The sequence below is a fragment of the Chiroxiphia lanceolata genome, chromosome 5, assembly GCF_009829145.1.
Source record: "Chiroxiphia lanceolata isolate bChiLan1 chromosome 5, bChiLan1.pri, whole genome shotgun sequence".
Lineage (NCBI taxonomy): Eukaryota > Metazoa > Chordata > Aves > Passeriformes > Pipridae > Chiroxiphia > Chiroxiphia lanceolata.
In genome coordinates, this window is record NC_045641.1 from 52,144,276 (window position 1) to 52,265,386 (window position 121,111).

General features: G+C 52.2%; 10 protein-coding genes across 18 annotated transcripts in view; 4 read left to right on the top strand and 6 right to left on the bottom strand.

Moving 5' to 3' along the window:
* Nucleotides 1-4,016: 4,016 nt before the first annotated feature.
* Nucleotides 4,017-7,465, bottom strand: NOL12 (nucleolar protein 12). The gene is made up of 6 exons (XM_032689379.1): nt 7,332-7,465; nt 7,131-7,236; nt 6,986-7,034; nt 6,424-6,566; nt 5,381-5,487; nt 4,017-4,786 (listed from the first exon to the last, which is right to left on the bottom strand). Exons 1-6 carry the CDS (start codon nt 7,409-7,411, stop codon nt 4,615-4,617), a joined length of 657 nt encoding a protein of 218 aa, XP_032545270.1. The 5' UTR covers nt 7,412-7,465; the 3' UTR covers nt 4,017-4,614.
* Nucleotides 7,466-8,420: 955 nt separating this feature from the next.
* On the top strand, nt 8,421-17,765 carry LOC116787515 (arf-GAP with dual PH domain-containing protein 1-like). 2 transcript variants are annotated; one of them, XM_032689194.1, is made up of 11 exons: nt 8,421-8,758; nt 9,726-9,856; nt 10,738-10,829; nt 10,918-11,000; nt 11,716-11,828; nt 13,412-13,558; nt 15,322-15,405; nt 15,748-15,810; nt 16,322-16,393; nt 16,879-17,110; nt 17,228-17,765. In XM_032689194.1, exons 1-11 carry the CDS (start codon nt 8,668-8,670, stop codon nt 17,548-17,550), a joined length of 1,431 nt encoding a protein of 476 aa, XP_032545085.1. In that variant the 5' UTR covers nt 8,421-8,667; the 3' UTR covers nt 17,551-17,765. The 2 variants fall into 2 exon arrangements, with proteins under 2 accessions (XP_032545085.1, XP_032545086.1); XM_032689195.1 differs by having other exon boundaries at nt 17,199-17,338.
* Nucleotides 17,766-19,528: 1,763 nt separating this feature from the next.
* On the top strand, nt 19,529-21,461 carry LOC116787516 (urotensin-2 receptor-like). The gene has a single exon (XM_032689196.1). The coding sequence runs from the start codon at nt 20,365-20,367 to the stop codon at nt 21,457-21,459; it is 1,095 nt and encodes a 364-aa protein (XP_032545087.1). The 5' UTR covers nt 19,529-20,364; the 3' UTR covers nt 21,460-21,461.
* A 2,310-nt stretch (nt 21,462-23,771) lies between these two features.
* LGALS1 (galectin 1) lies at nt 23,772-27,342 on the bottom strand. The gene is made up of 4 exons (XM_032689197.1): nt 27,225-27,342; nt 25,581-25,660; nt 24,411-24,582; nt 23,772-23,980 (listed from the first exon to the last, which is right to left on the bottom strand). The coding sequence occupies exons 1-4, from the start codon at nt 27,231-27,233 to the stop codon at nt 23,837-23,839; spliced, it is 405 nt and encodes a 134-aa protein (XP_032545088.1). The 5' UTR covers nt 27,234-27,342; the 3' UTR covers nt 23,772-23,836.
* Nucleotides 27,343-47,362: 20,020 nt separating this feature from the next.
* On the bottom strand, nt 47,363-49,768 carry PDXP (pyridoxal phosphatase). Its single transcript, XM_032689363.1, has 2 exons — nt 49,162-49,768; nt 47,363-48,916 (listed from the first exon to the last, which is right to left on the bottom strand). Exons 1-2 carry the CDS (start codon nt 49,736-49,738, stop codon nt 48,591-48,593), a joined length of 903 nt encoding a protein of 300 aa, XP_032545254.1. The 5' UTR covers nt 49,739-49,768; the 3' UTR covers nt 47,363-48,590.
* An 883-nt stretch (nt 49,769-50,651) lies between these two features.
* SH3BP1 (SH3 domain binding protein 1) lies at nt 50,652-60,124 on the bottom strand. Its single transcript, XM_032687998.1, has 18 exons — nt 59,365-60,124; nt 57,541-57,583; nt 57,064-57,168; nt 56,599-56,675; nt 56,205-56,316; nt 56,037-56,113; nt 55,524-55,659; nt 54,829-54,897; nt 54,344-54,434; nt 53,911-54,053; nt 53,704-53,815; nt 53,526-53,607; nt 53,146-53,226; nt 52,908-53,024; nt 52,378-52,469; nt 52,095-52,224; nt 51,811-51,926; nt 50,652-51,356 (listed from the first exon to the last, which is right to left on the bottom strand). The coding sequence occupies exons 1-18, from the start codon at nt 59,424-59,426 to the stop codon at nt 51,022-51,024; spliced, it is 1,980 nt and encodes a 659-aa protein (XP_032543889.1). The 5' UTR covers nt 59,427-60,124; the 3' UTR covers nt 50,652-51,021.
* Nucleotides 60,125-61,526: 1,402 nt separating this feature from the next.
* On the bottom strand, nt 61,527-72,123 carry GGA1 (golgi associated, gamma adaptin ear containing, ARF binding protein 1). Of its 2 annotated transcripts, none has more exons than XM_032687997.1 (17): nt 72,038-72,123; nt 71,355-71,439; nt 70,983-71,058; nt 70,286-70,384; nt 68,888-69,011; nt 68,303-68,403; nt 67,244-67,324; nt 66,703-66,840; nt 66,482-66,563; nt 66,163-66,270; nt 65,704-65,859; nt 64,889-64,953; nt 64,569-64,747; nt 64,178-64,461; nt 63,808-63,977; nt 63,452-63,562; nt 61,527-63,280 (listed from the first exon to the last, which is right to left on the bottom strand). In XM_032687997.1, exons 4-17 carry the CDS (start codon nt 70,367-70,369, stop codon nt 63,170-63,172), a joined length of 1,794 nt encoding a protein of 597 aa, XP_032543888.1. In that variant the 5' UTR covers nt 70,370-70,384; nt 70,983-71,058; nt 71,355-71,439; nt 72,038-72,123; the 3' UTR covers nt 61,527-63,169. The 2 variants fall into 2 exon arrangements, with proteins under 2 accessions (XP_032543888.1, XP_032543887.1); XM_032687996.1 differs by lacking the exon at nt 72,038-72,123 and adding an exon at nt 71,817-71,943.
* A 1,939-nt stretch (nt 72,124-74,062) lies between these two features.
* Nucleotides 74,063-93,145, top strand: LGALS2 (galectin 2). Of its 4 annotated transcripts, XM_032688000.1 has the most exons (7): nt 74,079-74,179; nt 79,273-79,374; nt 79,614-79,685; nt 85,040-85,147; nt 91,361-91,443; nt 91,678-91,837; nt 92,940-93,145. In XM_032688000.1, the coding sequence occupies exons 4-7, from the start codon at nt 85,142-85,144 to the stop codon at nt 93,084-93,086; spliced, it is 396 nt and encodes a 131-aa protein (XP_032543891.1). In that variant the 5' UTR covers nt 74,079-74,179; nt 79,273-79,374; nt 79,614-79,685; nt 85,040-85,141; the 3' UTR covers nt 93,087-93,145. The 4 variants fall into 4 exon arrangements, with proteins under 4 accessions (XP_032543890.1, XP_032543893.1, XP_032543891.1 ...); XM_032687999.1 differs by lacking the exon at nt 79,273-79,374 and having other exon boundaries at nt 74,063-74,179; XM_032688002.1 differs by lacking the exons at nt 79,273-79,374; nt 79,614-79,685 and having other exon boundaries at nt 74,071-74,179.
* Nucleotides 93,146-94,344: 1,199 nt separating this feature from the next.
* On the bottom strand, nt 94,345-102,532 carry CDC42EP1 (CDC42 effector protein 1). Of its 2 annotated transcripts, XM_032687639.1 has the most exons (4): nt 102,227-102,532; nt 100,779-100,940; nt 97,852-98,740; nt 94,345-96,815 (listed from the first exon to the last, which is right to left on the bottom strand). In XM_032687639.1, the coding sequence occupies exons 3-4, from the start codon at nt 98,291-98,293 to the stop codon at nt 96,019-96,021; spliced, it is 1,239 nt and encodes a 412-aa protein (XP_032543530.1). In that variant the 5' UTR covers nt 98,294-98,740; nt 100,779-100,940; nt 102,227-102,532; the 3' UTR covers nt 94,345-96,018. The 2 variants fall into 2 exon arrangements, with proteins under 2 accessions (XP_032543530.1, XP_032543529.1); XM_032687638.1 differs by lacking the exon at nt 100,779-100,940 and having other exon boundaries at nt 102,227-102,530.
* A 14,037-nt stretch (nt 102,533-116,569) lies between these two features.
* Nucleotides 116,570-121,111, top strand: part of CARD10 (caspase recruitment domain family member 10) — a 15,986-nt gene continuing 11,444 nt past the window's right edge. For 2 of the 3 annotated variants that reach the window (XM_032687635.1, XM_032687636.1), the window contains exons 1-4: nt 116,570-116,651; nt 118,563-118,781; nt 119,154-119,291; nt 119,626-119,951. In XM_032687635.1, the coding sequence (XP_032543526.1) occupies nt 116,645-116,651; nt 118,563-118,781; nt 119,154-119,291; nt 119,626-119,951 (690 nt within the window). In that variant the 5' untranslated portion in view covers nt 116,570-116,644. Of the gene's footprint in view, nt 116,652-118,492; nt 118,782-119,153; nt 119,292-119,625; nt 119,952-121,111 lie in introns of those variants that run through there. The other variant, XM_032687634.1, reaches the window with a different exon arrangement.

Consider the following 121,111-nt stretch of genomic DNA (forward strand, 5'->3'; position numbering starts at 1 on the left):
GAGCACTCATTTGCAATACAGCAAGTTACACTAGTGCCAGTCTTGCAGCCTCCCTCCTCTCACTGGGGCATGTTTTCTTGACTTGTTCACACAAAATGCTAGACAGGTGCCTAAGCAACCCCTGCCAGGGATGCAACACGAAACACCCCAACATCGCTGCCCTCCCCTGCCCATGGACTACCACCCGTGGCTGGAGCCCCTGATACCCCACTGCCTGATGGGCAAATCATTGCTCCCCACATCCCTCGGGGCTTACTGCCAGGATAATGCTCTGATCCCCAGGGCTCCTGGCATGCATGCATGCACGCAGCCGTGCCCAGTGCTCCCAGTGCCCCCAGTACCTCAGCTTCCCTATGGCTCCCAGCACCTCGCCGCCCGCCGAGCTCCCCCCTCAATGAAGCTCGCCGTGGGAACCGCGGGGCGCCAGGCCCCGCCCCCTCCCCTCTCATTGGCTGCCGCCGAGCAGTGATTTGAATATCGCTCCCTGAGTGGCCGGCGGCGCGCGCGGCTGTGGCGCCCACGGGAGCGGGCGCGCACGTGTCGGTGGCGGCGGGCGCGCGATCGACCCGGCCCGGCCCGGCCGGGACTGGGGGGAGGCTGCGCCCGGCGGGGGAACCGGGACGCGGCTCATCCCCCCCGCCCTTCCCCTCGGCTGCAACTCCCCAGGGACCGCCCCACCGCCTGTCGACGGTCTGCCCCAGTGCTCCCCCGGAGGCAGCACCTCAGGAGTTAGCCCGAGCCCGAAACAGGTGCCAAAGCTGCGGACTCATCCGCGAGCACTGAGAGAGCCAAACGCCACCGTGCTCCCAGCACAGCTCCAACAGGTCACGCCTACCCGCAGCACTTCCCAGAGAGGTTTGTCTAATCTGGGCTTTACTTGACAAGCACAAGCCCTGTCTTACCCTTGCTATTTCTACTGGAACGTCCTTAACATCCTCCACTGCTCCTGCTACAATTCAAATTCCTTCTCTTCCAAATTCCTTCTCTTCCTGACCCTGGTAAGCAATGCAAAAAATTCGATTTCACTTTTTGTTTACTCATCGAAGGCAGTTCGCAATCCACTCTTCAAACCTATCTTCCCCACGCAACCCCTTATTCAGCTCCCTTAGTCCCAAAAAGTTCTTGTCACTCTCCCAGTAACTTTTTTTCCTTGAGTTCATTTCTGGAAAACAGTGCTGGAAGCAGCAGTGTGGCTGTACTGAGTACAGCCTTGAGCCTGATATGCTACAAAAGCAATAAATACAGTGCACTGACTATCACACATCTCATGCACACGCTGCAACCATTCTTCCTTTGCGCTGCGCTCCAATTTTTCCCCAACTGTCTGACCTTTTTGGCTCTCAGTCTGGTTTTGATCCTCTGTAATCCCAATTATATTTTTATGTGTGCACGTGTGCGGAATGACAGTCTAGCCAGTGAAAGCCATCATGCATGGAAACCCCAGTGTGGCAGCCCACGTCAAAGCCTTGCATCTCTGTGCGTGCCTGGGGCACACACACAGCAACGCGCAGGTGCCCGAGGTGACCCAGCTGCAGAGCCACGTGTAAAAAGCCTGTGGAAAAGGGAGTTCGCAGGGAGCTGCCAGTCTCTGCTTTTCCTTTATGGAGCAGCAGCTGCACTAACATGTTAATAATTGCAGGTACCTTATATCTGGAAGTGGCCTTCTCCTGAACAGCTTGAACTTGTTTGTGAGCAGCTGGGGTGGGGCGGGGGGACCAGAAATGCTCAAATCCATCTTGAAAACAATGGGAAGCAGCAAACAAGAATTTTAAGCCAGAGTCTGGTATGAACTGTGATGCATCTGGCAAACAATTCACTAACTTGCATGCGGAAATTCATATCCAGGATTCAATATATCCTGGGGTAGCCCAACTGCACACCCTGTGCTTAACAAAGACAGGGGCCAGGGCTGAGTCAGTAATTTACATTACAAAATAAAGCTTTAATCGATCAAATGGAGAAATCAATAGGGCAGTGAACAATCCCGATGGTTAACTGGTTAATGCAGCACAGGATTTAACAGTTATGTTCTCAGTTTTTCCACATGCTTTTTTTTTTTAATATCATTTGAAAACTCATCTTCCAGCAGGAACTGGAAGCTTTCAGAGCATGGAGCAAGCTGTTGGAGATTTCAGCTGACACTTGAGAAAGATGTTATTAAGGCCAGAGAAACAGCAAACTAAAAGTGAGATTTTTCCAGCTCACCTGGCAGCAAAATGACAAAAACTGAACTGCTGCTGAGGTCACTCTTAACATCCCATCAGGATTACAATGAGGTCATCCAGCACTGTCCCAGCTATCATGCCAGGCTGGCTGTCTACAGGCTGGGGAAGGCAACCGACCCATATTCCACAGTCCACACTCCAGCAGATTTCAGAGACAGATGGTGCATTTCCTTTACAGTGACCTTCCCAGGTCCAGAGCAAACTCCTTGGATGGGGAAGCACCTTCTAACCATGGTCACTCCACAAAGGCATTACGCCCTGGAGAGAAGGGAAAGCTGCCTTAAAATCCAGACCAACGGTGTTACACTCTGTCCTCTAGCTTTGAGCTGCAGTCCCCTTGGTGTAGTACACTTCTCCAGACAGAACTTCCCTCTCCTTCCCTCCTCCATCCCTCTCAAACCAAACAACACAAAACACCCTAGAGCATGTAACTCCCAAACCCGAACAAGAAATATTTTATGCTCCACACATAGCACCTCTTGGACACTTTGGATGAGATCTAGTCCAGCATCAGACTTTCGGCCTTGCCTGAGTTTTGTTTTTGCATCTCTGAAACACCCAATGACCCTAAATGAGACACGTAGATAGATTATGGTCATGCATTAAAGCCCATACCCTTTCTGGGAGCGGTCTATAAGGCAGCGTTTAAGAACTGTTTTGGAGGCAAGGAAACCACACACACTTTAATGATGTGACTGAGATCATGCAGCACTAGTGCCTAAGAACTCATCCCAGGACGGGACTTGTAATCCAAGCACACAAGGAACCTCTGGCACATGGGATAACAGTGTCCACTTCCCCAGCATTTACCTTCTTCAGAAGGGAAAGGGAGGTGCAAAAGGACCCCATTCCTTACCATATGCACGTGAGCCACGCAGTTCCCTTCAGAACTCTCTCTTTAGCAGAAATTGTGTTGCTGCTGTCATTGTTGAGATTGTACTCTCCTCCTTAACACACTGAAGAATTTGTGTGTGCACACATAGTTTCTCCAAGAAACTATGGAGAGATACATGGAGGATGGTGCCATTTGCTTTAGTGGCTGGTGGCCATCAGCACTGTTCTGATGTTCCTCCACAAAGCCTCAGGCACTGGTTTGCTCTTTTCCCTCCCATTTCTGGCATGAGGAATCTATTTACTTGTACATTTCTGGGTTCCAAATTTTCTTGGTGTGGGTTTTGGACACAGAGGCCTTTTCATTCTTTGTCATTTCCTTGCCAGTACACATATGGCATGGGAGGAGGCCTGGCTGACAGAGGCAGAATGGCCATTTCCTACAGATACTCCAGGACAGAGGCCAGCATGCTGCCTGGGCTCACTCTCTTCAGAGGATTCACTCAGAGTTTTGCCATCAGTATTCCTCAATCTCAGCCACGCAAACATTTTTTTTTCCCCTACCCGCCAAATGCAACCACAGTAAAAAACATACACTTAAGTCTTAAGAAGAAAGGCAATTAGCTGCTAACAACTTCAGCAGCCCTGAGGTAAAGGGCAAGGGCAGCCTCTGCCACTCCCACCCTGGAGAGGGCCACCCACATACAGCAAGGGCATTAGGGCATTTCATACTCCTCTGAGCTATCGCAGTTAAGATCGGCATATTCAGCAGACAATGGAATGAGCCATTCCTGCTCTGGCTAGCTCTGCCTTACCACAGAAATAGCTCCTAGCTATTCCATTTTCCAAGCACCAGTGGATTTCAATATCCTTTAAGCACCAGGAATTACCTCCCTCTCTTTCCAGCTGGTACTGGCATTAGCACAGCTCCTGTTATGCTTCAGATAAGTCACGAATGGGTTTTTTTCTTAGCAAAACGACTTCAGATTTATTCAAAAAGTTACCCAACTTCACCTGGCACAGGTACAAAACAAAAAGCACCCCTGCATTCTGGTGCGGCACTGGTGAAGAAACGCTTGAGACAAGATGACACCATGTCTCCATGGAAAAAGGATTTACTGCACAGCAGAAATGCCAGAGCACTGATGCAGGAGTGGAAGCAAAGCTCTTCCAAGTCTCTCAAATTGCCCTGGTGATGATGTGCCTGTTGCACTCTGCCCTAGATCCTTTTCTTTGACAAAGCCAAATATCAGCTCTGAAAGGGGAGGCCCAACGACAGAAGGGTTACACCAAATAGCAGATGTGACCATCAGCAGAAGTTTTCAAGAGACTCTGCGGCACTCAGACACTTAGCTGGAGATCAATGCAGAAATAAATCGGAAGAGTGTCTAGTCACCCTGGCCAGTGCTCCGGAGGCTAAAGAAAGGCTGAACTGGGCTCACTGCTGGTCAGAGCACCAAGTAAACAAGCTGCTTGCCCACAACAACAGCGCCCCAAAGAGCAGCAGGCCAGATGTGGAGCACTGTCCTAGCTGGTGGTTTGAACATTAGTTTCTCTGTTAGTCTTGGTCACGGCCCATTTTGCCCGTCAGTCTCCGTCGCTGAGTCTTGGTGGTTCGTCCTGTGCCGGACTTCTGGATTTTCTTCCGTGGACCTTGCCCACGTTGGGATCTCTTTCCTTTCGTCTTTTTCCGGCTGTGCATGTGCAGCGTGGCAGTAAGAGCAGAGATTCTGTGCAGGGCAGAAAGAGAAAAATGTTTGGGGACTAAAGGCTGCAGAAACAAGGTGACACCACAACAACAGCAGAAGAGCCCTGTGTGACTCTGCAGGGAAGGATGCCAGCCATGGCATGCCTGAGAGGAACTCCAAGCCGTGCAGGAAACTTGCAAGCCTCCATGTGCAGTAACAACCAAAATTAATTTTGGGATCAGTGGGCTGCCCAGACACTACAGAGTTAAGTAATTCTCCACATCCCCAGAGTAGTAATAAAACCTGGATACTGAAAAATGTGGAGAACGCCAAAGCTTTCAGCTTTAAGATCTTTTGACCTTCAGCCCTAGAGAGAAGTTCTGCATCCTGTAGTATGTGCCGAGATGAAGGACTAGGTAAAGAGGAGAGCACGAAGCCCACTCTCCTCCTCCAGCCGCTGTCACCAGAGCCCGCGGGATGGGCCCGGAGCGTTCGGGTAGCCTATGCTCCGCCAGCGGCCCCTGCTGGCTCCTGCCCGCAGCGACTGGGCAGCACCGCATCCCCTCCTGCAGCCACGCTGCTGGATCAGCTTCCAGAGACTAACAGCAGCAAAAGCCTGAATGAATCTATACATACTTGTCAGATAGGAAGGGGTTTCTGGACTTCTTAGGCATTGCTCTTACAGGCTTGTTCGCCACCTCTTCCCCTTTCTCTTTCTCTTCTTCTGATCCATCACTTTTTCCCTTAAAAAGAAAACAGTTTTGTGATTCTGGCATTTCCATTGACTTTTCGGTTTCATCCTGTTTTGTGAACCATCTAGTCACAGATGAAGACTTTTTAATTCTCCACATCCCTTGCTATGCAAGTCTCAAGGTTTCTTATCGCAGTCCCTTGGAAAGGGATGACCAGTGACCTACAGTAATTCACCCTAAGATACTAAAACTTCAGCATGATCTTAATGGCCATCAATTGAAGTCTAAATTATGAACCAAAGTTCTCAGCTTTTTCTTAAATTACTATCAAGACCTCTTTAAGTGGATTTTCAGACTAGAAGATGACCTTACAAATGTAAAAGGTTAACACAGACACTTCCCCAAAGAGCTCAAATCCAGCCACAAGTCACAAAGATTAAAAGAGATCAAGTCAACCAGTACCTGAGAGTCTCTATAAAACAAATATAAGATCTCAGTTACAACATATTTTGAGAATAAAAGCAACCACAACCAGAACTAAATGGTTTCCTTATTTGTGGTCCAAGCACAGAACCACGGAGAAAGAAATACTTCCTAACAGTAATAGTAATTTTTTCTGGACAGGACATGGGAAAGAGGTTATGGACAGTCTACGCAGCAAAGCCTGAAATCTTGCTGCTTGTTGTGTTGTATCTGCTTTTAAAATACTACAATGTTGCCATCCAGTCCTGTGCCACCTTTCACTTAATCAAGGTCAGGTGGGACAAATAAAGGATTCCAGGGAGTTTGGAGTGAACTACTCACACAGGACATTTCTTCCTCTTTAGAGGCCCAACATAAGTTGTGGAAAAATATGAAAGTTATGAGTTTCCCTTTTCATCCCTGTTCCCAGCCAGCTGCAAGTCTTTAGGCATATTAAGGGAGCACTAGCCAGCCCCAAGAATGTTTACAAGCTGATACAATCAGAGAGGTAGCAAGAGGCTTTACCACAGGGGTGGTCAGTCCCAGCTGGCGTGCCCCTGAGAGGTCGAGGTCACTGATGGTGGTCACTGTTACGATGTGGTTTGGGTGGTCGATGTTCACAGACTCTGTCCGAGATGTCACCAAGTGCTCCAGTTCATCAGCCTCATCTGGGAAGACAAAGAAATCCTGCACTGCAAAGTGCCCAACTTGTCACGATTTACACTCACTTGTTCCTGCTGCACTGTGCTGGGGAGGGGTGACACCCAGCCATCGCAGGCAGGGCTTGAACACCAGCACTACAGGCATGGAGGGCAAGCTCATTCTCCTTGCTGTGGGGACCCGGGTGAACACCTTGGAGATGCCCTCCTGCCTCCTTCCCCTCTGTACAACCCACTTGACCTCCTGTCCCCCAGGGCCAGAGGGCTGTGGGGTCACCGCTCAGATCGCTGCCCAGCTTCCCAGGGAGACATGGGAGGAGCGAGCAGCTGTTGTTTCGGGACAATGTGCGAGCATCCCTGCCCCAGCCCTTATCACCCCAGGACCACAGACATCCCTCTTTCTTTCCACCCGAGGGCCCAGCACGTACCGAGCGCCTCCTCCCTCTCGCTCAGCATCTTCAGGTACTCCTGGTGCCGCTGAAAGATGGAAACAGGTCACTGCGGCGCCTCTGCCGCCCCTCCTGCCGCGCTCCCACGGCGGGGAGAGGGGGGGACACAAGACCGTTCTCTCACCTCCTCCTTCATCTTTCTCTGCTCCTCCTTTAGCTTCCGTTTGATCTCCTCCAGTGCCGCTTTCCTCCGCTCCACCTTCCGCTTGTGGAAGCCGGTCAGGTACTCCCTGCCGCCGGCAACACAGAGCCCCCCCCCCCGGCTTTTAGCGCCCGGGGGATGCCTTCCTTCCCCCCTCCTCGCCCTTGGCCCGCCCGGCCTCACCTCCGCCTCTCCTCGTCGAAATTCAGCACCAACCGCCCCTCACGGCCGCCCGGGCCCTTCTTCTTCTTCTTGTGGCCCATGGCGGTACCACGCTGCTGCTGCCGCCGCCGCCGCCCGCCCCTTCCGCCGCCGCGGGGCCCGAGGGGCGGCCCCTGCCCCGCCCGACATTTTGTGCCGCCCGCCCCCTCTGGCTTGAGCAGGAGAGAGTAGGCAGGGTCATGGAGTTCTCTAGACCCTGTTCCCGGCCTTAGCATCCAGCCTAGAGTGGACAGGGGGTTGCGTCAAGCATGGGAACCTCCAGCTCCACTCCTCTTCACCTCCCTCTCAGCAAAAGATTTTATGGCACTTCCCGGTGCGGACGTGCCAGTGCAGCACCCGATCTCACACCCTGAGATTTGTTCTGCCGCTCCTGAGTGATTTAAATCTACATCTCTTTAATAAGGGTCACTCCTCTAAATAGTTTAAATTTTCAATTCTTCATCTGAACATGCTTCAATAAAGCTCTGAGCTACTGTCATTGCTTGGTGTTAGTGATGCCTGTGCTGCTCCTCTTAGCCAGGGAAGGCAATTGCAAAGGACGGCTCTGACACCGAGTATCCAAGATGCAGGACCTGGTGCAGGATCTGGCTGGACTGCTGTGGGTTTTGTAGTGGTGGTGAAAGGTACTGGCAGGAATTCGTGGGGGCATCAAGACTGCCATGTTCTTGGCTGATGGCTGAGTGACTTTGGCTGAACTTTTGAACCTTTATTGCCCCCCTGTTCCTGCCTTAAAAATGGGTGTAATGCCTCTGTGTTGGCCAGCTGACTTTGGTAGAAGTTCCTGAAGTGCTGTAGGGGCAGCCAAAGCCAACTCCCACTAGCCCACAGTGTGACAAGTCCTGACACAAGTCCTGTCACAGCCTGGCGGCCACTTGTCCAAAACCAGCTCTCCTTTATCAGCTCGCTTGCTGCTTGTGCTCTTTTCCTGGCCTGTCCTTTCGCCAGCAGAAATGCGGAAAAACCAGTTCTGTGGTTAATTGCTGCACTTCCCTCCACGCCCATGGGGCAGGTCTCCTCCTCCTCCTCACTCACAGTCTGGGTGCACTTCAGCCTCCAGCCTCTTTGCCCCTGCCTGTGCTCAGCCGGCTCAGGTGCACCGGCAGGCCTCCGTACGCTTTCCATTAACCTTAAGGCTTTTCTTGCCTTCCCCTTTTCCCTCCGTCTGCCAGAGCTTGTCTCTCTGGTGGCTCCTTCTCCCTTGGGCAACCCACTGCGTTGGCCTGCAGGTGCATAAGGCACAGGCAGCTGCCTTCCTGGCCCTGTCCTGCCCTGCCTTCGGGGATACCATTAGGAGGTGATGGCCGGAGGAAACGAGCGGAGCATGAGGGCCCTGAAGGAGGTGTGGAAAAGAGCAGAAAACTCTTTGTGCGCAGACTGCGGGAAGCCAGGTGAGTCGTCGAAGGATGCTGGAGGAAGAGTTGGAAGCAAGGAGCTGGGGCTGGTCTCTAGCAGCTATTTGATGCTGGTTATCTGGACTACACAGGAGCCTGGGGTGGAGAGGAAGGGAAGACATTGCTCTGGATATTCGTTTCCTCTCCCTGGAGGTGTGTTGGCAAGGGAGCAGGAAGGAGATGCTGCAACAGCGCTGGTGGGAAGAAGGACAGGGATGTGGGAGTGCTAGATAAGCAGGGGCTGCATAGCTGCAGCACTGTGGGTTGTAGTCGTGTTAGATCTCAAATACAAATCAAGGTCATGCCCAGTCAGGACCTGACAGGAAAGCTCCCAGTGAAATCCTAACTTCTCCAGAAAGAAGGCATGATTCAGGAGGGCATTGTCTCCTTCATGACTCAGCTCTGAACTGACAACCTGCCACACTCGCCTAGGAGATTATATTTACTGAAGGGCTAGCCCTCTCAAAAGGGTACCCAGTTTGAGGTCCTACAAATGCTGCTAAAAACCCCCAAATGGAGCACTCAAGCCAAATTAGGACTGGACTAATTAGTACCATTTTATCTTATTAAATTCTTCCAGGAAAATTTTAGATTCGAGGTTGTTTTCCACTTTCTGAACAAAATACTGTTGGGGGTTTGCTATGATGCACTAAACAACTCCTAGAGTCTTTTCCCAGAGGTGGTTTCATTTTCATCTTGGGTGACCCTTTACGCAAAGGGAGCATTTGAAGTTTTTCAAGGTATACATTAATAAAGATTCAGACAAAGTGGTTGAAACAGAGAGAATGAGGGACTAATAGCTGTGTTTTTTCCTGACTGGCATCTGTACATTGGGTGTTAATTAATCAGCTCAGATGAAACTGTGATCACCCAGCTCTCTGTTTCGCAGGACTACATTCTCAGGTGAGGCATATCTGCCAGGGAAATTCATCACTTCTAGTCATACCCTTTTTTATACTGTCAGATCCTGACTGGGCATCCTCTACTTTGGGTGTCTTTATATGCCTCAGCTGTTCAGGAATTCATCGCAACATCCCTAGCATCAGCAAAGTCAAATCCCTGAAGATGGACCACTGGGATGATGCTCAGGTGCAGGTGAGATCTTTATCCCCATTGGTACATCAGGTGGGTTGGGTCTAGGCTATACACCAAGTGTCCTGGAAAAATTAGCCCTTTGGCCTCACAGGGTTGGAGATGTAATCTGATTTAATCTGTTCCTTTTCTACTCATGCTCCTGATACTCAATCAGGGAGAGGGAGGATGCACTTGCTTTATGTGCCTCCCTGTGCCCTGTTACTTTATGGCAAAGGCAGAGCTCCTGCAATGTATCTTGCTAAGGCTAAGGGTCTTTGTTGCTCCAGGTTACTTATTTTTCACTTGTCAACACCATCCAATTTCAATGTCTCCTTTTGATTTTAACAGTCCAAGGGGAAAATCTTGGGCAATTCCATTCTCTGAGAAGAGTTTCCAGATATAATATGATTTTTTGAGAAAAGTGGCATTTATAGAAACTTGACTTCTCCCTGTTACAGTCCCCTCAACTCACTAATCTCCAGGGGACTGAAAATATTTTCTGGAGATCCAAAGAAAATAATCTGTATCTTGTTGCTCTTTGGAAGAGGACCGAAGAGGTTTGGAATGTCCTCCCAGATGGCGTTGCAGAGCTGTTGTTGAACTCTCCAGGAGATGTGGGGCATGGCAGCAAACCCACTGAACGTGTGTACATCCAGCCCCACGGAAGTGACATTTATGGCATGCTGTTGATTCAGGTGCAATCAGTGTAACGTCTGAGAGTAGATGAGACCTTTGAGACCCACCTCCCTGTAGCCACACTGCTGGGATGTTGCAACGGAGGGGAAAGAGAATGCTCCATTAGAGCTAGATATGCATCTAGCCCTGTAGTGGGTTAGAAAAGAAAAAGGTCCACATGAGTCTGCATCAAAGGCAAAGCACTAACTCTCTGTCTAACCCTGCAGTTTCTGGCCAAGCATGGGAATGCTGTGACTAAAGCCACATATGAAGCTCACATCCCTATTTACTATTACCAGCCAACCTACAATGACTGCCAGTAAGTTGCTGCATACAGAAGGGGGAAGGGCAATTCTCTGTCAGTTCTTCTAGTTTGTTTCTGAGTTACCTGTCACCTTTCTCCTTAGAGTGCTGAGAGAACAGTGGATACGGGCCAAATATGAACGCAAAGAATTCACCGAGCTGGGAAAACAGCTGCCATATTCTGATGGTAAGAGCAGAGCACAGCATCAAAATGTCCTGACTGTTGCCTTTGCTGGAAACTTCCCACCATCATGAAGTGTCATTGTTGCAAGTCCCACAAGTACTCCTGAGAGAACCAAACTGATACTTACTGGGCATTGTTTTGGGGGAATCAAACTGTAGGAAGCATAGGCTGGCACTGGCACAGGTTGCGTCCAATCCTGGTATTACCAGCTGGAATTTTTCAAAGGCATTTGATGTCCTGATGGAGACAGACCTCTGCAGTAAGGAATTTCTGTCCTATTGCATGCCACCCTCTCTGACCATGGCTGTTGGCTTTGAAATATCACTGCCAATGCTGTGACAAAGGGTGCTGCAGCCCAAAGGCCTGCAAAGTCAAGTAGGAAGAGTTCTGGGCCCACACCAGAGTCTGCATGGGCCAGGACTCTGGTGTTCACAGGAGACAGCTCTCATGTTGTCAGAGGCAGCAGTGAGAGAAAGACTAAGAGGTGCGAAGAATCTGGAAATGTCTTTTGGTGAGCGTTTATCTGGGCTGCAAACCCAGGAACACCACCATCTTCAGCTGTAAGTCAGAGGTGACACCTCTCAAGTGTTTGTTCTCAGCAATAGTCCATCATACGCTTTATCCCAGAGGGGTGGCTGGGACCCCTGGCTGTGTGCAGCTCTCTGATGCCTACAGTGCTCATGGGAGGTGCTATTAAAAGCGGCTTTTCTGCTCCTAGGGGTGAAGGAAGGCATCCTCTGGAAGCGAGGTCGAGACAATGGGCAGTTCCTACCCCGCAAGTTCCTCTTGTCTGAGAGAGAGGGATGTCTGAAGTATTTCACCAAGCAGGATGTGAGTATGGTGGTCAACTCCCACCTCAGTGAGTACTCCACCCAGAGCAGCAGGGTCACAGAGATGTTCTGATTTCCTACGCATGTTTCTGAGGTTGCCTTGCTTAGCCCAGCCCGGGGATGATAACAGAAACGTCACAGAGGAGAGGGGTCCCCTTTCCACTGTCAGGGGGACATTTCCTTATGTTCTCCCTCTGTGCTTCCCTCACTGCTGAGAAAAGGACTGATCTTTCACTTCATCCCTGTCCATTTCCCTGGATGTGTAATCCTGCACCATCCCTGGAACCAACCTCACCCCACTGTGAGCCAAGTTGGCAAAAACCTGTTCTCTGGTTGGTTTTGAGAAGGGTTACTTTTCTGCTCGTTCATCTCCCTGAAATGAGTGGGGCAAGTGCTAATATGCTGTCACAAAGGAGGGGATGGCTCAGGGTAGGGAGGAGCAGGAGATGTCCAGAGGGGACCTGGACAAACTTAAGAAGTGGGCCAATATGGTTTAACAAGGCCAAGTGCAAGGTCCTGCACCTGAGTTGGGCAATCCCTGGTATCAATACCAGCTGGAGGATGAAGGGATTGAGAACAACCCTGAAGAGAGGGATGAGGGGGATAATGGATGAAAATGTGGTCATGAGCTGTCAACATGCATTTGCAGCCCAGAAGCCAACCATAAGCTGGGCTGTGCCAAAAGAAGTGTGACAGGCAGGTTGAGGGAGGTGATTCTTCCCCTCTACTCCACCTTTGTGAGACCCCACCTGGAACACTGCATCTAGCTCTGGGGCCCTCAGCACAGGAAGGTCATGGACCTGTTGGAGCAGGTCCAGAAGAGGGCCACAGAAATGATCAGAGGGCTGGAACACTTCTTCTGTGAAAACAGTCTGAGAATGTTGGGATTCAGCCTATAGAAGAGAAGATTCTGGGGAGACCTTCATGTGGCCTTTCAAGTATTAAAGGGGATTTATGAGAAAGATGGGGACAGACTTTTTATTTTTAGCAGGCCTGTTGTGATAGGACAAGGGAGATAAGGGTTTTTAACTAAAAGAGGATAGATTTAAACTAGATATAAGGAAGAATTCTTTTACAATGAAGGTGGTGAAACACTGAAACAGACTGCTCAGAGAGGTGGTGGACACTCTATCTGAAAAAGTTCTAAGTCAGGCTGGACTGGGGCTCTGAGCAACCTGATTTAGTTGAAGAGTTCCCCGCTCACTGCAGAGAGGGTTGGACTAGGTGGCCTTTAAAGGTCTCTTCCAACCCAAATGCTTTTAGGATTCTATGATTTGAAGAGTGGGCTCTTTCCTTTTGAGGTCAGTTAGCCTTTAGACTGGCTCAGCTGTAAAGTCAAAAACACTTTCAGTGTTTCACTGGCACTTCCAGAGTAGGCACAGCTCAAATCTAAATTGAGTGGGTTGGGCCGCTGTTTGGTCTTGAGCACACCACATAGTGAAGGGTGTGTGTGATACATTTTGTTGGGAAGGGTAAGTTATTACTTTTTAAAATCCTCTGACCCTACCTTGCCCCACTTAGTCAATAGCTCAGGTCTCTTTCTTCTAGATTGCTCATGCATGATCAATGCCATTCTGTTTTCAGGCCAAAGAACCCAAACTTAATGTTAAAATAGATGTCATCAATGCCACGTTCCAGCCAGAGAAGATTGGGAACCCCAATGGCCTGCAGATCACCTATCTCAAAGACAACAAGACCCGTAATATATTTGTCTACCATGAAAGTGGAAAGGTATCTGGTTTTAGCATCAAACACTGCAAAGCCAATGAGGTGCTTTGAGAAGCTGCTGATATTAAATAGTGTGAAACATGGGTAGGATGGGGTGTGTGAGTTGCTGTAGGTAACAGGGCGGGGGTTCTGGCTCTGTGTTTGTGTGTCTGTGGGAGAGTTTTGCTGCAGGGAGCAGAGCAAGAGCACTGGCTGAGTTGGTTTGTGTGGGAGGAGCTGCTGTAGACCATGTGGAGATGTGCTGCCTGTGCATGTGGGGAACGGGTCAGCCGTGCTACAGGCCTATCAGTCTCACTTCAGTGCCTGGGAAAGTTGTGGAGGTATTGAGAAACACCTGAAAGACAATACAGTCACTGGTCACAGCCAGCATAGTTTCATGAGAGGAAAGTCCTACTTATCAAACCTGATTTCCTTCTGTAACAAGATAACCCACCTACTTGATCAAGGGAAGCCATTTGATATAATTTTTTTTATTATTTCAGTAAAGCTTTTGATACTGTCTCTCACTGTATCCTTCTGGACAAAGTGTCCAGCACACAGCTGGATAAACACATCATGTGGCGGGTCAGCAATTGGCTCACGGGTCAAGCATAGAGGGTGATAGTGAATGAGGTAACATCAGACTAGTGACCTGTCACAAATGGAGTTCCACAGGGCTCCATCTTAGGCCTTGTGCTCTCCAACATCTTCATAAATGGATGTAGGATTGGAAGGGATACTAAGCAAGTTTGCCAATGACACAAAACTGGGAGGAGCTGTTGACCTCCTCGAAGGCAGGGAGGCCCTGCAGAGAGACCTTGACAAATGAGAGGGCTGGGCAATCACCAACCATATGAAATTCAACAAGGAGAAGCGCTGAATTCTGCACCTGGAATGGGGCAACCTGGGGTGTTCATACAGACTGGGGAATGAGATGCTGGAAAGCAGTGCCATGGAAAGGGACCTGGGGGTCCTGGTCGACCACAAGTTGACCCTGAGTCAGCAGAGCCCTGGCAGCCGGGACAACCAACTGTGTCCTGGGGGGCATCAGGCAAAGCATTGCCAGCTGGTCAAGGGAGGGGATTGTCCCACTCTGCTCTGCACTGGGGCGGCCTCACCTTGAATACTGTGTGCGGTTTTGGGCACCACAATATAAGAAAGATATTAAGCTTTAGAGAGTGTCCAAAGGAGGGCAACGAAGATGGTGAAGGGCCTTGAGGGGAAGCCGTATGAGGAGTGGCTGAGGGCACTTGGTCTATTCAGCCCAGAGAAGAGGAGACTGAGGGAAGACCTCATTGCAGTTACAACTTCCTCATGAGGGAGAGAAGGGGGGTAGACACTGATCTCTTCTCTGTGGTGACCAGTGACAGAACCCAAGGGAATGGCCTGAAGTTGTGCCAGGGGAGGTTTAGGTTGGATATTAAAAAGAGGTTCTTCACCCAGAGGGTGTTTGGGTGCTGGAACAGGCTCCCCAGGGAAGTGGTCACAGCACCAAGGCTGAGAGAGTTCAAGAAGTGTTTGGATGATACTCTCAGGCACATGGTGTGACTCTTGGGGATGGTCCTGTGCAGGGCTAAGAGTTTGATGCGATGATCCTTGGGATCCTCCCAACTCAGCATGTTCTGTGACTCTATGATTCTGTGCTGGCTGTCTGCAAATGAGGGAGATGCTGAGAGTGCTGGGGAAAGAGAGCTGACTGCGTTTGTAGTTAGCGTAGGGCTAGGTGAATTTAGGTGGCTCACTGTTGCTCTGGCTGAGCTTTCTATCCTGTCCTTTTCCATTTTCAGGAGATAGTGGACTGGTTCAATGCCATTCGCTCTGTGCAGTTCCATTATCTGAAGGTAGCATTTCCCATTGCCAGCGATAATGAGGTAAGACAGCACTAGAGCACAGTGCTGAGTCTCCCACTGCTTATGTGATTAAGGAGCTCATTAGTTACTATTATAACCCCAGGTACAGAAGTGGAAATTGCAGTGTCTAGATAGAGGGGTGAGAATGTATGTTTAAAAGGGCCTGTGGTGGTCAGAAAACAACTGCTTTCTGCTGTTTCTGGGCATTTTGGAAGCAGAAGTGACTCCTGGCTAGGCAGTTCAGGAAATATGAATTTAGAAGGTGACTGAATTTGAGGGAAGGTGACTGAATTGGAAGGGCAGAGGGGAAATGAATAGCAAAGAAGCACAGCTAGGTGAATGTTACTCTTGCCTTTTTGTCAGATTAAAAATCGTCTGACGAGAAATTTCTTGAAGGAGGGATACATGGAGAAGACTGGTCCCAAGGTGAGTTGCTATGTTAGAAAAAATCTTAACAGGGACCTGCCAGAGAGCCACTGGCTTTCCCAACCTCAATGTTTTTCTCCTGCTGTTTCCTCATTCCCCCCTGACTCTTTAGACACCCGTGGGAACAGTGTGTGTGCACCAAGGGAGGGGAGAATTAAAGGAAGGGGAAGGACACATGTGAAAGTAGATGAAGCCAGAGTCCCTGCTTTCTCCCAGAGCGACAGATCTCTCTGCATGTGTCTGTGTGTGCGTGACCTTACAGGTATTTAGCGTCTAGATTTCTCCTGTCTCAACTTTGGAGTCCTTCACCACAGTCCAAGAGTTGGGGACAGCAGCTGGGACTGAAAAACCCGATACTGACCCCCACTCTCAGCTGAGAAAGGGCGAGGAGGAGGTTGCAGTTAAGGCAGGGGCTTGCTTCAAGTGGTTGGGATGAATTTTGGGGATCCATTCGTACTGCTCACAGCAGAGGGCACTGTCCCCTTACATATGTCACCTCTTCCCTTCACAGCAGAGAGAGGCCTTTAAGAAGCGCTGGTTCACACTGGATCACCGCAGACTCATGTACTTCAAGGATCCTTTGGTGAGGAGATCTGACTGCTGGACAGCTGCAGGCAACGGTGCTGAGGGCAGGGTCAAAGTGCAACCAGAATCTTTGCTCTTCAGTTAGGGTGGCTTGCAGGTTCCCCAGCTGCTCTGGATGGGCTCTAAGTCTTCCCCTTTCCATCCCACTCAGGTCACATGCTTTCTGTGTTTGTTTTGCTGCCTGCAAACAATGGTAACAGGGAGGGCAGCAGTGTAAAGGTGGTGATGGAGGGGTGACATGGAGGGACAGGAGCACCAGTTTCTCTCTCAGACCTCTCAAGACCTATGCCCTTAGATGTTCCTTCTCACTACAGTCTTTGAGCATAGACTCCCTGCTCTTCTGAATTCCCCGACCACCTCCAAAACTTTTTGCTGCTACATCCCTGGTCCTTACACACTCTCTCCTGTTCTTAGGTGCATTGTAATTATTCCTCGATTCTTCTGGATTTCCATAAATCACTGTCTTTCCCTCCTGATGTGCAGGATGCATTTGCTAAGGGTGAGGTATTTGTGGGCAGCAGAGAGAATGGATATAGCGTCCAGAAGGGATTGCCTTCAGGGACACAGGGCAACTTCTCTTGGCACTATGGCATCACCATTGTCACCCCTGACCGGGAATACCTCTTCACCTGCGAGACAGAGACTGACCAGCTGGAGTGGATCAAAGCCTTCACTAGCGTCATCAACCAGGCCATGACACCACAGGAATATGCAAGTAAGTGCCTGGATGCTGTTTCCTTCCCCTCCTGCCACTCCAGTTCAGGGCATTGCCCTAGTTCACTACCTTTTTTCCTTTACTACAGTTGAAGCCTACTTCAAGTTTAAATCCTAGGAAACCATTCAGGAACTATGACTCCACTCTACCTGGTCCTGTGGCTGTCAGAAGAGGAGAGCAGATTGACATCAGAGAAACACTGTGCTCTTGAAGCACCCTTGAAGCACTTTTGCCCCCACAGAATGTCCACTTGTTTTGAGGGCCCAATTAAGCTGCTTCCTTTCAGGTGGAAGACTTTGAGTCTGAATCTTCAGTACAACCTGTCCCTGTTAAATTGCTGTGATCTGACTGGATGCTGGCAGGTCTTGCCTATCAATCAGACCTTGAAAACTTTGGCACTTACTATGTTGGACATGGGACCTATCATTACTCCTGCGTGAAACTACAGACAGCCACCTACCTTACTCAAGAAAACAGCTGCCTGGCTGGAGCCAGGCACCCCAGCAGGTTGCAGGGGCTGCTGGACTAAGAGAACCTGTTCCTTTAAAAGAAATGTGGTCTCTGCTGGTGACAGAGATGTGAAACATCTAGATATTTGATCAGTTAGAGCTGTAGTTGAGAAAGGTCACTTAAAAAATGTAACCTACCAGCCAAATGTGAGGCCTGTTTCCTTCTGCTCTGTATGGGCTTGAAAGTTTCTTCAGACTGCATTTGTGTGCAGACTGTCCTCTGATTGCTACAGAGGAGATTAAGAGATCATCTAAAAAATAATGTGTGAATATACATTTGAGCGGGTGGATAATGTATGTGTGTGTGTGTGTGCGCATAACAAAAAGTGCTGGGAGGCAGAATACTGCCCTAGGGAAGATACTGTGAGGGATATTCATGCCACTGAAGTTCAGATGTCAAGCTTGAGTCTCTAGTCAAACCAATGGAGAGAAGTTGGGTCCTGCGGAAAGCAAATTATAGCATTTATGGAGTTCAGAGTCTGACTCTACTAGAGCCTAGGGGTTGGTGTCTGAACATTAGGACCTACACATTACATACATTTATCTTGTATATCACACATACATATTATTTTATGCAGTAGTATAACAGGGAAATTGTATTTTCACGTTCTTCTAATAACAGCCCAAAACACTACATCAACCCATGGGTCTTGTCTTAAAGCTCATCTCTTAAAGCTTCCCCTAGGAGAGCTGTGTTTCACATAATGGAAGGATCAGCTGAGTTCTGCTGGTGACTGTAGTGTCTGATGTGTTTAGTTTTTCACAGGTAGTGTGAGGGAAAGTATCTTGTGTATTAAGGGGAGCTAACTAGAATTAATGAGACTACCAGCATTTTAATTAGCTCCTAAGAAATAAATGAAAAAAATCCCATTTTAATTTAGTTTAACTTCCAAAACTATCTGATCTGCTAACTGCTAAGGTATGAGGTCATTTCTTGGAAAAAAAAGCACAATCAATCAGAGCAAAGAGCCATAGCTATTCATTGTATTTCCTGGGGCATGTGGACTGTGATTATTCCCATCAGAGCGAAATGGGCAAAGTCATGGGCCCCTGCTGATTCTCTGGGGACCCTTCTCTGTGCTGAGACTACCACAGTCTGCTGGGAGTATCAACTTCCTGGATGAGGAGCAGCATCACTCATGCTGCTGCCATGGCGCAATGGAAATATCCACCTAACAGTGTATGTTCACTGCAGTTTGCTGATCTCTCCCTGTTTGGAACATGACTTTCCTAAAAAACAAAGGCCATTGCACAGTGAGGGGAGTACCGATGGGATGCTTCCTTCTCCTGTTTGCTGCTGAGTTACTGCTGATGGAGATGAGCAGAGTCATTTGACTCAGCCACAACAAAGCTAATACACTAATGATGCGAAAGAGTGTGGCTGGAGTGGCCTGAAAACCCCTGTGAACTAACAGCAGAGCATATTTAGTGTGATGCATCTGTCTCTGCTTTAAAAATTCTGTCCCACCGTGTCTTCCTTGAGATGAGGAGGCTCAGATGTGGGCAAGGAAAGAGCAGGGTAACATTGGCATCGGTGTCACGGGATGATGTCCTGCTAGAAGGTGATTGTGCCTACCTAATGGGCTTCTGCCCCCTGCTGTGAGGGGATTGGAGGGAAGGAGAGGAAAGCTTAGAGAAGGAGAAGGAGAGGAGGAGGAAGTCTTTGTGGAGGGGGAGGAAAGACTAGGTTTAAAATATCAAGCCCTTTGAGTCTTTAGGATCTTCCTGCTGGCTGGAGAGCAAGGGTGGAACAGGGCCCAGGACAGAAAATGTGAGATGTCCTACCATCTGATGGGCCTGCTTGCAAACTGGGGACTACATCGATTGTCTACAGCTCAGAGGGCCCTGATGTCCCTGAGAGGGAATGGGGGACAGACTCTCTGCCTGGCTTGGCTAAGGGCTAAGGAGAGCAGTGTGGCTGCTCCCTGCCTATTGTACTTCCAACTTCCTTGTTTCCCTTCTAAAGCTACAACATCATGTGCTTTCTCCCTTTCCTTACCATGTTACAGAGTCTTGTGTTTCAGTTGCCTCCTCTCTCAAATGAGGACAAGTGTGCAAGGGGAAATGGGACAAAGAAAGGGAAATAAGAACAAGAAGGAAGAGGGAGCAGGAGAAAAGTGCAGGAAGATATAGGGGAAGCAATCATGTCTGCCAGAAAGAGGAGGGAGCCAGCAGGGCTCCTCAGTTAGTGGCTAAAAGCGCAGTATAAACTGGGACTGCATTTGCACTGGTGTGTGAAGCTGTGAGTCAGACACATTCCTGCATGCAGTGGTCAAGGCAGCTCTTGGGGGTTGGTTCAGGGGGCAGAGCTCACCTCTCCAGAGTCTGTCTAAGCTGAGACGACACAGACTTGGGAGCAGAAATCCGCTTATTCACCAAGTCTACTGGTTTCCCCGGGCCCAGCAACAAATGAGGAGCTGGTAAAGAGAAGAGACATTTCCTCCTGGCTGGCAGAAGTTATCTTGCACCTATTGGTCTTGAAGGGGAGGGCAGTGTCCCCTTCTTGGCCCTTTGATGGTTAAGGGAAACAACCGGACAGAGCTTGTGATGGACAAGATCAGCAAAATGGACTGGGCAGCTGGAGGTGAGGAATAGACTTCTCTGGATAACCTGTCTATGTCTGATGAACTCTCGCCATTCTTCCCTTGACTGTTTTGCTGTTAAGGCTAGACGTGTCCCATACAGTGAGTGGAGAAGGAACAGGTCTCTGAGAGCTTGATTTGTTCTTGCTCACCCTACTCAAAGATGTCTTACAACCCTTCCTTCATCAGCGCAAGGCCTGGAGAGGATCCCAAGAGTGGTAGTTTCTTGGAGGAAAGCAGCGGTGGGGGTGATGACAGTAGTGTCCTGGGAGGGGACAGCCTGGTCACGGGGCCACTGGGTGCAGTGCTGCTGGTCATGTGCCTCACTGGGATGGTGGGGAACATCTACACGGTGGCGGTGGCCTCTGGCAGGGTGGTGGGCTACTCAGCAGGCTCCCTGGGGGTCTATGTGATCAACCTTGCCCTGGCTGACCTCCTGTACCTGTCCACCATCCCCTTCGTGGTTTGCACCTATTTTGCTCATGACTGGTTCTTTGGGGATGTGGGCTGCAGGCTTTTGCTCAGCCTGGACCTCCTCACCATGCATGCCAGCATCTTCCTTCTGACCGCTATGAGCCTGGAGAGGTACTGGGCGGTGGCAAGGCCGCTGCAGGCCAGGCGGGTCAGCAATGCTTACCGCAAACTGGCCAGTGCCATCCTCTGGCTCCTCTCGCTCCTGCTTACGGCCCCCATGATGGTGATGACCCAGCTGCGGGAGGGGGACAGGCCCCGCAAGCGCATCTGCATCCCCACCTGGACGCCAGCAGCTTTCCGGCTCTACCTGACAGTGCTGTTTACCACCAGCATCCTGGCACCCGGTGTGGTGCTGGGCATCATCTACACCCGCCTGGGCTGGGCATACCGGGCCTCAGCCTGGGGCCTGGGGCTGCCAGTCGCTGGCCGGGCCCCCTCCCAGCGGCTCTTCTCCAGGATCTCTGCCATTGTGGTGGTCTACTGGGCCTGCTTCCTCCCCTTCTGGGCCTGGCAGCTGGCGGGGCTGTACCAGAAGGATGGGCTGGGCATCAGCCCCACTGCCCAGGCCTACCTCAACTTCGGTGTCACCTGCCTGGCATATGGCAACAGCTGTGTCAACCCCTTCCTCTACACCCTGCTCACCAGCAGCTACTGCCGGCGCCCTGGCCACAGTGGGATTGGCATGGCACAGCCTGCAGCACCCTCCCGGCAGGCTGCAGGAAGCCACGGCCTCCCCCTGGCTTTCAAGGAGTTGTCAGGGTCTCTGAGGGAAAGCGAGGGGTGAGCAGTGACCCAGGTTGGGCACATCTCCTGGCCTTTGTCTGGGGTCAGGTCAAGAAATAAAAGTGCATCACCTTCCGTGCCAGCATGCAGTGTCTTCTATCGTTGTTGCAGTGCCTTCCCCTTTGCATGGATGCTCATCCTGTTCATCTGTGGGGAGGGGGAGAATGCTTCTCTTGGGGTTCTTGACTCCATCCTAAAGTCCTTCATGCCAGCCTCCACCTTGCGCAAGGCTGGGGAGTGGGTGGAAGGGAGCAGTCAGCTTTGATACATCTAAATTATACAGCTGGGGAACCCTCGCCACCCCTCACCTCCTCGCTAGCAACGGGCCAAGCCGTAACAAAGTCAGGACAACAGTGAGTCATAGATTTCACAGGAGCAGTGAGTCACTTCAAGAAGCAGCCACGCTGGCAGGAGACCTGACTAAGGTTCATTCTCCTGTGGTAAAGCTACCACTCAGCTTTCTTCACCCACCCTTCACGAAAAAAATCTTTGAAGAATTTTTCTAAAGAAAGACTGCCAAGTGCAGTTAAGAGGCATTGTGAGATTTCCACGAAGTACAGCTCAGGGAGGTCAGCACATTTGCTTAGCTTTCAAGATCAGCCTAGCAGAGAAAGCTGCAAGGAGAGAGCTCCACTCTGTATCCATTGTCACAGCTCATGGTGACCTCACCAGCACCATAGCCCTGCTGTGGTCTACTAAATGTACCCCAGTCTGCTAGGTTGTGTCAAGACCACTGTGTAAACTCGGCCAGGTCTCTTGCCTTGAGGTCGTCTAGCCTAGCATGGCTCACTTCCATACAACTGAACTCTTTCCTCTTCTCCACAAAAGATGGTCTCATCCGTATCACCCCATGGGAAGAGTCCCCAAGCTATGCTGTCCCCCAGCTATGCCTATGCACAGGGTGGCAAATGTCAGATGTCACATGTACTGTTATAGATGAAGCCCTAAAGAGCGTGAGTGATCATCCAGAGCAGACTGGCTTTGGGCAACACAGGGCTTCAAGTGAGATCCAGCTGCAGAGCCTCAAGCTGCCTGTACACCCCAAGTGTTCCTGCCTCTCAGCTCAGCTCTCATCTCTTTCTTCCTCCTCAGCCTCACAATTCCTAGCAACCCAGCCTCCCTCTGCTTGGGTACCTAGGAACAGGAGGTAATGCTGCTGCTGTTCTCCAGCTGCTCTGCAACTCTTTAATGGGATTTGCAGAGCCAGGCCTGCAGGGAATCCTGTAGGACATCAAATTGTTAGTGCTTTGTGTTGCTCACAGCCAAGCCTGAAAGTGAGGGCACAAAAATTGGGCCTTTTTATCCCAGACTTACCTGGTAACAGCTGTGCACTGTGGAAACAGCAGATCCCACCTTTCCTATGCCCAGCAGGCACAGCATGCCCAACAGCAGTAATCATTGCTGCCAAGGTAGCATCAGACTGGGAGAGCCCCCAAGGCAGCTATGCAGTAACATCAAACATGCCTCATCATCTCAGACTCCTCAGAGTCTAGCCTCAGTTTAGACTGAGAAGTGCTCAGGCTCATTCGGGCTTATGTGAGGGAAGGGGTAACAAAAGCGTAGGGCACACATCCTTAGCATCCCACGCCCCAGCTGGGCATTGCTACCTCTCCCAGCTCTGGATGGACCAGGCAAAGCACGCAGGGCAGAATAAAACCAGACTCCTCCAGGGTACTGCCCTCAAGTGCCACAATACAACACTATTTGTGCTTCTGCAGCTATTGGAAGAAAGGATTTGGATGAGAAGCCCTCTACAATACCCTGCCACACCCAGCAAGGCAGCCTTTTCTACTGCTGTCTCCACGCAGTAGCAAGAGATCCCAAGATGACATAGGAGAGCTCTGTCATGAGTAGGATCAGCCTCTTCAGAGGGGTACAACCAAAGCTAGTGCAACTGAGGACTTTCCTCTCACTCCATGCCCCGCCAGGTTTACCTAGCACAGCAACTGAACGCTGTCTGAAGCCAGCCAGGGATGCTTAATTTAGGGAGAGATAGATTTAATCAACCAGTTTTACTCAGACAGGGTAAGGTGTCAGTCCAGACCTCAAAAGTGGGTGACTTTGTTTAAGAGACCCTTTCACTCTCCCTCCCAGTCACAACTAGCCCCAGTGTTTCATCCTGAGGATGAACTCAGACGTTTTAACTTCCATCTTCCATCTTAAATCCTCACCCTCTTCTCCATCCATGGCCAAGGATGGCACAATTGCATCCACTTATAGTACCTAAAGTTGGCTACCTTCATCCACCCACTCCTCCAGCAAGATGCCCAACCCATGATGACTTGCAGGAACAAATTAGATTTTGAGACTGGCTAGACCAAAACTCTTGTTTATTAATTGTTTTTTCTGCATCTTTGACATGGAGGCATCAGAGGAAGTTATTCCCAGCTGAGGGATTGGAGCGTGAAGTCCCCTTGTGTATCAAAGTAGTCAAAGACAGCAAGACCAAGCCGGTTAGGGAACGTGAACTGGTGGCCTGGCAGGTGGACTGTCACATCATTTTGGTTGACACCAAAAGTGATCTACAAGACAAACAGAAAAGTCAAAAGTTTCTGCCAAGACACCCTAAAGCCTTTTCCCTGTACCACCCTCCACTCTGCAGGGTGAACATGCTCAGCAGCATAACCTGTTCTTCAACAGTAGGAGTGTTGTTCTGGTCTCCCAAGAGATGCAATAGTAATATCCCTTTCAATAGTAATATTCCCGTTCAATAGTAATATCCCTTTTAGCCAGGTGGAGCTTGCACATTTGATCCCCACCCTCCATCATGCTCAGAGCCCTAAGTGGTGGCACTGGCCAAGCAGGAGAAGCCAGCCACCTCCTGTACAGACAGCCCTGAGACAGCCCCTGCAGTTGAGTGTCCTGTGTCAAACACCCTCCTTTCACCAGAGCATGTACAGAGAGTATATATGTGCGTACATATATATATATATATATATATGCATGCCTCACCTCTGCTGTGCCCCCTTTCTGGAAAGGGAAGACAGTCTCCCTGTGCTCTGCACCCCACTCTTCCACCTTCTTGGAGTTGCACACAATGGTGTTCACATCACCATGAGCATCAAAACGGGGGTTGAAGTGAAGTCCGAGGTGAGTAGCATCCTTCCCCAGATTCATCACAAAGCTGCAGAGAAAAAAACCCAGACATCAACACTGCTTAAAAAAAAAAGGTAATGAGAAACATGCTACCATAGTATTGAATGTTCAGCACACAGAGCTCTGAGTAGAGAGTTATCCTGCACCCAAAGCAGTTCTCAAGGTGTCAGTTGCTTTCCACAGATTTCCTTTCAGCCCCAAACAGTTAGCTGGTGCTTGACAGCCACTGTCTTCTCCCCATCCTGCAGGCAGCTGAAATAATTACTACGTGGTCAGCTATTCCAAAGTATCCACAGCGGCAGTGAGATGAAACTTCCTAGCCTAGCATCCACCTTGCCTCTAGGCCTCTTACCCAGATGAGAGGAGGCATATTATTTGGCAAGAGAAAGCCTGGGAGGCTTCCCTCTGACAGTATCAAACTTCAAAGGCACTGGGAAATGCTGGGACCTGTTTTCTGGAACACCGCTAGTACTGGTACAGTGGCTACTTCCTGCCAAGGGGCTCCGTCAGCCACAGACCTGCACAAGGGCTTGGGACTGCTGCAGAGGCTTTGGTGGGGGCCCCAGGCACCCTAATTCCTGTACATTTAGGAGTATATTTCCACTTAAGCCAACCTGTCTGCTCGCCATCTTTCCTCCTTCCTTCCCCACCAGCACATGAGATGCAACTCCACCATTATGGTGCCCCTGCTCCTGGGCCATCTTCATGCAGGGCAAAGGATGTGGCTGAGTGGATGATCTCAACCCAAATCTCAGTATAGGCACAGCTTCTGTTTCCTTTACCCTGCATTAGAGAGGATGTGGTCACTGCCAGTTCGTGCAGCTGGAGCTTCACATCTGCTTTGGCTTAGCCCTTTGGCAGTACTGTGTCTGCAATGTGCATTAGGTGATGACTCACTGGGAAGCACTGATGCTGTTAACCCCTTCTCCTTTCCTACCCAAGGGACAGACTCCTTTTGTCCCCCACCAGCAGAAGACAACTCAGTGTGGTGCCCTGGCCATCCCTGGGCAGCACAGTACAGCTTACCTCTTGGCATTTGGTGCGATTTTCCCTTTGACAGTGAGGCGCTGGCCAGGCTTGAGGCCCAAGTTGGTGCACACTGGTCCCTGGGGAACATTGAGGCAGAGACATTAGCTCAGTACCTGCTGGCTCACTTGTTCTGACTTGGCAGCTCTCCCTGCTGCCTTGCAAGAGGATGCATTGCTTTGGACCCATGGAGAGACAGGGAAACTCCCTTCCCCCTGGGGCACTGTACCAGGGACATCCCAGAGAAGTTACCCCAATCACATGGGACATGTGCCCAGTTTCCCAACCTTTCTCCTGCTGCTCTCATCAGCATATCTGTATTTCACAGACATGAATTGTAAGTACCTGCACTCTCCCATCACACCCACCCCATTCCAAACACACCCGTGTGCCTTGTGGGTCTCACATCATCCTGTACAAGTCTGGCTGGCATGGATGGAGCCTCCAGTCCCTTCCCCTAGCATGTTTTTGAACTTCAAGCCTTGCCCAGGTCAAAGGGCTCAGATACCTTGTTTCCCAGTTCCCAAGGGCTTGGAGATTTGGGGTTTTTTTGTAGCTCAGCATTTGCAAGAATATTCTCTGGCTCCACATACACACTTTCCCCATCTTCTTTCTAGGACTAAAATTCCCTGGCAAACATATATGTACTCACTTGCTATCACAGCAAAGGCAAGACCCCAAGAAAACTGAAAACCTTTTCCCATTCCACTTTAATAAATAAGTTTGCATTTGGGACAATACCTGCTTAATCACCTTCAGCCTCATGAAAGATAAATTAATCAAAGAAGCGTAATCACTCTTCTTCTCCAGCAGTCACAGAATGTTTGGGGTTGGAAGGGACCTTGGAGATCAAGTCCAACCCTCCTGCTAAAGCAGGTTCACCTAGAGCAGGTTGTACAGGGTTATGTCCAGGTGGGTTTTGAATATCTCCAGAGAAGGAGACTTCACAACCTCTCTGGGCACCCTGTTCCAGTGCTCTGTGATCCCCTCACAGTGATGAAGTTTTTTCTCATATTCAGATATAACTGATATTTAAGTTTGTGCCTGTTGCCCCATCCCCTGTTGCACCATCCCCTGTCGCTGGGCACCTCTGAAAAGAGCCTGACCCCATTCTCTTGACACCTGCTCTTAAGATATTTGAATGCAGTCCTTGACATTCACAGAAGAACACTTCTGTAAAGCACATTCCTTCCAAGAAAGAGAGAAATAGCAATACAGTGACTAATGAAAATTTCAGACAGGAAGCAAGCAGCAAGGCTGCCCAGAGAAGATGCTCAGACAGCAATAAAGATTACTGCAGCTGCTTTCCCAGAGCCGAGCTGCTGCAAAACAGGTTACCCCAGCTTAGGGCCCAACCCAACAAGGACCCCCCCCCCCCAGTACTTCCCCAAAGGGATCCTGCAGGGGCAAAGAACCACTCCTTTCAGAACACAAAATAGCAGCCACTCCTCTATAGGGGATCAGCAGGGAACTTTTACCTCCAGCAGCAGGCACCCAGCTCTATCAGACCCTCTGACACAGGGGCTGATGTGCAGGTGGAGTAGGATAGCATAAGCGCCCTCACACCAAGCCAACACATTCTTCACAGCCCCACTAACAAAGCACCACCTCCAGCAAAGCTGCCCCATCCCTTTCTCTACTCACGCAAGACATGGTGCTGCTCTGAAGGATAACGCTCCTTTCCAGGGATGTGCAGCAGTCCCAGGCAAGTAGCTCTCAGAGCCCCACCCTTGCCTTTAAATAGATGGAGAACTGAGTTGTCCCAGCCCTTCTCCACCTCAGGCACCAATGGGAAGCGTGGCAGGGCTTGCTTTTGGTGGGGAGGGAGGGTCTACCAGGCAGAACTGTCTCCTCCCACCCTCGCTCAGCCTCCTCTCCAAAATGCTTAACGCAATTCTTCCAAGCGGGCTGCGGGCCACTCCAGGAGGAGATCCAGCTGTGTGTGGCCATGAATCCAATGGAAAATAGTTTTACAATGAATGTTTTACTATCCAAGGCTTTTATCCCACTCGGAAAAGGGTCAGATGGCTTGAGACTTGGCAGGAAGGGTCTGGCGGGAGGACTGGGCTCTTCAGCTCAGGCTGTCTGGAACAGAAGAAATGTCACTGAGCACACACAGTGCCTCAGAAACTCTGTGGTCCAGGTGAAACCCCAGGAGCAGAGAACTGACTCTGGATCAGGGTCACTCAGCTGCAGTATCAAGCCTTTCTGTCCCCAGAGGCCATCCAGCTGCTGATCCAGCCCTTACCACAGCTTTTGTAGGTACAGGAACCACAAGGAGGGAAAACAGTCCTTTTTCTACAGAATCCATAGACACCCTCAAACCCATGCAGTTCATCTTGGCTGTAGGGCACAGCAAACCAGGAGGAAGCTGCCTTGGAAGGTTGGGGAGGAATTATCCAGGAAAACTTGCTGACTGGCTCTTGCACCTACCCTGAACGCAGCTGGGGGACTGAGGAAGAAGGGGATGAGGGCAAAATGCTTCTGTCACAATAAGCCATAGGATCTATACGTCTTTTATCTGCCTCCATGTTCTCTTTGTGGCAAGTATGATTCATTCTGGATGAAAGGATTCCTTTGGAAAAAGTTACCCAATTACTACATGGCTCAACTGTAATTACACTGAAAGAGGAGGGAAAAATTCAGGCAGTGTGCCAAGCCTGTGGCTTAGAGCTCTCCTTGTCTTGCATATTTTTCTCTAAATCACAAGACGCTCTGTGACTTCCTTAAGAGGCCCAGAACTGAAACTCACTGAAACACTTTCTTCTTCCTTTTCCATGAGGCCCATCGTTCCCCCTCTGCTGAAGATGTGATAGTCCCCAGCCCTCTTACCTGCCTAAGTATGACCTCAGAGGCTGGCACTCCTGGTTATTTCCAGCTGGTGCCATCAGTGCCAGCAGAGGTAGCAGGGAGACCTTCCTGTCTGCTGGAACTGGGGAGGGCAGGTGCAGGATTCAGACTTTGGCCAGGTTGCTGATCACCCCATGACACAAAGGGGCTGGAGTAAAGGCCAAAGTGGTCTTCTCTGCTCTAACATGCCTGGTCCCTCTTTCTCCCTCTGGTAACCGTCCTCAGGGTTCAGCCCTTGAGCCTGATAGAGGGGTCATGTGGTGCAGGAGAAGAAGTTCTCCATACTAGCAGGAGAAAAAGTGAATGGAGTCAGCTTCCCCCTGCTCAGGATATGTGTGTAATTAAATCAGTTCCTTTCAAATCCAAGGTTTTTTGAGACCAAACCCCAGACATCTCCTCAAGTACATGAGCTGCGGCTGAAGTCATAGTCTAGGGGCTGGACTAGAAGGGACTGTTCCCTTGCAAAAAATGTTGGACAGAGAAGGGAAGTATGTAAATATTTGCTCACATAGAGATGGAGATGGGGAGGGCCATTTAAAAGGTGTGGGGTAGGTTCTGTGTTTTCTGCAGCATTTCTGGCAGCTGGGCACTCCAACAGAATCTTAGCAGCCACCAGGTCCTTGAGTCATGCCTGTCCAGGGACCTTCCTCCAAATGCTGCTGGGAAGATTAGAGACCATCTAAAGAACAACAGATGGTAACAAAGGAAAGAAGGAAGAGTCACTGTGGGTTAAGAAGGGCAAGCCAGGCTGGCTAGAGCTGGCAATCCTCACCTCCTGCTACTTTGTTCCTTATCAGTGTGCAGCAGATAGCCAGCTGGGGGATGTGCCAGAAAGTTAGCAGCAAATGGCCTTATCCTGCTGTCTGGGAACTCAACAGTGGGACAGGGCTCTTCTCCTTACCCTTCCTCCCAGGAGAGCTCTCCTGCATCACATTGCGAATCCTAACTTTGTATTAGAGGGAGAGTCAGGAATCTGCATTGTAACTTCAGAATCAAAGATCTTCTTTGCTGAGTCCAAAGGGAGTGACTGGATGTGATGTTGTTGCTGCAAACTGTGCCCTTGTCCATGCCAAACTCTTGGCCAGGGGGAGCCATAAGTGTGGAGAGAGGAGTAATGACTGAGGTAGTTCAGCAGTGCCTCACCTCTGGTCATGAGGGTGAGCTAGGTGGTGTTTGCACCTGCACCTGCTTTCTCCAAATGGGTGTTGTGCCCTGGACAGGACCGGATCAGGAAAAGGGGGTGTAGGAGAGCCAGCTGCTATGACAGGGACAGCCCAAATTCACAGCCAGCACACATGTGCAAGGCCAGAAATCACCCTACCAAGCATGTGCTATGCTAGAGGTAGGCATCCCACTCAGGTCCTAACCCTGCGCGCCTCCAGTGTGGCCTGTGCTTCAGAGACAGCCTGGCTCCTGGGAGCAACTTGCTGCCCTCTCCCTAGCCTTTCCTTGCACGATATCCCATCTGCTCACTCGTCTTTGGAAAGTGCAAATTGCCCTTGTACAGTGAGCAATCCCAGATGGTCCTCAAAGAACTTCTGATGACTTTGGGGCACTCATCCCCTAGTGGTGGCTGTGACCCATCATTTCCATAGAAGGGATCAACCATCCCTATCTGTAGCTAGGGATGCTCATGATGTTCATTGTAGCTCTTCTGCCAGGGCCTCAGCCTTCTTCCTATACTCTCCCTGATACCCAAAGAGCCCTTGCTGATCTCTCCATGCTGAGATGGCACTTTTTCTCAAGCTCACAACTTTCCTCATGGACATCCTCACACCTCCCAACCTCCAAGCTGTAATGTAGCTTAGGCTGAAGAGAGAAACATGATTGCCAAAAGTGAGTTTCATCATTGTGAGTAGCTTTGATTTTGGGCATGCCTTCTGGTCTAGCTGATAGGCATTGGTATGCCTCAGCATACCCAGACTGGTCCTGCGTGCTGAGGGCTGGAGTCCAGCTACTGCAAGTTCTGAGATTGAATTGAAACAGTGGGCTGAGCAGCTGAGTGGCTCTAACCAAGGTGGTTTGGCAACTGCCAAAGAAGTAGCCCAGTCAGGCAAGTTTCTGAAGCAAAAGAGGGAAGATCTGCCCCCAAGTCTGCTTGTGAGGGATGCAGTGATAGATAGGGCATCCCAAGTGATGACCTTGGAGGAATGGGAAAGGGCCTGGCTGAAAAGCCTGTGGACTACGTGACCAAAGTCCACTTGTATAGAGCGCTCTTCAGCTGGCAAAAGCCTGTTTTGGCTGCAATTACTCTTTCAGTGATTTTCAACATCTTTCCACCGAGAGAGAACCTTTGTACCTGTTCAGCCACTTAGTTTTATGTGGCCTGTGGTATTTTAAACTCAGGATTAGGTGTTCTAAATACAGATTTATTATCTTGCAGACATGGAGCCTCATATCAGGAATGAGCAGGATCTCCCAAGCTTTGACTGCTGAAACATTTCCAACCACATCCAATTTCCTGGATTAGGAGCCGTCTGTGAGGCTCCAACTTCTGCTGACTCCAGAATCTCTGCTTTCATTAAATCAGTATGGAAATATGTTCCCAAGTGGTGAAGATAATCCTGTAAATGTTATCAAAGGGTACCTGAACAAAGTGATTTATCTGGGTGAGCCTGAAGTTACTGCTTGGGGAAGCAGGAATGACTCCTCACCCTAATGACGCTGGGATGTGTTAGACACATCTTTAAGTGCATCCTAGGAGTTCCCCAAATCCATGCTCTCCAACTCCTCCCCCACACCCATGGCTGCTCGCTTTGGGCTTCATCTCATCTCTGTGGTGTAAACCCTCCCTGGACACAGCCAGCGGGGCTTTGCAGGACTTGGGGAATGGAGTGCTTCTTATCTGCCGATTGGGTGGTGTCCCTGTGGCTGTGCAATGGACCCAGTACTCTGGCCAGGAAGGCAGGGAGGGAGCTGGGAACTGGGTCATGGCCATGGGCAACATGGATCAACCTGTGTCAGCCCATGGAGATGGTTGGCTCAAGCTGCTCAAGTGCCCTTCTGGCATGTGAGAACAGTGAGAAGCCACCTACTGATGTGGGTTAGCTCCTCTGTCTGCTGGGGTGACAGGAAGGAGGACTCCTTGCCTGATAGCGCTAGAAATACTGACAACACAGCACAAAAGCCTTTGGTTAAGTTGGACGTGAAGGATCCTGACTGTGAGGCTGGAGCAGGGCAGTTAGCAGATCTCTAATCCCAACCAGGCTGTGACTGGTTGGGAAGGCTTGAGGCCATCTGTTCGTCAGTTTAAGGGGACTTGGCCCAGGGCTGCACAGCAAAGGCAAGTCAAAGAGAGGCGTCCTGATGCTTTAGGAAGCACGCTCTTGGTTTTGACACAGAGAGGTCGCTCTCAATGACCAGACCAGGGGTTGCTGCACGTAGAGTATTTCCAAGAGCTGCAAATGCAGGTTAAGCAAAGCCCTGCAGCACGGCAGGCAGTCACTGCTGAGCCAGGGGGGAACAGCAAACTGGGGAGAACTGGAAGGTGAATGGAGCAAATCTTAAGTTCTTCTGTAGGCAAAGTACAATTATGGATGCCATACAACTCTTCCACTCACTTTGAAGCTGATAATATTTTTCTCATTTTAAAAAAATGGAAAATCAACTTCTGACTGGTGGCATGAATTTCTAATTTTCTTTAAATAAATCCAGTGGAAGAAAGAGAAAGAACGGAAAAGGTAGAAGTGCAAATGAGTTGGGGGGCAGCATGTGTTGTGCAGGCTGTGCAGGCACTGTAGTGAAGGCTTCAAACCTAACCTGTAAGAAATTACATGTTTCGAAAGCAGAGCTGCAAGCTCAGCAAATGCTGACTATAGAGGGGAAAACATTGCCACCGCTTGTCTGGACATTGGCTAATGACTTCCAGAGGGCCTGCAACATAAGCCCAGCACCACTGCTGCAGGATAGAAAGGTAATATTGTGCTAAAATCTGACGCTAAGGATGATTCCTGTGCTACTCATTAGTGCTGGAAGTTCAAGAGCAAGTAAATGCAGCTCCATGCGTGAGGGTCAGATATGTCGTCACAGGTGTGCTGGAGCAGGAGAGCTGCAGGCTATTGACTGACTGTGGCCACCGGCTCTGCACTGCTGTAATACCCAAATTGGTGTCCTTGCAGTGCCATTTATTGAGTCTATTTCAGGCCTAGAAACAACCTGCTGAGGCATATTCCCTGTCTTGGGTTTTAAAGAGACTTTTGCAAACTTCTGCACTGGGCAGAAGTTTGTTTGCTGTACTTAATATGCAAACTGTAAGTGGATGCTGTGTTTGAACATGTTACAGCGACCCAGATGCTGGTTTCAGCTCTTCCAACAAACAGTGCTCAGAAGCATGTTCATGAAACACAGGCACGTTCTCCTGCACACCCTTGAGACCGAAACTCAGCTGCATGACATTTTTCAGCAAGTAATGTGTGTAAAAAACAGTGTGGAATGATAATCCTGAAGAAAGGGGTTGCTGGGAACAGGCTTTTCTGGCAGGAATGACAAGAAGCCTGAAAACACACGTGTGGGTTTGTGGGGGTTTTTTGTTGGTGTTTTGTTTTGTTTTGGTTTTTTTGTGCATGGGAAGTGGTACCCTAGGGTATGGGCTGTGATATTAGTCTCCACACGTGGCAGAAACAGCACCAGAGATGCTCAGGAGGTGAGACTGGCAGGGAGCTTGGAGCACGTCAGGCTTTTCTTGCTGAGCCATACCCCGCGTGGGCCATTGCATCTGCTTTGGCAAATACATTCGTCTGCAGCCAGCCCACGAGCCAGTATTAGGGGCACATCTCGTGCTTGGAGAGCATCCAAAGCACATGGGACCACATGGCACCAGCACAGCTGAGTAGAAGCCAAGGCAGGCAAAAGACCAACTTGGCCTTTCCAAGGGGGAATGGGGCCCTGCCAGGCAGGAAGGGCTGGAGAAAAGAGAATTGCCTTGGGCAGACATGCAGCTACCCTCCATGGGGTTCTTATGGGTAGCACAGCTCATCACTCCCTAACAGGGATGCATCCTCCTGACAGGGACAGCGCCCCAGAGTCAGTGCAGCCTGGGACTCTCCTCCACTGCTTGACTGGGAACCCCAAGCCCCCCAGAATTCCCCTGGGGGTTTCAGTAACATGTGTCATTGCTCACTTGTGCTCCAGACAGTTAGGTGGTAGTGATCTCTGTTAGGCAGCTGTTGCCTGCCATCCTACAGCCAGCTGGAACAATTACCCTAGTAAGCTCTCTGTTATCTGCCAGGATCGGCTGATGAAATGGGAGGGTGTTTTGGCAGGGCTTGGCACCCTCCTTTGCCTGAGGCTCATGCTATTTGGGGATAGAGCAGGGCGCTACTCTCTGATGCTATCATAGTTTGGAGGCTGTGGAAAGCACTGGGATGTGTCATCCCCAGTAATGCTGTTTGTTCCCACCCCCTTGCAAGGGGGCCCAGGCACCCTCTGGAGCTGGTGGACACACACACATCACTGCTGTGGTGAGACTGTGTCACTCTTTTGAGAGTTTTTGCAAGTGGATCTCTCCAAGGAAGCCCTTTGCAGAGCCATCTCTACCCCTGTCAGCAAGCATGTCCACCCATCACCCACACCCCAGGGCCTGCTCTTCCTCACCTCTAGATCCTCCGGCTTCCTCTACTTCTTAGGCAGAAAGCAGGTGCTGAAGCACCCCACTGACATCAAAACTGAGCTTTGCCAGCCTGCAGCACTTGGGAAGAGTCAACCTTTGGTGCTTAGCCCAGTCCACGCGTCAACTGTTCACACCTTGTGCAAAAGATAGGATCCACACTTGGGATCTCCTTGGTTCCCTCCTACAGATCCAGAGCTGGGGCAGGTTCACAACAGCAGCTGGTGGGGTGGTAATGTAGGTCATTTGTCAGGAACACAAGCTCACACTCCCCTAGCACTGACAGCACAGACACACTCCCTCTCTTCTGTCATCTACTCCTGGGCAGAAACTGCTCAGGCTCCTCACCCTTTCCCAAACAGAGGTCCGTGTCATTTTTCTGGAAGAAAGTCAAGGACCAGCTCATGTCCCAGTAGAACTGTGTGACTTGAAAGAAGGGAAGGAAGCATGTTGATGCATTTAACACCAAAATAAACAACATGGCATTGTTCTACAGGATTGTAGTCTTGCTCTTGCTGTGATGGACACTGAGGCTGAACACTGACAAACTCCTGACATCTACTGGAGAAAGGGTTGATCTTGACATGCCAACTGACTGCCTGGCCATGTGCCTGGGCGGGGAGCCCGTTCTGTGGGACACCTTTGAGGATTTTATGAAGCGTATTTAAGCTATGGGCTGCTGATTGAGAGATGTTTTGGTAGGGAGTAGGATCACATATCAGTTTCTGCTTTTCCTCTTCACAGCTGGAAACTGGGGGAAGAGGGATGGACATTCACTTGCAGCATCTGTGTGCCAATGATTCAGTGGCAAGAGCTGCTCACATGAAAATGAAGCCTGTTCTTCTCACCCAGCATAGAAGCTAAGGGATGGTCAGCCAGACGGGTATTTTTGGAGGTACCCTCTATATCCCTTAGGCAGTTAATCTGTGGGGCATGTCCATGTTGTCTGTTCAGCCCACAGCAGCTTCACCAGATACACTGTGAGGCCAAGGGCCACTGCACTGTTTGAAAGTTTCCTTGTGCAGGGTAGGTTATCTTCAAAAACCATGGACATCTGAGAGGTACTGGCCTCAAGGCCCTCAGGCATTTGTTCCAGAAGCAGGCAACAGCTGGGATTCATCATTTGCATTCCCATCAAAGCAAACAGGGAAAACCAGGGAGGTTCTCCTGATCTCTAGACTGACTATATTTAGTCAGGCAGGTTCAAGTTGTAGTATAATGTACCTCCTTCTATTCAAAGGGAAGATGGGGAGATGAGTCCCCTGGTCAAGTCCCTGATAAGAATGTAACCTTAAAGGGAAAGCTGTGTCTCTACAGGGTCTGCTGTTGTGTAAACTTGCCTTGAGCAGGACAGGACCTTTGCAGGACCCAGCCATAAGCCAAGCTCCAGGTGAGGCGTCCCCCATAGCAGGCAGGGTGAGCATTCTGGACTTGTTTCACCGGCTCTGCTACCTGAGAGCTCCTGGCAGGAGCAACCCAAGGGCCACAGTGGGGTGCAGATGTTGGTTTGGAGTGGCATGACCTTGGTGCTAGGCAGCCCCGAGAGAGGCCACTTCTTTAGAGTTTTGGCACCCCACGAAGTGCCTGCCAGCCCAGGGGCACATGGAGAGGTCCAGAAACTGGGGCCTCCCTCCACATCCCTTGGCTAATGCCAAGCTGCTGTTTGTTCAGGATAAGAGCTGTCAGGGAGGGAAGTCTCCCTGGGCAAGCAGGCATCAGCCGTGACTTTCTTGGAGAGAAACAAGCAGGGGGCAAAAGCCCCAGCCCTCCCAAAATGCACCCCTTCTTAACAATAGCACTGTCAGCAAGGACTTGTGCTGTGTGACAGAGCTCCCTGTAGCTCTCAGGGACTTATCTAACCCCTAACAAGATGCAGGGACATGCCATTCTGACAGTCCTTCCCGCCTGGAAAACAAAGGCATTTGTTTCTCTTTGTGGTGGTCTGTTTATCTGAGGGAAAGGGAAGGAAAAACAGCAAAGAGCAGAACACAGCCTTGCCCCACATGGTGTTTTATTCAGCTGCCCTGGGGGCATGAGCTCAGCTTTGTGGACAGGGAATGTTTTACCTGCTGAGCAAGTCCATGAGGACCTGTGCCCACAAGCAGAGATGAGCGGCACAGGAGACAAAGCTGTAGCTGGGAGAAGGACATGTCAGGTCGGATGAGGTCAGGCTGCTGGGGGACAGTTCTATGAGTGGATAGAATCACTTCTCTAGCCATGAAGGTTTGGGTCCAAGGAGGATGGTCAAAAACACAAGCAGCCTGCCAAAACCTGTGAAGGCACTCAGTCTTCCTGAGCTGGCTCCCCACCGATCATAGGAGGTTACCCTACTTGGCCCAGGAGCCCAACCCACATTCCCTGGGGGTTAGTCCCCTCTCAGAATGGCCCAGCTAGTCTCTTAGCTTGGGTGCCACAGGGCTGTGTTTCCCCCTCTCCTCCTCCTCCTCCTGCTGTGCTGAAGGCTGCAGTGGGATGATTGCCCGCCCCGCTCAACACTCCCAGCTAGTGGGCGAGGGTACTCATGAACTTGCCTGACAGGTAAAACCTTCCCTCCCTGGGAAGTATCTCCCTGCATTTTATGACTGCTTACCTCTGAGCCAAGGATGCCTTTTTGGCAGCTCCAGGAGTGGGCTCGGCTGGGTGCGGAGAGCTGTTTTTCTCCAGGATTTTGTTACTTGCTTTGTTTCTCAGGTGTCTCAGTTGGCCTTCTTTCAAGCTCACCATTGCTTCATCACCATCTACTTTTTTCCTTCCACCAGTCCTGCACAGACCCCACGCACGGCAGAGACATCACAGACAGCACCTTGCACCTTCCAGAAATCTCTCTGGCCAAAACACCCACTGCTGAGCCTTGATACAGAGCCATGCAGCATCCTGGTGATGTACCTGGTGGGTTGGGGAGGAGATGGGGGCTCATGCAGGACCGCTGCTGCACCCCCTTTTCCTCCTGCTCCCTGGCTGTGCTGGGATCCTGTCACACCAGTGCCAACACTATCTCTTGATTGGCATTGGGGCTGAGCCTCTCACCCTGGTGCCAGGCTGCCCAGCCACATGTTCTGGGCTACCTGTTCCCTGTTCCTCTGCCTCGGGTTTACTGCCTACCTGCAGGGACACCCCAGGGCAAGGCAGTGGATTGACCACCAGGTAAGGACCCTCCAAGGCAGGACCCAGCATCTGTCCTTGCTGCTCAGACCCTCCAAGCACAGCCCTGGAGCTGAATGAGAAAGAAAAGAGCAGAGAGCCCAGGACTGATGTTCACTTCCAGATACCCGGAGTCTGTGTCCAATGGCAGCCCACTGGAAGGCCAGAGAACTCTGCTAGAGGGACCAGTCTCACTGAACACCAGCCTTCATCTCTTCTTGCATTGTGCAATGTCTATCAGGCTGACATTTCCTGAAAAACACCTCTTCATGTTCCCAAGACCAGTGAGGGAAGTCCTGTGAGCTTCCAATAGCCTGTCCTCTTCCAAAGGTGCAAGAGGACAAGAGGATAGGAACCAATAGTAGCCATTCTCGATTTGGGGCAACTCTGTCCTTTGGGAACAACAAACCTGCTGTTCCTGGGCCCTGCATGTAATGTGGTCTGTGCAAGGTCAGGTTCTGTGCTGGGACTGGTTCACTCCAGGCAATGGGGCTTTGGGCTGGGGCTTTGGGAAAGGGTGGCTTTGGGTTGTCAAACTCTTGGCTGGTGGAAGAGACAGGTCAGATTCCTGCAACCGCTTGGTTAGGCTGGATGCAGCTGCATGGGGCCATGGGAGGCTGGAGGAGTGGCTAGCAGATGTCTCTGACCATCTGATCCCAAAGCTCCTCTGGCCTCTTGGGCACATAAAGGGATTTGGGATGAAGGTTAGAGGGTGGGCTGCCATGCCTATAAGGCATGTGAAGCCTTATATTGTGAAGGAGATGGCTTGCAGGAAGACTTTATCTCTCCAAAGAACAATAACTAATTCTGAGAAGCCATCACACCCCATGTTTTGAGACACAGGAATAGAGGACAAAGGGAAGTACCAATTAGCCCAGGAGAAAAAGGTCGGAGAAAGATGGGGATGAAACCCAGTCCCCAGAGACAGGGCCTCCTCTTCCAACCTAATAATAAGTCCCTAGTCGAGCAAGGGTACTCCCAAACTCTGTATAGATCTGTGGTAAAGCCCAGGGCACTGGGCCAGCTGGAGCAGCCCTGCTGGAGGAAGACTAACCCCTCCACATACACGCCCATCCTTGGGGATCGCAGGGTTGCTGCGGTTTGGGTCAAGCCAACCTCAAAACTGCAGGGCTCAACCTCTTGAAAGCATGCAACCTAAGTGAAGAGCATGACTGATCGAAGCTGGTGAGCTGCAGCTGCCTGGGAACACTTGAGGACTGGCCCTGGATGCTGACCAGCTCCCCATCGAGTTGCCACTTCCCCTTTGGAAAACTCGCTTTCCAACTGCAGAAAGGTTAGGCTGTGCTCAGCACATGGCTGCATCTTAGCTCAGGTGGGGGACAGATGGTTTTACCCCTCAGAGTGAAACTGAGATGCTGGGCTCTGCGCTGCTATTCCCAAACAGAAGTGGGTGAGGATGCTTGGCCACGTTGCGAGCTGACCACCCCTCTTTCAGGCAGGAGGGTGACCGTTGGCTCAGAGTGATACTCCCCATGGGAAAACAGGACACTTTCCGAGAAAAGTAGGCTCTTGGCAAACAGTGTGCCAGGAGCACCCTCTGGGCAGGGGGTGAGAGCTGCTGCTGCTGGGATGTCCTAATTTGCTGGGCATGTGATCTCCCTTTTTCAGGGGAGACTCACACATGGCTCAGAAAAATTTGCTTCCTTTATTTTTTTTTGGCCTGGCACAGGTCTGCCAAAGGCAGAATGACACTCAGTATGTTTGTAGGGCCTTCCTCTGTTGAGTGCCCAAGGAAGGGTGGCTCAGCCCAGCCATGCAGAACTGTGCCAGGGTGCAGGTACCTGCAGTGGGCAGAGAGGGATGAATCCCAGGGGAAGGCAGAAAGCAGGACATGTATTAGTTTCACAGCCGAACTTTATTTTTTTTTTTTTATCTTTCTGTGGTATTTCTAAAGATAGGATGCTCTTTGGTCCCTCCAAGAGGCTGAAACTTGAAATGCACTTCTTTTGTTTCTTACTTTGCTTTTTAATGCAGTGTTGTTCAGTCTTCTGGGTTGTGTGTGCACAATTCTGGAAACACCATGACCCACTAAGGAGGTTCGCCCAACACTGTAGGGCGAACATACACCAGGTCTCAGCAGCACCATTAGAGCGATGGGAGCACAGGCTTAGGCGTGTAGCACAAGAGGCAGAGTCAGACAAGGCCTGGTCAGGGGGAGAGAGGATGGTGGATGAGCAGTGCCTTGAGATGAGAAGAGGGAACCTGAGACCTCTCAAGGTAACTCCTCCCTGGGGGATTACCATATTCCACTGTTCCTGCCTCCACCAACAATGGAGGAGGATGCTAAGGGCATGGCAATACCACTCCTTTTCAGTAGCCATAGCACTCTCCCCAGCTCTGGGTCCTCCCCATCAGCCCCCAGAGCAATTTTGACTGGATGTTTTGCAGAGTGCTAGCACGCTGAGTTTTATCACAGAAAAACTGGGTGCCTGAGGGAAAACCTGCCTCTCACTCACACATCTGCTCCCCTGGCTCCCACTGCTGGTAGCATCTCAACACCACCCAGTCCCTGTCCTACTCTGTCTGCAACCAGGACAAGCACCGACAGGTCCCAGCCCTTCAGCAAGCCTTTGCCCAGCTGGTGTGTTCCAGCTCTGTGTAAAGAAGAGCAGTGAGCTCCCTCTCCACGTTGCACCAGAATACCAAGCCCAACTTCACTGCAAGCTGTGCCTGTGGGACTTCTGACCGCAGCTCTGGCTCTCCCAGGGCTGGAATGGCTGGGCACACCATGGAGGCAACCTCACTGGCGTGGCAGCTGCCCTGCTCTGGCTGAGTATCTGTGGCCTCCTCTTGTTGAAACATCACCCCTTGAGGGCAAACCAGCCAGGCACTGGTGAATGAGCTGGGATGAAGGTGAAGGTTGCCATTGCAATGCCAAGATTGCATTCATGCAGGTTCCCAGCATCCTGTCCCAGGTGCTCTTCTTGCCCCTGCCTGGCCAGCCCTGCGTCTGTGCAGAAGACAAGAGGCGCTACCTGGCTGTTCTGTGCAATCTGGCTGCTCACCTAGCCTGGAGATCAAAAACTGCCTTCCATGTGAGTCTGAAAATGGGCATTGCACATGGATTGGGGATTGCTGCACCCCTCAGAGGGGACTGCAGGTAGCACACTGTGGGTGGCTGTTTTCCCCATCCTGCTGCTCCAGACTTTGCGTCTGATTCATAGAGATTTAGCCACCTGAAGCTGCTGCTAAGGGCTTTACAGCAGTGCCTGACAGATTAGGTTCTCCTTCACTTTGACTTGGAAAGGCAAAAAGAACATGCTACACTCCGGAAAACAGAAAATGAGATTCTTGTAGTGGTGCAGCTGATGAAGCAGCAAGTAAAGCAGCAAAGCAGGGTATCTGGCATTCATCAGATGACGAAGAACTGCGTAAGACAACTGTTGAAGAGAGAATGATGTGCAGACTGGAAAACATACGTCTATAGCATGGAAACTATAGAGCGTAGGTGGAGGGCATGGTCCCGCTAAGGGGAGCTGGAAGCATGACAGAAGATGCCCGTCCCAGAAGGAGCTGATTAAGCATGCACAAAGGAGAGCCGTGACTTGGATGCAGACTGCAGGGCTGTTGGACACATTGTGTACCATTTGCTTTCCAGTACACAGCCTTGTGCTTGCCAGCAACCAGGCCCTCCTGAGCAGAGACGCTTGCGTGACCAAGCCACTGCCAGCTGGGGCTGTGGGGCAAAGTGAGGATGAGCAGTGATGAGAAACAGCTCTGGAGCAGAGCGCTGCAGCTGCAGGGCTGCTGGATGCACTGAGGGGGCCAGCAGTAGTTAGGGGCCTTGCAGTGTCAACAACATCTAGCAAAAGAAGCTGACACTCAAAATACAGCCAAAACTGTGCTTGTAAATCCAGCTTTTCGGCTCTTGGGAAGGGGGCTTGTTAAACAGCTTGGAGGAATGTAGGTTTCAAATGTGCAAAGGGACAGGATTTCACACTCTTTCCCCAACCAGTTGCCATTTATCACTCATATTTCTGTGAGTGAGCTCACATCAGCCAGGATGACACTCCACACCATCCCACTCCACTCTCCAACCTTCAGCTGTTTGCCCCTGCCTGGCACAGCCTCCTCTCTTGTCGTGAAAACATTCCTGTTGCTGAGCATCAGGCTGATGTGAAAATAACTGTGGGTTTCGCAGCACCAGCTTGCATTGAGAAACTCTGATGTGGAACCTCCCACTCTTTCCCTCCTACTAAGACATGCAGACAGACAGTAGGCTCAGGCAACAGCGAAAGGGAGGTCTTGCTGGAAAGCAATTTCACCTGCACCTCTTTCTATCCAGCTGTAGTTTTATCTCTCTTGGTATCACTCACCTGTGTGTTAAAGGACAGGGTAACAGCTGGTCCTTGTGGGTTGGGTGGTAGCAGGGATGCACAATTCACACTGTTATACAAGGAACAGACAGGCAGTGGAGTCTCTGGTAGTTGTAATAGAAAGGAAAAAAGGAAAGAGAATATTTGACATGAATATTATGAAATGAAAGAAAAATCTGGTGTCAATTCACTACAGCCAGCATAATGGGAACACAATACAGGAGCCTCCTACTTCTAGATTTATTTTCAGCCTAAAGAACAATAGTCCAGGGGATGGGAGAATGAGATCCCTAGACAGATGCCTTACTGGAGTTGTCTAATTTTCTTATTGGACCTGGCAGAGCATCCAAGTTCAAGAGACAAGGAGCAGATAAGGATGATCCTTTGCAGGTGTCTTACTCTTCTGCATTGCAGAACATTGCCTGGGTAAGATGAGGAAATATGAGTATTAGACAGGATGCCTCCGTGTTTTGAGCCTGTAGGTTTGCTGCTAGAAGGAGTCCCTCATATAATCCTTTTCCAGGTAGTTGTATCTCTTCCTAAGTCACTATAGGGATCAGACAGATTTTCCTGCTGCTGTTTGTATCCCACTGCTGGAGATGTTGTTCTGGAGAGCTTACAACACACACAAAGGAGTAATGGCAGACGTTTGTATTGCATCAGCAGACAGTACCATGGGGTCTGCCTCAGATCCTGCCACTTAAAAGATGTGCCTGCCAGGACCATGTGCTACTTGAAATGACCAGCCGTATCCATCCCTGGGTTGACCTGAAGATCAGGTATGCTCCACTAGGAATGACTGTTCTGCTGCTGCTGGGTCATCAGCAAGTGACAAGTGACCAAGAGGAAGACTATGCCTGTAGAGAGTTCTCGTAAGAATCCTTGATATCATGCTGCTCAAACACATAACAAGAAAGCTGTTCAAAAACCTGCACCAACAGGTAGATTTCCAGCAACATTGGCTCAAGGGCATTCAGAGCTGCTTGTGGCCAAACAGGAGTCAAACACATTGTGGATTGCTCAATGACACAGGCCCTTTCACCCCTGAAATTGTTGTGGGAAGGTAACTAATGAAACTGTGGTGGATTGCAAGGCAGTGAGCATCGTGAAGTTCAACCTAAGCACAGCCTACACTCTCCACTGAAGGAGTATGGCCACCGTGTCTCACAAGACATGTCAATCTCCAGGTTACCAAGGCTGTGGCAGGCAGATGGTCCTGTAGTCATACTGAAGTGCTGAACAGCACCATACTGCCAGCCTTCACACCTCCACCCCCAAACTTGGCAAGTGCACAAATAGGGACTGCCACTGCTCTGTGCTACTCCTACACTCCTAGGCTCTGCCCAAAGTTAGCTCAATCAGCAGTCTCCAAGCATTAGGCCAGAGAAGGACAGCAAGTCAGGAACACCTCTGTTTCATGAAGAAAGGGCACCTTGCCAGGGCCACAATCAAGCTGTCCTGGCAGGTGGGAAATCTCTCATCTGCAGCCCACAGTCTCAATTTCCTCTGGCTTCCATGCCACAGGAATAAATTACAGGCAGCTGTAGTACAACAGCAAAGTACACCTGGAGGAAACAGAAAACTGTATCTGAGTTGTTTCAGGTTGCTTGAAACAGGTGGAAGCAATTAATGCTCTGAATTTTATCCAGGTACCACTTTCTGTGCAGCTTCTGTGGGAACCAGGCTAGAGGTTCAGCAAGGGCTGGTGAACAGAAGGGCTGGCAAAGGGCTTTGGGTGACCTGATAGACAACCATGTCCATTTAAAAGACAGGTTTCTCTCACCCCTAACGCGTGAAGAGAGCATCTCAGTGCTCAGCAATATCCTATGCAGACTGGAAGCTGCTAATTGCTGGAGCTGCACATCTAGCAGGCTAAATCACGGGGTAGAACAACCTGGATCATCACAGGCAGCTGCTCTGTGATCTGGGAATGTTCCTGGGGTCACATCGCCCTTGTCTCCATGCTGGAGGCTTACAGAGCTGACAGTGCTTTGCATCAGCCCAGTGATGGTATACTGAGGCTACAAAACCCAGTATAACTCAAAAACCATTAAGAACTCCACCAACTATTAAATTGCTCTCAGCAAGTTCAGCTGTTCAGTATCTCCCAGGGATTATAAGGAGCACCAAAACAGCTGTCTGCCAGGGGCACTTCCAATACATTATCCACACACAATTCCCAGGCAGAGTCCAACCACACAGCAGCAGTTCCTAGATGTGCATAGCCATGTAACTCTCCTGGGCTGCCTGGTGAGTTTGCTGGGGTCAGAGTTCATAGAGCAAATGAGGCAGCAGTAAGGAAGATAAAAACCAGAAAAGGATAGAGGGATGGCAAAGCCCATGTTATGGGGTGGACGGGACAATGCCTTGAGTAAGGAGTGGGAAACTGTGCTGCAGAGGAGGGACTTCTACCCACACTGCTGCTGGAGGAACAGCAAATACTGGCTACTTCCCCTGGGCAGGCAGTAACAGGCTGGTGTTCCTCGTCTTCTCCTCCTCCTCCCTGCTCCAGCTGCTGCGGGACAGGGTGGCGCCAGGGCTGCCTGCCTTGGCAAACGGGGACTCTCACATCAGGTTGGGCAAGTATCGAGTGAGTTCGTAGGATCATGATCCTTTCTTGGCTCTGGAGGCACTTTCCCATGCAAAAAAATCCTTCTCTGTCCTGCCAGTCCCAACACCTTCCAGATCCTCCCAGTTCTATAACTTCCAGCTTCCCCATCAGGATGATCACTATTTCCTCATATTAAAGGCATCTACTTGTCGATTAATATCTTTGGGCCCATTTGTTGACTTCCTGAAGTGCCAGTCGTTTGACCAACTTGATAACCTTCTGTGATGAAATGGCTGGCTTGGTTGATGAGAGGAGAGCAGTGGACATCTACGCTGACTTCAGTAAGGCCTTTGGTATTGTCTCCCGTATAATCCTCCCAGAGAAGAAAATGGAAGTATGGGCTGGGTGATGAAACAGTGAAGTGGACTGAAAACTGTGTGAACAGCTGGGCCCAGAGGATGCTGATCAGTGGCATAAAGTCTAGCTGGAGGCCAGTAATTAGGGGTGTCTCCCAGGGGTCAATACTGGGTCTATTTAGCATCTTCATTAATGAATTGAATGATGAGGCAGAGTGTACCCTCAGCAAGTTTGCTAGTGACACAAAACTGGGAGGAGCAGCTGATACACCAGGGGGTTGTGCTCCCATCTAGAGGGACCTTGACAGGCTGGAGAAATGGTCTGGCAGGAACCTCATGAAGTTCAGTGAGGAGAAGTGCAAAGTCCTGCACCTAGGAAGGAATAACTCCAGGTACCAGTAAATACTAGGGACCACCTGGCTGGAAAGCAGCACGACAGAAAAGGACCTGGGGTCCTGTTGGGCACCAGGTTGAACACGAATCAGCAATGTGCCCTTGCAGCAAAGAACATTAGCAGTATCCTGGACTGCGTTAGGAGGAATGTTCCCAGCAGATCAAGGGAGGTGATCCTTCTCCTCTACTCAGCACTGGTGAGGCCACACCTGGAGTGCTGGGTCCAGTTCTGGGCTCCCCAGTACAAGAGAGTCATGGACATACTGGAGAGAGAGTCCAGGGAAGGGGCATGAAGATGACTAAGAGACTGAAGCCTTTCCCAGAGCAGGCGATGCTCAGCAGGTTGCTGCTTACATCATCCAGCCAGCGGTTGCCACAGTAACTGCACTTATGGATGAAGGATAGGAGATTCCTGGGGTAACGGAACGACTGCCACCTGCCTGGGTGTTGTCCCTGTTGCACGGCAGGAAAGGCCTATGCAGTTTTCTGAAGATGAGAAAATAAATACCCTTCCCTACACTACACCAAGCTGGCCTTCCCATCTGCTCCACCCTCCCACGTGCTGCCACAGCTCTACTCTTCATAGCCCTGTGCTCCCTGGCAACTGCACTGCTTCCTTAAACACACAACCCAAGAAGAAAGACTGCATTAGACAAGAAGTAATCAGCCTACCCAGGCAGGAGCCATCACTTTTTTCAGTTTCAACAGCAGATGTTCTCTGCAGCCCTACCAGGCCTAACCCAGAGAGAACCAAGGCCTGACCCCCCATGAAGATCACAGACCCCTTATTGACAGTGGTTGAATGGATGTCTGACAGGTTTGGATGGAGAACTCATTGTACCTCAGGGGCCCTTCCAATCTAGTTTTCTAATAAGATCTGCTCACACTCACGTTCGTTACATGCAGGAGCAGTAGTAGCAGGGGGAAGCCATGCAAAAACAAAGCCTAGCAGACCTGATGGACCCCTACAGAGCTGCTCCGTTCCCATCCAAAGCAGGAACAGCCTTGTGGACATTTACAGGACAGAGGTCACCCCTGCCTGGTGCCCTCACCTATGTGAAGAACCAAGGGAAGGACAGGTAAACCTATCCCCCTTCTGCTCCAAGTCCACCTCCGCTTCATAGCAAAGTCCTCATGGAGACCTGCACCAGATGAAAAGGTCACAAGAGATAAGGATCAGCCATCACCTCTGCTGAGCTCTGTTTTCAGTCACAGGAAAAAGAAAACCTACACTGCAGTCTCGTCTTTTGGGATCCAAAGGATGAACTCCAAAGTTTCTTTGGAGAGGGCCCAAACTCTGACTAGCTACTGAATTCCCTCAGATTACCAGTGTGCTGAGCATTCCCAGCTGTGGCCCCACGTCACAACAACAGCACTTCGAATATCAGCCTGATACAATAATGAGAGCTCTGAAAAATAAATGAGTATCTCTAGACTGGCAGCCCAAGTTAGCAGACACATTAGGTCTTGATCTCGCTCTGCTTGATGATGCGAATGTTGGTCAAGTGCTCATTAACGGAGTTCCAGTTCTCTGGCAGTCTAATTGGACATGGGACAAAAGAGAGAGATGGGCATATACAAAGGGGACTGATTAAGATGACAGGCAGTCTCCAGAAAGCTCTTTGGATTTTCTTTTATTTTGGAAGGCTGTTTCCTAAGTTATTTTGGAGGCAGGAAAAAAAGCAAAAAAGGTACTCAGCACCTGGAATTATCCTAGAGACAATAATTTGCAACCAGTTCTATCACGTGAGCTGACACCGCACTAACTTACACTGAGAACGGTTATTGAGCTGAACAGCTGATCTCTCCAGCGAGAGATGTGGTGCTTGGTTACCATTAACAGCAGTTAAAGGGGTCTGACAAAGGGGAGGATTTGGCTCCCCTATGAGGAAGGGAGGCAAAATACATTTGAGTGATTTCCAGCTCTTCTTACCCAATCTGTTTTGCCCCTCCAGGCTGGGACCACAGCCAAACCCAGAGAGAGGATGCTGGGCATGGCAAGTTATAGTCTGGTGAAGGTCACTCCAGGGGTAGGGTGTCACTTAAAGCTCAGTGTAGTTGGGAGAGGTCACAGCAAAACCTTCCCTGGGCAGCTCTCATCCCCCTGCAAGCTGTATGCAAGTGACAGAGATGGCACCTCACCTCTACCCTAGCAGAGCCAGACACTGTTGGGCAGGACCACACAGATCATCCACCTGGGATCCCCCTGGCTAGCAGTGGGCAGCCTTCAGGCGCAGCACAAGTCACTGTTCTCCATGAATCACCCACACTGTGAAATGCAAAGGCAGGATCATATCACTCCCTGCTCCAATTCACCTCTTGCCCTACACCACAGCCCCACCAGCCACCTCCACCCTTGACCCTGGTTCTGAGACACCAGAGAGACAGCAGCAAACAGCTCAAAGACACTGTTCACAAGACATTAGCGACTCTAACCCAGCAGCACCCCCTTGAGTGAGGAAAGGTCTTGCCATGTCCTCATCTTGGAGGGCTCAAAGATACCTAGGGCAGTTTCATCTTGATGGGACCACACACAAAAAAAGAAGGCCATTTCCAGCCTACGCTCACACTTTATTATATACAGAGACACGGTGAGTGTAAGAACATCAACATGGGACACGGACAGTATGGGAGGCCCAAAGGCACTGCCTCCTGTCCCCTTGGTGCAACCGAGCAGCATACTTTATACAAATAATACAATATTTGAACAATAAATAAGTTTGAATAAATTAAATCAAGAAATTAAAAAAACGTAGAAAGACAAAGCAGCAAGGAATGATTTTGAGGACTGTGACACATTCACAGCAGTGACAACACCATCACCATCTCACCTGCACACCAGCAGCTGGAGCACGGACCCCCATCAGCCCTTTTCTCTCACTGTACTATGAAAAAATCCAACTGAGGAGGGGGGACCAGGGAGTCATACAGTTCACTAGTACTGTGCTGTCATGATCTAGGAGCCCTCTCTCCTTCACAAGCCCCTTCAGAAAGGGTACTTGAAAACAAGGTACAACTGCAGACCCGCTGTGCGCAGTCACAGCTCGTCTGTTTGGCACAAAAACCCCTCAAACCAGTCTCTTCTGTCCTTCAGATAGACACTGGCACAGTTATTAACCGAGTCACGTCAGGGCAGTAGTGGAGGAAACATCTCTAAGGAATGGGGGGAGAAAAGAGATGAGGCAATGCTGTCTTTCACTTGTGGGAGGCAGAGATGCTCTCGTTCATCACTCCAAAGCTCTGGCACACTCCTTCCACATGCCCTAGCACTGATGGAGACCAGGTGGGTGATAACCCCCCCCCCCCCGGCAAGGTTACCAAAAGGACTGCAGGGATGCAGCTCAGAAGTCAAGAGTTATGAGCCAAAGGACAGCAGTGAAAGGCCACCACTGGTTATCCAAGGGAAAAATAATACTAAGATAAGGGAAAGATAATACTAAGACAGCCAGTCCCTAACTCCTGCAGGGGGAGAGGCCACACAGACACACTGATTTGACCCCCCTGTCAGCCTCAAGACCTCCAGCTCTCTCTCAGTGATGCTGGTAGCTGGCAATGAAGGAGAGAAGGACTCTGTCCATCATGGATAGCTCTCAGCAGAAAGGAGACAACTCAAAGCCTGTCTCCTCCTGCCAACTCTGCTCCCATCTGCCCCCAAAGAAGGATGCTGGAATGTGAAGAAACCCGGAATTGAGGGAATAGGGCAGTGAGAGAGAAATAGGAACAGATGGAGATCTGGGATGGGGAACCTGATCCCTCTGCCCTCACACATACAGACTGCTACTCATCCAGGCCTGGTATCAAGTCTGCAATACTGTCCACATAGTAATTGGGCACCAGATCCTTGGCAGCAGCACTGTCGCTGGCCATGTAGGCCTGCGCCTCTTCCAGGCGGGAAACACCTGTCAGGGTGAGAATGGTGGCAAGCCCGCAGTTCTTGCCGAAGAGGATATCTGTCTCCAGACGGTCTCCCACCATGAGGGTGCGGGACGGGTCGACGCCGAAACGCTCCACAATGCAATCGAACATGTACGTGTTGGGCTTCCCCACCACCAGCGCCTTGCGGCCCGAAGCAGTTTCCACCGCGGCTGTGAGGCTGCCAGTCCCTGCGGGGGGGGAAGGAGGAGAAAAAGAAGTAGCCGCGGGCAGCTCAGCACGCTGGGTCCCGCCCGAGGACAGGCAAGCGAGGCGCTGGCAGCACGGCTCCGGGAGCCGGCAGGGACGCGCCAGGGCAGTCCTGCCCGTCCTGGCGCTCAGGGACCTGTCTCGCCCGGGGCCTGGGACAGCGAACCCCACCCCAGGAGACCCCCGCCACCAGCCCCTTCCCCCCGGGGACGGCGCGCGGGCTCACCAGGGGTGCGCTGGCCGTCGCTGAGCGGGTGCCAGGGGTCGGGGTCGGTGGCCACCAGCAGGCACTGCGGGTCGCGCAGGTAGCTGCAGGCCTGTGCCAGCTTGGCGAAGGTGAACTGGTCGTCGTAGCCCACCAGGACGGCGCGCACCGGCTCGCCGGGCGCGGGGTCGCCCTCGCCGGCCAGGCGCAGCCCCGCGTCGCGCACCTCGCCGCGCAGCCCCTCGCCGCCCAGCACGAAGACGCGCCCGGCCCCGCTGCCGTTCCCGTCGCCGCCCAGGAGGCGCTGGCGGAGGAAGAGCGCTGAGCACAGCGCGGAGCTGAAGACGTGCTCGGCGCGCACGCCGCGGAAGCCGAGGCGGCTGAAGCGCCGCTCCAGCTCGGCCACCGAGCGGCGGCTGTTGTTGCTGACGAACAGGGCGGCCTTGCCGCTGCGCCCCAGGCGTTCCAGCAGCTCGGGGGCGCCCGGCACGGCGCGCTCGCCCGCCCACAGGACGCCGTCGCAGTCGAAGAGCAGCCCCTGGGCCGGGCCCAGCACCTCGCGCAGCCCCGCGCCGCTCAGCCGCCGGCAGCTCGCCATGCTGCCGCCGCCGCCGCCGCCTCCGCCCGCCCCACCGCACCACCGCCCTCCGCCCGCCCCGCCGCGCCGCCAATAGCCGCGCCCCGCCCGCCCCGTCCGCCCCGCCCCGCCGCGCCGCCAGTCACCGCCCACCGCCCGCGCGTCGTCGCCAATAGGAGACCCTGACGGCGTCCAGAGGGCGGGGCGGGGCCGAGGGCCGGCGCTCACAGTGACGATCCGCGGAGGAGGCGGGGCCGGGGCTGGACGCGCTGCCCATTGGCTGGAGGCGCCTCCCCGGCCACTGCCCCCCGCGGGGGCGCGCGGCGGCACAGCGCCCCCTGCTGGCTGGCGGGGCGTGAGGGCGGTGCGATCGCCATTACGGCCCGGGCGCTTATCTCCGCTGGCTGTGGGCAGCGGGCTGCTCGCCGCCCTCCCGGTCCGGGACTCGGCCGTGTCCCCCTTACCTTCTTCCCGCTGCGGCCGCGAGGGCTGCGGCCTCCAGCACCTGCTCACACCTGCCTGCGAATTTGACACCAGCTCCTCAAATAGTGGCAAACCGACACAGAATCTGTTAAGTTGGAAAAGACATCCAACCGATGTCCGAACACCACCATGTCAACTAGACCACAGCACTGAGTGCTACATTGAGTCTTTCCCTAAACACCTCTGGGGACAGTGGCTCCACCACCTCCCTGGGCAGCCCGTTGCTATGTCTGATCACCCTTTCAGGGAAGAAATTCCTCCTCATGTCCTCTCGCCCTGTCTCTGGTTGCCTGGGAGAAGAGGCCAACACCCACCTGTTTACAATCTCCTATCAGGCAGTTGTAGAGAGCGGTAAGGCCACCGTGAGCCTGCTCCAGGCTAAACGCCCCCAGCTCGCTCAGCTGCTCCTCACAGGACACGCGCTCCAGATATATATATATATATACATATCTATTTGTATTTATATATATTCGTCTATATGTTCTTGGGGCAACGTGTTTTAAGGCAAAATGGGGCTGGGGTCATGGCTGAGCATCCACAAATGACCCCTCCAGGCCAAGCTGCCCACGCTGGTCCAAAAGCTGCAGGCAGTGCCTGGGCCTGCGATAGGGGAGCTGGGCAGGGAGCTGGGCCCTAGCAGGGACATGGTGGTGGGGGAAGGTGAAGGCGGGAGAGCAAGGGGAGGCAGGCGGAGCGTGCCAGGTGGTGTAAGCTGAGGGAGCAAGGTGGAGGCACCACCCTGGTGTTTCCACGGCACCTGCTGGGTTCCCAGATGGACGCCAGGCCCCATCTCCCCAGCCTGTGATTCCCCCACGCCCTGCTCAGTTCCCTGTGGGCTGTCCTGCTGGGGCCAATATGGCCAAGGGGCTGCTTTCTCCTGCAGACAGAAGCTGCCCTTCATCTGTGGTTCCTGGGACACAGTCCATGGCAGCCCTTGTGTCAGCCTCACCAGTGGAAGGCTTGGGGGACAGCGGGACATCTCGGCTGTGACGGGGTGCCGCCTGTGGCGGGAGCGGTGGCGGGACAGAGGGGGCTCGGCTGGGTGCCATCCGTCGTGGCAGGGCTTTGGGGCTGGCTGCTGGGGCAGGAGCTGTGCTCTGGGACTGGGCCACAGGCGGTGGCAGCATCGTGGGTCGGGCTGGAGCCGGGCGCTTGCCTGAAAAGAAAGCTGGGCTGGGCTGGGGTACCCTCCTCTGGTGTGTCTCCGCAGGGCAGAGGGGGCTGTGGTGCCAGCCATGGGTCAGGCAGGGGGGTTGCGGGCAGACAGATGGACAAACTGTCCCTTGCCCAGCTCCTGTACTGGAGACCCAAGTGCACAACAGCTTTTGGGGGGTTTTCCCTCTTCCCCTCACAAAGGGCCAGGAGTTCTTACACCTCCTTACAGGGGATGTTCAACCCAACACAGGAGGACATACTGTGTCCATCCCCTGGTCCCACCTCAGCTGGATCTTGGCCATGCTACCCTGGCCAGAGGCTTTACCTCTCATTTGGTGACAGGGACCTTCTCAGTGGCCTTTTTTGTAGGGAACAGCAGGATGAAGGCTAAACTACAGGAGGTGGCATTCAGGGGTGTCATTTCCCAAGCACTGTGCCATCTGGGGCACCCTTACCTTTGCGGCTGGTATCGTCAGTCATTGTTGGAGCTGCTGGCCCTGCAACTTCAGGAGATGGTTTGGTCAGTGCTGGGGATGCCAGCTGGGACTTGGCCTCGGGGTCCCTCGGCGTCCTGCGCAGAGAACGAGGCAAGTCAGGCTTTGGTTGGGCATGGCGGTCCTGGCCTCGAGGCCAGGCATCCACCTGCGAGGCTATAGCCCCTGGCCATCCCATGGTGGGATGGGAGGAGAACATAGGGAGAGGTGGGACAACCAGGACCCCTAGTTCCCAGCAGACTTACGTCTCTCCATCCGGAAGGGTGGGAGTGGTGGCTGGAGGGAGCTCAGGGGTCAGCTCCTCCACTGGGGCAGCCTTGCTAAGTCCACTATTTGCAGGCAGTGTGAACAATCCCGAGACATTAAAATCTACCTCTGGGTGGAGAGAAGGGAGGAGACCCTGTGAGGAAGAACTTGTGGCCCAGAGCAATGACCCCATGGCAGGGAGCCAGAGCAGGCCCCTAAATCCCTCCTCCTGGGGATGGAGAAATGTCCCTTTTGGCCCACCAAGTGGTGCCTTAGCCCTACCTCCGGGGAAGAGGGTGTCCACATTCTGGATGAGGGCTTCCACCACACCCTGGATGGAGGAGACTGAGGCCAAGTCCAGTTGCATGGGGTCTCTGAGAGACGGGAATGGAGTAGGCATCAGAAAAGGGGTTTGGGGGACATTAACCCCAAATGGCTTTTGGTGTTCATTCCTGAGGGGCCAGAGCCTGAAGGGAAGCCAGCCCAGCCGAGGGGAATGGCAGGGTGGGAGATGGGCCTTGTTCCCTGTCCTGATAACCCTGGTTTGGTGTTGGAGGCCAATGGTGTTGAAAGCCATCCATGTCACAAGTGCTTCAGGTCTCAGCCCTTTCCTCTGCTGCTTTGCAGAGTGGCTAAGAGGACACAAGGGACATGCAACTTGGGAACAAACACAGGACTTGAGAATGGAAGAGGTGCAGGTGCTTCAAACCAGCCTGAAGGCTGCTGGATCAGCCTTTCCCATGGCATTTGTGTTCAAGGCACCCGAGCTGGGGCTGGGAAACTGCATCCCATCCCTCCAAGCTGGACCTTACCCTGTGCTCTGCTGCGACCACAGCAGGTTTGGGCCCAGCACAATGGCGATGTTGCTGGGGGTCATTTTATTCACCTCCTGGTGTTCAGCCAGCTTGGCTAAAAACTTGATCAGATACCTGCGGGGTGAAAGGAGGGTGAAGGTAGAGTAGGCATGGATTTGGGGAAGAAACAGCCACTACCAGTGATTGCTTGCCCTGCTCCTTGCAGGGCTAAAGAAGCCCTGCTCCAGCAAAACACCTCAGATTGTTGTAGCTCTCTTGGGGCAGGCGGCTGCAGGTGTCTCGCAGGCTCTGTACACGGCTGTCAACGTCCTTTAAGCTGCAAGAGAGAAGAAGGAGGAATGGAGAGCTCAGCCTGCTCCCTATGGCAGGCAAGGAGGTGGGCAAGGAGGAATGCCAGTGCTGGCCACCCCATGTAGGCCATAGCCCTGGGGATGGAGATGTCCTGCTTTTATTGAGCAGCTAAGGTAGGCATCCATGGAGGAGCTGCGTTTTTATACCCCTGACATGGCAAATGAGGCTGAGCATCCCTGCTTCAAGTGCTGGAAAGGATGGAGGGGGTTGATTGGGGCCTTTTTGAGACCAGCCAGGCATTTCCACCCCAACGTCTGGACTCACCTGGCCACTTTGACCCATTCGTCATAGAGCTCAAAGGTCATCAAAGGCTGGGGCAGCTCCCGCAGGTAGGATTTCAGTGCGCCTGGGAGGGGAGGGGGAGCAGTGGGGGCTGATGGCAGCTGGGGGATGGCAAGGACTGCCCAGTGATGTTCCCCCACCCCGCCTCACTGGCACCCACCAGCCACAGCGTGGGGGTCTGAGTAAAACTCCTCCAGGGCATTGGAGCCACTGGCCAAGCTGCTCTTCAGCTTCCTCAGCACTGATGCACCCGCTGCCAGCCGGAAGAGACCCTGGGATGAGGCAAAGTGGGAAGGGATGCATTTCAAGTTTGAGAGGGGTGCCTTTTCGGGGGGAAGGTGGTGAGGGGGTCTGGAGCACTCCCTACCTCTTCCCTCATGCCGGAGGCCAGCAGCATCATGACGCAGGCTTCAATGGGCAGTGCGATCTCCCGGCCCAAGCTCTTGAGGTGGGTCTCTAGGGACACACCATAGTACCCTGCCACTGGGGTGTCTGCATTGAAGGAGAGCTCTGGAAGAGGGGGGAGAATGTCAAGAGGATGGTGGCCACTGGGGCCATCCAGCATCTGGCCATGGCAACATCTCACTCCAGTCCAAACTTAGCTGGCTAGGGGCAGAGACAGGTTAGGCAGCATCCCCAGCTCACCTCAGGCTGCGGTCCCCAACCCACCAGCCAAACACGGGAGAGAGCAGCAGATGTTAGGGAGGGAAAATGAGCCTTTTCCAGTCTTGCTGGCCACACTTATATCCCCCAGGCTCGGCTGCAGCCCTCCCTGGGCTGCGTGGAGAGCCAGCAGGTACCTGACTGTCTGTGGCTTTCCCTTAGCTCTGCCAGAGCTGTGTCCAGAGATTCCAGTGACTGCCGGTGGTACTGGGCCTGGATTTCCAGCAGCTGCCAGACAGGGTATAGACAGACAGCACTCAGTTTGGCACCAGCCCCTCTCAGAGAGACACCCATTACCAGGACATTGTACCCTCATGCAGGCAGGGCAAAGAGGGAGCTGCAAAGGGAACCCACCTGAGGTCCATGGAACTATATCTGTAGTGAGGGATAGAGGGTAAATTGGAGAGGGGGGTCACTGGGACAAGCCACTCTGTTTGCAGTTAGTGCTAGTGGTGGCATTAACCTGCAGTGCCTGGAGCAAGGCCAGCTATAGGCATCTGCTGATGCCTCAGTCTGTTCCTTGTCCTGGGTGGGGGACTTGGTGTGGATGGGGACAAGGCTGGGCTCAGACGTACCCCAGGAGATGTTCACACACTGAGGAGAAGTGTGAGAAAGGACTTACTTTGATGAAGTAGCTGGCGTAGCTGTCCTCCTTGGTGGAGAAGTGGTAGAGGTCAGCCATGTACTCATCCTGGGAAGGGAGACACAGAGAGGAGCAATCTTCCATCCCCTCTCTGGCACCCGAGGAAGAGGAGACCCCTTCATGAAGTCTTTCATCTCGTCTGTGAGTTGTCTAGACAGGGTCCCTGAGTGTGGTGGGGATTCCTCCTTGCCTCCACTACTTGCGTTTGTGTAGTGGCAGCAACCTGCCCTATGATCAAGGTCCTGGCACAAGTGGCTCAGGCATAAGAGGTCCCTGCACCTTCAGCTCCAGTGAGCTCATGACTTCTGCCAGACAAGATGCTGGGCGTTTCAGAGAAACAGGGCAGAAGAGGAGTAAGTTGATGTGAAACTTTCCTGCCACCCAGAGCAGATTCTAGCTCAGCTGGTTCCCAGCCCAAGGAGCTCCCCACTATAGCCCCTGGAGCCTCCTCTAAAGCAGAATCCTTTACTCTTTGAATCCTTTACACTTTTTATTCCCTGGGCCTGGGGCACCTCTCTGTTTCTGCTTGAGGAGCCTGTTTGCTTGCAGAGGGCAGGACACGTTGGCTGGCTGCAACCCATCTCACCATGGGGTCACCTTGGACAAGACTGGTGGAGGGAAGCAGGTCTGCAGCCCTGGAGCTGCCCCATGGAGGAGAGCAGTGACATTCTCACCTTGCATTGTTCCACCTTCCTCTTTACCTCCTCCTCCTCTTCCTTCAAGATCTCCAGTTTGTTGGCAGCAGAAGATGCCCCTGGACCAGCACCAGCTCCAGTGCTGTTACTGGAGCTCTTGGCAGCTTGGTTCAGCCTTTGGGGTGGGAGAGAAGAGGCACATTCATGGCCTCAGTGCCAGGGACATGGAGTGGGACAGCTGTGCAGACTACTAGAGAAATCTGGCATGGCACAGGCTGCCACTGGCAAGAGTTGGAATCAGACAATCTCAGTGGCACCAAGCAGCACTGGGGCACTTTGCTGCCTTTGGCAGTGGCACTGCCCTTCTCTCTCGGGCCATGGAACCAGCTCAGCCCAGAGCAAGGATGCACCTGCAGAGAGGGTCTGGCTGGGTGCTCCCAAAAAGCTGTTGGAAATTCACTCCCCAGGGCAGTCATCTTCCTCTCTCCCCCAACCTGTCAGGGGGCTGTGCTCTGTATGCCCTGGCCACCCAAGCTGCATTGGGCCCCATACCGGCTCTTGATTGTGTTCCAGTCAGAAATCAACTTCTGGAGAGTCTTCTTGTGCTTCAGGATGATGGGAAGTTCCTCCTGGGGGATAGAGTGGCCAGAGTGAATGGAAGAGGCTTGGGAACACAGGAAGAAGTGGTGGGATGGGAGTTAGAAGGGCAGCCAGGACTACCTCACTGAGCTTGTTGAGTGGCTGCAGGACGTTGTGCTCCAGTGCAATCTCAAACTCAGCCAGGATTTTTGCCAATGAGCTCTGTATACAGCAGCCCATCTCCAGAGCTCTCCTGAGTGAGGACAGAAGTGAAATGGCAGTGGGCTGGAGCCATGCCCCTCTCTGACCCAACACCCTGATGTAGCCGCATCCATGTGGGACCTTGAGCCAGCCCCTGGCCCTACTCTGCGATGGGAGGCTGAAGGTGCTGGCTGTCCCCTCTCCCACTCCAATGCCAGTGTTTGCTCTTGGGACAGGGTTTGAGCCATGGGTGGCCCTGACCCAAGACAGTGTCACTGCCAGAGTCTGGCATCTTTTGGAGTCACCCTGGCACTTTTTCCCCACCAGTACTTACCCGAGGCTGGACTCTGTGTCCAGTTCCTTGAAGCTCTCAGCCATCACCGTGGACAGAGCCATCAAGGGTAGCTTCTTCTGCACAGAGCCAAGGATTCGAGAGAGAAGTGGTGACACCAACTGTGCCTGGCCACACTGTGGTGCTGCTCACCAGAGGGCATCAGTGGGTGCCAGAGATTCAAAGGGGTTTGGGAAGGGGGATAGACAACCAGGGCTTTGGAGGGTTATTCAATATAAAGACACTGTCTCTCTTTCAGGAGTGTCCCAAGTTAGTGATGATTGAAAGCGTTGCCCTGCACTGCTCACCCCAGGCTGCTGGTGGTCACTGCTGGGAATGGGACCTAGGCAGGGCACAGCTTTGGGCCACGCTTCAACAAATCCGGCAAAGCTGGGGCCTGGCATCCCATTCGCTGGTGAGGGACAGATCTGGGGTGAGCACAGGCTGCAGTGGGAGGACTTTACTCACCACTCTCTTGTCCATCTCAGTGCCACATTGCCCCTGCAGGCAGGCTTGGAGCCTCTTGGACACACTGTGAGCTGCTCGCTTGGCTGGCTCGATCCTCTGCTCAATCTGGGGTAGAAAGGTGGGACTGGGGAAGTCCTTTCATCAACCATGGGCACTTCAAGGCCATTTCCCCCCTACCTAGCTCTGGGTGCAGGTGGCCTACCTGCTACAGCCCAAAGCATCCCCAGTCCAGGGGAAAGGGAACACAATTCCTGGCCAGGATTCATCCCTCTGTGGGCAGCCTGGGAAGCCCTTTCCAGTGGCAGAAGCCTGCCATTCCCTTAACGCCATAGTCCTGAAATCACCCTGCGGCACACAGGCGGATCCCAACCCCATGACTTGGATGTGCTGGCAGGGTGAATGGCAGGCAGGAGTGGGACAGGTTCCCACGCCCAGACACAAGCAGACACATGCCTGCCAGCCCAGCATATGCCTTACCTGCAGCAAATCTTCTGACAGGAGCTCAGTTGCTTCTTGAGCTCTGCAGAGGAAGGAGAAAGAACCATCAGCAAATGGGGATGACCTCCACCAGCCTCCTTGGAAAGGCAGGTCCTTATGCATCCTACCTGCCTCTCCTGGGAGCAGGAGACTTTGGCTATAGCCTGGACCACGAGACACAATGCTATGGGTAAAACAAGCCCACAGGGACAAGAGCAGCAGAAGCAGGGCAAAGGCAGCCAACCTTGCTGACTGGTGGACAACCCCATCAGACAGAGTTTCCAGTTCAGAGCACCTCAGTAAAAATGCCCAGATGTGGCCTGGGTTTTGGAGATGGGGCCCACAACAGGAGTTGATCCTGACTGCTCACCTCTCCCGTGAAGGTGAATCTACACATCTTTGCAGGCCAGTGCAGCCACTGGCTATGAGACCACTTGTGCCAGAGCAAGGATATCCTTGTGGTCAAGCTGGGGTCTGAGACCAACACCAGCCTCTCCAGAAACACCCACACAAAACCAGCTTTTGCTTGATTTTGCAGCAGGTGTTCGCAGCAAATCTGACAAAGGAAACTTATGGTTTGCATCAAATTCTGCTCAAAAGCAAATTCAAAACCCACCAGCCACCGTGACCCCCACACCTCCCTGATGCCTCTCATACAGGAAGACTTGCTTCAACAGCCTGCTGTCATTGCTGTGTCCTGGGAACCCTGTTTGCTTTCCCTCTGCTGCTGCTTTTTCTCCAGTTCATGTTTCTCTCTTTTCACCGCCCACCAAAGCCAATATGGGACAAGGCTGTGGAGCTGCAGGAAATGTGGGTGGTTTGGTTGAAGGCAAGCAAGATCACATGAGGTCGTGGCCCACGGAGGAGAGGCTCTGCGGAGGGTAAAGAACTCTCTTGGACTCCACGAGCTGCCTGTCTCACATTAAGTAAAAGGGAGGTGTGTCTAACATGGAGATGAGAAATCTTGAGGGAGGAGGGATTGGAAAGGGGGTTATGCTCCCCTCTGGGGAATGCAAGAAGATCAAGAAGCCACCAGGATATAGGAGCTGCTTCTCTGTGGCCGATCTGCTGGGCTGGCTGAATGACCTCTGTGGTCCAGAGGACGTGATTGGTCCCGCTCAACCACCCAGCACTGGGGAACCTGTGGAGGTAGCAGTAAGAAAGAGGTGGGGGGGCCAGGAAGGGAGGGACCAGCCCTGTAATTTCAGTTCTTGGTTTGCAAGGAGAAAGCTTTGGAAAGGCAAAGAGAAAAATAAGGAAGCGGGAGATGTAGGATGGGGACAGACGGATTTGTGTTAAGCTGTAAGTCCTCCATAGGTCTTCTGAGGATCCCCAGTCCTCTCCTCAAAGGGCATTTTGGGATGCCCATACTGCTGGGCTGGCTAGAGCCATGAGACACCCCAGACTCAGGGGGGAGGGAAAGCCCCAGCTCCTAACACCCTTCTGGTCATGACACAGCTGAGGACATGTGGCTGGAAGGTCCCTCCCCATTGCCCCATTGCCCCACATCCTGAGGAAGCCAAGATTGGGAAAGCCCTGTTTGCAGGTGGATGCAGCACCTGTGGGCCCTGGGAGAGGTAGTTGGGCTTGGGGATCAGATCGCTCCTGAGCAACACCAGCGCAGCCTTCCTTCCCACTGCCCCTCAGGTGCCAGGAGGTCACAGCCTCTCGGCTTATGCTGAAGATGCTTTAAACTCAGGGTTATTTCCCCCTTTTCCCGGGCCACTGTCACTAGGAAGTCAGTACAGCCCCAGCGCAAACCCTCCAGAACCCACATCCCTCTCCCTCTCAGCCCTCTGGTACAGGCAGTGCAGAAATCCTTACCGGGTGGCGATGTTGGGATGGGAGAGCTGCTGCCGCATTCGATTAAACTGTCTTTTCATCATCTTGAGAGCTGAGAGGAGACCAGGAGAGCCACTCTGCTTGACTGTACCTGCTCAGCACCCCTCGGTAATGCTTGGCATTGGATACTGGCAGCCCCTCGGCTCCCAGGAGCTGCTTTGCTCTTTGCTTTTTCCTGAGGACTTTTCCCTCCTTACTCCTTCCTCCTTTCCTCGTTCCCCCTTTTTCAGTTTCCCCAGCTGGTGCCCTCCCTAGTCTCTCCCGGGGATGCCCTGCTTGCTTTCTCTTCTCCTCCCTTGAACTCCTCTCTCTTGCTCCTTCTCTTTTTCTGAGCTTCCTTCTTCCTCCGTCCGCCCCTCTGCCGCAGATCAGGTAAGAGCAGTTCAGGGCTCCTGCTCCGTTCTGTGTTCCTGTCACCACCCCACAAGTAAAAATAACTTCAGCCAAGCCTTAAAGGGGAAATATTATTACAGCATACACAAAACAAGGCAGGACAAGCACATGCCACTGCTGAGCCCAAGCGAAGAGCCCACGCTCTCTTTCTTGCTCTCTGTCTCAGCTGGGGTGGTTCCCCCCCTTGCCTTGCCCACCACCAGCTGTGCCGCGGGGCAGCCCGTGCCGGTGCCAGCTGGCTGTGTGGTTCACTGGGTGCCTGGTGTACTCCCTGCCCTACCTGGTCACCCACACTCTGCCAACACTCCTCAGGCACCTTTCCTTGCTCACGGGTGCTCCATCCTCTTTCCCTGTGACGTATCCCCCCTGTCATTGCAAAAGCAGGAGAAGCAGCAAAGCCACCTGTGCAACCCCTCCTGCGCTCCTCACCCTGCTTTCCCTCCCTGCCTTTGCTGAAGCTTTCCGGAACCACTGCAAAGCTGTGGCAAACGGCAGTTGCCTTGTGTTTTGGGGAGGCCCCTTCCTCCCTGCTCCCCCTCCGCCAGCAGAGCTCCTCCAAGCAGGGCGGGTGGGCCCAGTGCGGAGCAGCAGCACTTGCACAGTTGCACGGAGACCACAACCTCCCTGTTCTCAGGCTTGGGTGTTTCCTGCTCTCTGCAGAGCTGCAACAAGGTTTACACTTTTTTTTTTCCTTTTTCTAAAAGCATCCCCCTCACACCACCATGACCTTTGGCCCTGGCTCTATGAAATGTAAACCTCACTTGCACCCAGGACTTTCCTCCTCCTACTCTAAGAGAGAGGAGAGGTTGCTGTTGGCTGGGTTACATGGCTGGCAAAGGAAGTAGCAAACGAAGCCCAAATGAGAAGCGGTTTGCTTGTGGGTAGAACAGGCAAGCAGAAAAGGAAAAAGAGGCAGAAGGGCCACTCTGCCTGTGCCCCAAAGCCTAAGGAGCAGTAATTTGTGGGCTGCTGAGTTGTGCTTCTTGGTAAGAGTCAAGTCTCCAGTGAGTGTATGGCAAAGTGGCACTGGCAGCTGTTTTCAAGCAGGTGCGGGGTGAGGGAGCACCACTCTCCCTGCCCAAAACACCAGGCTGCTCTAAACCTGTGGCAGAGCACATCTGATCCCCTGATCCACTTCCAGCACCTATCCCAAAGATGCAGCAAAGCCCTGCCCAGATCCTCCCTGGCTGCCTCAGTTGGTGGCCAGGCCCTTCCTCCCCTGCAGTGTCAGAGACCCACTCCTAGCCTCAGACTGCTGTTTGCCAGAGCAGATCCCCCTCTTTGCACCCCTGCAGTAAAGCTGCCCCATGGAACTGCTTCCAAGAGGCAGCCTGGGGGAAGAGGAGGAAGTGCTGCTACCATCAGTGGTAAAGCTGCAAAAAGTCATGTGGGGGGCATGGGAGCAAGGTCAAACCCTGCTTCCCATGGGCTGTGAGGCACAGACCCTTGCCCACTGCCTCTCAGGGGGGAGGGAAGTAGGCAGCACCCAGTTTGCAGCCTAGAAGTGATTGTTCTCAGAAAAGGAATTGAGAACTGCTGGGGGAATTCCACCATCCCAACTCCCCGCTCACAGGAGTGGGGAAATCACTGCGGCAAGGCTCTCCCTGGTAATGGTGGGATGAACTACAGGATTGCAGGGGCAGGATCTAAGCTGGAAAGGACCATGGGCAGGGTGCAGTACAGCTCCTCAGAGGTTAGGGAAGGTGAAGTGTGAGAATGTATTCCTTGGGTCAAAAGGCAGAGGGACAGGATCAGGAAAGAACTCTTTATTTCCCATAAATACAGCTGATTCTTCGCGCCGGGCGTCTAATTTTAAATGTTTGTTTTCTTCCATTTACAGAATTCTGCACTGAAAATATATACAAGTCTATTCAAGAACCAAACAAGATCTGCAAGGAAAAAACCCATACAAAACCCTTAACAGACCAGAAAGGGAAGTAAGACACAGCAGAACCCCAGCACAAAGACCTTGCTTCCCCTTGTCCTCTACTGCCTGCTGTGCCCAGCTTTGAGACACATCACCTTTGCTGCTCTGAGCCAAGAGTGCAAGGCACTCCACTTGTCTCCACCTCACAGAAGCCTTCTGGCTCTGACAAGCCAACACAGGGCACAGCTTGCCTCTGTTTTCTATGCTCAGGCCCTCTCAAAACCAGCTTAGAAATGGGAAGCAGCTCCCGTGGTCTCAAGTCCCATGAGGAATCAGGATTGCTTGGGATGTGCCATTCCCCAGTCTCCTCCGTGCCTGCAGATCCCCGCTCTTGTGTCACAGTGATTAGGTGGCTGGAGTTAGCCCCCTCCCCGCCACAGGGAGCCAGGCCTGCCCTCAGCTGCGGGCAAAGGTGAGCAAGGCACAGCTGAACCCCCCCCGTACGCCCCTGTGAAGAGCTTAGTGGTGATGGGCTGGGCTCCTGTCTCTCCCTGGCTCCCAGCCCATCACCTACCCCACTGCGAGAAGACACTGAAGAGCTGAGAAAGCTCCCCATGCCTCCAAGCTCTCCAGTCCAGCCAAAGTGGAGGAAGACTAAGGGCTGCTTCCTCTCCCCATCTGTCAGGAGGCTGCAAGGAGACTACCCCCTATAGTGTGCCCCTCTCCAGCCCCCGTTCTTAAAGTTGTTATGATAGATAAAATGTGGGAAGAGTGCGGGCCACCCCGCTGTGGGGGTTCAGAACTCCAGCTGAAAGGGGCTGGGAAGGCACAGAGCAAGCCCTTCCCAGCCCCCAGGGTCCCACCCTGGGGCTCACCTCCCACAAGCAGCTCTCTAAGCAGCTAAGACAGAGATGTGATGATCACTCTCCCTGGCCCCCCCAAAGCAAGGGCAGCTGCCTGCTCTCTGGTGCTGGAGAGATACCTAGCCTCTGTCCAGCCTTGTTCCATACCAGCTCCAGCGTGATCCCAACAGATAGGGAAACACTGGGGCCCAGCTCCAAGGAGGGGAGAAGGGGGGACAAGAGGGAGCACCATAGAGCACGAAGTAGCTGAAAAGCTGGGAAGTGCAGAGGGAGCAGAAAAGGATCTTCCTTTGCTAGCCCTTGCCCTGGGCTGAGGCTGTTAAAACTCCCTGTCCTTGTTCCCCACTGCACCTAGAGCAGGAAAGCAGGGTTAGAAGAGAAGCTGGACAGACTGGGGAGGGAGTGTCATCTTCGGAAGAGCAGGGAAGGCAACTGTTCACACACACGAAGCTTTCCACTCTGCTCCTAGTCTTGTGGGATGAACATCTCCTGGCATCTCTGCTCTCCTCCTCGAGGCACGCTCCCTCGGGCCTTCACCTGACTGCCTGGAGAACAGAGCGTGAGCAGCAGCCCCCCACCCACCCTCCCATCTCCTCAGGCTGCTCCAGCCCTGCAGGGTTGGCTTCCCAAGGAATCTGCAGTGTAGTGCCTGCAACATGTGGCTCTAGAGGTTTCCCCAGGACTCTGGTGGGGGAAACTGGTCCACATCCCCAATTTCATTGTAGGTTTGCTCTCCCATGGTGAAGGTCAGCTTGTACCGTAGCCTCACTTTTTCCTGGAGATGGAGGAGAAAGGATAAGCAATCAGAAGGAGGGGAAGAAAGACATGAGGCACAAACCATTTATATCTCTCAGACAATGCTGAGAGGCAATGGGGACAGGGTAAGGAGGCTTTGCCTAGGCACCAAAACCAGCCTCTGCCTGTGCCCCAGGGATGATGCCATTACCTTCTGTGGGTTAGCGAGCAGCAGGACTTGGGTGATGGCACTGGGGTGGACAATGGGATTGAAAGCTGGCAGCTCCGTGCCTGAGGGAGGCTGTAGCTTCACCTTCATTACCTAGGGAGAGAGAAGAGCACCCCACACTCCTGAGTGACTTGGCAGCCAGAAGCTCTGCTCCTGTACTTGGGGAGCTTCCACTGTCTAGTCAAAGAGAAAAACATTGTGCCAGTTCCCGCTAATCTGAAGGCAACACAACTTGCCTCCATGCCCACAGAGCTCTCTCAACTCATCCTGGTTTTCCTGCAGAAGTAGAATCATGCTCTTGCCCAGTCTGGGGACCTCAGCCCCGGCAGTTCCCTCACCTTGGGGACGGCAGACTGAAAGACAATGTTGCGGATGGGCTGCGGGGCCGTGCTGAGCATAGAAATCACCACCACAAGCACATCAGGCCTCTCGGGCAGGGCATCCTTAGCAAAGTGGAAGAGGACACGGAAGCCATGTTGATCATACACTGTCACAGGGAGAATGCTGCCTGTGGGAAAGGCAGGGACAAGCAGCAGTCAGCCAGGAGGGAACTGGCCCCATCACCCAAACTCCATGCAACTGACAGAGACAGCATTCCTCCTCAACCTCCACAAAATCCAACAAGCAAGAAGTTTCTTCATGTTCTTCCCCACCATGTGTGCAGCGTTTGTTCCCCCCATGCTTGCCCCCCTCTTTTTCCCAACTCACTGGGTTTGATTGACTCCAGAGGCACAGTGATGTTGGCCAGCGAGATCTCCTGGGGCAGCGCAGTGGCAGGAGGCCGTGGTGGGACTGCAGTACTTCCTGCTGGTGTGGTGGCAGCTTTTGGAAGTGTAGCAGGGGCAGGCAGCTCTGAGGTCAGGGGCAGTGTGGGGTTAGGGGAAACACTCTGGAGCACAGGTGGAGTGCTGGGATTGTGGGCTGTGGTGCCAGAGCTGCTCCTGTTCTGCAGATCCCTCAGGGTGAGCCGAGGGGGTGGCTGCTGCTTCTCCCTGTAGGGAAAGAGCGAGGAGTGGAACAGGGCATTGAAGTGCTGTGTCCAGCACCCCAGAAATGGAAAAGATGAGGAGAGGTGCGAGATTGCACTGCCCCTGCTTACCATCGCACTTGTTGAGACTCCGGAGGCAAAGACTGCTGCAGTAGAGTCTTGCCCAGGAGGTCCAGGTCATCCAGGCCACTGCTGCTAGGAGAAGGTTTGGGGGAGGATGCACCAGCATCTGCTTTGACTGGTGGTGTTGCTGTGATAGGGGTGATACCGAGCTCATTGCTATCTGATGACTGTAAAAAGAATGCACAGGAGAGCCCTCAAAGCAGGGTTGCATTTCAGCACCAACCATCAGATCTGGGATCTTTCCCTACTTCTTCATTTATTGCTTTTACTACCCTCCCCACCCTCTGCCATGGCTCCCAGCACATTACCTGGAAGCTGTTCCAGCCACTGGTGTCACTGGCCTGGGCAGCATGTGGTGCTGGGTCATTCAGGCCTGCCAGGAGTAAAAGCAAACATGAAGCTTAGCTATCAAGTGGGTAAGAGCCTGAATGGAGAGACGAAGCAGGGCAGAACCACCAATGTGGTCTCCATCTCTGGCCCCCATCCTTGGATGGGGGAGAGCCTGGAAGGTGATAGTAGTTTTTTTCTGTCCAGAGATCCTCATTTGCAGTCTAGTTCTCACTGCAATTGGCAGAAAAGTGAATACTACTGGGCTGACAAGTCTGGCTGACCATGTTGTCTACTTCATGCTGTTGTACTCAAAGCACTTGTCTTAGCAAACAGACATCTTGTTAGGCAAAGAAGGACTCTAAAGCCTTCTAGGATTTGCTCCTCACAAGATTTCCATGTGAACAGTTCTGGAAGTCCCATGCATCTGTTGTCAGCTCATGACTTCAACACCAAGCAGTAAACATGAGGAGCTGAGGGTGACCCACCCTTGTGATCCCATCTGGGGATGGCCATTGCATCATGCTTGATTTACCTGCCAGGTCAGTTTTCCCAGAGCAAATCAGTGGGGGCATCCCTGCAGGCTCTCTCTGACTAGATAGGAAAACACCTTGGGACTGAAGTTCAGAATCATAGCAGGGTCTTTCCCTCATGCTAAATGAGGGACATCTCTTTGTCTTTCATTATTCACCTCTCCCAGAGCTCTTTCTTATTAATGTTGCTGCCACAAGAACCACCCATGCAGACTATCCAGAGTCAAGGAGAGAATAAAGAGCTTTTGCTCTGGATTTGTCACCTAAAGACATGAGTTCATCATCCAGCAAGGAGACAGAGCCAGCCTGGTCAGGCATGGGGACTGCTGAGCCACCTGAAACGGTGGGCAAGGCTGGGTAGGAAGGGCATGTTCCTGGAAGCTCCAGGCCGGACAGATCCAGAAGCGCTGAGGTGCTGCCTGCAAAAAAAAAGGAAGAAGCTGACAATCAAAAACTTTACCCAGTCCTTATGCAGTGTGCTGAGGCCAGTTCCCATCCTTCCACACACCTGGGAGAGGGAGAATGCCCTGCTCTCCCTTCCAGTTCCCTCTCTTCATGCATCAGTCACCCTTACGTGCTGTTTCCTCATCTCACCAGCCCCACTCTGACCTGCTGCAGGTTTCACCTTTCCACTGCTCTCAATCTCCTCTTACACTGCAGGAAACCAGCAATAGGGTCTCTCTGCTTGATGTTCCTGTCCCCAGTTCCCCAAGTCTCCTCACCTCGAAGGGGACCAGCCACTGTCTCCCCATTGATCTCTTCTCCCCGTACAAGCTGCTTGTAGAGATTGATCACCTGTGTTAGATTGTCATTGGCTTGCAGGATCTCCGCTGAAATGGAATAGGTGGGAACTAAGTTTGAAAACAGTCAAGAGAGTGACTTTTATACCCTGATTCTGTCTATTCTGTCAAAGCAAGGCCCAAGGAGCTGCAACAACCCACTGCAGAGAGCGTGTTTGCCATTGTTGCTGCAGAATGCACCAGGGTACACTGACACCTCCACTGCAGTCTCAGCAGGAATGGAAAGGCCAGATTTGTTTACCCAGAGCTTCATCATTGTCTTCTGTGTCACTGGCAAGGCGGAAGAGCATGGGCCTCATGCGCTCACAGCGCTGATACAGCTCCTGGAGGAGAGGAGAAAGGGGTGCTGAGGTAAGCAGCAGGACACTCAGCTGGGGCTACAAAATAGGCAGGAGGACAGGGGGATAAGGGTCACCCATTTCTGCTATGCCCAGGGAGGATGCTGGGATGGCCTTCCCTCACCTTCATTAGGTCCTCATTGCTTTCCGTTGTCTCCCCCTTGCTGTAGTTTGTCACCATCTCTGTCAGCAGCTTCACATTGTTGTTCACCTCCTCAATGGCATTCACTCTCTTGGAGATCTTCTCCATGCGCTTCTGGTCCTGGAAGGGAAGCACATGGGGAAGGATGTCCTTGCTCTTGGCTATAACTTGGAGAGGAAGCCAGTCAACCACCAACTCCCTGGTCTAAGGCACAGCAATACTGCCCTCAAAACAGCTCCCACTCCACTGAAAAACTCCAGGTTATCCCTGGGCCATAACTTGCCAAACAGAAGGAACTGCTGCAGATCTAGTGCTGCAACAGGGCTTGGGCCACAGAATGCACCCAGAGCCATTCCTCCAAGAAGCCAAGGGATGGACACATGGACTCTTTAGCAGCTGCTACAGCAAAATTCTGGGCAGAAGCTCTGTATGTCTGGATGAGGTCACAGAGTCACTGCTCCTTTAGTGCCAACCATCACGACCCAGACCATGTCCCCCTAGCTTCCCTCTTTCCCAGCCACACCTCCTGAACCATCTCCTTGATGAGCTTGTTGGCAGCCCGGAGGTCCTCGGGATGGGAACTTTTCAAGAGCCGAGCCAGTGTCTGCAAAAGAGAAGGCACCTCTGAGCCCAAGCTGAGGGGTGGCAGCCAGAGTCACTCTTCCTACACTAGAGCCAGTAGTTCCCCCTGCCCCAAACCTGTATCTGGCAGAGGCGGTGAACAATGCCAGCTGTTTAGAAAGCCCAGCCACAGGAGCTATCAGAGACCAGGGAGAGAAGAAATAAAACTGCCCTTCCTTTTCCCATTACGGTTCTGTTTATGTGAGATAGATATTTCCCTGAAGATTCCCTGCATTTAAACCCTGCTCCTACCTGCCTGTTACCCACCACGGAGAGTCTAGAGTGCAGCAGCACTAGCACTGAGACAGAGAAAGCCTGGTTTGTGCAAGAATTACCATGGGATTGCAAGAATTACTATGGGACCTCTTAACATGCCTCTTTGCAGGTGCAATTGGTGAAGAGGGAGAGCTCCCACCTTCTCTCCCTCTCCACAGTCAGGGAACAGTCCCACTGGCCACCTATAAATCCTCATCTGCAGACTCTGATCCATGGAGGCAAAAGGTGTCACCTGCAGCAAACTGGCTGCAGAACTAGACCCAGAGGAGCTCAATACTTGTTTAAATGTATCAGCACTGATAATGCAGAAGTTTGCCTGACACAATTCCGATGGAAAGACAACAAAGGATGGGTCCAGGAGGGTATAAGTAGTTAGGCAATAAGCAGATTGCAGTGCTGGGGTGGGGAAGAGATAACAGCAGCAGCATCTGGGGCTGGATTTAGACCTTGTGGCCAGGTAACTCAGCTAAGTCAAAGGTCAAACAGACCCACATGCCCCACCTCTGTCCGTTTCCTTTGTCATGATTTTGGAGCAGACCCTCAACATTCCTGTGATACAATTTTCTGAAGGAGAGCATGTGGAGCAGGGGCCTCAACTCTTTCTGGATCTCCACATTAGGGGGACATGAGATACTGGAGCAGGAGGATATTGCCTGCTGTCCCTCTCCTTGTACAGAGCCCTCACCTTGGATTTTTCTTCATCATCAAAGATGATGTTCTTGGGCCGAGGGGGTGGCGGTGGAAAAGGAGCGTCATCGGGCAGTTTTGGGTCACACTTCACAATTCCTACAGTAGACACCAAAGCAGAGATCAGCAAAATTCACCCATTTGGAGATGGCACCGCCACCCAGGTCTTCTTTCCCTAGTGGCCCACCAAATCCAGCTGGGATTGATGGTGTGTGGGTTTGCTCCTGTTACCCAAGACCCTGGATAGTGTTTTCACAAGAACTCCCCGCAGATATCCTCTCTTAGAAAATTCCAGCATCTACTGCCAAAGCACTCATAGCCCTTCAGCCCCAGACCTTTCCAGGGCCCCATCTCCCACAGAAGCAAGCAGATATGTCCTCCCACCCAGCAACTTGGACCACCAGCAACTCCCTCTGCCTGGCTAGGAGCCCCAGGACACCCAGTCCTTCTCCTGACCCTAGTGCTGAGCCAGACTGATGGATGTTGTGGGTCTGGGGACAGGGAAGGGAGAGCTCATTTCAGATTCTGTCCAGACAAAAAAACAAGGGAGGGCAAACCATCCATCCACCTTCCCCTTCCAGACCTTGTTTCTTCAGCATCTGGTAGGCTTCTGAGATCTTCACCTCGTGGGGCAGCCCTAGTGTCCAGCTGTACATCAGCTCCAGGATCTTTGACTTCACTTTTTCTGGTGTCCGGCTGCCAAGATACTAGAGGAACAGAAAAGAGGTGGCTTGAAGCTGATCTGAGCTGTTGCAAGCTTGGCCTGTTCCTCTCCTCTCACTCCCCAGGAGAAGTGAGACTATTTCCTACGGCACAAGGAGGAGGAAAGAGGAAGCAAGTAGGGAAGCTCATGAGGGCCTTGCAACACATCCTATGCTGTGCCTGGTTTCCACAACAGGAGAACAATAGGTGTGAGAAGTGCTGTAGCAGCAGCCCCTTAGCAACACACAGAGATAGGTGGGAAGGCTCAGGCAGGTCTCTGTCCCCTCCTTGTGAAGAAAAGGGTCCTGCCAACAGATGCTGCTCAGCAAGGGAGCCCTCAAGAACAGGGGACAGCAAGGCTGGGAGAGGAAGGACTGTGGTTAATGGTCTCTGAGGCAGGGCCCAGTGCCTGGCATCCTTTACAGCAAGGTGAGCCCCAGATGACCAGTACACAGTAGGGAGATATCCAAATGCTACAGCTCTCCTCCTGCCATGCAATCATCCTTCACCCTTCCCCTGTGGGTCTGCTGGGAGTTTTGGTAGTAGAAACAGCGCATGTGCCACCAAAGTCTAGTGGCTTAAGGCAGAGGACATGCTCTAGGGTGCCAAGCAGGAGGACTTCAGGATGCTGCTGTCACTGTTCCTGGTTATTCATCACTGCAGATCACAAGCTGTGACTGGCAGACAAATGTTTTCCTTAGTCATATTTAGTCTTTGTTCCCTTAACCCTACACTTGCTGGTGTTCTTTGTCTTGATTGAATAGGGGAGCACACACAGCTTGTTCTGCTGCAGGAACAGCAGCATCAGCAGAGGAGCAGGTAACGACTTGGTCCTTCAGATGGACTCGCCAGAACACCACTGACCAGGCCTGGGCTTGTCCTCACTGAGTGTCTCAATCAGGTTGGGACACCCCAGAGAGACACGGTCAGATGTCAGAGCTGGGGGAGGTTCCTGAGCACATCCAGCACAGAGCCCAACAGCGATGCAGAGAAGGTGACTCCAGGCCCGCACATGAGCTCAGCTGTCTCACAAGTGCTGGCTGCATCACATCTAGCTGGCCCTCAGCTTCCTACATCAACAATCAGCCTGGAACAGAGGGGTGAAAACTCACCTTCCAACCAGGAAACTCAGCAGGGAACAAGGACTAGATGTCATACTAACACTGTTCTGCTTTCCCTACATTCCAGTGGCTGTCTGGCCTTTCTGCTCAGCCACCACTTTTTCCCAAAGCCCTCCTGTCACCAGGAGTCCTCTCTAGCACGATGCCCTGAGACTCACCTTGGGCGACACCACCTTGATGAGCTCATTGAGGAAGCGGAACTTGCCCACCTCATCATGGAAGCGTTTGCCACAGCTCTTCATGCAAGACTCCAGCACCTGGGGAGAGGGGACAGGTGAGTCCCAGCATGGGGACAGCACCAGGATCGGGAGGCAGCTCCCTCCTCCTGCTCCTTCACCAGGTGTGGGGCCCGTGGCTCCTGTCACAGCAGCAGAGGAACATCCCCTTCCCCCCATCCCAGGGTGGTCAAGCACCCTCACACAAAGAAACAGAAGATTTTCCTCTTTGGAGCTAGTTTTTGCAGAGATGGGTCAACAGCCCATGGAAAGGGATACCCTTAGAGAAGTCATACCAGGGTTTCACAGTGTGGATCCACAACACAATTAAGAATCATAGAATCATTTAGGTTCGAAAAGATCATCAAGATCATGGAGTCCAACCATTAACCCAGCACTGCCAAAACCACCACAACAAAAACCAAAAAGCTTCCTATCAACAGGATACGATCTTAGAAAGTAACCAAGTAACCTCTCCTGACTTGTGGAACCACCTTCACTCCCTCTCCCACCCAAGGGCCCAGGTGCTCCAGGGCTTTCTTAGAGGGAATTCAAAGCTTCCCATACTTCTCCAGTAAAGCTGGAGCATCTCCACGCCCTGCCCCTCCATCTAGTTCTACAAGCCTGCAGATGCCCTTACCGTGAGGGCCTGGATAGCTTCCCATTCTTGCGGAGACTGGATCTTGTGGGCAAGAAGTCGGGTGGCAAGTGGAGGACTGGAAGGAGTGAGGGGAAAAAAAAAAGCTAGGCGGTTATTGATGAAAACCCTGGTCCCTGTCTTCCTGTCTGGGAATCCAGGGGTGAAAAGCATGTCGCAAGTTGAAGACACTGATAAGGCACCAAGACACCTCAAAACCTGGGGGGTACCTTCCATTAGTGGACCAGGACACCCCCCACCTACCCTTACCTTGAGGGCCTTTGTGCCTATTCAGCTCTTGGGACAATCCCACTGGATTTTACTGTGTGAGGGATCACAACTAGGCCTGTGACCTGGAAAGGACGAAGCACTTACCCCTCCAGCTCCTTATTGAGCTGCTCGCAGAACGCATTGATACCATCCCAGTCCAGGTCCTTGTTCAGGGGGTTTGTTGCTTTGTCTGCGGGCGGGAGGAAGGGACGATAAGAAAAACCTCCCCAGGCGAGGGGCAACGATCCCACTCCCTCCCTGCCAGCTCCACCAGGTGCAGTGGCGAGGGATGGTGAGGGAGGAGAAACACGCCGGTGTGCACTCGCCCCTTCCCGTGGCTGCCCTGTGCACAAACTCTCGCCCCCTCCTCCCCGCTGACCTCCGCGCGCCCGCCCGCCCCGGGCTCACCGCAGCCCCCGGGTGCGCCCACACCCACCCCCGGCGTCGGCCCTCGCACCTGCCCGGAGCAGCTCCCTCCATACCCCGCGACCCCCGGCGCCCCCTCCCTCACAGCCCCCCCGCCGGCCGCGCCAGAGGGAGCGGCGGGGCGGTCGCGACCGCACTCACTGATGCGCGCCTCCAGCGTCTCGGGCTCCATGTCGGGGGGCCGCGGCTGCTCAGCGGGGTAGCGCCGCTCCGCCGCCCTCCCGCCGGGCCCGGCGCGGCCGCGCCATGGAGGGCCCCGATCCCTCTGGCCACTGACACCCGGAAGTCAGCGGCCCAGAGCGTCGCCCCGCCGCCAGCGCGCCCCCTGCCGGTGCGCGCCCCCGCTCCACCATGGAGCTCACCCGCGCGGGGGAAGGAAAGGCGCGGGACGGGAAAGGAAGCGGAAGGGCCTCCCGGAGAAGGGCACGGAGGGCAGGCGAGCGCGGGGCGGGGCAGGGCGCCGGAAAGCGGCCGCCGCGCGGAAACCACTGGGCCGACCCTCCCCGGAACAACCCGCATACTGGCAGGTGAAGCCACTTCCGGCAAGAAGACCGGGCACTTCCGGCTGGCGGCGCGCGGCGTCCTTTCAAAGGACACGGGCTCGCCGGATGCGGCGCATGCGCAGTGCGCCCCCGCCCCGGAGATGGAGGGGGACTAGGTGCCGGACCGTAATAAATATAAATATAATATAAATGCTAGTAAGCGAGCTCCCCTGCCGTGATCTTTAAGTAGCAGGTGATCGCCTGACCTTTTGCCTCGCTGAGCAGCGTGCGTGTGAGGGGATGTCGGTGGAGCCCTGGAGAGAGCTGGAGGGTTCCAGGATAACAAACTCCGTTTGCCCTCGTTTTCCTCGTGGCTCTGGCAATCTAGGCCAGCGCCAGCTGTGGCACTTGACACCGCCTGTTTGCTCTGTGCTCCAGTGGCCCTGGCAGGAGCAGCGCGTCTTCACCCCGACTCGCTGCCTTCGTTGTTTACTTTCCTGCACTTCAAACAGCGCCGGTGGAAGGGACGAGCTCGGCGAGCTTTGGGGAGCCTCAGCCTCCCCCTGTGCGAGGTGTGCCCTGTTGGGGTGTCGGCGGAGGTGTTTGGGGCTGGGGCTGCCAGGGAACGTCGGCGATAAGAGCACAATGCAGCCTATACAATGCAGCCTGTTCGGCGTTCCAGCCTCTGATCCTGGAGACAGGCGTCTGAGCCGGAGCCGTCCCGTGCTGGGTTACTCATTTACAGTGCTAATCCCATGGTTGACGAGGGAACTGCCCTGTTGTCACACCTAATGGCTTTTCCTTATGGATAGCCATTGTTTCGGTGGGGATTTTTTGGCCATTAAAAAGCACTTTTTTTGGCGCTTGAATGTAGTTCTTTTTTTAACTATTACTGCCTTGCATCACAAAGCCCTTTTTAAGCACCTTTCATAGAAAATGGCAACATCCTTCCCTCTGCTCTGTTCAGGCACGTTTAACAGGAGTTATTTTAATCTTATGAGTCAACCTTGCCTGTCAGTACTACCTCTTTGATTTTTCTGAGAATCCTGAAGTCATCTTTATGAGCCCTCCAGGTCATGTACCATCTGCATAGAAGGCATGCATGTCTCTTCTCCACCCCCCACAGCGATGCCTCTGAAGGAGGAGTTTAGCAGGCTGGTGTTTTACACAGCCCCTTTGCTCAGGTTTCGGTCTGTCTGAGTCTCAAGCTTGTTTGTTTTCCTCCCTTTGGCAACACCCAGTAGTTAGCCGAGTCCGGGATGAATGGAAGGCTGCACCCACTTTTCAGCTGGTTGCAAACAATGGCGAGTGAACTCGTGCAGAACAGTCCTGTCAGCAGCGACCTTGCCTTTATTTCTCATAGATTTAGGAGCCTCTTTCCCCTTTGGTTACATCTGCTTTTCATATAACAAGGACCCTAAGTGCAACTGAAGAAGAAAGAGAGATCGGAGTCTGAATTTTGCTCCCTGTAACAGTGGTTAGATGTTGTGAGGAAGAAGCTTTCTCACTTCCCTCGATTTATTTTTGCCGACAGCTGGAATTTCCAAGTAGGTCTGGACGGGTGAGGCGCTCCATGTGGTAATTAACACCGCTCCAGAGGGAAAGTACTGGAACTATAATTAGCTTGTAGCCAGATGCGGAGGAAAGTGATGACGCCAACCCAGAGGCCTGGATGAGCGCAGCTCACGGGGACGGAGGGGTGCGGGTCCCGGGTTTGGCACAGGGATATAGGTCCCAGGTTCAGCAGAGGGATGCAGGTCCCGGGTTGGGCAGGTCTTGCAGCAGCCGCCCGCAGAGGGCACCAGAAGGCAGGGGAGTGCCTGCCTGAGTAGCCGGGCTCAGCAAACGCTCTTGCTGCCCGTGAACTCGAGGCGAATCGCTGAGCAAACCAAGTCCCAAGTCCTTCGGGAAGGGAAGGTGGCCTCGCAGGAGTGGCCGGGTCGCCTGGGAGAGGGGTTTTCCATCCATCAGCTCGTCTTCAGCCAGCCAAAACCACGCTGGCACCCCCTGCTCTGTCCCAGGGTTTGTTTGGTTTCTCTGCCGTGTGTGTTTATGTAAACCCTGCCATGTTTTTCAGATGCACTTGTGTGCGGCAGCGAGAACTTTTGTGTGTTTCCTGCTGGATTGTCGGCTCTGACCCGTGACGTGAGCTTCCCTTTCCCCCGTCACATTCTTTCTTTGGCAAGGCGTTCTGCCAGAGACTTTTCACTTTCCTGAAGCTTGGTACTGTCATCTTTTGTTCCCTTGTTTTCCTGCTCTGGCTGACTGCAGCAGCCAGTTCCTGGGGGGTTGGCTCAGTTTTAACTCTGCTACTCTCTCTTGGAACAGGATGGCAGCACCTCTTCTGACATCATCTCGGACCATGCACCTCTTTATGCAATCCTCTGGATTTACAGCCCTGCCATTCCTTGACCTTGGCTAATCTCCATACTTTTGCAATACTTTCAAGCATCTTTCCCAGTGGAGGGTTGCAATTAGAGAGACAAGTATAGAGTTGCATACTTCTCTAGAGGGAGAGCAGGTTTGAGCTCCTTTAATCTAATAGGAAATGTCTCCTTTCCTTCATATGCAGCACTTTCTTGTGGTATGCAGTCATCCACCAGGATTGCTCCCTTCCATTTCTTTCAGCAGTTTCCCTTTCAGCTGTAGGAAGGCTTGTCCCCCGTGATCAAAGGCATCCTTCTACAACTATAGGAGCAGAATGAGGAAACAGAATGCTGGATAAGGGATCAGAAAACCTGCTGGCTAGATCTCTGCAATTAGGCATGTCTTGGAGCAAGACTCAGGGAAATGCTCAGCCATGCTCACTGCCTCAGTTTCCCTGGTCGTTAGCGTGGGGGTAATTGCATTTGCTTCCTTCGGGGAATTGCCTTGACCTCGGTAAACCAAATTTCCTTTCCATGTTGATTCTGTCATTAGAGCAACTGGCTCAGCAAGACAAGTGAGAGAAGCAAATACCAGAGTTAGAGGTGAGCTGTGCAGCTTGCTGCTTCCTGGTGTTTGAGTTCTCCTTCCAAACTGGGCAGCTCAAGGGGTGTCTCGCTCCCTTGACCGAGCTGGCAGCAGTGCCCTTCTGGACAGTATGGGGAGTGAAATTGCCTCCTTACACCCTGGGGAAGGCTCAGATGGGTTTGCTGTTGCTGAAAGCTTCTTCCCAAGAGAGTCCAGGACATTCAGGGGATGCTCTTGCTGCCGAGGAACATTATTGGCAGCAGGCAGTGATGAAATAAAACTGATAGAATGGAAGCCCTAGTCATAGCCATGTCTTGGGGGCTGGTAGGTTATGTAGCTGGTGAGCCAAAACCTGAACAGGGAGAGGAAGACCTGCCAGGTTAGAGACAGCTGCTTAAATTTATGGGGCTGAAGTGAGCACTGCAGGCCCTGAGCTCGCAAGGGGGAGCCTCGGTGGAGTTATTCACAGCACTGCTGATGAGATCAGCTCCAGACTGGAATAGATCCGCTACCGATTCTGTGCACTCGGGACTCAGGAGTCAACAGAGGCATTAGAAAACGTGAACAGATTCACCCATTCTTGCTCTAGCCCTCACTTGCTGTGCTGTTGCTAACAGATGGAAGGGGCATCATGAGAAAGCACAAGTATTGGGGGGAAAAGGTAGTTTAAGAGCATGAATTTTGCTGAGATATAGTTTGGCTCTAAAGAACAGCAGGAGGGAGAAGGAGAAAACCCCTACTGCAGAGGCATTTCTCAGGGGCATCCAAGCATGATCTGAGCAGAGATTGGCAACAGGAAACTAGGCATCCTGAAGCAAATCGGGGGAGCCCAGCTGTGGCAAATCCCTCAGCCTGGATGATGAATACATCCCTGCATTGCGGTGACAGCAAAGTGTGACTTAGTGTTTGCTGGGGATATTTAGCGTAGCAGCTGCCCGGGGAGCTCAGAGGCGCAGCCGTGTGCAGCCTCTCTTTCACAACGTGGCACAGGGAGGAGGTATTCCTGCTGCAGGGTGCCCCAGTGCCGAATGCACGTGTACTCAGCTGTGCAGCTGGCTCAAGTGTGGCAGCTGGTGAGTTTGAATAGATGGGGTTTGGCCTGGGCTTGAAAATCCCTCACTGCCAGCAATCCTGTTTTGGCTGCAGCTGCCTCAAGTTCCCTAGGAAACTTCAGTGCTGGCTTAAGTCGGGACTGTGAAACAGCAAGAGGAGGCAGTCCGGTGGCGCTCTCCCTCCATCCAGGCTGCTCAGTCTCTGCTGCTTGGCACTGCAGCCAGCTTCTGCCCTTAGCTTTATGGTGGGGATCAGCAGGGCAGAGCGATCCCAGTGCTGGGGCATGGTGGATGTGGAGCTAGGAATGAAAAGAAAACTGTGACCCAAGAGGAGGAGGAGGGAGACGCAGAGTCTGCATATGCAGATTTCCCAAGGACCTGACTTTTCACAGGCTCCTTTTTAGTCCCTCTGGTTTCATCTGTCCTAGTAAGCACTACAGGAGCATGGCTGGGCCTGAGCGCTGCCTCCGGATGTTGGCTCATGCTGTGCAGTTGTTAGCAACCTCCCTGCCTTGGTTTTGGGCAGTGCTAGCTAGCAGTGCCACAGCACCCAGGCACAGCTGGGGGACAGGGTGGACTGGGGACTGTTCCCACCAGAGCCTTGTTGTCACCATGCATTTAACCCCACGAATGGGAGCTGCGTTCTGCTCCTTGCTTTTGGGGCCAAGAGTGAAACAGCTAAACCCTGTAAGCCCAGGTCTCTCAGAAGGTAGGCTTTGGAAGTACAGTTGCCTGCAGCCTGTGTATTTACCCCCTAATTTTCCAATGTTTCCCTCTTCGAAGATGGGAAATGTCATGCAACAGGTTGTAGGTGAGTGTGTGGGATGGGAGTGTGTGAGCCAGACTGAAACTGGGAAATGATAATGCTCTGTCTGCTGGTTACAGCTGAACACTGGGTTGTGACTCAGTGTCCTACAACCCATGCTATGGATCACTGTATTTGACCTACTGCCATGAGGGGTGGGAGAGATGCTATGAGAAAACATTGCCCAATTACATGAGATCATGTGGGTGTGGGGACCAGCTCCTGGATGCAGGGGATTAGAGAGGCCTGGACACACAGACGTGTTGAATTTGCCCCTCTGGCTCTCCTGCCTTGAGCAGGCAGGACAAGGAGCCTATGGAGCATGCGATTCTGCAAGAGCTTCCCGTGCGTGCACACCTCTGTCCTAGTTCCCCTGCCACCCCAAACTACATTAGGTTTGGGAACTCAGGGAGCAGAATGGGGGGCAGAGCTCGTGTATCCCCCATTTAATGTGTTGCCGACAGACATGTCCCCCAGCCAGGAGAAGGATCAGGTGAACACCTCTGGGGGTGTTTGACCAGCCTCTGCTTTGTATTTACCTGGAGGGGCTGTGTTCAAACAACACATTGTTCCCTTCAGCTCAGCCGCATTTCGAAGGCACTGTTTGCATATGGGTCGTGAGGCAACCATGTTGCATCTTTGCTGTCCCTGATTTGCAGCCCAAGCCCTCTCCTCTATGCAGAAGGAGGAGATGTTCCCAGCAGAGGCTGCTTCTCTTTCCATGTCCCTCCTCAATCAGAGTAGCTTTACATCTTGAGTAGCTTGCTTCCCTGCAGCGGCACTCTGGCTGAATTTCTGGAGGAGGATGTGCACTGGGAGTTGATGGGGTTAAAAGTGGTGTCACAGTGTGATTCCAGAGTGGGCTATTAGACTTCTTCCCTCTGCTGTCTTGCTGCTGTGCTGCTCCTGCAGCCAAGCAGCCACTTGCTGGTGTCCAGAGCTAGTGCGAGGCACTCTTCAGCTCATCCTGAGCCAGGCCTCTGGGGAGCTGTGTCTCTGACAAAGCTGTTCAGGAAAGATTTCCACCCCTTTCCTAATGAGGCCGAGTGAGTAATAGAGATGTTCCTCAGGGATGGTCTTGTAAGGAGTGCTACGTGCATGTTCAGGAGCAGAAAGCAGGTCTCCACTAGCCTTTTCCCGCTGTTGTGCAGCAGATGTGGATGTGTGTCCCATCTTGACAGAAGAGATAAGCTATCTGCCTACAGATGGGAACTTGCCTGGCAGTTGCCTGTCATCCTCACATTGTCCTTATCAGATCTCCTGGCTTGGCAAGTTCTGTTGGCAATGTGTTTCAGGCTATTCAGCCTGGGATATGATAAGATTAGTCTGGGGTGAATTGCATTCAAAGCATTTAGTTTCTAATACTCTTTTCCCCTCTCTGGAGCAACCATTCTCCATCCAGGAATCTGGCTGCAATTAAAGCCTGGTGTTTGCTGTGCTGTTGGGGGCTTTTGGGGAGGGGAGGAGAGTGGCACAAGGAAACCTGGGGGCAGCTAGAGACACAGGCAGGTTCTGGCCAGTGGTGAGGAATAAAAGGACAGCAGAAAAAGCCACACACTGGAAGGAATGGAAAGAGAACCAGAGAGACCAAACAGTCTGGCATGACTGTTGGGAATAAATATTCACTGTGGTCAAGTGAGGGCTTATGTACTACTGGCTACATGGGTCAGAAAAGGGGTAGAGGTTCATGGGCATAGTCCAGAGAAGGGACAGGATGCCTGTATAGGATGGGGTGTCCCTTAGTGCCCAGTACTGTACTGGAAAGGGAGACCAGGTGTCCCAACAGTGCAAAGCAGCTGCAAGCAGCTGCTGCCCTGCTCCTTGCGGTACCTTGAGGAGATGAAAGATCTCTGGGCTCTAATGCTGGCTTTAAAAGCTCCTTCACCTGGTGGCAGCTCTAAGCAAGACTATGGATGTAACTCCTCACTGGGAAGCAGGGAAAAAGTAATTTAACATTCCCTGCACTGGTGGGAGCTGGAACCTCCTCTGGACATTGGTTGTGCTTGGAGATCCTGCAGCAGGTCAGGCTCAGTTCTCTTCCCTGTATGTTGCTCTGAAGGTCCATGTGTTCAAATATTTCTGGTGCCCTTCTCTCTGGAAAGTGTGAGGAAAGGAATACAGAGTCCTACAGAGTCCTTCGTGTGGGCCTGATCTTTTCTTAGGTCTCCTTTAGATGCCTGCAGTTCCCTCTTTAGATGCCCATTTCCTGCACTGAGTCAATCATTTGGGGATTTGGATTCCCTTTTTTTTGGCAGCTTTTCTTTCCCATTTTCATCTGGTTTGGTTTTTACTATTTCATTTTGCAGGGCCATCAAAGGGAGTTTGTTCAAGCTGATTTTGGAGAAACAGATAGTTTTGACCTGACAACCTCTTCTTCTGCAGACCTCAGCCATGCCCTTAGATCCAGGGTAGGTTGCCTGTTCAGACCCTCTCAAAGCTGATGTGTGGTAAGGTGGCTTGCTGCTTCCCAGTGGGGATGAGGGATACTTGGCTTTAGTGACGTGAGCATGGGAGAACAGACTTTTTCTTTTTGTTTTCCCTCCCATTCTTTCCAGCCCATGAGCTGTTAATTCTTGTGGCTTTTCAAAACTTGCTATTTATCCCTTAGCATTTCTTTCTCTCTCTCTCTCTCTTTTTTATTTTCCAGTGGAAGAGCCACCCTTGGCGTTGTGCCTCGTGCGTGTGACTCAGATGGATTCTGCTTGTCTGAAAGATTCCTGTAAGTCCTCATAGTTGTCCAACCTGCCTGAGCTCAGCACTGGAACCCGTGAGAAACACACTCAAAGCGAGTCATGCGGTGCCAGCGGCCTTGTTCTCCCTGTGTGGGATGGAGTGCTGTGCGCAGGGGCTCGGCAGTCACTCTCACTTCATGCCTTTGCTGTCCTGTGGGGTTGAATCTGGGATGGCTGCTTGGAGCTCAGAGCAGGGAGGTCCCCATGGACCGTTTGTGTATGGGGCAATATTTTGCTTATTCTAGTTCCAGCCAACTGGTCTCATGCTGTCTCTGTTGTGGGAAATGGTCCCCTTGCAGTCAGCAAAGTTGGGCTTGGAGCATCTCGGAAGTCCCCTGGCTTCCATTGTTGGAAGGCTTCTGTTCTTTGAATGCCTCTGGTTTTCAGGCTTAATTGGAGCCACCCAAGGGCTAATTTTTTCCAGAGGCACTGAACGCCTCAGTACCTCCTGCTGGTAGTAAATGGTGTGACCAGAGATCAGCATCTCTCATACTCCAGCTGTATCAGCTAGGGGACCACAGCATCCTTTTAGGTTCTTGCAGAGGTTTGCAAAGAAGAGTTGGCTTTGGATGTGAACCTGGGTGTCTGTACCTCAATTTCATCATGTGCAAGATGAGGGAGCTGCTATCTGCCTTACTCAATGGTAAGATAAAACTGTTGGAGATGTTAATCTTTGAGTGCAAGGTGCAAGTGGAGCATAAGACCTCATGAAGCTGATCCTTTGTGGAGAGCTCTTTGGAAGATCTTTTTCTCATTAAGCTAATAATATATCATCCAGAAGATCTGGGTAAAGCTGGGAGATCCCAAAAGTCTCAGAGAGGGGGAAGCTGTGAGCCTTCTATACATCTTCTCTTTGCCAGTAGGGAAGCTTTCAACACAAGTGCATTTTTATCTTCAGGCATGTTTTTGAAAGCCTTTCCCACAACCCACATTCCTGGCATGCACCCATGAGTGAAAGAGTTAGAGAAAAGAAGTCTGGAAATGGAACTGGGTGGCATGTAATCAGTCCTCTGACCTCCCTTCCCCACCCTGTGCCAGTTCTGTTCATTCTCCTGCCCCTCAGGCAAGCTGGGGACTCAGAAGACATGACTCATCTGGCTGCTCGGGTTGATGACATGGCCCTGGTGCCTTATGAACCAGCTTCCTTGCAAATGAACAACCTTTCTCCCCTTCCTCATGCGCAACTCGTACCACACAAAAATGTTGCCACAGACTTCAGAGCTGCCTGAGAGAGAGGTTCCCTGCAAAGGTATAAGGACATAACTTGGCTATGGGGAGGGAAACCATCCAGCAGAGCACATTTGAACTCCCCATGAAGATGGGAGATGCCAGTCACTCTTGCACCACCACCTTTCTGATAGGGTGAAGAGAGAGATGGAGTCTGATGGAGTCTGTTCCCTGTGCTCTTGATCTGCTTTCTTGGTGCAAGTTCCCTCTTTCACTGCTGCCCCTAGCCCTGAAGAAAGGTGTGGGTTTTTTCCACAGTTCTTTAGCTAGCTTTTTCCTTCCTCCTCCTTATTCCCCACATCCTAAGGAAGAGAAATTGCCCCCTACCTGAAGGGGGATGATGTTTGTGGAGAGCCTACTGGATGCTGACGGCCTCTAATCTCTTGCCCCCAGGTTCAGAGCATGGATGCTACTTCCATACTTCCCACTGTCAGGTAGCTGAGGCAGGAAGGGTGACAGAAGATTCTCTTCCAGTTCTTTGTTCCTTCCCATTTTACTTGATCTGATTGCAAAGGCTTCAGTGCTTTCCCTAAAGAAGCAGCACCTCTCTGGTCAACCTCTTAGGCAGGAGCTTAGTGCTCATGGGCACTAGTTTCCTTGTGCTCATCATTGCTTTAGCTTCTCCTACATCTCCTGGACAGTCCTCTCCTGTACATGCCCTTCAGATCCACAGACCTGCTTACCCAGTCTCTTGCTTACCTCAGTTTGGCTGAGGTAAGTACACTTTGTTCTCTTGGCTTTCCTCCGTTAGGAAGCTGGCTGGCTTTCAGAGCTTAGGGATCGGTTGGCTGAAGGTTGCAGCACTGTCTGCTGAGAGGCCAACCAACACCTCTTGACTAAAGGGGAAATCAGTTCTGTCAAACCTATCTGGGAATTTCTGTGACTGGAAGCTGGAGGACTGAGCATCTCCATCAGGAGGTGGTGGAAGCTTCTCAGTCATGTCCTGAGCCCTGGCTGCTGAAAATCCATCCCACAGTCCTCTAAGGTAGGGGACATTCACCCTCTAGGCCTCATGAATGAGGGACACCAAGGCAGAAACAGGGCTTAATCACAACTGCTGGGAGGAACCACAACTAGGGTCCAGATGAGGTCAGAGAACACAGTTTAAATCAGGTCACTGCTTGATATTTATTGTGTGCAGTCTTTCTTTTTTCTTTACTCCCGCACTGAAATCTTTCCCCAGAGGCTATTCAAGGAAATAAATAGCCAGTGGAAAGGGACAATAGCTTGCTGTGGAGTACAAATTATATGAAGCTGTAGGAAATAATAGCAGTGTGAGCAGATGCTACTCCAAGAAAGAATGCATGGTTGGTCTCTCCAGTTCCCTTTGCCTTGAGCAGATGCTGATGCCTCGTCCAAGGCACAGGCTCCCTGGTGCCTTGAGTGCAATATGGGACAGGCACCTTATCCCCTCTGCAACCTTGTTGTCCTCCAGTGCTGCTTCTTTGGTTTCAAATTAGCACTGAGCTGAAATCACAGCCTTCCATGGGGGTATTAAGGCGATCTCTTTCCTCTTTTTGCAGAGCTTGGTTTGATGTGGGCTCAGTGGCATGGATATCTGTGCACCTGGTGTGGCTGCCTTGCCTTTCCCTCTCTTCCTCATTCCTTCTGGACTGAGCTTCACATCTGGTGATGACCATGTCAGTCCTGCAGGGGACTGTTCATAGCTCATGCTGTCTAGAGAGAATGTGTTGACTGCCTTCCCCTCTGAGCCCCTTGTAGCCCTTCCTCAGAACACCATTGGGAGAGATGGTAGGGACAATTTTGGTCTGCTGGTGTGGATTTTGGGGGCTGCCCCTGCCACAAAAGGCCCTGAGAAACCTCTGACAGCTGAAGCAGTTTGGCTACTTTGGCTGGGAAGTGAGGAAACCCGTGGTTTTCCTCAGGGCTTCATACCTAGCTGGCTTATCTCCTGCCCAAGTGAGAAACCAAAATAAATACTGCTGCCAGCAGTGATGCTGCTGAGGATCTTGGCAGCCTGCTGGGGAGGGTGGCATTCAGTCTGTTCTCAACAGCTATGTGGGTGCCCTGTGGTAGAAGTGGCAGCTCTAGGCTATGGTACATGAGGTACTGCTGTCTGGAGGATCCCAAGGATCCTGAGATCCTATGAATGCTCCTGGTGACCTGAGATCTCCTTAGGACCTAGCAGGAAGGCCGGGAAGGACTGTTAACACTGAAATCTATTGTATGGGACCTCTGCAAATAGAGCTGCTGCATTTTATGGGGTGAAAATACTCTGCAGAGGACCTGCCCTGCCACCCTTCTGGCTGAAAGCCAAGATGATTGCAATTAATCTCTTCCCTCCTTAAAATATGGTTTTGGGTTTTCTTTATTTTCTCCATGCAAAATTGCAGACCTGCTCCCTTTTGGAAACTCATCTTTCCCTTGGGTTGCATATGCCCGCACCCTCGCACTTGTTTGGTCTCTGCCATCCCTCTGGAAATGCAGCAAATCCTCCTCTGGCATTGGTGGTGTGAACATGGGTGTCACACACTAGTACAGGCCAAATGCCCTCTGGCCAGGTTGAACATCTGTGGGGCCCTGGAGGGGCAGTCCCAGTTTGGTACCCAATTATAGGATCATCTCTGAGGGGCGAAGGGTTCCTGGATCTTTTGCACCAGTGGCTGCCAGCTTCCACAGCTATTGTTTATGTTTTCCTTACTGCACAGACCCTCCACCTCTTCTGCAGATGCTCTTTAGCCGGATTTCCTCTTTCTTTGGGATTTACATTCCCATGCTATCATTGTTTCCGCAGGCTTTCTGCTTTGCAGTGTCAGCAGGGAAGTATCAACCTGCCCCCGCCACCCTCCTTTCATCATCCCAATTGCCACCTCCAACTGCAGTGGAGAATTTTGGCTCTTCTGGGGTCCCTAAAGTCTCATCCCCTTCCTATGTGGGGAGCACATACCCCTGCATGAGAGAGGCAATCAACACAGGGCTGGTGTCTGACAATGTGGAGGCTCAACTCAGCAGATGAAGGAAGTTGCCAGCGCTGGCAGATCTGCTGCCTGGTTTCCCACTATTGTTCCCAGTGGCAAATAAAAGGGGGGTGAACGCCCCTGCTGAGCATTGTAAGAAGGGGGTTAATGTAATCTTGATAAAATCTCATGACCCTTCTCTGAGCAGCTCATGCCTCTTTCCTGCTCGTCTCCCTTTTGGCATATTCTCACATCTGTGGTACTTGTGGCTCTGCGCATAACTCTCTGCGTGGGTAGTTTTCCTCATCCCTCAGACAAAATCATAGAATGGGTCAGGTTGGAAGGTACCACAGGGGATCATCTGGTCCAACCTCCCTCCTCAAGCAGGACCATCCTAGTGCACATGGCACAGGATCATGTCTAGATGGTTCCTGAATATCTCCAGTGAGGGAGGGTCCACAACCTCTCTGGACAACTTGTTCCAGGGCCTGGTCACCCGCACAGCAAAGAAGTTCTTCCTCACATTCAGGTGGAGCTTCCTGTGAATCAGTTTTTACCCATTGTCTCTTGTCCTATTTATTGGCACCACCAAGAAGAGCCTGGCTCCATCCTCTTGGCATGCCCCTTTAGATATTTATACACATCGATGAGGTCCCCTGTCAGTCATCTCTTCTCAAGGATGAACAGGCCTTGTCCCCTCAGCCTTTCCTTGTAAGAGAGATGCTCCACTTCCCTAGTCTTCTTAGTAGCCCTCCACTGGATCCACTCCAGAAGCTACATGACTCTCTTGTACTGAGGAGCCCAGAACTGGACAAAGTAAAAGACACATACTGCTCTCCCTCCTGGGCAGCTGTAAGGAAAGGGATAATGACATTTGCAGTATATGCCTTAAACAGGCATGGTGGTGAAACTTGGTGCAGAAAAAAAGGCATAGATGCCTATGCACAAATCACAAAGGAAACAAGATTTTGGTTCTGGCCCTGCTTTTCATGTCAAAGTTTCACTGTGGTATGTGACGTAACAAGTGAATAATTGCACAAGTGCAGTAAGTGGGGTCACCGGTAGGACACTTGATTTTTGGGGTACTTTTCTTGCACAACCCCCAGAATAGATCCCGGACAAGCACTGAAACCATGCCTGCTCTCGTCTCTCATGTGAATGAGGAACTGGAAGTCACTTGTACCTTCGCTTTTCAGCAATATAAGGGACTGCATAAAAATGGCTCGGAGTGAACCAGTTCGGACCCCACTACCAAGAAGCCCAGGGCACTGAAGGACCAACGGGGTGCTGCTGGATCCATGGCGGTGACTATCTTCTACTTAGACTATCTCTCCCCTTCTCCCTGTCTCTCTTTCTCTCTCTTTTCCCTGTACAATTAATTTTGTAAAATAAAGTTGGCATTGTTGAACCGGCATTTGGGCTCATTTGCACCTTAATTTGGGCAGAGGACTTTAACATCAAATCATAAGATTTTAATTGGCATCACAGACAGGATATACTGTTCTCTGACCCAAAGTGCTGTTTAACAGTTCCAAACTTTTACTGTTCTTCTTCCTGCCTGGTGGGCACTGTCTCTCCCTGAAAGAGATTGGCCAAACTTTTACTGTTACAAATTGTCTCCCTCTGAGGGAGACTGCTTTCTGCTGCCTGGCAGGCACAGATTGTCTGCCTCTGAGGGAGACTGAAGAAGAATGGTTACCCAGGGTGACCAGTGTAAGCCTAATGTTTTACTCTCTCTCCTGGAGAAGTCTGATAGTCACCCCTCTCCCCTGGGGTCGGAATGGGCACAAACTAATTGAGATAATGTACAGGCAATAGCTGATCACATTACTAGTTTGCCTGCCAAATGAAAAATAGGAAGAGGAAAAGGTAAGTTACTCATTAAAGGTAAGTTATTTGTGCAGTTTTGGTAGCTTGTTTATCCTGCATGCAAAATGAAATCAAAAGCTCCCCACCACCTGAAAGAGTTGCAGATGTAGAATATATGACTTTGAAGTCAGAAAATTAGGTTCTTAAAACATCATTGTCTTTTGAGAAAGAGACATGGGAGAAATTGGAAAAACTAGTAGACATTTTTCTAAATAAAAATGAGCAATTAGAAAAACTACTGTCTGTGGCCGAATGATGAGACAAACAGCTGCAGGAAAATCTAGGTAAATTACTTGATAAAATCCCACACAAATTGTCCTCTAATTCAGTCCAGCACATCCATAGGGTGGCATGCTGTGAGGATCCCAAAACATGAGATGAGGATGTTTGATGCAATGCTGATGATTTAGAGGAAGACCTTGACCCTATCCCAGCACTGGTAAAAGTTTGGCCTTTAATTAAAACTGAAACTGATGGTGAGGGGAAGGGAGAAGCCCACACTACCGTTCATACTGTTCCCTGGTCCCCCACAGAGTTAGGTAAATTGCAGGAAAAATATTCCAAGTGTCCAGGGAAATCAGAAGTATTTGTATGAGTATGTGTAGTGAGTATGTGTATGTGTAGTGAGTTTCCCTTACAGGCAGAGACCAAATCTTGCTGAGTGAAGAAGAGGCAGAAGTATTTTTAACTACTAGTCCAGGTAACCATAACTACTCATTAACTGCCAAACCTGCTTATTGGGCTGGAGGCATAGACCCACAGGACAGAGGAAAGCCTACTACTGTTAAGACTACAGGATTCTCAGATCTGGCAGCCTCTGTGCAAAAGGCAGCATGTATTCAAACAATGTATGAAACATTTCAATTAAGGCGATCCCCTATAGTGGCTCCCATTGATCTGGCCAGATTAACTCCTCTCCTTCCAGATAGCCTGAAAATATTTGTATCTGATGCCCAAGATCATGAAAGTTGCTGCTGCAGCAGCAAAACCACCTAGAGACCAAATTCACATACCTACTCGGTATGAATTTGTCCAGGAAATAGTGAATTATGAGTGCCATATAGGATGGGTTGGAGTGACCTCTGGGAAGACAGCTGAAACCCCCTAGTGAGTATGTCAAATTTATACCACCACACCAAAGCCAAAAGCTAAACCACTAATTGATTAGATACCCCCTACGAGTTGGTCACAAAATTAAAGCTTTCTGTGTTACCTTTGAGAAGTAAAAGATACTTCTTGAAAAGTCCATCAAATTAGTATCAGATGGATAGTGCCCTCCTTTTAACCCACTGTGCACTGGTTAGACAGAGACCAAGCAATTCTGTTCTATGGTTTTTCCAGGTTGTAGGTATCCTGCATGTTAGAAATCAGACTGAAGATTCTCTTATACCAACTCCAAGTTTCCACAGGGATTGTTTGCTTTTATGTGTACTATATTTTAGGGGTTTTAATTGGTGTGTGTATCTGTAAGTTTTGTTTACAAATTTAACTAAGTAATTAAGGTTAACAAGTGTGGCATTTATAACCTGTGTTGGAAAGATATGCCTTGGTTTAATATGTTTATACTTAATGAAAATAAGTGATTACTGCTTGCTTGCTTTTGCCTAAATCTGTAGAAGACCTCCTTCCAATGGGTATTCTTACGAAGACTGTGGAATACCTGGGATATCCTACAGATAGTGAATTCTTACTCCTCAAATAAAAAACAAATTACTGTGCAGTTTAACCAGCCACTCAATTTTCCCATCATCAGTACCAAAATGCTACTGATTTTAAAAAGTCCACTGAATAAGTGTGCCTGGATAGCCGCAGATGATCACAATAAGGAACATAAAATTAATACTCAATGGGTTATTCCATCCTTTTGAACCAGTTCAAAGCTGAGCCGAGTTGTTTATTTGATCTTTTGAAGGTAAAGGCCAGGTGCCGAAAGGAGGAAGAGGGATTTCCTGCTGTAGTTTATGCCATAATATGTTTTGTTTTTCTATTAGTAGGAATAGTTATTATGCTAGCATGTTTGTGCTGTTATGTATATGATTATATATGTCCGCTGTTGAAACGGGGAAATCGACCCCAGGGAACAGAAGTGCTAATTCTACCAACCTCACATGGGAGTTTTGGGATTTGTGCATCTTTGGAATCGAACACACCAAAAGTGTAGCTTTCCCTACATCAGCAAAGTAGGGCCCAAGATTTTTTGTAACACTCACCATCTACCAGTCAATTTAAGTGAACCCCCACTATGGAAATGATCTTATGTTCTGGTACCTACGCCTTGGTAGTTAGAGAGTAAATTACCTTTGAAATGGAGGGCCCATTACCTATTAAGTGAGGGAATATCTACGGTTTTTGAATGCCCCTGGTTCCCATACCAAGTGAGACTTAGTGATACATACTTTGCATACTACAATAACACAGAGGGACTTCAGGGTTGGAATATGTGTAATGCATCACATCCGGAAGCTGTCTCTTCACTAAACTCTGAAGAGATTGACCTACCTGGGATGATCAGGGGAAGTCCACTGTTACCAGGGATGTCCCAAATCCCCAACTAATAGGATTCCTTGTCAATATTTCCCTTTTGATCCCATTTTTCATCTGCTAAAACAACTGGATTATTATGAAGCACCATATATTTAAAAGTTATTTTTTGTGGTGTGTAGAAATACCCAGCAGGGCAGGAGTATTACCTATAGATTTTTCGATATGTGTTTTAATACGTGGCATGTGTACCTGTTGGGGATACTCCTCTATGGGATTTAAAATTCAAGGCCTGCTGTGTAATTCTGTGGCTAATTTCAAGACGCACTGGGCCCACATCCAACGGGTTCAGTATTCTGGAATCCCTTGCACCTACTACCTATAAAAGAACATTCTGATCCTGTCACCTCCCCAAATGTACGTGATGGACTGTAACAACACCTGGACTTGTAGGATGAGCTGCTATCCTGCACCGCTTGGATTAGCTTGAGGATGTTCTGATGGAAAGTTTTAACTTGCAGTTAAGCCTAACTGAGCACACTGGTCTAAGATGTGGGATTGTACTCCTATCCTTTTGCCCGAATCATGTCTGTCATTATTTATTGGTGGGAAGGACATGATGAGAGCTGAGTTCTCCTGAACACAGCTGAGAATGGATCATTGATATACATGCTGCAGATTATTATATGGTAGGACAAAAGTTAGCTTTGGGATTTAAGATAATTTTTACACCTTATCGAGTTATCAGACAACATCAATGGGCGTTAGAAAACATAATATGGCAAGTGGACAAGGTATCTTTTTTGAGGAGTTAACTTGCAAGTCCAACAAGTGTCAAAAATAGCTTTACGAAATCGGTTAGCATTAGAGACGTTATTACTTAAAGAGCAAGGTGTATGTGGAATGTTACATTTAACAGATACTGGATGTTGTATTACAATTTATAATGCTTCTACTTCCATTGAGGAAGCTCGAGACAAAAGGAAAGAAACAGCTGGCCAAACTGCAGAATTGTTCCAATCCATGAAACCTAATGACTGGTTTGAAGGTTGGAGCCCCAACTCTTGTTTAATGTGTGTAGTCTGATCACTGAGACTCATGGGGTGGGGCTCATGGTTAGTGCGAATTGGAATGATGTTGTTAATTAGATTTACTTGGTGGATAAATGATTGGAATTGCAGTTGTTCAATGTACGATTTCTTGCATTATGCCTTCTGCTTCATCCATCTTTTCTCCCTCTGTCTGCTACGTGCACATCACCACTGTGGACAAAGACAACGACTGAAGACAATGAAGGATTGATATTTAGTCACGGGGTAGTATAAGGTTAATGACTTTGCAGTATATGCAAAATTTGTTTCAGGAAAAAAGTGGTGGATGCCTATGCACAAACCACAGAGGAAACAAGGTTTCAGTTCTGTGTTCTCCCTGGGATGGCTGCAGGGGAGCAGGGTGATGTGAAGGTGTGTACAGGTGTGTCGTGGACACAAGAGTATGATGGTAAAGAGACCCAATGGCAGAAAACAGCATCACCAGCACCTGTTTCTGCTGGTTCCACAATCAGCCCAGGGAGATTTCACCAATGGTTTCAGTGTCCTCAACAGCAAACAAATTCCCCAAGCCTGCTGAGTTTTATGACCTGCTCATAGGAAACACCTCTGGGGAAGGAGTGCTTATCAGCACTTCTCCTTGCTTCAGGATGTTTTTGGGAAGGGCAGAAGCTGTCTACCAACTGGCTGTGCATCAGCAGGATGACTGCACTCAGCTGCTCTCTGCAGGGCTGCAGACGGCAGCAGAGAGACTGCTGGTCTCCTGAGAGTTGACCTTCTCCTTCTTCTCCTTTTTCCACTTGACTTTTGGAGAGTTACAAATCTGTGATACTGTCTATTGACTTATATCTTAGCTTTTACCTGGGAAGAAGACAGCAGGGGTGATACTCCTCTGTAAGGACAACATTCCCATGTCTCAGGGTTAGGGAGGATGGGGCTGTTGGACGTTATAAACATCGCTTCTCAGGCTAAAAGATTTAGGTCTTGATGGGGCTTGGATGGGAGGTTGCAGAGTGTCCCATATGTTGCTGTTGCAGTCCATCCAGCTGAGGCTGAATCTAGAGCCACAAGAAGGGATGCCACTATGTCACTCCTGCAAAGGACTGTTCATAGTTTGTACCATCTACAGGGCATGCGTTGGTTGCCCTCTCCTCCAAGCCCCTTTGAGCCCTTCCTCAGAGCACTGTGGAGAAGGATGGTGTAGACCATTTTGGTGTACTGGTGTGGATTTTGGGAGCTGCGCCCTGTCACAAAAGGAAGGAGCTGGGATGCTTCTTTTGGCTGAGCTGTTACACACAGAAAAGGACTGAACATGGTGGTCACACCTCCATGACCAGCTGGGAAGATGCTTGCTCTGTGTGGTGTCTGAAGTAGCACCTCTAGGGGTTGTGCATAGTAGTCCTTCCACTGGGAGCCCACCAAAGAGGCTGGGAATTGGTTAAATCTCCTGAAGTCCCTAATGAGAAGTGTACATAAGGAAGCTTTTTCTTTGGATCAAAGTCTTCTGGCTTAATAGAAGCCATTGGAGCTTTGCAGAGGCAAGGGGCATGTTAATGTGTAAGCCACAAGGAAGTCTAGGGATGTTAGGTTCTCTGTTGAAAGCATTTCTGGGCTAAACTGCCTCCCTGCCTGATTACTCTGCCTTCTGAGGAAGATGTCTGTAAGGGCTGCTGCTCCTGTCCTCTGTCACCCAGGGTCCTCAACTCAGCAAGGCTGAGTGAGGGGCCGGCAGGTCACACCCACTCTCACCACTTTCATTTCTTGGGCAACACTGACTTTCCACCAAACCCTGTGTAATGCCCCTCTGCTTTAACTCTCTTTGTACCTGTGCTGTCATGCTTTCCTTTCCTTCTGCTGAGAACAAGCCTGTTTTCGTCTCCTCTCTCTCTGATGTATTTTCTCTCTTGTGGGCTTCACTTGGCCCACTCTTCCCTCACTGTGAGAGAAGCTCATGCAAGACCTCCAGCATGGAGGTGTTTTGGCCATGAGAGGAGCACCAGCTGAGAGCAGTAGATGTTCACCTGGCTGGGGCACCTTCTCCAAGCAGCACCCTCTCACTTACAGGGACTGAGGAAGAATGGCTGAAGGAGCCTCACAGATTATTTTTCTCTGCCTTAGGATCCATTTCAAATCTTAAACCTCGATATGAAGCCTGGGAACACCCTGAAGATCAAAGGCAAAATATCTGCTGATACTTCTGGGTAAGTACAAAGAAACCACCTTGACTTACCAGGATTGAAGGTGGGCTATAGAGGTAGGTGGTTTTCCAAGGTCCCCAGATACAAAATGTGTGAGCATATCTGTGTTAGAGGAACCCCTATGCCACCACCTGCCACGCTGATGGAGGAACTGGGTGCAGAGATGTGTGTTGGATCTCAAGTCTTCCAAGACCCTCTCCTGTGCATGCTGCTGACCTTCCTCCTGTTCATCCACAGCTTCAGCATCAATCTTGGCTCCAGCTTGAAAGATCTGGCACTTCACTTCAATCCCCGCTTCAATGAGTCTGTCATTGTCTGTAACTCCAAGTGCTCCGATGTGTGGCAGAAAGAGCATCGTGACAGCCACTTCTCTTTCTTCAGGGGCTGCACTGTCAAGGTGAGGAGTGTGTGCTGGGTGTTGGGGGGTGTGCATGTGGTGGGGGGAAACCTCTGGTTAGCAGATTCCCATACCCTAGTTTTCCCAGTCCCATCCAATACTTCATGCTTCCTCACAACAGCCTGTCATCCTCTGGTTTTTGGTCCTGATTGTCATTTCCACTCCTTCAAAATTCCAATGCTGCTTCTGGGAACTTTGTGTGAGCCCTTTCTGTCTCAGGCTTTGTAAGTGCTTCCTGACCCCCCAACCTGCCCATCAGGTGAGTGTACCAGAGCATGTATGAAGGTAAAAGGAGTCTCCAAGGAGCAGGATCTTTCTGCTCTCTACTTTATTTCTCTCCGTAATTCCGTCCTGTGTAAACACAGGCTTTAAGGCAACCCAGAGTTTGGAGCAAATTCCAAAAACCTCTCCATCAGCTCTTCTGTCCTCATTACTCCTGGATCCATGCTGCCAATCTGTCCTCTCTCTTCTCCTGCCAGGGATGCTGCCCTAATTGCTGTCTCACCCCATCTGATGTCCCAAGTTGTTGACAGGGCTGCATTTAGGAGAAGTCCAGTTTCCACTGCTGTGGAGAGAAAGCTTGTTTCCTCAGGCATGATGGGCTCTTGGGGAGGGGGTAGTGAGATGATGGCTTTGGAGAACATTCCCTTTGGTGTGCAATGATCAGTGATGCATTCTCGTCCTGTCTGCTTGTGCGTGTTTATCAGTAAAGTTCCTTTTTCCAGGTCCCTGTGAGCTGCTGAGGGCATTGGGGGGTCAGGTTTAATCTGCCCTGTTCAAAGCAGTACAGTGGCATATACATTCCATGTGTACATGTACATATACATTCCATAAAGACATGTAAAGACATACTTGGGTTTAGCTGCTCTGAGTTTACAATCTCAGTAGGTGAAACAGTCTCAGGAGAGATCCTGTCCCCAAATCATAGTTTGTATACCAGCTTAGACCCTTGATAGCAACTGCTCATTTCCTGAATCACCCTCAGCTCAACCCCTAACACCTTGATTAAGGTTATAGTGAACAGGTTTGACCCTCTTAGTCAATCCTTTTGCTTAGATGCTGACCTCTGAATACCCTCCTTGTCCTCAATTCCCTTTCCCAGTTCCTCATTGAAATGCTGACAGACAAATTTCGTCTGAAACTACCAGATGGGCATGAAGTGTGTTTCCCCAACCGGCACAGCTACCGCAAGATCAACTACATGAACATCATGGGAGGCTTCAAGATCACCTCCTTCAAGCTGAGCTGATGGGTGCCACTTCCCAGCTCTAATAAAAGACCAAGCCAGTGGAACACTGCTTGCTCCATCTGCTTTGTCTTCTCTGAGATCTTTGGGTCTGCTTCTGTGTAAGCCATTGTCAAAGCCCAAGGTTTTCCCACTAACAGAAAAAGAGTCCTTGTTGGATGGAAATAGCTCCCAGGTAATGCCAAGTGCTTTCCTGGTCAGAAGAGGATATGGGGTTTAATGGGTAGTAGATAAACCAAAGCAGGCTGTAGGTGGGGTTCAGGAGGAGGAGGAGGAGGTCACTATATGATTGCTTGGGAAATGGTTGTATAATCTCTTCACAGTGCTCCATTTCTTCCTGCACCTGAGCTTTTGGGAGGGAGGGATAGAAGAATGGGCAGAAAAGCATGGATGTGATTGATGTGGCATTTTGCACCACAAAAGAGCAACCTAATTAAAAGTTAGGTGATGTGGGGAGGGCAGCACAGGCGTGCCCCCAGCCAGCATTCCTGCCATAGATAAGAGAATGTCTCCTCCACTTTCCTCTTTAACTCGCCTCACTTATCTGCTGGCACATTCCAGTCAGGTTACCCATTACTCTGACATTTCCACAGCAAACCCTACTCAGGGAAAGTGAGGCAGGGGAGGCAGTGAGGTTTGGACTGAATTATGTGGCTCAGCACCTCCAAGTCTGTGTCCCTTGCACAGGACTACAGGCAAATAGTCCTGATTATTTTATGCTTCTGCTCTAATTGAAAAGTACCTCGCCAGTCTAAAGTGAAACTAATGTGTGACAGAAAACGTCGGGGCACTGTGGGCTGGGGGGGAGGAGAGCAGAGTAGAAAAGGATGTAATGGAGAGCCTGGGAAGGTGGCAGTACCCTTGCCCCTGCCCCTGCTCTCCACTTCCTTGCTGCCCAAGCTGGAGGGACTTGCTGCTGCCTGAATGAACAGGCTGAGGATGTCTGATGGGCTGGGCAGGTGTACCTGAGCCAGCTTTGGGAATGGTACTGATCTGCTCCAGGCTGCAAATGAATTGTTGCAGAGCTGGACAGGAAGCTTTTCACCCTCCTGTGTGCTACATGGGCCCAGGTGGATAGGATGTTGCTTTATGTGTGCCCCAGAGAGCGGCACAAAGTACCAGGTTTATTAATCCAGGGATCCCAGAGCTGCTGGAACATCCTGCTGAGGGTAAAGAGGATGGGATTTGGTGGCTGGGGCACCAGCAGACGTAGCAAGGAAGACGATAAGGTCACGGCAGCCAAGAGGAGGCACCAGAGAAGTTAGTATCAAAACTGTTTTAATAAGGACAATAATAAGTGCATGGCATACAGAGTGGAGGCAGAAAGGATAATTCCATGGATGTGGGTCTTTGGTCTGGAGCTTGTGTTACAGTGTGGAAAGCAGAGGGTGGAGGGGAGCTCGTCCTGAGAGCCTGGGTCCCCGCCCTGGAAGTGGGGATAAGGCTGATCCTGCTGGGTATCAGTGGCCAGAGCTGGGGACTTCTTGAAGCTGGTGCCTGCCCCAGTTTGCTGCTGCTGGCTGGTGCAAGGCAGCCCCTCAGGGAGGCTGAAGAACATGGGCTTGCCCGTAGCCTCGGTGGCCTGACTGCGAGTGGCACTTGCATGAGCAATATGTGTGCACACCGGAGCTCTTTATTCTGCTCTGAAGAGCTCCCTGCCAAAAGCAGCCGGGTTGTGGCTGAACTGTGTGGGAGCAGAGTCTTACAGCCATGGCCCAGCATCTCCCCCCGCTGCACACCCCCTCCTGTCCCAGAGAACAAGGGGGGTCCTGTGAGGGTCCCTCTGGTGACCTCAGACCCCGAGCATGCTGGCTGCACACCATGGCACAAAGGCTCTTCTGTGAGGACCAGTTTGCACGCGGGGCAGCGTGGGGGGCAGCTCATTCCAGGGTGGCTGCGTCGCCCAGGGCCACTTGGTGAGGGACATTCCATCGTCCACACTTACCCCTGGGAAGGGGTGTACTGGGAAGAGGGGTGTGTGCGTGGGGAATGGGCAGAGGGGCAAGGATGGAGACACAAACTGCCTGCCATCACAATGAGGATGGTGGCACAAACTGAGTGGCTTCAGAGGAGGAGTCTCCTTGTTCTGAGGCAGGGGAAAAGGAAGGGAGTTTCAGGATCTGAACTGCAGAATTTGGTGACCTGACAACCTGCCTCTGCTTCCAGCCAGCCAAGAAGTTTCTTCCCTCCCTGCTGAGAGGGGTTGGAATCAGGAAAGAAGCCATCCTGAGTGATGCCCAGCAGCAGGAGGCAAGTGGAAAGACTCCTGAAGTTATCTCTGTGCATGCTCTCACCTCCTGAACACTGAGCACACAGCTTTTTGGAAGAAAGGGGAAAAGAGGAACCTTAGGTCTTTGCCTGCCCCTTGGGTCCCCAGCTGACCTCCTCTAGCAGATAGACGTGCTATACTGAAGGGTCTTGCAGTAGCTGGAGCTGGGGAGATCCCCATCCCCTACGTGCCAGAGCTATCGGTGGGAATATTTCTGGGATGGCACCCATGCCAGTGCAGGGGGTGGTTGGGGGCTTCAGTGGGAGGATGGGGTATGTCCACAGACATGCTGGTGGGGCCAGGCTGAGGGTTGGGAGAGATGGTACTGGGGAGAATGGGATGGGGTAGGAAGGAGTTTGGGGTTTCTTTGGCACATGGGAATGTCTCTTTGGTGTCTAATGGCAGTGAGGCTGGAGAAGGGGCGTGATGCCTGGCACTGCAGTGCTCACTGGCCCTTTGCAGCAGCCTGGCCCAGACCTAGGGAGCCCCCATGAGATAAACTCTCCTCCTGCCCCTCTCCGGCCCACCCAGTGTCCCCAGCTTGGCAAGGTGATCACCCGCTGTGTCTGCCGGTGACATTGGCACCTGATGGTGGGGCATGGGGAGGAGGGCAAAGACCCCAGCACCAGTGTCTCTGGTGGGGCCTGTGATGGGAGGGGTGGCCATTCACACCTTGACTTCATCATCCTCTTCCTCCTCCTCATTGGCATACTCGAAGGAACTGCTGTGCCCGCCTTGGACACCAGTGTAGCTTTCCTGCTGGCTGGAGAGCTTGGTCTCCTCCTCCTCCTCTCCTTGGTTCCAGCTGGCCTCGAGGGACTGGCTCTCCTTTGTCACTTGTGACCGCCACAAGATGCTGCTGGGGCTCTCCCACAGGGTCTGTGTCCGGGCCTGCCGGGGACCCTCGCCCTTCTCTGAGCTCCGTGGGGTGCTGGTCCCACCGTAATGGCGGGCCAGGACCTGGGTTGCTCGATCAAATTCTCCCGCCTCAATGGTGCAGTCGTTCCAGTGCCCCTGCCACGGGGTCCCTCTGGGCGGTGTCCCCGGCCCTGAAGCCCACACAGAGTCCGCTCCAGCACCTTCGATGGCATGTGCCTCTCCGTTGGCATGGACTGACAGACCTGGCAGTGAGCTGGCCCCTGACAGGTTGCTCTGCCTGGAGTGGTCCCAGAAGCTGGATGTTGACTTGTCCTCTTCGTGGGATGCACCCACTTCTGGAGGGACCCTGTCCTTGGTCCCCTCACCACACAAGAGGTGTGGGCCATCCTCCCCCACCTCATTCCCATTGGTTTCAGAGAAGCTCATCACTTGGAGGAGCTCACTCATCAGGGAGGGCCCCAGGTCCAGGCGAAAGGACAGTAGGGAGTCTGAGCGATCCAGCTCATCTTCCCCAGGAAAGGTGTTCTCTTGGGGCTTTTCCAAGCGAGGGACACGAGGGATGGTACAAAACCCAGACTCCAGCCCTGTGAAGCAGAAGGGATGGCTGGTGAGGGGAGGGGATGGCTTTGTGGGAGGAAGCCTGCCTTACTTCTGCAGGGACAGGGGACGCTGCCACCATGGTGGCGCGGGTCACGCTCCCGTCAGTGGCACTGGCCTCTAAAGGACAGGCCAGTGTCTCTGTGGACATCTCCAAAGCTCAGAGTACAGCACAGGGTATCCAGGTGCACTCTGGGCTTGGTAAGATGGCAGCGGGGGCTGAGCCAGACAGGTGGGACCAGGAGATGGCAGCACTGCGTCAGCTTGCCTTTCCCTCTGAGGCAGGCCACTTCCCCTGGCTGCTGCAGGCCCCCCAGATCACCCCCCCCAGACCCAAGACCTTCTGCTCCAGACCTCCCTCCCTGGGGAAAGCCTGAGCCACAGCCCAGTGCTGTGAGGCTGGAGAGGAGGCACATAGCTGTCCCATCCTATCCTTTCCACAACCCTTCCCTAAAGGAGACCCTGGCTGGCAGGGAGGGTTGTGGGAAGGCTGGAGAAGGGAGGATGGAGTCCTGTGAGGAGCAGCACATGGAGATGTAAGCGGCTAGAGCACCTGTGTGGAGGTGGGGAAGCCGTGCCATGAGTCTCCTTGACCTTGTAACCTTGGAGTGGGCATTGGTCCACTGTCCCAGCACCCTCTTAGCTTCCTCAGGGAGGCTGCTCGTGGTAAAGGTGTAGGGCTGGGGCTAGATGGAGGGCACTGCCTTACAACTATTCCACACAGGCTGCCAGCTGTGTGCGGCTATGGGAGAGGGGGAGAAACAGAGAAACCATCCATGCCCCACTTTGGGGGACACCCTGGGAGGAGACCCTCCAAGGGCAGGAGCAAGGACCATGGTTCAGAGCAAGGTTAGGGTTATCTGCTCACAGGGATTATCGGGACTGGGGACTCTAAAATGTTCCATCTCTCCTGAGAGCCTGAAGTCCCTCAGTGGGGAGGAAACTGAGGTATAGAGCAATGGAGAAGGGCTGCAGAGGATGCACAGTACCTGGGTGCCAGCCTCTGCCCTGCGTTTCACTCACCATAGGCCTGGTGCGTTTTGGAGAACCTGTTGGATGCACTTTTGAAGGAGAACTTGCTGGTCAAGCCGCGTCCACCGCCACCGTCATACATCCCCTCGTTGAGCTGCGGCAGGGAGATGGCGTTCTTGATGATGGGCGAGATGGCCGGGGGGGCAGGCGATGCCCCCGCCTGGCCCCCACTGCCCCGTCTCTTCAGTGGCGTCCGCCGGACGTGCCGCAGCGTCCGGGTGAAGAAGTTGTTGGCTTTGGCTGTGTCAGCCCCGCCGTGGTTGCTAAGGAAAGAGGTGTCCCCAAAGACATCCCCGCCGCGCCCCACGTGCATGGTGTGCCGGAAGTCCCCCAGTGGTGGGCTGATCATGTCTGGCGTCAGCTCCGACTTCAGCCGCCGCTTGCCATGGGAGCCTGACACCCAGCTGAGCACTGGCAGCTTCCCCAGGCTCATGTTGAACCCTTCACCTCACCCTTGCCTCTGGAAAAGCCCCAAAAATCAGCCCTCAACAGGCTTCCAGCACTGAGGTGATCTGTCACATCCCTGAGCTTCCCATTGCTTCTGCCCAGATTCTCTTGGGGTAAGAGCTCATGTCACTTTGGTTTCCAGCAGGTTTCCTGCTTTTCTGCACTATGTCGCACTCATGAAATCACCCTCAAGGGGTACTTCCTCAGTGGTGAGGACAGTGGTGGCACAGAGGTGTCTCCAGGGGGTGTCTGGGTCAACCCCGGTTCTGCAGAGGCTGCTGGAAGCTGTGTCAGGCTGTGGGCTTTAGGGATTAATCCTCTGTCTTCTGCCACTGCTGGGAGAGTGGAAGCCAGTCACAGATGAAGCAGCGGGTGACGATGGGAGCTTGGGGTGGACTGGCAGGGCAAGTGAGTTGGTCCCCTTGTTTCCCACCTAAACAAGGTAAGAGGAACAGTTAAAGCCTTGCAGAGGATTTTCCCAGCCATATTGACTGAACCCCTTGAACTGTCTGGAGAGATGAAAGGCAATGTATAACACAATGGGGAGGTTGCTACTGGCTGTCCCCCTTGCCTGGCCTTCCTCTTGGGAAGGAAGAATAAGGCTTTCCTCCAAATCACACATGCTGTCCCTCACCTCTCTGACCTCCCTCAGTGTGCCTCAGTTTCCCCCATCTGCAAAGCAGCTTGGCCAGACCCATGCCACAACACAGGCTGAGGATTTCCCTCCCAGGCAGAACCTCCCAGAGCAGTGCCCTGCCCGGCTGCCCCGGCTCCTGAGGCGAGAAACCTCTCCCTCCTTTTTGCTATTCAGATGAACCCTTGAGGAGAGGGTGAGGCCTGGGGACTGTGTGCTTCTCAGGGAGAAGGAGTGGTGGGAAGCAAAAATGCAATATTTGTAAATTGCTTTGTTTGTCCTTCACTGGCTGGGTCCCCAGGTACTGGGCAGACATGCTGGAGAAGCAGGGAGCTGGCAGTGTGGAGAAAGCAGCTGCTTTGCAGGGAGGGGAAACTGAGGCATGGCAAGGGAGGTGATTGCTCAAGGTTGGAGGAGAAGGTGGGATGGGACCCTGCACTCAGGCGGGTCCTGGAGGCAGCAGGTGGATGCATGATAGCAGAGTGATGACTTCCCCAGTCAGTGAGAAGGATACTCAGATGGGCAGATTCCCCATTGGTATGTGGGCAAGTGGAAGAGAGTGGGTTGGGGAAAAGAGAGGATTTGGATACAGGGCATCTCCAAGTATCAGTGCTCTGGGTAGCCACCTGGGGACATGTCCCTCCCTGGGGTCAGTTCTGGGGCCAGGGGAACAGGATGGAGCTGGGTCCCTCCATCAGGGCTGGTTTGGAGGACAGCATGACAAAGGGTGATGCAGAAGCCTCACATCCCTTGATCTCCATACGCTGGGACCCCCATTGCTGCATGGCTTTGTTTATCTCCCCCTGTCATGTTGCCTGCCTCTCCCACCTGTCCCCATGTCACTTCAGAGTATCCAGGCACTGCCAGGGTGGCAAAGGCTCTGGTGAAGGGGAGTCCTGAACATGAAATAGTTTTCCTGGCTGGCTACACGTGATTTTGCTTTGCCCTGGCCTTGTTTGCTCACCTGGGGCCCCTCTTATCTACCAGGGGTTAATGCCCGGGGAAGGGAAAACAAACCTCCCTCAGCAGTGCCCAGCACCATTGGCTGCCTCCTGGGGTGGCAACAGGGCAGGTTGGATTCCTGCTGGCCCCCAGCTCCCTGGCTCATGCAGCTCAAGTCTTCATCCTGCTCACAGAGGCCATGCAATGCTGTCTCACAGCCGGGACATGGCAGATGGTAGATTTGGGGTGGGAGGACGACTGGGAAGCTATTTCCTCTCTCTGGCAGAAGCCCACCCATAGCCACTGGGTCAGGGCTCTCCTGGAGTGCAAGGAAACTACTAGGGTGGTCCCTGCAGCACAATGGAGGTCTTGGGACCACAGGGAGAGAGATGCAATCCCATTTTTGAGCTGTCCCCAGGATCTCCCAGGAAGGCACATGACCCTGGAAGAGGGGATTAGGTGAGCTACAACCCTCAAGTTTTCCTTTCCCTCTGCACATTGGAGCCCCTGAAAAACACAAAGTGGGGACTCTGCCCTTCAGCCTGTGCTGCACTGGCCAGGGCTACTCTGAGGGGTGAACTCCCCTACTCCACCCCAGGTCCCCTGTTCAGCAGAGGTGCCCTGCAGACCTTTGCGGGGGACATCACACCTTGGGACGGGGTGGCAAGGGAAGGAGGGATGTGAGAGGAGAGCATGCCCTTGCTCCCTGTCTGGACAACTATTGAGTGGGGAGCTTGGTGGAGGAAAGAGTTTCTCCTTCCTTGTCCCTTGGTCACCACAGGGAAGCAAGCCAGTACCTGGCCCCTGGCTCTCCCTGCCTGCTGGCAGACAACAGGCACTGGGAGGGGAGGGAGGGAGGAAGGGAGGGAGGGAGGCATCTGGTGCCCAACCCTACCTGGATGGCAGGTTTCTGGCAGGCCTGTTGGATTTTTTCTCCTTCCAATCTCCCCTTTTTCCTCCTTTTCTCTGCCCCTGGTATGACTCCCTGAAGACTGTGCCCCTTTGAGCCCTCTCCTTCACCCAACCAGATTCCTCTGTGCCAGGGAAACTCGTGATTCTGCGGGCAAAGGGTGACCTGTGTGCTGTCCTTTCCTCCACTGGGCAAGGGAACCACTCTGCCTGGCCATCTGTCTGTCCAGGTGCCACTGCTTCCCTCTGGCAGCCCTCTGTGTTCGCCAATTCTCAGCAGAAAGCCCACAGCCCATCACAACCTCCCCTTCCCTGGCATCCTCTCTCTGGCTCCCTCCTCGCCTCCTCTGGGAAGCCCCCTGCCCTCAAAGACCCACGACCAGCACCTCCTCCTCCTACTTCCAGCCTGGCCTCCCCTATTTCCACCCTGAGTTCAGCTGGTTACCACTGGTTTTCCACTAGCCGGGAATGGCCTGAGCTGTTCTGCTTGCTGGGAAGAGCGGAAACCAGAAAGGGGGGGAAAATAATCCAGATGTCTAGTTGGCTGGAGCTGCTGAAAGCAGTCGCTTCCCTCCTCCTCCTCTCCTTACACCCCCCTCTCCCAAAGGGGACATACTCCAAAAGAGGGTGAGTAATTTGGGGTGGTCTCAACAGTGGGAAGAGCGGGTGGAAATTGTTGTGGGTGGCCAGGAAGGCTTTCCCAGCCTTTCCAAGTGCCAAAAACCCTCCCTTTCCCCAAAGAAAGGGAGGCAGAGTTTCCCCTGTGGAGCGACTGTTCTGGGATGGGGAAAGCCAGCAGGGACAGGCTTTTGGGGAAGGGGGAAAGGGGCTTAGCTGGCTGGGCTGGGCCTCTTCCAGCTTCCCTGGAGCTGTGCCGGGCAGTAGGCAGATGCCTAAATCCAACTCCTGTGCTGCTGGCTGCTATATATATCCATAGTGATATCTCTCAGTATAACAAGGATATTTTTCCAAGTAGACGTGCTGGGACTTAGAGGGAGGTCAAGGCTATGAAGGTGGGCAGTTTCCAATCATCCCTTTCCTGCCCTCTTATGAAAAAGTGCTCCCTTTCTTCCTCCATGCCTCCGAAATCAAGGCGCCACGAGCCTGCAGGGTTTTGAGGGATATCCAGAGCAGAGTTTGGGAGGACAGTGTCCCACTGCCTTCCCCCATCTGTGGGACCCTCTTCTCACTCCCTTTCTTTCCTGCCTCTTCCCCCTGGCCCGCGTCCCCTCTCCTCACTCCCCGTTTCCTGTTGCATTCCTGCCTTCTTGTCCCTTTCTTTTTTGCCATCCTCCCCCTCTCTATCCCCTTGCCACCCTCCCCTCGCCCCGCTTCTCCCCTCTCCAACCACCCTCTCCACCCTTTTCCTTCTGCTCCCAACACCTCCCCCTCCCCAGCTCTACAGACTGATGAATCAAAATTTTCAGGATTTACCTCTTTCGAACCAGAGTTATTTTTCCCCGTCCTCCGGACGAAAAGTTGCGAGACACTCCCCGTGGGCCCCTGTAACTTGCTCCGAGGGCTACTGGTGCTGCGTCCTGGAATGGAGGTGGGGGGAAACGGGAGGCATGTCCCCCCTCCCTTTTCCCACGGCTGTCCCCTCAAGGCTGGCTCTCCCAGGCTGACGCCCTGATGCCACGGGAGAGAGGGAGCGAAGCTGGCGGGGAGGGGACGTGGGAAGGAGGAGGGCGGGCTGCAGCACTGCTGAGCCAATCCTCGACTCGGCAAGAAGACCAGAGAAAATGAGATTTATTCCAACTGTCCAGGACAGAAAACTTCAGGAACTTCTCTGCCGCTCCCCTCCTCCTCCCCACTTCCCCAGTGCCATTTCCCGTCTGCCGGCATTTGCTGCCTCCCGCTCCCGGGTGCCCGCTTCAATGGGTTTGGGGGAAGGGGGAAGCCCAGGTTGCTGGCTAACCTGGTTAGGGGAGCCTGGTGGGGCGCAAAGGAAAGGGCTTTGACCTCTGTGTGTGTGACCCCTCGGGTATCACATAGGGTCATCTCATCCCATATTGGATAGAAGTCCTCACCAGTGTCTGTGGTGTAGTAGTGCCAGTCAGGACTGGGGTCGGGGGGGTGGGTGATCATTCCAGGACCTGTCGGTAGCATCGTGTTGGGTGTTAGCAGGATAACAGCCTCCCTGAAGGCCACGTGGGCCAGGTTGGCATTTGTTACAGAGTCAGGACAAGTGTCACAGGTTTGGGACAAGCTTCATATCAGTGGCAGTGCGTCAGATGAGGGTGAGGGGGTGGCAATGGATAAATGCAAGGAGGTGCTCTTTGATGGCACCAGGGAGAATTTCTGCCCACACATAGAACACTACATCCCTCTGGCATTTTGCTTCATCCATCCTTGCTGGTCACAGGGCAGAAGACCCTATAAGTGCCTATGAGGGGCAACCCGCTGGTGGGTGCGGATTCACCAGTGCCATCAGTGACCCTCATGGCCTTCAGGCGAGACTCAATGGCTCTGCTGGGGACCACTTGGCCAAGCATAAGCACTTATTCAGGGCCCTTTGGAGGAGAAGGGAGGTGTCTCTGCTGGTGAAGGCAAGACAAGACTTGTTGGGGTTAAGTAGGGCCTGGCTAAAGGGATAACAAGATGTCTGCAGAGGAGATGTCAAAATGGAGCCTGGCCTCTTGCTGGGCTCAGGTGGCTCCTGCTGGGGTGCCCAGGCAGCAGCACCTTATTGCTCAAAAGTTTGCTGAGTAGTAGTAGGATTTTGGCACTGTTCTCAGCCTCTCAGCCTCAGGCTCCTCTTCTGTGAAATGGAAGTTGGGTTTTCTGCCTTCTGTAAAAGTCTTTCTCATTGGGAATTAAGAGTATATGGACTGTGCATGTTGGTGGTACTTTAGTGGGTCTATGTCTTGGAGGAAAATGGGAGCTCAGCTCTGATGGGGGAAGCTCTGCCATCAGCAGGGAAAGGAGGAGAAATCATGACCTGCATCCTCCCTGCTTGTCAGAGGTATAGTAGGCATCCCTTCCCCCAGGTCCTGCTCAGAAGAAGCTAATGGGAGTGGTGAGAGAGGCAGGAAAAGACACTTTATTTGGGTCTCCCCCTCTGCACTGCTGCCAGTGCATCTCCTCCCACCCTGCCTGAGGGGCTCCCCCTCACTCCCCTCACCTCCATCCCCATACCCTTGCAGGAGAGGCTGTGTCAGGGAGCAGAGCCCAGCGACAGCAGCCGTCTCCACTGGGGAATGCAGAACAAATCTTTTCCAGATGGGACAGGGGCCACGTTCTGCTTCTTGCAGGGCGGCCGGCTCTCCACTGCCTCCTCCTCCTCACTCCTGCTCCAAGCATCTCTGTGCTACAGGCCAGGATGGGCTCCATTTCCAGGAAAGCAGATGGAAATTCTCCATCTTCAGCACTCTTCCCCAAACCTGTGATCTTGTGGCCATGCCAACCAGGCTCTGATTTTTGTCCTTCTGAGTCTAGCCCTGAAGTGCTTTGGAGACCTTCAGGGTGTGTGCCAGCTCCAGGTCTCCGTACCCATCCTGGCCTCTGGCTGCTTGGTTACACTGATACCCCCTTCTTTCATATACAGCTGCCTGGAATGTGAATCTGTCCAATCCTCCCTCTTGGCCTCGTTATCCACCCTGGCTGGTAAATGAGAAGTGGCTATGAGCCTGGACAGTGCTGCAGAGCCACTGTACCACTCATGTGTGCCCTGGGCAGGAGCTTATGCCTGGACCCCTCCCAGCCTGGCTACCTTATTTACCTTCAGTCACCCCAACCTTTCATCCTGTCTGTAACCCTAAGCCTCAGGCAGTAGTACCAGTCTCACCATTATAGTGAGACCGACCATTGGGCTTATCATGGAGCAGACAAGTGACCCAGCAGCTTTCCTGGATGAGAAGGATTTGCTTTGATTACCACAATATCAAAGACTGGGCTGTGCAAATTGCATCCTCTCGTCTTCCCAGAACTCATCCCTCTGACATGGGGTTGAGGTCTTATGGGTGTGTGAGTGTGATGAGGATGGAGAGAGGAAGGGAGGGATGTGTGGGGGTGGAGGTGGGGCTGAAGTCTCTGCCCCACACCTCCTGGTGCTCAGTCTTTCCTCCTGTCTCACTTTGTAGTCCCTTCTGCTTGCAGACCCAATGCCTGAAGGAGGCTGATGCAGGACTCCCCTCCAGTGAAGAAAAATCCTTCTTCTCCCTTTCCCCAGTGCCTGAGGGGAACCGAGGAAAGGCAATGAGGGCATCCCAGCTTGCAGATGAGGTCAGCGGGAAGGGGGTGCCTTGCTCAGTGCACAAGAAGCAGATATCCTGTTGCTGCCCAGGGTCTCTGGCTCATATTTCCTCATTAACTGAGAGCGCTGCTTGTTTGCGGGTGACTTCCAGATGTTTCCATTCTCCTCACAGGGGCCATGAGTGTGCATACCTTGTGGGTATGCGAAATACTGCCAGCAGTGGGGTTGGGGACAGACTCCTGCCGTGATGGAGAGGGGGCTCCATAGGGCTCCCTTGTCCCACCACACATCCTGGTATGGCCTCATCCAGCTCCCCCCTCACCCTGGTGCTGTCACGTCCCTCCTCCCTGCTCCCAGCCCGTGGCCCTCAGTGCTGCCTCCAGTCCACGTCTCGCTGCCCTGGGGATGAGCTGAAGGCAAAGCCAGTTTTAGGGTGAACAAGCCAGGGTGGTGGCAGGAGGTGACACCCTGGGGCAAGGGATAGGTGTAAGGCACCCAGCGTCTTGCCAAGAGCATCTCTGGTGTGATGCCAGCTCTGGCTTTGTAGGCACTGGACCCCTCATGCCCTATGGTTTCTTCATCAAGATGACTTCTCTCTAGCAGCATGTGCTGGGCCTAGCTCAGCCCCTTTTTCGGACTGTGCTGTGGGTCACCCGCACTGTGCCTGCAGCCTTTGAGATAAGCAGGGAAAGAGAGCAGAGTGGTCTGATTCCCAGCATGCTTGTGCTGCACTGGGGAAGAAAAGCGAGTGGGTTGTCGTGAGCACCACCAGGCAGGCAGCAGCATTGAGTTAGACCCACTAATGCTACAAGAGGGATAGACCAAGCTCTGTAAAAGCCCATTTCTAATTTCCTCCACTGATTCCTCCAGCTCCCCTCTCCTGGAGCAGTAGGAGGCTGAAGGAATGGGATTGACCACGTCCCGCTTGTGGGATTTGCAAAGGGGGAATGTGTGCTTTTCCCTGGGGAGCTGGGCTGGGAACTCAAAGTCTCAGGGTTTGCCAAAGCCCAGGAGGAGGTACGGATGAGTTCCCAGGCTTGTTGGCGGATTGCCTCCCTCCCTCTGCCCATCTCCTCCTATCCCAAATGTTTTCATCTTTCTTCCTCCCCCCAGACTTCCCAACTTCATCCTGGGATGCTAGTCCTGTTTGCTGGTCAAGGATGTGGGGTTCTGTAGGGGTGTTGTGGGTTAGAGGATGGAGGGACAGACCCAGGACATACACTGATTGATGTTCTCCCTCCGACTTTCCCCTGGGCACAGAGGAGAGGGAAGGGGGGGTTGGGACGTGGTTGGGAGGGGAGGGAGGATGTTATATAAACCAGAAGCAATCCAGGAACAGCTGCCTGTGGCCTGGAAACACCTCTGTGATTTCAGGTTCTAGGAAAGGAGATGTAAATATGTATTAATATTTATATTTACGTATGCAGACTACATCTCCCCAGAACACCCCCTTCCCCCCCCAGTTGATTCTCCAGTTACTTTTCATAGACCTTGTGAAAGTTTATGCAGGAGGGACTGGGGAGAGGGCTTAGATATCGGTTTGGTGCTTGGAGTAGTAGCTCTGTGTGTGTGGGCATCTGGGGGTCACTTTGCCCCCCCCCCCACAAATATGTTCCTTTGGCAGGATAAGAAGGGGGAGCACATCTGCAAGAGTTTAAAGCCTTTGCAGGCTGGAGGGAGCTTGTTGTTGGGACTGGGAGGGAGGTTGTTGGGACTGGGAGAGAAAGGGGGAGATGCTGAGGGTAGAAGGGATGCGATTGGGAAGGAGGAAGCACAGGGAATGGAGGTGAGGAGCAGAAAACAGAGGGCCTCTAGGTGGAAAGACCCTTTTGGAGATGAATTGCGTGAGGAGGTGGGAAAAGGTGTTTTGGGGAAAGGAGGAGCTGGGAGATCTCAAAGGAAGGGAGTAGGTCCCAGAGCTGGTGTGGCATGGGAGAGGGGATGGTCAAGGAATGGGGTATGCATCCATAGAGCAGAAGGGGAGCGGGGTGCAGGGATAAGGAAGGGCGAGATGTGTGAAGAGGTGAGGATATAGGGAATGAGGGCTGGGGCTGAAGAGATAAGTCATCCGTGTTGGGAGAGGGGGACTATGCTTGGGGAATGTGTCTTGGTCAAAGGGAAGAAGTGAAAACCAGGGGAATGGTTGGATACAAGGCCTGGACAGCTCTTTCATCATAATGATTTTGCCTGTCCATCCAGCCTGTGTATTTTTGGCCCACGGAAGGAAGGGGGTGGGAATGCAGAGGGAGCTAAAAATAGGGGTGTCCCTGCCCATTCCCCAAGGCGGGCATCCGTCTGCCTGCCTGCCTGTGGGGTTGCTGCGGGATCTGGAGGAGGGGAGCAGGTCCAGCCTTCTCCCCATGGCGTCTGGCTCTGCTTTTGTTTGTCTCACAACCCTACAGGGACAGGAAGAGGCTGCTGGGCTGGGGAACAATGGCTCATTCTCTGGGAGTCTGCGCCTGCCGAGGAGCGATAGGGGGGACATGGGATGGTGGCCAGAAGGCGAGCACAACCTCCTAGTGCCACTGCTGCAGGAGTTTTTACCTCAGAAGATGATGGGGTCCAATGGTGGGATGCAGGGGGACCTTTCCCAGCCCTTTCCTCTTCTCCAGACTCAAAACCAGGTTCCTGTGCCTAGTTGGAGAGAGAATGAGAGACTGACTCCGGTGGATGCACTTTATGGAGGAGACAAGGGAGGCAATACTGGAAACTCAGAGAGCGGTGGGAGCATGTCTCCAACCAGCACTGGGAAATGCACTGTTTTGCAGCCTCTCCTTGAGCCTATGAAATCTGGAGTGTGGTTGGAGCTTGCTTCCCCCAGTGGGAATGTCCCCAGCTGGGGTCAGGGAGGTATTTATCTGGGAGCTGTATTGTGCCTCTGTCCTGGCTGTCACTGTGCTCCCGAGGCAGTGCCAGTACTGCTGGTAGAAGCTTTCTCCATGCCCTGTGCTCCCTGCTGTCTGGGAGACAGCCAAGGGGCATGGATATGCGTGCATGGTGGGGGGCGATAAATTCTTTTATCCCACCTCTTTCTTCTCTAGACCCTCCTTTTGTGTCAGTGTCTCTCCTGGATGTTAGATCTGACAGCATGGTGCTGGAAATGCTGCAGGGAAAGTCTCTCCCCACACTTTTCCAGGCTTGCTAGGGGTGAGAGGAGGTGGTAGCACCTGAGGTAGGGGAGAGGTTAGGGCATATTTTGCAAGGGGTGAGCAAGGAGGGGACAGAAGAACTTCCCTGTTTCCAACCCCCTTTTTTCAAGGTCTTGGATACTTGGGCTGAATGCTTGCCAGGGCTCCTCTTGTTTACTCAGCCGGGGAGCTGACACATCCAAGGTCTCTGCTGACTCCACTTTCCCACATGCTGCTGGCGGGCGCATTCCGGGGCAGAGTGAAGATCAACACAGAGGCATACCAGAGGTTTCCATCTGGGATGCCATCCCCCCTCTCTGCTCTCCCCAGGCATCTGGCACCTCCTGCCAGGTTGTGAAGAGTGGGCATCACATCTGGTTAGCTTCCTGGGTCTTTAAAAGCCAGGGCTGGCACAGAGCCCAAGCATGGATGGGGACCCCAGAAACAGGGACCTACCTCTCAAATTGAATGCCTTCAGCAAGGCTCTGTTCTTCTTTCTGCTTCCCTCCGCAGATCTCAGTCCTGTTCCCCATAATGACCCATGGGAGATGTGTGGAGGGGCAGGGGATGCCTGTCTCAACTTAGTCCTCCCTAGAAGGACCTGGGGGAAAGGGGTAACACCCTCCTAGGCAGCAGTCCAGCTTTTTCATTTTAGGATGGGCACATATTCCTGCGGCTGGGTTTAGCAGCACTGAGCTCTGCAGCTGCACACTTCTGCAGGCACCGGCTCTGGTCCCTCCTGGGCAGCAGCCCAGACCTGGTGTGGCTGCCTTTGGTTTTAGGAAGAAAGGCCACAAAGCTTTTAAAAATAAGCATGGCCCTCACCCTGTCATTTAGGGTGGAGGTTTCTGTCCCAGCAATGCTCCCAGCTCTACCAGGGCAGCAGGCATCTTTGCCTCCTCCGACCTCGGGTTGCTGCTGTCAAAGGACCACCATGACCTTTCCTTTTCCCCCACAGGCCGGCCCACAGAGGCCCCTTTACGCCCAGCCCCAGCGTCTGGAAGAAGGGGCCTCATCTCCCTCCCTGGCTGCCACAGGAAATGCGGAGCCTGGAGGTCAGGGGCCAGCTGGCAGCTCCTCCCGTGGAGGCCAAGCAGCCCAACGCTGGGCTTGCATCATGTGGCGTCCGCCAAAGAGGAGGGGAGGGAGGCAGAGCTGTGGAAGGCGGAGGGAGAGGGCCAGGCTCTTCCTGTTTATGTGACTACCAGACCCCCAAGAAAGGGAAAGGACTTGGAAAGCTCATTGCTCTTGGGTGAGCTCCAGCAAGCAACTGTCTGTGGCTCTTAGCCCAGGGATCGCATCTATGGGGCAGGGTGTGACTTCTTCCCAGGGGAAACAGGCATCCAGCTCCAGGGAGGGCTAGAGTTACATTCGTGGGCTTTGAAAACCTCTGGTGTAGAGGGGAGGCTGCAGTTAGCTTCCTGGGAAGCGAGGAACAGCTCCTGCTACACCCCAGGCTTTGATCCTCCTGTGATTTTCTCTGACTTTTGCTGATGTTGGTCTCTGGGATGGTCTGAAGGGCAAAGAGCCACTCAGGCCAAGACGAGGAGGTAGCTGGGTATTTTAGCTTTGGGACAGAGGAATGGGGAGCTCTGGGAGTGCCAGGCATGGAGGGGTGCCTAGGGGAGGGTTACAAATCGCAGCCTGTTCAGCCACAATAGCTCCAGCACAGATCCCATGCAGCAGACAGAAGGGCTGCAAGACCTCACACATTATCTAGGGTCACATCCTGCAGGGCATTTAGTGTGGCCATGGTGGTATGTGGAAGAGGAAACGAGATCCAAGACACTGTGCTCTTGTCTACACCACTGGTACCTAACTGCTCTGGCTTAGGTCATATCTGTACCAAATTTGTTGTGTCTCAGCTTTGGTTTGCAGTCCTTGGCCCACACTAAGCATGGGTTGAGGGGTGCTCTGTGCCACCTCTGACAGATGCCCTGGAGGACACACCATTAGACAACACTTAGAAGAGCAGAGGGGAGTTATAGCCCCTTTGCTGTCCCAGAGGTAAGCCCAGGTCTGGCTCAGTGCAGCAGCAATCTTCAGTCAGCTGTAGGATAAGAATGGCTGGGCCCAGTGTAGGTCACAGAATCATAGAATCACAGAATGGTTTGGGTCGGAAGGGACCTTAAAGTTCACCCAATTCCAACCCCCCTGCCATAGGCAGGGACATCTTCCACTAGACCAGGTTGGTCAGAGCCCCATCCAACACTTCCAAGGATGGGGCATCTACTGCTTCTCTGAGCAAGCTGTTCCAGTGTCTCACCACCCTCACAGCAAAGAATTTCTTCCCTAATCTAAATCTGCCCTCTGTCAGTTTGAAGCTATTCCATGAAAAGGCTTGGGAAAGGCCTCAGCAGTTACGAGTAAGGAGCCCTGGCAGGTTTGCGTGGCAGGAACAGGCACAGCCCTTGGCTCCTCACATTCCTTCCTTTGCAAGGGCTTCAGTTTAAGGCCACGCTGACCCAAAGCGTTTGGGCTTTGCCCAACCACCTTCTTCCCCACGGGGTTGGATGGTGCGGTGGTGCCACCCTATGGCCCTGGAGCAGTGTTACAAGTGCTGGTGGCACTTCGCTGTTCTTTGCCCTTTCCAGACAGGCTTTGTCCTGTTAGCATGAATTCAGCTCTTTTCTCTGTCCATTTCCTGGACAGGTTTGCTCTCCAGTCAAGGGGAAAAGGTTCTGGTGTAGTCCTGACCTACTGAAACCCCAGAGAATTCTCAGCATGCCTCCCTCTCTTGCCACTGCATTGCCCTCCAAGAACAGTCAGGTATTCCTGGGACTAGAAAACCACCAAGCTTGGGCTGGTTTCCCAAACCATGAACTACGAGACCAGGTTCACAGGTGAACCAGGATCTGCTCTCTGACAGTGGCTGCTGGAGCTTTGATGTACTGCAGACTGGAAAGCCAACATGCCTTCCCCCATGCACCACCAACCCGCACCCTCAAAGCTTCAACTATTGCAGCAGAAGGGAGTTTTTTGAGACTTCATTTATGTTATCTGTTGCTTATGGAGCAAATTTGCTGGTAAGTCTGAAAGAGCAGGAGCTTCCTTCCCTGACACATGAATCCTGTCCCTTTCCTTGGTATGGCACATGTTTAGTCTAATGAGTGTTGTGGGATGGTATGACCCCTCCTGCCTCTTCTCCATCAGCATCTGGCCAGTCTCAGCCTGACAGTGACTCAGGGAAGTCTGGCAGCCAAACACCGTGGGGCATGCTTATGTACCAGCCCAGGAGAGGAGCCATATAGGACTTTGATTATCACAGAGACAAGGAAGGGAAGATGGAAGCGGTGTTTTCTATCTATGCTTCTTCCTTTCCTCCTGTTGAAGCTGCATGAGGGACCAGAATAATTTTGAACTAGGCTGAGCAGAGCTCCCAGCTGAGCAGCTAATCCCTTGGTGGCAGTAACAGGATCTTTATTCTCAAGACCTTTTTTCCAGGATAGTGATGAGGTCATGCTGTGATTAATGCTTTGAATGTTGGTTTACATGCAAATCTGCCCCAAAATTTTGTCCTAAAAGGTGGAAAACACTTCTTACTTCATATTTCTGTTTGACGTCCCAGTTTCAAAGGGGGCTCTGTGCAGCACCCAACGGTTGGGTGAGGTTGGTGTGATCACATTGACCTCTGGTGGCTGCAGCCTTGGCGTGCAAGGAGGCACTAAGGAAAACGGGGCGGGTTTGGTGAGCTGCTGCCTGCTGCAGTTGAAATGCCGCTGGGTTTATTGCTTCTCTAGGCCCCAACCCCCATCACCTTGCCTCTTGGACAGTCATTTGTTTTCTTCCCAAATCAGGTGTGATTTACCCATCTTTGTGTGTACATCCTCAGTCCATGTGGTTCTCCTCCCTGAGAAACAAATTCTGCTTGAACATACACCAGTAGAAAACAAAGGCGGGTCCTTTGTTGAAGAGCTGAATTCACTCCTGGTTTCTAAACAGTGTGGGTCACATCTGGAGAGAGCAGACACTGCTCCCCTGTATCACTGTAACCTCTGTGTGTTTAGACCCTTCTTACACAGTGGAGGGCAGACTTTAGTGGTCCTCTTGTGAAGTGTGATGCAGAAGCAGCCAACCAAATTGGATTCACAATGAGCAGTGAGATGGACTCCCAGCTGGCCCATATTCTGAAGACAGAGGGAAAAAAAAGCTGGGACCAATCCAGTAGGGATAATGCTTTAAGAGTAAGGCAACAGCTGCTGAGGTGGCAGCCAAGCACGAGACTTCCAGGCTCAGCCCTGCTGAGTTGGAACCCCTTTGCCAGGGCTAGGTGGGCAGCTTTGGAGTGAGAAAGCTCATCCCAGTAACTCTAATCCCATCATTCTGTTCTAATTCAGGTCTTCCTTGCCACCCTGCACACCTCTGATGCCCTAATGAGGACAGAGATGTGTTGCCAATACCTTACCAAAAAGATCCCACATGCTTTTGCCTCCTGTAGCTCCAGGCAATGGGTGTGTTCCTGTGGTGAGGGGGAGGAATGCTGAAGGAAATATTTGCTTGTTTTGCTATCTCCACACACAGATACATGCATTTCCTTCCTGCTATAAAGGCCACTAATTTTTTTTGAGGGGGGACCTCATTTCTCCTCCCTTCTGCAGTCACCACTGTGAAGGGAATAAACCACTCTCAGTATGCCACAGGAGTCTTAAGTCTGCTATGAAAAGTGTTGAGGAGAAGACAGTCAAAGTCCTTGCAAAGGTTGTTAATATAAATATTGAGTTTGATGAGTGTCATAGGAAAAGGGTTTTTTTCCATGTGCGTTAACTAATCTGGTGTGAAGCAGCGTATGAGCCGATTAGATCAGGCTGGAGTCGATAATTCTGTTTCACAAGTTCTTTTGCATTTTTGGCATTTGTTTTTGTTCCACACAGGAACAGAAACTGTAGAGAGTTTTTTCACTACACCAAATCATGTTGGGACAGCTATTGCAGGGTGGAAGTTATTATTAGGGGGATTATTTCAAACTTGCTTCCTCCAGCTGACTTGGGAAAACACCCTGGAGACCTTAGCAAACCTTCCCCCTAAAACTCCATTGGAAGCTGTAAGTCTTTGCAAATCACCAGGCTGCAAGAAGAACGGCATATTTTTATTAGGAAAAAAAAAGACCAAGCAAGGAATCTTCATCGCTGAAGATGTTCTGCGTAGCTCACATTATGGACACTGTGTGGGTAGGCAGTATCACAGTAAAGATACTGTGCTTCCCAAAACCCAGGGTAAGATTTTACGAAGCATCTAAGCTCAGCATCTGTAGCTGCAGCTTGACCTTTACGCTGACGGCATTTTAGCCACACAATCAGGAATTTACTGAATTCCTTCCCCGCCCTTCCTAAAGCTGTTTCCAGGAGGGGGCAAACAATGCAGTACTGTGGCATACTCAGCCCTGCTCTGAGCAGAACTGGCTCACTCACCTTGGAGGGATCCCACTGACCTCTTAGTGCCATCAGTCAGCCTCACACCGCAAGGTCCTGCAGAAAACCCAACAGCCTGTCACACTCTGTGGGCCATGTGTGCTAAGCCCTTCCTCTGGTGGTGGAAAGGACATGGGGTTCACCATTTGCTAGCTTGTCGTAGGTTTCCTGTGTGAGCTGATGTGGCTTGGAAAGTTTCACCAGTGTGACTATTTTGGATAGGACTTGAAAAAAAGCAACAAACCCAGTCAACAACTCAACAACAAAAAACACACTCAAACACACCAATGTGTGCCAGCACAAAAGTGACTGCTACTGGTAAAGCTATTTTGTGATAAAACTGTGATACCTGGCTGTGAGCCAGGTACAGTCTGATGGGACTGTGTATCTCCAACAAATTGGGTTTGTCTTGTACGACTGCAGCTTCCCTAAAAAGGGTGAGCTTTGCATCTCTGTGCCTCCACACCCTGGCCAAAAAACAGGCATGGAACATATTCTTCCTCTCAGGAACTGTCTGTCTGATCTGTTGGGATCACCTACCCAACAGAGCCTTTAGGCGTGGTCTGCTGGCTCCTAGGGTACCTGCTGAGCTCAGAGACTCTCCATGAAGGAGAATAGCTAGTGGAGCTTGTAAGAAAATAAAGGACATTAGTCATTTAGTCAGTCTAAGGACCTGTCCTTATTGAGGTACCATTCAATTATTGAATTATTTATTTTTTCCTGGACTTGAATATCTGAGATCCTTCTGTGGGCAAGCTAGGGTGAAGATCTTTCTTCAGCAGTTCTTGACGTGGGACCTGCTCTGTCTGATGTCTGAGTGCTCTGAGTCACAAAGCATGGCAGCCATTGCCTGTGGGGTCAGGGTGGGTGGAGGAAGAGGATTTCTTTGTCATTAGCCTTGAGTTTGTCTCTCTCTGTGTGAATGAGAGAAACCAACTCTTGCTTTGGGACTTTTATTAGGATTGGGAAGATCTTATCTTCTATCACCACATAATTCAGGAAATCTTTTCACTAGAGAGGGAGAGAGACTGGGGTTGTTTGTGAGAGAATAACTAGCAGACAAAAATCGACATGGCCTGAGTCAGAGCAGGTTTCCAACAGGCAGCCTTGCTTGTACTTGCTTTTGATCTCTCAGCTGGATGCTTCTGGCTGGAGGTAAGGGCTGGAGAGAGGAGCTGCTAGTGCACTGCTGCTAGTGGTCCTGAGTTAGCATGTGCTCTTTGGGCACAAGCTGTGCAGTGCTGGGCTTACAAGGGAGGGGAAGGGGCTGTTGGGACCCCTTGCAGGGGGGGTGAGTCAACAGAAAATTCATGTGCTCAGGGTGTCAACCAGTGCCTGTTGGGATGGATGCCATTCAAGAGCAGTTTGCTGAGAGCCCCACGTGTGTGCGTGTGCCCGGTGTTTGTTCAATACCTTTGTGTATTTTGCAACAAAAAGGCCATGTGCTTCGTGGCATTGCACAGGTACACTCTCAGTTCTCAGGTGGTGATTTTGCTTGATCTTAGAAAGAACTTAGCAGCACCGGGAAAGGGTCTTGCTAAAGCCTCTCTTCCCTCAAATCACCTTACTGAAGCTGGTGCAGGAGGCCTGTGGGGACCAGAGGGGATGAATCTGCCACTGGCCCTGGAGGAGAAACAAATTAAGAGGTTCAACTTGGGTGCAGCAGGAATCCTTTAGGGAAGAGAGTCCAGTTCATACCTCAAGATTCTTCCAGACTCCCCTAACTTTCATTTCTTCACTTATCTGAAGGAGGAAAGATTTTCATGCCAAGGCGAGGTCTAGAAGCTGCACTGTTGGGGTGCTGAGGGCACCTCCCTTTCAGGAATGTGTTGGCAGGGGCAGGACCAATATAGGGCTCAGCAGTACTCTGGGCTACCCTGTGGGCTGACCCAAAGGCTGGGTGAAATTGGGGAATTCCCCCTTCTTATGAGCTTGACATTGCATTGGGAATTTCTTCCATAGAGCCTGCACTGTCTGTCCTGGCCACTGAGGTCTGACACAGCTGAGAGTGATAAAATAAGAGTGAGATAGGGTTGCTAGAGAAAATTAAAAACACCTTAGCCTCGAAGGGGGAGGCATATGATGTTAGGACTGGCCCATGGTATCCAATTTCATCTCTCCAGAGCCCTCTGTCCCAGTGGTATGCACAGATATGAGCAACTGAGTACATGGCAGATTTGGAGGTTACTCTCTGCAAACTCTTTGGGATGCTGTGTGGACATACAAGTCCATTCAGGCCAGAGAAAGGCTTTCCCGCATCCCACCTCTGGGAAACTCAGTGCTGGGTCAGGCTGGGGGTTACAAGCCTCTGCATGCCCTGGAGTACATCTCCGACACGCTGCCCCAGGGTGCCTCCACTCCCAGTTCCACCCACGGACACAGCTGAGGACTGGAACCAAAATCTAGCCTGTGGGACCTTTTCTTGCCCTGGATCAGGCTTCTTTCCAGCACTCTCAGTTTTTCCCCTTGCTTGGATCCCCCCTCCATCCAGAGCCAGCTCTACACCTGGGGTGACCTGGCTACAATTTCTGGAGCCCTTGAAGCAAAAAAAGCCCCTCTTTACAAACCTCTTTGCAGGAAGAGCTGGGGCGGGGGGGGGGGGGGCTGCACGTTGCCCAGAGAGCCGCCCATCCTACCCGGGCACAGCCCCGACCAAGCCGGTTACCCCCCACTTCTCCCGCCCGTCTGTCGGGAGGTGAGGCCGGGTGAGTTTCGGAAGAGAAGTGGCTAGCGAGCCACATCCTTCCGGGGAGCAGCTCCATCCCCGGGCTGGGGACCAAGGGGGGTCAGAAGGACGGGACACACAGAGAGAAGAACCCTTCCCCGGCTCGCCCAGGTGAGGAGCGGCCGGAGGCTCTCAGAAACCGGGAGTGGCCGACGGGGATCCGCCCCCGCCCCGCCGGTGAGTGCCCCCGCGACCCCCGGTGGGCAGAGGTAGGCTGTCCATAGCCCAGAGGTTTGCCTGTTCCCTCCCAGCCGGCTGGAAGAGGGAGGGAGGGAAAGAGGGTGGGAAAGTGCGGCGGGGTGGGGAGAGCGCTTCAGACACACCTGCCGGGCGGCGAGACGGCGGCGCGGCGCGAAGCGAGGAGCGGAGCGGGAAGCAGCCCTCCCGACGGCGGGAATGGCAGGTAAGGGGCGAGCCTCCGCCCCGGAGCGGGGTCCCGGGGGCGGCGGAGATCCACTGTGCCCCCTCTCCCGCGGAGCCGGCGGCTGTCGCGCCCATCGGCATCGCCCCAGGGCGTGGGTTTCGCGTGGGCTCGGGCTGGGGGTGGGGGTGGTCGGAGGGATGTTTGCGCCACTTTTCCTCTTCCTCGGCCACCTCCTCAGGAATGGCCTCCGGCTCGGCATTTCTCGAACAGCGCCTTCGGAGTGGCGAAAGGGAAGCGCTGCGTCCCTCCGCCCGCCCCGCCGCGGGAGGGGAGCTCCGGGCGGGAAGGGGGGGTACCCCGGGAGCGAGGGGGGTACTGGCTCCTAGAACCTTCTGCCCGCCCCTACCCCCGCCACCCTCCCGCCTCTCCCTGTCCGCCGAGCCTGCCTGCCGAGAAGCTGGTCGCTGCTTCCAGTTTCTTGGAGAAACACTTTGATAGTGATAAATCTGTAGCCAAGAAGCGGAGTTCAAAACAGCGCAACTGTTTTGACAATCTGTGTTGCGTCCCTCCGTTGCGTCCTCCTCCTGCATACTTGTGTCCATGTGGCAAGTGACCCTGTCTCAAATGAGAGTTTAGTTTTTGCAAGAAACGCTGTTTTTGTTCAACCTTGGACAATCCAGAACTGTATCTGTATTTAGGCTCTTAAGCTCTTAGATGCTGGAAATGAGACACTTGAGTATTTTTTGTGGAATCAACGATTCTCTTTTCCTGATGTTCTTCAGCCACCAGACCCCAAGCCTCCTTTGTTTGTATTTGGAGGATTAACTTCTGCACAGTTCTCTCAGCCATCCTCCTTGCTGTGCTACTTGTCTGTCTGAAATAACATGATATTGTCACCACAAGAAGAGAAAAAATCACAACCCCAAAAGCCAAAGAAAAGGACAAATATTGAGACATTTCCTTCCCCCATGCAACATGAACCTCTACACCGCCCCAGCGATGTTTGTGTGCCTAGGGTATGAAAGCTGGATTTGATGCCAGCACCAGAGTGGCAGGTGACTATGCATGCTTTGGAGGAGTGACGGCTTCTAAGTCTCAGCAGATCTTTGCTGTGCTTTGCCTTGACAGCTAAAAGGATTTGTGCTGGCCTGTGAAGCAGATTTTATTTCTCAAGTGAAAATAGATAATACTGGTTGAGCTGATCCACAGCTGGGGAGAGAGCTCCTTGCGCATACCTGCTCCATCACAGCTTGTAGGACTTAATGGAGCAGGTTCATCACGGCTCTAAGGGGTTTCAGCCCATTGACTTGAGGGTCCCTCTTGTTTTATTTGGTTGGCAGAGTGGTTGCCTTGTTGCTATGTATTTTCAGGACTCCATACTGCTATGTGGAAGATATGTGAAAGACATGCTTATGTGATTCCCCCTTGATTCGAATTCTTGTAGCCAAGCTGCTCTTTAGAATGGTGCCCTTGAGAACTTCAATTTGGTCACTGATGCTTGGGGCATACACAGGGCAAATGAATCCCGAGGGATTCATTCCCAAGCCTTTCCAGCCCCACTATGAGAAAGCACGTCCCAGGCTGTGAAAACTCTTGGTCCTGAGAATTTCCCATTCTCAGGGATGGGGAAAAAGGGATGATGTGTGATGGTTGGGGGGAATTTAAGAATGCTTCAGGGATGAAGATGTCATCTTCCCTGGACTTCCTGCAGTAGACTTCCTCCCTTAAGGCACCACTTGCCTTCTGCATATCTAAGGCCCGAGGTGGACACTCGAGATCCTGCTGAACCGATTTGTATGTAAAATGTCTTCCAATGTATGAGTCCCATTTGCAAGACTAACAAATCATTTGCAGAATCATACCTCGACCCATGTTTTCCCATGCCTACTCACACCTTCTGTGCTCCTCCACCATTTCTTGTCATTTTATCCTTTCCTTTTATCCTTCCAGCCGTGGAGAATGCCCCTCTCAGAGCCTGCAGCCTCTCAGAGCAGGAGGAGGAAGAAGACTCCATCTGGGAGAAGATCGAGAGTGCACGACACCAGCTGACCCGCTCCCTGAACCCAGCGAAGCTCACCCCATACCTGCGCCAGTGCCGCGTGATAGATGAGCAGGATGAGGAGGAGGTGCTGAACTCCTGCCGATTCCCTTGCAAGAGCAACCAGACAGGTGGGAGAAGACACAAACTTGCACTTAGTGTGGCCTGGTTTGTGGGAACAACCTGTTTTTGATGCACGGTGAAGGGTACCCAGCATATGGTGGTGGCTTTCTGCTCCCTCCCACTGCTCTGCTACTTCAGCTTTGTTGTTCTCTGAGATGCTCTGCACCCAGACCTCCCTCTCATCCTCTGTGGACCTCCCCCTGCATACACACAGATGAGGGCAGTGCTCTCACCCCATTCTCTCCTCTAGCCAGTCCCATTTTTGTGGATGGAAGTAGAACTGGTAGAGATGCTACTCTCATATCATGAAGCTGGGCTATGCTATGCTGTTTTCTTTCTGTTTTGCACAGAATTCATCCTAACTCCTTCCCTTTTTCCAGGTTACCTGATGGACATCCTTCGGCGCCGTGGAAAGAGAGGCTATGAAGCCTTCCTGGAATCCTTGGAGTTCTACTACCCAGAGCACTACACACGGCTAACGGGGAGGGAACCAGCCCAGCGCTGCTCTATGATCCTGGGTAGGAGCTGGTCTTCTGTTCTCCCTTCAGTTGCTGCTTGCATGGGGAGGGCCAGAAATCTGTGCAGGTGCATGTGCATGTGCCTGTATAAAAACCAGGTTCATGCTACTGGTGTGTGAGGAACCCTTACAGCTCTGTGCTCTGCAACTGTCAGGAAGGGGGCCACATATACAGGTGTGACGGACTGTGGTGCTGTAAGCCTGAGACAACAATGGCTGCAAACTGACAGGAGAGCTTGGCACCTCTTGGTGGAAGACAGTGTTGGACAAATCTGTTTTTTGGGGTTACCCCTGTTTCAGCAACCAGGAACAGATCCTCCTTTGTCTCCCCCCAGATGAAGAAGGCCCCGAGGGACTAACTCAGTTCCTGATGATGGAGGTGAAGAAGGTAAGGGCTCAACGGAAAGAGCACCTGCTGAAGGAACACCAGCTCCAGGTGAAAAACCAGGCTTTGGAGCAAGAGCAGACCCGGCTGGAGCAGCAGCTGAAGGAGCTGCTCAAGGTGCAGGAGCGTTGCCAGCGGCTTAGAGAAGAGTGGGACTCCAACAGTGTGGAGCTGCTGAGGCTGAAGGATGAGAACTACATGATGGCCATGCGCTATGCTCAGCTCTGTGAGGAGAAGAACATGGCCGTGCTGCGAAGCAGGGACCTGCAGCTGGTGGTATGATCCTGAGGAGTGCAAGGGTTGGCAGTGGGAGGTGGTGGGGGTCTGGCGGCTGAGAAGGATGCACACGGATGTCCCCACGTGGTGGCTCATGAGTATGAAGGAGCTGATGGCAGGAGGGACGTGTGTTGGGGCTCATGCCCCTGCTTTTGATGGGAATGTGCCCTGCAGAGAGGCCGAGTCATGGGCACAGTGTGGGAGGCTCACCACCACCCTGGGGCAGCTGGAGATACACCACCAGCTCCTGCCATAGCTGGAGGTATGTTACCTAGAGGAGCCAGAAATAGGGGTGATGCCTTCCCTGGCATCTCTCAGCTTTCAGCCTGGCCACTGGTACCACAAGATGCCCTGTTTGTTCCTTCCTGCACTTGTTGCCCTGTGCTGCCTGCTCTCTCCAGGCGGCACAGGCAGGCAGCTGATTCTGTCGAGCTGTGTGCTTGTATTTACCTTTTCCCTGGGAAAGGGCTTGTGTTTTCCTCTCCCTAGTGAGGATGGTGGCTGTGCAGGCAGCTGTGCTGGGTGCCTGTGTGCTGTCTGGAGCTGCCCAGCCCACCTTGCTGATCTTAGGAGCCTTTTGGCCCAGGCTCCATCCCCTCAGCCGCTCCCCACCGCCTCCTCATCTCTCTCATGACGTTTGTAAGACTCATGCCCTGCATAGCTGAAGGAATTCGTGACACTGCACTCCAGCTGCCAAGCTCTCACCTCCAGCAAACATGCGCCCATTTCCTGCCTGGGCAAGGACAGCCCTACCCTGAACCTATTAATAGCTGACGTTTTTCAGTACTCTGCTGCCTCCTGGCATTCCCCCTACCAGTCTGGGCCTGGACCTCTCACACAGCCTTGTGATTACCTTTCATTCGTTCTGTTCTGCCAGTGCTGGGATCCTCCCTTACCTTTTATCTGGTATTCCTGCCAATGCCAGCTCTCTGGGGCCTCTGTGGAGAAGGGAGGTGAATCACTTGTAGGTAACTTGGGCTGAAGAAATCCCCCTAGAAGCAGGGTTGCAGCCTGCCCTCCCCTCCTGACTCTGGGGTTCAGAAAGGACTGGTTCCCAAAAGTCATTCTAGATCTTTTATGCAGATTTACAGAAGTAATTCAGTTCCTGAATCCCTCCTTGGCAATTTTGGCAGTGCTTCTTGGTGGCTTTGCCCCATTTC

Bases quoted from the DNA above. Each gene is read 5' to 3' on its own strand.
- NOL12 (XM_032689379.1), bottom strand. From the start codon at position 7,411: ATGGGCCACAAGAAGAAGAAGAAGGGCCCGGGCGGCCGTGAGGGGCGG. The intron at 7,237-7,331 runs GTGAGGCCGGGC...TGCCGGCGGCAG, and splicing joins TTCGACGAGGAGAGGCGGAG to GGAGTACCTGACCGGCTTCC. The intron at 5,488-6,423 runs GTAAAGCCTCTT...TTTCTTTTTAAG, and splicing joins TGGGACTGACCACCCCTGTG to GGAAAAAGTGATGGATCAGA.
- LOC116787515 (XM_032689194.1), top strand. From the start codon at position 8,668: ATGGCCGGAGGAAACGAGCGGAGCATGAGGGCCCTGAAGGAGGTGTGG. The intron at 15,406-15,747 runs GTAAGACAGCAC...CCTTTTTGTCAG, and splicing joins CCATTGCCAGCGATAATGAG to ATTAAAAATCGTCTGACGAG. The intron at 16,394-16,878 runs GTGAGGAGATCT...CCTGATGTGCAG, and splicing joins TGTACTTCAAGGATCCTTTG to GATGCATTTGCTAAGGGTGA.
- LOC116787516 (XM_032689196.1), top strand. From the start codon at position 20,365: ATGTCTTACAACCCTTCCTTCATCAGCGCAAGGCCTGGAGAGGATCCC.
- LGALS1 (XM_032689197.1), bottom strand. The intron at 24,583-25,580 runs GTAAGCTGTACT...TTTTCTCTGCAG, and splicing joins ATCGCACCAAATGCCAAGAG to CTTTGTGATGAATCTGGGGA. The intron at 23,981-24,410 runs GTGAGGCATGCA...TTTGTCTTGTAG, and splicing joins AGAAAGGGGGCACAGCAGAG to ATCACTTTTGGTGTCAACCA.
- PDXP (XM_032689363.1), bottom strand. From the start codon at position 49,738: ATGGCGAGCTGCCGGCGGCTGAGCGGCGCGGGGCTGCGCGAGGTGCTG. The intron at 48,917-49,161 runs GTGAGCCCGCGC...CCCCCCCCGCAG, and splicing joins CGACGGCCAGCGCACCCCTG to GGACTGGCAGCCTCACAGCC.
- SH3BP1 (XM_032687998.1), bottom strand. From the start codon at position 59,426: ATGATGAAAAGACAGTTTAATCGAATGCGGCAGCAGCTCTCCCATCCC. The intron at 55,660-56,036 runs GTATGGGGCCCA...CCCACCCCAAAG, and splicing joins TGGAACACAATCAAGAGCCG to GCTGAACCAAGCTGCCAAGA. The intron at 51,357-51,810 runs GTAAGGGTGCCC...CTTTCTTTTCAG, and splicing joins TGACGATACCAGCCGCAAAG to GCAAGCGCCCGGCTCCAGCC.
- GGA1 (XM_032687996.1), bottom strand. From the start codon at position 71,847: ATGGAGCCCGAGACGCTGGAGGCGCGCATCA. The intron at 64,748-64,888 runs GTAATGTGCTGG...TTCTTTTTACAG, and splicing joins GTGGCTGGAACAGCTTCCAG to TCATCAGATAGCAATGAGCT. The intron at 63,563-63,807 runs GTGAGGGAACTG...CTCTCTCCCTAG, and splicing joins TTCAGTCTGCCGTCCCCAAG to GTAATGAAGGTGAAGCTACA.
- LGALS2 (XM_032687999.1), top strand. The intron at 91,444-91,677 runs GTAAGTACAAAG...GTTCATCCACAG, and splicing joins ATATCTGCTGATACTTCTGG to CTTCAGCATCAATCTTGGCT. The intron at 91,838-92,939 runs GTGAGGAGTGTG...TCCCTTTCCCAG, and splicing joins TCAGGGGCTGCACTGTCAAG to TTCCTCATTGAAATGCTGAC.
- CDC42EP1 (XM_032687639.1), bottom strand. From the start codon at position 98,293: ATGAGCCTGGGGAAGCTGCCAGTGCTCAGCTGGGTGTCAGGCTCCCAT. The intron at 96,816-97,851 runs GTGAGTGAAACG...TCTGCTTCACAG, and splicing joins CAAAACGCACCAGGCCTATG to GGCTGGAGTCTGGGTTTTGT.